Source organism: Oncorhynchus nerka, linkage group LG24, assembly GCF_034236695.1.
Source record: "Oncorhynchus nerka isolate Pitt River linkage group LG24, Oner_Uvic_2.0, whole genome shotgun sequence".
Taxonomy (NCBI): domain Eukaryota; kingdom Metazoa; phylum Chordata; class Actinopteri; order Salmoniformes; family Salmonidae; genus Oncorhynchus; species Oncorhynchus nerka.
Genome location: NC_088419.1, coordinates 70,938,202 through 71,082,380, shown reverse-complemented (window position 1 = coordinate 71,082,380; position 144,179 = coordinate 70,938,202). Strand labels below are relative to the sequence as shown.

The window sequence follows — 144,179 nt, the reverse complement described above, 5'->3', positions numbered from 1 at the left end:
GTACTTTTCTGAGAAATGTCCTCTGGTCTGATGAAACAAAAATAGAACTGTTTGGCCATAATGACCATAGTTATGTTTGGAGGAAAAAGGGGGAGTCTTGCAAGCCAAAGAACACCATCCCAACTGTGAAGCACAGGCGTGGTAGTATCATGTTGTGGGGGTGCTTTGCTGCAGGAAGGACTCTTGCACTTCACAAAATAGATGACATAATGAGGATGGAAAATTATGGATATATTGAAGCAACATCTTAAGACATCAGTCAGGAAGTTAAATCTTGGTCGCAAATGGGTCTTCCAAATGGACAATGACCCCAAGCATACTTCCAAAGTTGTGGTAAAATGGCTTAAGGACAACAAAGTCATGGTATTGGAGTGGCCATCACAAAGCCCTGACCTCAATCCTATAAATTATTTTGGGCAGAACTGAAAAAGCGTATGCGAGCAAGGAGGCCTACAAACCTGACTCAGTTACACCAGCTCTGTCAGGAGGAATGGGTCAAATTTCATCTCGCGAAACATTTGACCCAAGTTAAACAATTTAAAGGCATTGCTACCAAATACTAATTAAGTGTATGTAAACTTCTGACCCACTGGGAATGTGATAAAGAAATAAACACTGAAATAAGTCACTATACTATTCTGACATTTCAAATTTTTTAAATAAAGTGGTGATCCTAACTGACCGAAGACAGGGAATTTGTACTAGGATTAGTTTGAGTTTATTTCATTTGTACAGGGACAGTGCACATGAATCAACGTTTCAGTAAAAGTGCTGGGTTTAGCCAGCCAGCTAATTGTCAACCGCAGTCCCTGGGCAGGTTATTAAAAACAATTACAATATAGACAATCATTGAGCAGTGAGCACATGCAGAGCAACATACGACAAGCAAGACATAGAACAAAAAGCAGCAAGACAAAATTCATAAAAGCAACGAAGTGTTTCCACACCTCACAAGCTACAGACAACATGGAAAGCGGCAATACACAGCTAGGGATTATGTTCACAAACCTGATTGACCTTTAGCTATGTCTTCATGCATTTTGTGAAAATGTGATAGGTGGTGCAGTTGTGTGTCTGATGGCAGTGTATTCCAGACATGGGAAGCTCTCACAGAGAAAGCAGATTTACTAAAGGTGCTTTTCCTTAAGGGAACTATACAGTCACCTCTCATGGCTGACCTTGTGGATCTGCTGCCATATGTTTGGGTTTTGTAACGGGTGTCGTAGTCTGAGGAGGAATCGGACCAAAGCGTTCATGACTTTTTCTTTAACTGAACACAAACAAAAAGAACAAAGTGCAAAACGAAACTAAAACAGTCCTGTCAGGTGCAGAAAACACTAAACAGAAAACAAATACCCACAAAACACATGTGGGAAAAAGCTACCTAAGTTTGGTTCCCAATCAGAGACAATGATAGTCAGCTGTCCCTGATTGAGAACCATACCCGGCCAAAACAAAGAAATACAAAACATAGAAAAAGGAACATAGAATGCCCACCCAAATCACACCCTGACCAAACAGGTTTTCTGTTTAACAAAAATACTGAGTGGAGGGGGAGCCAGGCCATTTAGGATCTTGAATACAAGACATGCGTTGGTGTATAGCACAACAATTTCCCAACTCAGGAGCTCATGCTTTCTGAGGATGTAACAGTGATGATGGCTATTGGGCTTCCTATCAAGCACTTTGAGAGCCTGTTTGTAGACAGACTGAATAGGTTTTAATGTTGTACAGCAAGCTTGGGCCCAACTAGTCAAGCAGTATGTTAAGTGGGGGAGTATCATAGATTTAAAGTACAGTTTTGCTACTGTAACAGTATAACTTTAGACTGTCCCCTTGCCCATACCCGGGCGCGAACCAGGGACCCTCTGCACACATCAACAACTGTCACCCTCGAAGCATCGTTACCCATCGCTCCACAAAAGCCACGGCCCTTGCAGAGCAAGGGGAACCACTACTTCAAGGTCTCAGAGCAAGTGACGTCACCGATTGAAACACTATTTAGCGCGAACCACCGCTAACTAAGCTAGCCGTTTCACATCCGTTACATTACCTCTGTCGTCAAACAATTTCGTAGAAATCGGAAATTAGCTAGGTTGAATTTGGTTATTTGAATTACCTTTTTCACATGCTTTTTAAAAGAGAGGTTGGAATCAAGTATGATGCCAAGGTACTTAAAATCAGATACCACCTGGAGCTTCTCCCCTGACACATAGACATCTGGCTCAGTAGCATCTGTTGCCCTCTTTGTGAATAACATCCAAACAGTTTTTTTTACATTAAGATGCAAACACAAGTCACCGAGCCACTTTTTAACCTGGACCATTACAGTAGTAAGTTTGTTGTTTGCTCTTTGCATGCACATATATCACTGTATCATCTGCATACATTTGAACTTCAGACCCAGTACAGACAGAAGGCAGATCATTAATGTACAGGCTGAACAGGAGGGGCCCCAGTATTGACCCATGGGGAATGCCCACATCATAGCTAAGAGTGGGCAACAGCTCATTGCTCACTCTGACACACAGAGTTCTGCCTTCAAGGTATGATTTCATCCATCTCAAGGCATCGGGGAAAAGTTGAATTTTATGATAAGAATCTCATGGTTAACAGAATCAAAAGCCTTCCTTAGGTCTAGAAACACAGCCCCAACAACGCTCCCTTTGTCCATCTTGGACTTCACATTTTCCAGAAGAAAGTAGTTGGCCTTTTCTGTGGAGTGTTTCGCTCTGAAGCCAAACTGCATGGAGTGTAATGTGAAGGGGCTGTTGTTGAGGTGGTCAAAAGTATACTAATGGGCCTGTAGTTACTCACGTCAGCAGTTTCACCCGATTTAAAGACTTCCATATCCTTGGAAACACCCCCAGACCAATAGATGTGTTGGTGACCTTAGTAATGGGGCCAATGAGTGCCTCTTTGTAGTTTTTAAGAAAAGTAGAGTCCAGCCCAAACACATATTTGGCTTTAGAGTTCTTTAGTGAGCTAATCACCTTGTTCACCTTTGACTCAGAAACCTCCCTTATGATGAAGACAGGTTGAGCGTCATTCACTTGCACTGAGCCCAAGAAACCAGTGGAGGGGTTCTGTGTCAGTACCCTGACAGAGTCAATAAAGTAGGAATTGAAGGCTATTGCTATTTCGACTGCATCCTGTGTTAGATTGTTATTCACCATGATTTCTAGTCTTTTTGCAGTGTTACTATGGTCTTTCTCTGTTAACTTTTTTAGATTCTCCCAGATCAATTTAGAATTTCCCTTTGCTTCACCAATTATGATAATAAAAAGGTTTGCCTTGGCCTGTCTGATTTCTTTCATCACCTTATTTCTCAACATGGTAAACCTACGTCTGTCATGCTCTAATTTGGATCTTAGGGCTATTTTTAGAGCATAATCTCATTCTTTAATCAATTTCCAGATTTCTCAATTTAGCCAAGGAAGAGTGCTCTTTTGGCCAGATTTGGATTTGCTTTTCTTTAGGAAACTATTTATTGTAGTCTGGATTGTGGATAGAAAAACCTGACTATCAGCTTCCACATCTGTATAGGACAAGAGATCATTCCAGTTAATTCCCTTAATTGCGTTTTCAAAATAGTTTATTTCACTCTTAGGTATTCTTAGTTGATCCAGCTTTCTAACAGTAGAGAGGTTAACCCTGCTCTTAGACAGCTTTCTGGTTATAAGTGTCAGATTATGATCAGATAGCCCAGTAACCATATTGAATGATTTAGTCACTCTCTCTGGTTTATTACTGAACACCAAATCAATCTGTGTTTTAGAGCAACAAGTCACCCTGGTTGGTCCTTTAACTAGCTGTGTAAGGTCAAAGGTATTAGTGACCCGTTTGAGGATTTTCCTCCAAGACTTGTCTTCATAATTAATATTAAAATCTCCCACTAAGATGACCTCTTTCCCAAAACCACATTCCCTAAGCATGTTATTAAACTGATCAAAAATCACACTTTTGTTGGAAGGTGGCCTATGCAGTCCAAAAAGGGTAAAATACATTTGGGGAGAAAGTGTAACTTTCATGCCAATACATTCTAGTTCATTATCACATGACCACTCAATTTGTTTACATCGGATATGTTCTTTAATGTAAATCATCACACCCCCTCCTCTTCCTTCAATCCTGTCTCTCCTGAAAACATTGTAGCCAGGCACAATCAAAGCAGCATATGGAGAGTGTTTATGGAGCCATGTCTCTGAGAAGCAGAGGAAGTCAAGGTTGAAGACTGTGAGTAGATGTTGAATTTGATCACTTTTTGAAATGACACTACGAATGTTCAAGTGCTCCTTTGTAGTCCCTTGGGTTTAGCTCGTGGGTCCCAGATGACTCGAGAGTGACTGACACATTGAAAAAAGTTACATTTTCTGTGTTTTCTGACGGCTGGGTTATGGCTGTTTTGTTTAGTTTTGATTAGGGGCAGTTCGGTAGCGCAATTAACAATCCCTCCCGCCTGCACTGGATGCGGGGAACTAATTAAAACAGCTTGCGTACCAGAAGCAGAGTCAAGGATCACATATAGCGACTTGGGTATGTTTGAAGAGTCTAAATCTATCCTGGAGCCGGGTGAGTCGAGAGAAACCCTGGTGCCATAGCACTCACCCAAATCCACAGCGGGCTACGATCAGTGGTTGAGGCCATCCACTGCTTTCCACTCCGGTGAGCATCGCTGGCTCAGTGATGTTAGGCCCGGATTGAGTTGCACATCCCCGGAGAGCAGGAGGGTAGTGAACAGGTAGTTTAACAGTTTCCGATAAATGTTGGACTTCTGTTTGTTACGCCTAAGCGGTTCAGTGGAATGGGGAGCGAGGTAGACTTGGCCATTATTCAGAACATTATGGTATGCTGTGTACTGTCCGCTCCCGTGGAACGGTGAACCAATGTGTTTGGTGTTGATATTCTCCGGCAGTAGATTGATTGTGTCATCCCAGCAAGGACGCACTGAGATTATCAGTAGAGCAGCTACACAACTGACAATCATGGCAAAGTACTGGAGATAAAACACTCTTTGCATGATTTACTTAGCTGGGGTCGGCGTACACCTGATGTTTTAGATAAAATAACAGCATTCATAGAGTCTTCCGTCCGCCATTATTCACCCACAGCAATTCAGCGTCTCAGAAAGAGGAAAAAATGAACATGCGCCGAATAAATGTCAGGAATTGTGAAAAATTGAGTTTAAATGTATTTGGCTAAGGTGTATGTAAACTTCCAACTTCAACTTGATGTAAAAATGCTATTCATTGACTACAGCTCAGCATTCAACACCTTAGTACCCTCAAATCTCATCACTAAGATACCCTGGGACTAAACACCTCCGTTTGCAACTGGATCCTGGACTTACAGCTGCCCTCAGGTGTTAAGGGTAGGTAACAACACATCTGCCACCCTGGTCCTCAACACGCGGGCCCCTCAGGGGTGCTTGCTCATTTCCCTCCTGTACTCCCTGTTCACCCATGGCTGCATGGCCGAACACGCCCCTATTCTCATCGACGGGGCTGTAGTGGAGCAGGTTGAGAGCTTCCTTTGTGTCCACATCACCAACAAACTATCATGGTCCAAACACATCAAGACCGTCGTGAAGAGGGCACGACAAAGCCTTTTCCCCCTCAGGAGACTGAAAAGATTTGGCATGGGTCCTTAGATCCTCAAAAGTTTCTACAGCTGCACCATTGAGAGCATCCTGACTGATTGCATCAACACGTGGTGTGGCAACTGCTCTGCCTCCAGCCACAAGGCACTACAGAGGGTAGTGTGTACGGCCCAGTACATCACTGGGGCCAAGCTTCCTGCCATACAGGACTTCAGATATCAGGCGGTATCAGAGGAAGGCCCAAAATAATTCCAAGACTCTAGCCTCTCTAGTCATAGACTGTTCTTCCTGCTACTACGCATGGCAAGTGGCACTGGAGTGCCAAGTATAGGTCCAAAAGGCTTCTTAACAGCTTCCAAGCCATAAGACTCTTGAACAGCTAATCAAATGGCGACCAGGACATTTTGCATTGACCCCCCAGTGTGCAAAGCTGTCATTAAGGCAAAATGTGTCTATGTGAAGAATCTCAAAAATAATATATATTTAGATTTGTTTAACGCTATTTTGGTTACTACATGATTCCTTATGGGTTATGTCATAGTTTTGATGTCTTCACTATTATTTTACAATGTCGAAAATAGTAAAAATATAGAAAAACTCTTGAATGAGTAGGTGTTATAAAACCTTTGACCGGTAGTGTATTTATATATTCTTAATTCCATTCCTTTACTAGATTTGTGTGTATTGTGTATATGTTGTGTAATTGTTATATATTACTTGTTAGATATTACTGCACTGTCGGAGCTAGAATCACAAGCATTTCGTTACACGCGCAATGACATTTGCTAAACACGTGTTCTGTGTGACCAATAAAATTTGATTTGATGCTGACATTGTGATGTTTTTGAAGATTGGACATCCAACAGCTACTTCTGCTGATTACATGAACGCTCATGAAAGTGCATTTGGAATCTGCATCTGAAAGTGCTTCTGATCTTATGGCAAGGTTCAAAAATACGTTCCAGAATGAGGGAAAGAAACTTTCTGCATATTTGCTTAGACTGAACAAACTGCTGCACAGTGTGTTTTGTAAAGTTGGAATTGAACTGTCTGAGATGAATAGCAAATGCATTGAACAGGTTGTGAGAGGTGCACTGTCACATGACATGGTTGAGCTTGGCATACGGATGACCTAAAAGCTGCGTGATCCACCAACCTTCTCTGAGCTGCTTCACGAGGTAAGGGAGAAGAAAGATATGATTCAAGACAGGACTGTCTCCACATGTGTTGTGATTTCACCAGATGACACTCCAGTTGTTGCTGCACCGACAGAAGTCATGGAGCTGCTGAAGGAAGAACTGAATGGTTTGAAAACTGATATGACTCGTCTTAGTTCTGTTGCTGTCACCACAGGTAAGCCTGACACAATCTCACAGAAGACAGATTCCGCATTCAAAGTCAGAAGGAAGAATGTTGATCCATCTCAAGGTCCCACTAAGGATGAAAGCCGACCTGGTACCTTATGCTATACATGTGGAGAGGATGGACACTTGAAACGAGACTGCGAGGGCAAAGAAAATCGGAGGAAAGTCAACAAGTGTCTCATTAGCTAGAAACTTTCAATGTGAAACTACAGCCGGACCCAGTAAAGGAGCAGTCTTCTGTCCCCGTGAAGCCTTAGCTCAGAGCAATACCCCTATGATGGCTATTTGTTGTTGAAGTTGGAGGTTTCAGGATCAGTAGTGGGGGTAACAGAGACCATAGAAGCACTTGTGTTGATTTGTCCAGGCCCGGCCGTGATAGGTAAAGTCTCTATACTGTTTGGTACAAACACTTCTGTGGTGAGAAGGCTGATGATGGCCTGCAAAGTGAAAGAAAGTGGTTTCTTGAGTACACTATGAGTTCATTCTGTTATGAAATAGGCTGAAAGAGATCCCAACTGATACTGATGACCAGAAAATAAGAAACAGTGTGGTTTTCACAGACAAAACCTGTAACATTGCCCCCTGGTGGACTAGCAAGAGTCACCGGGATTCCAAAGTTTCCTGGATCACCTTCCTGGATCACTCAGACCATTTTGGTAGATAGGCCTGAAGAATGTCAGTGTCCAGAAAATTCCCAGTTTTCAGAAGAACTTCTTGTGAGACCTGAAATTCAGATGTCTACGGTTGTGTCATCTAGAAGAATAACAGTTATAGTCAGGAATGTATCTTCAAGGGAGATAACCTTAAAACGTGGCATGGCCATGGCCATGGCTTACCTGTTTCCTGTAGATGTAGCTCCTGTTCCTGCTGCCCAGAAGGGAATTAAGTGCAATTTACCTGAGAAGCTGACTCCTTCATTCAACTTCAGTGACTCACCTTTACCTGAAGAATGGAAGAGGAGGTTAACTGACAAGATGATGGAACGAAAATAAGTTCTCAACTCATGAGTTTGACGTTGGTTGTTACAAGAGTACTCGCCATACAATTAGAGTCACTGATGACACAGTGCTTAGGGAAAGGTATCAATGGCTGTCCCCAGCAGATGTGGAAGATATAAGGAAACATCTGAAGAACCTGAAAGATGCTGAAATCATTTCTCCGTCGAGAAGCCCCTATGCGTTGTCAATTGTAGTGATGAGGAAGAAGAATGGAAACATACGGATGTCTGTGGATTACAGAACGCTCAACAGATGTACCGTTTATGACCACTACACCGTTCCACGAATTGAAGATGCCCTGCCCAGTTTGAATGGAAACAAATGGTTCAGCGTGTTGGATCTCAGAAGTGGATTTTGACAAAGAGAAGACTGCTTTCATATGTCCTGCTGGATTCTATCAGTTTTAGAGGATGCCACAGGGTGTGTCAGGAGCACCAGCAACTTTCAATGTGTTAAAGAACAGACCGTTGGAGACATGAACCTACTTGAAGTTCTAGTGTACTTATATGACCTGATAGTGTTCGGAAAGACAATGGAAGAACACGAAAAGAGAGGCTTCTCAAGATGTTGGATCGCTTGAAATAAAAAGGACTGAAGTTGTCTTTGGACATGTGTCAATTTTGCTGAACGTCAGTTGTCTATGTGAGACACATAGTATCCCAGGATGGAGTGGCTACAGACCCATCAAAGATTGAAGCAGTAACCACATGGCCGAGACCAGACACTGTGTCTACTCTACATCCTTTTCTCGGATTCTGTGGGTATTATATTATTTTATTTGTGAAAGACTACTCAAAAGTAAGTTACCCTTTTTATCAACTCCTGCATGGTTACCTTCCCTCAGCCAAGAAAGGAAGAAAGCCCAAGGAAAAAACAGATGAGGTGTACTTCAAGCCCTCTGAACCCCTGAAATGAGAGGAAAGCCTTACTAAAGCTCCGGTGCTGGCTTTTGCCAACCCTCAACAGTCATATGTTGATGGAAGCAGTGAAGGGTTAGGTGGAGTATTGTGCCAAGAAGACAATGATCAACATTTGCATCCAGTTGCATTTGTCAGTCAAAGTTTATCCCCTTCTGAGTGCAATTACCCTGCTCATAAATGAGGATATCTAGCATTAAAGTGGGTCGTCGTTGACAAACTGCACAATTACCTGTACAAAACAAGGTTTGAAGGGGAGAAACGACTACAATCTGTTGACACGTGACTAGTTTCATGAAACTAGATGTATGTTACGCATCACTACTTCACAGGAGAGCCATTTGAACATAACCTTTTTTTTTATCAAAATGCGTTTGTTTTTGCAGAAATGCCTTCTGGAACATATGAACTTTCATGTGCCTTAATAACAAACTGGTATGCCATCTGTAAATATGAATAAAATTGTTAAATTACGAGCCTAGTTGGTTAAACCACAGATAAAGACAGCAAAATTCCCACTAGCCATGATTGGCTGAGATAATGAGTGGGCTGGACAAGCCGAGAGATGAGTTCAGATTGGTCTGCCATGTAACAAGCTTCTGTCTATTTGAGCTGGTCAGTATGTGTAGGTAATCCTGTCTAACGCTGCTTTAAAAATTTATATATAGTAGTAGTAGAACTGCATAAGTGTTATTCTCCACATTCTGGAGGACCGAGTTTTGAAATCAAGGGGATGGAGAAAACACCTGTCTCCGGATTACATCTTCAAACTAAGGGCAACCATGGAATCCGTGACAGAGAGGGAGAAGCTTCCACTTCCATCCCATGTATACGGGTAAAATAATCTAGCTTGCGACGTTTTCAGCTATTTCACATTTCTAATTTTGTCAGAAAGTTGTTTTCATTTCAAGTTAAAGTGTAATGTTATCTAGCTAGCTAAGGTTAGCTGGCTGGCTCCTCAATTAAACGTTTTGAGATTATGCCATGGGATTTAGAGGAAATTTGTGGTTTAGTACGTTGCCCTGCGTGACTGCTTTATTGCTCCAGACCACTGAAAGGGGGAGTTAGAGCACTGATTATGGGTCCCAAGGCGCTAATGTATCTCTAACTGACGATGAATGGGCGATATTAACCAAATAGAAACTGATAATTGTGCACGACTTCAAAATTGAATTCCAATGAACTGAATGATGAGGATGAAGAAGGTGATTGAATTTAGAACAATAGTGTAAGAATTGCTATTCCTCTGTCCTGCACGCACACACCCAAAAAGAGACACTTATTTTTTTGTTTATTTTTGGCCAGAAGAAGTTGTAACTGGATTGTAGCGTATTACTTACTAAAGCTGTTGTTACACTAAGGTTTTTATTCTAAGAGAAACGGAAATGACCGGGATGCCATGTATTAGAGTCTCTAAAAGGAAAAATATTACCACCGTCTCTTTCGCATCTCATTTTGTTTTCATAATGCATCCTTATTTACAAAGTGATTATTCTTATTTTTATTAGATATTCTCACAGAGCAGATTTGCTCTAACACAAAATGCCCCCTTAGATACTGTATGAATTTGGAGGGCAGAAATGATTAAATATTAAAGCATTAGACCTCTCACTAAAGGCGTCCGTCATGCAAAAGTTATACTTAAATCCGAACTGGATTTAACGAAAAATTACATAAAAACGCACATTTGTAAATCACAAACTCTAAAAGTAATTTGAATGGTAGATACAAATTATTTGTGACATTGTGGTTACAATAAAGAATGTAAACAATATGCTGTGTTTTTATTTACAGTAGTGATGGACAGCTGGTGGCATTTTGAAAACAGGGTTTCAAACACTTGTTTTTCACAAGTGTACTGTAGTACTTTAGTACTGTAGTACTGCAGCAGGTGTAGCCCATCATGCTAACAATGTTTCCTATAACAAGGTTGGCCCAAACAGTTCTTCATCAACATCTTTATGCTTTTATTAATAAAATAACTAGAAAAAAGACAACCAAAATGCAGATGTTAATTTAAACTACATTTTAGTTCCAGCTCCACGACCACGGGTAAAACCTTGCTGAGATGATCAATGTATTTGTTGCATTGTGTCACACCCTGACCATAGTTTGCTTTGTATGTTTCTATGTTTTGTTTGGTCAGGGTGTGATCTGAGTGGGCATTTTATGTTGGATGTCTTGTTTGTCTGTTTCTGTGTTTGGGCCTGATATGGTTCTCAATCAGAGGCAGGTGTTAGTCATTGTCTCTGATTGGGAGCCATATTTAGGTAGTCTGTTTTGTGTTGGGTTTTGTGGGTGGTTCTTTCCTGTCTTTGTGTTTGTTGCACCAGATAGGGCTGTTTCGGTTTTTCCACGTTTATTGTTTTGTATTATGTTCATGTTGAGTTTTTCTATTAAAAAAACATGAACTATAACCACGCTGCATTTTGGTCCGCCTCTCCTTCCCAGGAAGAATCCCGTTACACATTGTTGCATTGTCAACTTCTCAAGCCAAAACGTCTTGATGGCCTTCACCAGTTCATCTTTGCTTGTAGGCTTGGCAGAGTTACGGATTAATGCTTTCAGTTGATGCCAAACAAGTTAGATCGGGTTTAAATCAGGAGTTCTACATGTAGAGATGGAAAAAATATTTTCAGATATACAGTGGGCCTACTGTTGTAGGTCTTTTATTTATTTATATACATTTTACTACATAAAGGTCTACTTACTCTGCTGGCATCTTGACCCAGTTTATGCCCTCATTTGCAATGCAAACCCGGGCAGCACTATGTTTTGGGTCATTGTCTGCATTTGGAGAAAAAACAACATTTAGCCTAACAACCAACATTAGGTACAATATGAGAAATATACATGTAAATAGGCCTAAACATAACAAAATATCGCTATAATCCTACCTTGAAACAAACTATGTGGTCCCAGAAACACCTCTCTGACAGGGTCCAGCATATCTCTTGATAATAGTTCAACTTACCATCAAAAATCAAATATGGGCCTGGTCCCTGGTGAGAAATTGTCCCTCCCCCCCACACACACATGGAGTTTGGGACTTGGCTTCCTTGATCTTCTTCCTTTTTTTCTGTAGCAATTTTGAGCAAAATCCTCAAGGGCCAAGGTTGATTTGTCTGTGAAGAGGGTGTCATTGAATGTCTCGCCAGCTTTGATCCGTGCCTGGGCCTGCAGGATGTGAAGTTCTTTGTTTGTCAGACGAATCATTGGGTCGAAACTACAGAACAGTACAAAACAAGAGAACACACATGGTTAATGTGCAGTATCGAAGAGCCCTCACTGCTGCTCGATCGTCCTATTTTTCTAACTTAATTGAGGAAAATAAGAACAATCCAAAATGTATTTTTGATACTGTCGCAAAGTTAACTAAGAAGTAGCATTCCCCAAGAGAGGATGGATTTCACTTCAGCAGTGATAAATTCATGAACTTCTTTGACGAAAAGATTACGATCATTAGAAGGCAAATTACGGACTGCTCTTTAAATCTGCGTATTCCTCCAAAGCTCATTTGTCCTGAGTGTGCACAACACTGCCAGGACCTAAGGGAGACACTCAAGTTTTTTAATACTCTATTGCTTGACACATTGATGAAAATAATCATGGCCTCTAAACCTTCAAGCTGCAAACTGGACACTAATCCAACTAAAGCCTCTCTTGAAAAAGCCAAACCTTGACCCAGAAAATATAAAAACTATCGGCCTATATCGAATCTTCCATTCCTCTGAAAAAGTTTAGAAAAAGCTATTGTGCAGCAACTCACTGCCTTCCTGAAGACAAACAATGTATACAAGATGCTTCAGTCTGGTTTTAGACCACATCATAGCATGGTTTTAGACCGCACTTGTGAAGGTGGTAAATTACCTTTTAATGGCGTCAGATCGAGGCTCTGCATCTGTCCTCGTGCTCCTAGACCTTAGTGGTGCTTTTGATACCATCGATCACCACATTCTTTTGGAGAGATTGGAAACCCAAATTGGTCTACACGGACAAGTTCTGGCCTGGTTTAGATCTTATCTGTAGTAAAGATATCAGTTTGTCTCTGTTGATGGTTTGTCCTCTGACAAATCAACTGTACATTTTGGTGTTCCTCAAGGCTCCGTTTTAGGACCACTATTGTTTTCACTATATATTTTACCTCTTGGTGATGTCGTTCGGAAACATAATGTTAACTTTCACTGCTATGAGGATGACACACAGCTGTACATTTCGATGAAACAACATGGTGAAGCCCCAAAATTGCCCTCCCTGGAAGCCTGTGTTTCAGACATAAGGAAGTGGATGGCAGCAAATGTTGTACTTTTAAAGTCGGACAAAACAGAGATGCTAGTTCTAGGTCCCAAGAAACAAAGAGATCTTCTGTTAAATCTGATAATTAATCTTGATGGTTGTACAGTCGTCTCAAATAAAACTGTGTTACTCTGGACCCTGATCTCTCTTTTGATGAACATAACAGTGGAGATTATAACAGAACATGGCCGAGATGTTCAAATGTTCATAGATGACCAGCAGTTTCAAATAATAATAATCACAGTGGATGTCGAGGGCGCAACAGGTCATCACCTCAGGAGTAAATGTCAGTTGGCTTTTTATAGCCGATCATTGGGAGTATCTCTACCTCTCCTGCTGTTTCTAAAGAGTTGAAAACAGCAGGTCTTGGACAGGTAGCACGACCGGTGTTAGAGCCGATTTGGACATATTTGTATAAAAGACTGAACATACGGAGCTCCATGTACATTTGTGTAAATATATTAAATATTAATGTATATGATGAAATATTAGGTACGTACCTTTATGATTTATATTTACCTGATTGAGATATATTCATTTGTTAGTGTAATTGTTTTTTTGGCCCCCCCTCTTGCCCATTCATTGTATTGTGGTAAGTCTGTTAGGATAAAGGCAGGAAGTCGGGCCTTCGGGGGAGGGAGTCCTTGCTAGATGCGGGAGCGGTATCGTTTTTTGACCATACAGACATACAGAAAGGTCATAATATGTATTTTCCATATTAAGTATTCTATGCTTTAAGTTGATTGGAGAATCATTTATTTGTTATATATAAGAATAATTTAAAAAATTGTTGCACCATATCCCTGGATGTCATTGAATGTTTGGCCGTTTGGAAACCTTGAGTGTGGACTGTATGCGTACCAAACAACCCCGCTTCAGGCTTGGGCAGTGGCTATGGTAAAGATGAAAGGAAGCCACTACAACCGGTGAACAGGTCAGGGTTCCAAAGCCGCAGGCAGAACAGTTGAAAGTGGAGCAGCAGCATGGCCAGGTGGACTGGGGACAGCAAGGAATCATCAGGCCAGGTAGTCCTGAAGCATGGTCCTAGGGCCATTATCATAAGTCCACGCAAGTTTCTTCAACTGTCTTCTGACTGTGATTAGAGCGATGTTGATGTTGTGCCGTGATGCCAGAAGATTACAGATGGCCTTTGCCAATCACTTATCATCTTCATCCATCAGTGAGTCAATCGCTTGAATAGTCACGCTGGAAATGGAATACAATGTAAAAATGGGCAGCATACAGTAAAGACCAGCAGTTTATTTATTTAAACATTACAGTGGTTTGCAAAAGTTTTCACCCCCATGGCTTTTGTCCTATTTTATTGCCTTACAACCTGGAATTAAAATGGATTTTTGGGGAGTTTGTATCATTTGATTTACACAACATGCAACACTTTGAAGATGCAAAATATGTTTTATTGTGAAACAAAGAAGAAATAAGACAAAAAATACAGAAAACTTGAGTGTGCATAACTATTCACCCCCCCCAAAGTCAAAACTTGGTAGAGCCACCTTTTGCAGCAATTACAGCTGCAAGTCTCTTGGAGTATGTCTCTATAAGCTTGGCACATCTAGCCACTGGGATTTTTTCCCATTCTTCAAGGCATAACTGCTCCAGCTCCTTCAAGTTGGATGGGTTCTGCTGGTGTACAGCTATTTTTAAGTCATACCACAGATTTTCAATTGGATTGAGGTCTGGGCTTTGACAAGGCCATTCCAAGACATTTAAATGTTTCCCCTTAAACCACTCAAGTGTTGCTTTAACAGTATGCTTAGGGTCATTGTCCTGCTGGAACGGGAACTTCCACCCCAGTCTCAAATCTATGGAAGACTGAAACAGGTTTCCCTCAAGAATTTCCCTGTATTGAGTGCCATCCATCATTCCTTCAATTCTGACCAGTTTCCCAGTCCCTGCCGATGAAAAACATCCCCACAACATGATGCTGCCACCACCATGCTTCACTGTGGGGATGGTGTTCTCAGGGTGATGGGAGGTGTTAGGTTTGCGCCAGACATAGCATTTTCCTTGATGGCTTCATTTTAGTTTCATCTGACCAGAGTACCTTCTTCCGTATGTTTGGGGAGTCTCCCACATGCCTTTTGACGAACACCAAAAGTGTTTGCTTATTTCTTTCTTTAAGCAATGGCTTTTTTTCTGGCCACTCTTCGGTAAAGCCCAGCCCTGTGGAGTGTATGGCTTAACGTGGTCCTATAGACAGATACTCCAATCTCCACTGTGGAGCTTTGCATCTCCTTCAGGGTTATCTTTGGTCTCTTTGTTGTCTCTCTGGTTAATTCCCTCCTTTCCTGGTACGTGAGTTTTGGTGTGGCGGCCCTCTCTTGGTAGGTTTTCTGTGGTTCCATATTCTTTAAATTTTTTAATAATGGATTTAATGGTGTTCCGTGGGATGTTCAATGTTTCTGGTATTTTTTTATAGCCTAACACTGAACTGTACTTCTCCACAACATTGTCTATGACCTGTTTGGAGAGCTCCTTGGTTTTCATTGTGCCGCTTGCTTGGTGGTGTCCCTTGCTTAGTGGTGTTGCAGACTCTGGGGCCTTTCAAAACAAGTGTTACTGAGATCATGTGACACAGATTGCACACAGGTGGACTTTATTTAACAAATTATTTGACTTCTGAAGGTAATTGGTTGTACCAGATCTTATTTAGGGGCTTCATAGGAAAGTGGGTGATTACATATGCACGCACCACTTTTACATTTATTTTTATTTTTGAGAATCTTTTGAAAGATTTTCATTTCACTTCACCAATTTGGACTATTTTGTGTATGTCCATTACATGAAATAAAAATAAAAATCCATTTAAATTACAGGTTGTAATGCAACAAAATATGAAAAATGCCAAGGGGGGTGAATACTTTTGCAAGTCACTTTATTTTTAGCATTATTAGGCCTACTTTACAGCATTGTAGCCTACTGTACTTGTTCATTTTCCAGGGCTTTTGCTTTTGGTGTAACACAGGCATCTGATAATAGTTTTTGTGAATAGCACTGTCCGTGACCAAAATCCCCAAGTCTACCAGTATTTTTTAAATGTCTTCAGTAGCTTTTCCATTCCTCCTGAAAGCCCTAATCGGCTCACTTAAATTAATAGATATCCTAGTCATAGTGCTACAATATGTTGTTACAGCATAATCAAAGTGATGATAATCGGCGATCTACTGTATACTTGTGGCCTATTGTAACCTGAAAGTCACACCTTTCCAGTACTGCTCACCCAACCCAAACTCCACCCTTACACAGTTACCATTCAAAAACCTGCTGTTTATCTAAAAAGAAATGCGACCAAAGAGAACAGGCGAAATGGACATTGTTTTCATCAAGTCAGTTTCTTTCTATGGTGCTACCTGTTCCAGGGTTAGGATTGTAACCATCAGCTTCTTTCTATGGTGCTACCTGTTCCTGGGTTAGGACTGTAACCACCAGCTTCTTTATATGGTGCTACCTGTTCCAGGGTTAGGACTGTAACCACCAACTTCTTTCTATGGTGCTACCTGTTCCAGGGTTAGGATTTTAACCACCAGCTTATTTCTATGGTGCTACCTGTTCCAGGGTTAGGATTGTAACCACCAGCTTCTTTCTATGGTGCTACCTGTTCCAGGGTTAGGACTGTAACCACCAGCTTCTTTATATGGTGCTACCTGTTCCAGGGTTAGGACTGTAACTACCAGCTTCTTTCTATGGTGCTACCTGTTCCAGGGTTAGGATTGTAACCACCAGCTTCTTTCTATGGTGCTACCTGTTCCAGGGTTAGGATTGTAACCACCAGCTTCTTTCTATGGTGCTACCTGTTCCAGGGTTAGGACTGTAACCACCAGCTTCTTTTTATGGTGCTACCTGTTCCAGGGTTAGGACTGTAACCACCAGCTTCTTTCTATGGTGCTACCTGTTCCAGGGTTAGGACTGTAACCACCAGCTTCTTTCTATGGTGCTATCTGGTCCAGGGTTAGGACTGTAACCACCAGCTTCTTTCTATGGTGCTACCTGTTCCAGGGTTAGGACTGTAACCACCAGCTTATTTTTATGGTGCTACCTGGTCCAGGGTTAGGACTGTAACCAATCGACTTGAGAAATGAGCCGGAGCTGAGAGGATCACCAAAACTAAAGGTATTTTGGTTTCAGTGCATTTTCTTTAAAAAAATGTATATAACCTGTCATTGTGTACTCTGTAATAAAATCGATAATTGTGTACTAAAAACGCGAATGTGGTTTTGCAGAGCGTACAACCATGCTGACAACCATCCGTGGAGATAAGTGGATAAAGGCCTGGACAATGGCCCGCAAAAATGCATGGCTGTCAAGAAAGCGGTTAGTTTTGCTAGATTCTTAACATGTGTACGCAGCATTTGTGTGTTAGCGTCCCTTTTAACTCTTAATTGAGCTACCGTTTCTATCATAGACCACTGTAATCGATGGGGGCTCAGGGCGGTACCATTCTGCTCATCTGATGAAAGTGCACATGGATCAGATTCAAACTCTGATAACTGAGATTGAATCATTGAAGGCAGACCAGCAGAAATAGAAACATTATCTGAGGGCAGAAATACGGAGGACAGCTGATGCATTGTTCCAGAGCCAGGCGGTATTGGTGGAGAGTCACTCGTTGTTGGCGAAGAGTCACTTGTCATTGGCGGAGAGTCAGGCAGCATTGGCGGAGAGTCAGGCAGCATTGGCAGAGAATGAGATGGAGTCACAATTCATGCCAGACACACCTGTAAGATCTGGAACTCCACCTCCGACAGGCAGAGTCAACATACGTGGCGGGTTCGTCAGGTTTTCGGTTTTCACCCTGACATTTCCATTCCTCTTCTGACAACAGAACTTGATGAACTGCTCACCAGGCACAGCAAGGGTCGTCCAGACCGTCATGCTGTTCTGCTGTTCCAAGGATGTGTAACCGAAGAGGGATACCACGAGTGGACACAGAATACCAACTGGGATGGATCCTGAGGCAAATGTGGCTTACCAGTAAACCTCCCGGTGTTTATCATTAATATTGTGTCTCAGAAGTTCCTGTCCATGACTGATGCAACCGGAAAAAGCATTAAAGACCGAGTTAATGAGTACTTGAGGTCACAGAGAAAGTCTAGACATGGCCACTCTCCCTTATGTAAGGAATTAGGCACTTTACTATGTTTACTACTGTATGTACTGTAGACTGTTTACTTGTTTACTTGTTTACTTGCAAAGTAGCCTAATAAACATATGCAGTTCTATCTTCAATATGCTTTAAATGCTTTATTATCAAAATGTTTAAAGTGCGTGTGGGCAATCTCATGCAACCGCAAAATGTTGGATAAAGCATATAGTGTACAGTACTGTTTTTCTTCATCAACATCATTATGCTTTTGTTAATAAAATAATGATCAAAATACTCTTTCAAAATGCAGATGTTTATTTCGTTATGGATCCATAACGAATTACTATGGGAATTAACATCACTGAATGACAGAAATGTTGGAACAAAGTAGGCTAATGAAGGTAAACAAATTGTTGCTTATAATTGTATTAAAGCCCCTTAGATATTAATTTAGAACCCTTTAAATGTAATCAGATCTAATACTGTTGAAGGAAATGTTATGGATCTGCCAGCGTTTTCATTTAGAGATTCCGGTAAAGAAATGTGTTTGTAGAGGGCTAACTTTCTTCACCAGTTCTCTTACAATTGTATGATTAACCTGCCAGTTGGTGTCACGCCCTGACCTTAGATATCTCTGTTTTCTCTATATTTTGGTCAGGTCAGGGTGTGACTAGGGTGGGTACGCTAGTTTTGTATTGTCTAGGGTTTTTTGTATGTCTAGTTTTGTATTGTCTAGGGTTTTTTGTATGTCTAGTTTTGTATTGTCTAGGGTTTTTTGTATGTCTAGTTTTGTATTGTCTAGGGTTTTTTGTATGTCTAGTTTTGTATTGTCTAGGGTTTTTTGTATGTCTAGTTTTGTTTTTAGGTCTAGGTGATTTGTATGTCTATGGTGGCCTGATATGGTTCCTAATCAGAGGCAGCTGTTTATCGTTGTCCCTTTGGTGTTCGTGGGATCTTGTCTATGTGTAGTTGCCTGTCAGCACTTGTTTGTATAGCTTCACGGTTCGTTTTGTTATTTTGTTAGTTTGTTCAGTGTTCATTCTTTAAATAAATAAGAATGTACGCATACCACGCTGCGCCTTGGTCTCCTTCATACGACGAACATGACAGTTGGTGTAACTGTCATGTTAATTCTCTTGAGAGGAGTTTTGCTCTTTATCACAATATTAAAACTTTCAAATGCAGTCATGAATTAAATCGCTTTAGCCGACATGTGATTCATCTGATGAAGGATTGACTCGATCGATAAGCCCAGGACGTTATTAAAATGGGCAATAAGATACACTACAAGAAAGGGAACAAACATAACTGTAGAAAACGGTTGCAGGTCAGAGGGCCATCTAAAAAGTGCAGAACCAAGGGCCATCAAGCGAAACAGACCAATGAAGCAAGGGTAAACTATGAGAGTATCTATGACTCTCTGAGGACTGGGTAGGGTAGGGGGCCTACGCCCTCTGCTTCTCCCTTTCCTCTGCGTAGGGTTCTGGGCCAGGAGGGTCAGGAGGGTGGGTTCAGCTCTCGCCCGAGCTCGGATCCCCGCATCTCCATGTTACCTGGGTTGTGCCCGACCGGCTCCATCACCCCTTTCCCCATTAGGCACGGCCACATGGCGCACCCCCTTTCCCCGTTAGGCACGGCCACATGGCACACCCCCTTTCCCCGTTAGGCACGGCCACATGGCACACCCCCTTTCCCCGTTAGGCACGGCCACATGGCACACCCCCTTTCCCCGTTAGGCACGGCCACATGGCACACCCCCTTTCCCCGTTAGGCACGGCCACATGGCACACCCCCTTTCCCTGTTAGGCACGGCCGCATGGTGCACCCCCAATATCAAGGTGCACATGAGCCTATTTGTATAATGAAAATGAATTTGGAGGGCAGAAATGATTAAATATTAAAGCATTAGACCTCTCACTAAAGGCGTCAGTCATACAAAAGTTATACTTAAATCCGAACTGGTTGGAGATTGCAAGAGTTCATGGCAAAAAAGGCTAGATCATTTTTCAAGCTATTCAGAAATTCATAGATAACCAGCAGGGTCCCAAATATAAACAGTGGTTATAGAGTGTGCAAGCGCTCAGCACCTCATAGCCGAGTATTCAGAGGTCAAGACAGCAAGTGCTTGTGCAAGTGCGAGAGAGAGATTTGAAGCAATAGCTTACCCACGGGTGGTCAACTATTTCAGCACCGTTTTGCGCTGCTCTGAGACAAGCATGGGGACTGGTCTTGATAAATCAATGAGATTTTTATTTTCACTGAGTCTCCATTTGGGTATTGGTTAGACTACAATTAGGGTGTGGGAATGTTAGGATTATTTTGCTCTTAGTACTGTAGCCTACTACCAACAGGTCACGTTGTATAACACCATATTTTCCTAACGGAAACCCTGAGGGCTTCGTTTTTCATTTTTTTCTAGAATGGAAATACCATAATATTAATTAAGCTACATTTCTTAAAATCAATCCCATATAGTATGTTCTTACAAAAAAATGTTTTAATAGACAAAGCAAAGCTCTCCAGTAGGTGTACCAAAACATTCGAAGGTTACAAGTTTATCAACTTTCAAAGCAGAATTACTTTCCCATTATTCCTCAAATTCCTTGTATGACATACCATTTTGTAGGTCTGTGTCTCTGCTTTCATCCAATGTAAAAAAAACACTATTTCAAATTTTGCTACATAGGACCGAATCAAGGCGGTCGGTCGCATATACCGAGTGTCCTTTTCACCATACTTACTGTTTTCATTTATCTGAGCCTGTGGTGAGAGGGTTAAACTAGCTTTTACAGTTTTGACTCTACAGGTGCCAGTGGAAGGTAAATAAGAAGTATATCGGATTTATAAAGTTTTCCTTGCTTTCAAGAAGCAAACCTAATTCAAGTAAAGACATTTATTTACTGGAAGTTAAACAATTGAGGGGACATTGACCCCGTCCACTATCCCCCCTAAAACAGAGCCTCTACTGTGCTTCATATCACATATGCTTGTCCGCAGGGTCCAAATAAAATAACAACTATGTCCCATCTTCTCTCCCATGACCCTTACAGTTCCCACAGCGTGTGTGTTTGTATGTGTTTTGGTTAGAGAGAGGGAAAATTAAGAAGAAAAAAAGACTGAGAAACTGAGTGAGAGACATAACAAGATCCATCAATATTTTAGTGATGAATATCAGTGATAATGAATTGCCAGTTCATTCTTCTAGTCTAGTGTATGCAGGATTCCATGGCACCCTGACATGAGGGATAGAACTCTTGTCACATTCTCTGTTGACCCCATATTGACCCTTAGCAACAATGTCATAGGTACAATAACACCAAAGCTGTAGACACATACTGTATGTATTGCATTGTGATGTTGATGCTATGGGTAACATAATAGCAGGACTCTGCAAGCTGCAGAGGAGATGACTGCCGTTTTACAGTCCCCTAACCAATTGTGCTATTGTGTGTTTTTTCCCGTTATTTGTAACCTATTTTGTACACAATGTTTCTGTCACCGTCTCTTATGACAGAACAGAGCTTGTAGATATCAGGACAGCGATTACTCACCTTCGTACTGGAATAAGATTTTTTCTTTAATGAGTCGGATGCGAAGGAGTTACTCCAGACACACGACAAGGCCCTCTACCCGTCATTTACAGGAGAAAGAGACATAGATATCGGGGATGTAGGTCTGGGTGCCTTGTAAGGATCCGACGGCGAGTGGGTAATTTGCCTTTACCATCGGTCCTATTAGCCAACGTACAATCAATCATTGGATAATAAAATAGATGAGCTACGAGCACGTATATCCTACCAACGGGACATTAAAAACGGTATATCCTATGTTTCACTGAGCCATGGCTGAACGACAACATGAATAACATACAGCTGGCTGGTTTTATGATTTTTTGGCAGGATAGTACAGCAGCCTCTGGTAAGAGGTCTATCTGTGGTCTATCTATATTTGTAAACAACAGCTGGTGCATGAAATCTAATGAAGTTTCAAGGTTTTGCTTGCATGAGGTAGAGTATCTCATGATAAGCTGTTTACCACTGTCACTCCCTGACCTTAGAGATCCTTTTATGTCTCTATTTTGGTTTGGTCAGGGCGTGAGTTGGGGTGGGCATTCTATGTTGTGGGTTCTATGTTTTCTTTTCTGTGTGTTTGGCCGGGTGTGGTTCTCAATCAGAGGCAGCTGTCTATCGTTGTCTCTTATTGAGAACCACACTTAGGTAGCCTTTTCCCACCTGTGAGGTGTAGGTAGTTAATTTCTGTTTAGTGTGTTTCGCACCTGATGGAGCTGTTTGGTTGTTCTTTTGTTGCTCGTTGTATAGTGTTCAGCTTTACCATTAAAATGACGAACACGTACCACGCTGCACCTTGGTCCTCACCTTCTTCCACCAGCGGCCGTAACAACCACACTATTTACCTAGAGAGATTCCATCTATATATTATTTTTAGCTGTCTATTTACCACCACAAACCGATGCTGGCACTAATACGGCACTCAATGAGATGTAAACAGCCATACAGGACGTTGGACTAGTAAGTGAAAGGTTGTAAGATCGAATCCCAGAGGTGACAAGGTAAAAATCTGTCGTTCTGCCCCAGATCAAGGCAGTTATTTGACTGTTCCTAAGCCATCAGTGAAAGTAAGAATTTGTTCTTAACTGACTTGCCTAGTAAAATAAAAAAGCAAACAGGAAAACGCTCATCCAGAGGTGGCCGAGGACTGTAATGCAAAGCAACTTAAAACCTTTTTACCTACCTGCATGTTAAATGTGCAGCCTGAGGAAAAGAACTCTAGCCCACCTTTACTCCACACACAGAGACGTGTACAAAGCCCCCTCGCACTCCATTTGGCAAATCTGACCATAATTCTATCCTCCTGATTCCTGCTTACAAGCAAAAGCTAGAGCAGGAAGCACCAGTAACTCGATCAATAAGAAAGTGGTCAGATGAAGCAGATGCTAACCTACAGGACTGTTTTACGAGCACAGACTGGAATATGTTCCGGGATTCTTCCGATGGCATTGAGGAGTACACCACATCCGTCACTGGCTTCATCAATAAGTGCATCGATGACGTCCCACCACAGTGACTGTATGTACATACCACAACCAGAAGTCATGGATTACAGGCAACATCCTCACTGAGCTAAAGGGTAGAGCTGCCACTTTCAAGGAGTGGGACTCTAACACGGAACCTTTAAAAAAATCCCCCTCCGACGAACCATCAAACAGGAAAAGCTTCAATACAGGACTAAGATTGAATTGTACTACACTGGCTCCGACGCTCGTCTGATGTGGCAGGGCTTGCAAACTATTACATCCTACAAAGGGAAGCACAGCCAAGAGCTGCCCAGTGACACGATCCTACCAGATGAGCTAAATTACTTCTATAATCGTTCCATGGCAAGTAACACTGAAACATGCATGAGAGCATCAGCTGTTCCAGATGACTGTGTGATCACGCTCTCCGTAGCCGATGTGAGTAAGACCTTTAAACAGGTCAACATTCACAAGACCGCGGGGCCAGACGAATTACCAGGCTGTGTACGCTGAGCATGCGCTGACCAACTGGAAAGTGTCTTCACAGACATTTTCATCCTGTCCCTGATTGATTCTATATTACCAACATGTTTCAAGCAGGCCACCATAGTCCCTGTGCCCAAGAACACTAAGGTAATCTGCCTAAATGACTAACGACCCGTAGCACACACGTCTGTAGCCATGATGAACTCTGAAAGGCTGGTCATGGCTCACATCAACACCATTATCCCAGAATCACTAAACCCACTCCAATTTGTAAACCGCCCCAAGAGATCCACAGATGATGCAATCTTGCACTCCACACTGCCCTTTCCCACCTGGACAAAAGGAACACCTATGTGAGAATGCTATTCATTGACTACAGCTCAGCGTTCAACACCATAGTGCCCTAAAAACTCATCACTAAGCAAAGGACCCTAAGACTAAACACCTCCCTCTGCAACTGGATCATGGACTTCCTGACAGGCCGCACTCAGGTGGTAAGGGTTGGTACCAACACATCCACCACGTTGGTCCTCAGCACGGGGCCCCTCAGGGGGACGTGCTCAGTCCCCTCTTGTACTCCCTGTTCACTCATGACTGCATGGCCAAGCACGACTCCAACGCAATCATTTAGTTTGCCGATGACACAACAGTGGTAGGCCTGATCACCAACAACGATGTGACAGCCTACAGGGAGGAGGTCAGAGACCTGACAGTGTGGTGTCACTTTAACTCTACCTACAGTACATGTACACTACCATTCAAAAGTTTGGGGCCCTTAGAAATGTCCTTGTTTTTGAAAGAAAAGCACCATTAACATAGCATCAAAGTGATCCGAAATACAGTGTAGACATTGTTAATGTTGTAAATGACTATTGTAGCTGGAAACAGCTGATTTTTTATTTAAAATCTACATAGGCGTACAAGAAGCCCATTATCAACAACCATCACTCCTCTGTTCCAATGGCACGTTGTGTTAGCTAATCCAAGTTGATCACTTTAAAAGGCTAATTAATCATTAGAAAACCCTTTTGCAATTATGTTAGCACAGCTGAAAACTGTTTTCCTGATTAAAGAAGCAATAAAACTGGCCTTCTTTAGGCTAGTTGAGTATCTAGAGCAGCAGCATTTGTGGGTTTGATTACAGCCTCAAAATGACCAGAAAAAATACCTTTCTTCTGAAACTCATCAGTCTATTCTTGTTCTGAGAAATCAAGGCTATTCCATGCGAGAAATTGCCAAGAAACTGAAGATCTCATACAGCACTGTGTACTACTCCCTTCACAGAACAGTGCAAATTGTCTCTAACCAGAATAGAAAGAGGAGTGGGAGGCCCCGGTGCACAACTAAGCAATAGGACAAGTACATTAGAGTGTCTAGTTTGAGAAACAGACTCCTCACAAGTCCTCAACTGGCAGCTTCATTAAATAGTATCCGCAAAACACCAGTCTCAACGTCAACAGTGAAGAGGCAACTCCGGGATGCTGGCCTTCTAGGCAGAGTTCCTCTGTCCAGTGTCTGTGTTCTTTTGCCCATCTTCATCCTTTCTTTTTATTGGCTATTCTGAAAAGTGGCTTTTCTTTGCAACTCTACCTAGAAGGCCATCCTCCGGAGTTGGGAGGTGGGCGTTGTTATAGGTTGTGAATGTGATTTAATGGACATCCCCCAAGGAGCCTCCTTTCCCATTCGTCCCGTATCAGTGGCTGTGAGTCTGACACAGCCACAATGCCTCTTTGTTCCTTTCGCCTGTCCAAACATTTTTAGAGGACTTTGTGTTCCGCACACCCTCCCACAACTCAACAGACAAAAAAAGAGGAGAAATAGAGAAGGAGAAGGAGAGGAGGTTGGTGTTACAGAACTTCTCATCTGCGGTAACAGACAGACACCTATAGTAGGACCTACTACTCAAACACTGGGAGCAAGCTTCTTCCAAAAATGCTGTAAACGTGTGTCACTCTCTTGGTTGGAGACAGAGTATACATCTCAACTGAAAAACCCATTGTGCAGATAGGCATGTGTCAATGCAATACGGAAAAGGACTGTTGCTTCTTCATTGATAAAGTTTTATCATAAAATGATTGGTCCACCCCCCCCCGTCAAATACGGATAGGTGGATAGGGATCACTCTAACTGTAATTTTAATAGACCAATGATAACATGATATTCTCTTACTTCATTTAAGTAAGTAATTTAAATAGGTACTGCCTTGTAATCAATATCGGCGAAGGAGTGTTTGCGGAGGGGTGGTTTATATAGCTCGATATCTGCTCTACTGGTGCCAACGTGTCAGCAAATATAATTAAAAGTTTACACAATTCATCTATGGCAAAGTAACTGACTTTTTTTATTTGACCCCTTTTTCTCCCTAATTTCGTGGTATCCGATTGTTGTAGTAGCTACTATCTTGTCTCATCGCTACAACTCCCGTACGGGCTCGGGAGAGACAAAGGTTGAAAGTCATGCGTCCTCCGATACACAACCCAACCAAGCCGCACTGCTTCTTAACACAGCACGCATCCAACCCGGAAGCCAGCAGCACCAATGTGTCGGAGGAAACACAGTGCACTGCACCCGGCAGGAGTCGCTGGTGCACGATGAGACAAGGACATCCCTACCGACCAATCCATCCCTTGTCCGGACGACGCTAGGCCAATTAGACCTCCCGGTCGCGGCCGGTTACGACAGAGCCTGGGCGTGTACTCAGGGACTCTGATGGCACAGCTGGCGCTGCAGTACAGCGCCCTTAACCACTGCGCCACCCGGGAGGCCGTAACTGACAGTTGAAGTCGGAAGTTTACATACACCTTAGCCAAATACATTTAAACTTAGTTTTCACAATACCTGACAAAATTCCCTGTCTTAGGTCAGTTAGGATCACCACTTTATTTTAAGAATGTGGCATGTCAGAATAATAGTAGAGAGAATTATTTATTTATTTCTTTCATCACATTCCCAGTGGGTCAGAAGTTTACATACACTCAATTAGTATTTGGTAGCATTGCCTTTAAATTGTTTAACTTGGGTTAAACGTTTCGGGTAGCATTCCACAAGTTTCCCACAATAAATTGGGTGAAATTTGTCCCATTCCTCCTGACAGAGCTGGTGTAACTGAGTCAGGTTTGTAGGCCTCCTTGCTCGCACATGCTTTTTCAGTTCTGCCCCACAAATTTTCTATAGGATTGAGACCAGAGCTTTGTGATGGTCACTCCAAAACCATGACTTTGTTGTCCTTAAGCCATTTTGCCACAACTTTGGAAGTATGCCTGGGGTCATTGTCCATTTGGAAGACCCATTTGCGATCAAGCTTTAACTGATGTCTTGAGATGTTGCTTCAATATATCCACATAATTTTCCACCCTCATGATGCCATCTATTTTGTGAAGTGCACCAGTCCCTCCTGCAGCAAAGCACCCCCACAACATGATGCTGCCACCCCCGTGCTTCACGGTTGGGATGGTGTTCTTCGGCTTGCAAGACTCCCCCTTTTTCCTTCAAACATACAGTGGGGCAAAAAAATATTTAGTCAGCCACCAATTGTGCAAGTTCTCCCACGTAAAAAGATGAGAGAGGCCTGTAATTTTCATCATAGGTACACTTCAACTATGACAGACAAAATTAGAAAAAAAATCCAGAAAATCACATTGTAGGATTTTTAATACATTTATTTGAAAATGATGGTGGAAAATAAGTATTTGGTCAATAACAAAAGATTATCTCAATACTTTGTTATACACCCTTTGTTGGCAATGACAGAGGTCAAACGTTTTCTGTAAGTCTTCACAAGGTTTTCACACAGTGTTGCTGGTATTTTGGCCCATTCCTCCATGCAGATCTCCTCTAGAGCAGTGATGTTTTGGGGCTGTTGCTGGGCAACACGAACTTTCAACTCCCTCCAAAGAATTTCTATGGGGTTGAGATCTGGAGACTGGCTAGGCCACTCCAGGACCTTGAAATGCTTCTTACGAAGCCACTCCTTCGTTGCCCAGGCGGTGTGTTTGGGATCATTGTCATGCTGACAGACCCAGCCACGTTTCATCTTCAATGCCCTTGCTGATGGAAGGAGGTTTTCACTCAAAATCTCACGATACATGGCCCCATTCATTCTTTCCTTTACACAGATCAGTCGTCCTGGTCCCTTTGCAGAAAAACAGCCCCAAAGCATGATGTTTCCACCCCCACAGTAGGTATGGTGTTCTTTGGATGCAACTCAGCATTCTTTGTCCTCCAAACACGACAAGTTGAGTGGAGGTCTACAATTTTTCTTCTGAGGTCTTGGATGATTTCTTTTGATTTTCCTATGATGTCAAGCAAAAAAGGCTCTGAGTTTAAAGGTAGACCTTGAAATACATCCACAGGTAAACCTCCAATTGACTCAAATTATGTCAATTAGCCTATCAGAAGCTTCTAAAGCCATGACATAATTTTCTGGAATTTTCTAAGCTGTTTAAAAGGCACAGTCAACTTAGTGTATGTAAACTTCTAACCCAATGGAATTGTAATACAATGAATTATAAGTGAAATAATCTGTCTGTAAACAGTTGTTGGAAAAATGACTTGTGTCGTGCACAAAGTAGATGTCCTAACCGACTTGCCTGTATCCAAGTTTCTTGACATAGGTGTTTCAGAGAGCTGTCAATCAAGGCAAGCTTAATAATATAAGCTCCCCACCATTCAGCCTGTCTTTTCAAACTTCCTAGTACTTTTTCCCCTCAAAATTGAGTTTCTATTCCCAAACAATGTTATGGGTGATATTTTAGTCACTCAAAAGTTTATTTTACATGGGAATCAAAATGACTGTTCTGGACCTTTTATGGGTTAATACAGTATGTCAGGTAAATGCAGAGGGGAAGGGAGGAATGTTTTACCAGTGTCATTGGCTGGAGGTCTATCTGGTTGGTTGGTCAGGATCCCTCCTCTCGAATTCAGATGACATAAAAAGAGAACTGTACAAAAGGAGGGGACCATGTGTATCAGGTGGAGAGGTAGTAGATGGATTCATCCAACCCAAGGTGATGGAGGTTCAGAGAATCACCACTGACAGACAGAGAGAAAGTGGATATCGCTGTGACAAAAAAAGAGGACTGAACCATGGGCACCACTATCCCACTATGAACCATTCAGAGGGTAGAGCAGAGCCCAGTCTCATTAGTTCTATGTTCCATTTCCAGCCACAAGCTAACTATGGTAACAGCATCCCTTGAGACTCTATATCGTCTACTGCATCTTTAAGTAATACATGTATCACTAGCCACTTTAAACTATGCCACTTTTGTTTACATACCCTACATTACTCATCTCATATGTATATACTGTACTCGATACCATATACTGCATCTTGCCTATGCCGTTCTGTACCATCACTCATTCATATATATTTATGTACATATTCTTTATCCCTTTACACTTGTGTGTATAAGGTAGTACTTTTGGAATTGTTAGGTTAGATTACTCGTTGGTTATTACTGCATTGTGGGAACTAGAAGCACAAGCATTTCGCTACACTCGCATTAACATCTGCTAACCATGTGTATGTGACAAATCAATTGGATTTGATTTGACCTTATAACTGCAAAATGAGGGACTATTACGATTTCTGTTTACAAGGTGCCACTGCAACAGGGAGGATTGTGTGCTGGCATTTCCTCTGGTTTTATGGACCCCACATGACCCCGTCCACATCTTTACACAACAGAATGAAGTGTTTGTGATCTGTCGTAAACCTGTCAACATGGGCCTGATGAGCAGTAATTAACACGTCTGACTGCCATGAGAGAGGGGAAGTAAGTAGGAGTGAGGTCTGCCTCTATAGAACTGTACTCTGGACCATGGTGAACTTCTGATGGATTATATCATACAGGGGTCATAGCTTGAGTTTCCCAGGCAGGTCCTTTTTAGCTGGGATGAAAAGGTGTTTATGGCGATGTGATTGAAAAAGGTTGACATTGAAAGGGGAAGAAGTTTAATGTTGTTGGTGCTTTCACACTGCTCAGCACTAACTGGAAGTTGGTGGTGATATCATGAGAAGGATGAGCTGGTTAAAAGTTTAAATCCTAGTCATTGTTGTAAGTAAGAATATGTAAGCAAAAATAAACCAAGAAAGCATGAACTCTGCCCTGAAGGAACCCTCACAGGCACCCTCCCTCTGGCCATACCTTTGTTGATACACAAAGGTATGTTTTTGTTGCCTAAATCCTAGTCATTGTGGAGATGGTCAGAAGCTTCAGGTTGCATGGTGTGCACAGAGGACCTGACATTGACAAATCACACAGACACCATGGTGAAGAAGGTGCAACAGGTGCTTCTTCAACATCAGGCAACTGGAAACATTTGTCATGGGCCCTCAGATCCTCAAAAAGTTCTACAGCTGAACCATCGAGAGCATCGTGACTGGATACATCACTGCCTGGTACGGCAACTGCACTGCCCTCAACCACAAGGCTCTACTGAGGGTGGTGCGTGCGGCCCAATACATCACTGAGGGGAGCTCCCAGGTGGTGTTTGAGGAAGGCCTGGAAAATCGTGAAGGACTCCAGTCACTCGATCCACGGACTGTTCACTCGGTTACCATCTGGCATGCGGCATTGGACCATCAGGTCTCGGACCAACTGGCTCCGAGACAGCTTCTACCACCAGGCCATCAGTGCTGAACCGCTAACCCTAGCTGTCTCTCTCCACAGACCTGCACCTTAGTGACTATTTGGACATTAGAGATTATCTGGACCTTAGAGATTATTTGCTCTGACTCTACTCATCCAACCCTTACACACAAGCACACACACAACCACCCATAAACAAACACACACAAGCACACAGTCTGCCATGCTATTCTATTATATACTATTTATTCAACTGCGCGACCAAGACACTACTCACTTTATATTTGTAAATACAGTTATACTTGACATAGCACATTAATTATCTATACTGTATATCCCACACTCTTAGAAAAAAAGGTGCTATCTAGAACTTAAAGGGTTCTTCGGGCTGTCCCCACAGAAGAACCCTTTGAAGAAACCTTTTTGGTTCAAGGTAGAACCCTTTAGGTACTAGGTCGAACCCGTTTGAGATCCATGTAGAACCCCTTTCCACAGAGGGTTCTACATGGAACCCAAAAGAGTTCTACCTGGAACGAAAAAGGGTTCTACCTCAAACCAGAAAGGGTTCTACTATGTGGACAGCCGAAAAAACCCTTTTGGAACCCATTTTTACAAGAGTGTACTGTGTACATATCAGACTATTACTAGGCATACTGCCTCTTCTATTTTTTATTTGACTCTATTATCAATATTGATTATTGAACTGCAATGTTGAGGGAGCTAGCACACAAGCATTTCACTGTACATTTTATACCTGCTGTAAACTGTGTATATGACAAATATGATTAGATTTGATGTAAATGAGAATGTGTAAGCAAAAATAAATCTGACCTGGAGGGTTATTTTTACTTCAGCAATCTCTTGGGTCATACCTTTGTTGACACCAGACCTGGGTTCAAATGCTATTTCAAATATCTCAATTACTTTCGCATACCTTTTGATGTAAGAATTCCAATATGTTTTATTTGGAAATACACTTGTATTGTCATGTACTTGAAAATACTCCAATACACTGACTCAAATACACACCCATGCATTTAATCCAGGTATTTCAAAATAGTATTTGAAATAAGTATTTGAAAATACTTTAAAATAGTAAGCTATTTATAGGAAATTATTTTAAAATACTTTCAAGTACTTCCAATAGAAGTAGTCTATTCGGGCCACATTTTCTGAAAATACTCAAATACACAGAAAATAAGTATTTCAATAATAAATAATCAAATACACATGTATTTGAACCCAGGTCTGGTTGACACATTGTAGTTTAAACTTGGATCAAATTACAGTACGAAAATAAATACACACTAAATCATGTGGCTTGACTGAAATAAATCGGAAACAGCGATAAACCAAGGGATTTGTTCTCAGAATCAAATGATGAACACACAATCTGTGGACATGGTGAATCTTTCATGGCAACAGTTTCACTGTAACTGATACCAACATCAGCCTAACATCTGAAACAGAAGGGGAATCTATTAGTCTCTGCTCAGTAGGATCCTCTGCTTTATCACGGTATCAAATCATTATTCACACAGATACACTTCTATAAAGGTCTACAGTATACAACTCAACGTCCTACATTTATACAGACTATAAATTACTGAACCATCTAACATTACTGTATAATAACAGTCAGATCATGTCACAGAATACAATTAAAACTACATAAGCTTTAGGTAACTCCCTTGGGATATATCATTGTGGTTTATTGGTTGTGCAGAGAAGGTGTTTGGCAAGATCAGTACAGTATAGTGACTTGGTGCTTGGAGAACAGCAAGCGGAGCAGGGCCGAACTACAGCATTTGGACTATTGTGTTTGCCTATGGTAATCAACATGTGGAGCACAAAGAGATCAAGACCTGCTTGGTTGGTTTCAGGGATCCATGCTGAAAAGCTGCCTACTCACGGATCCAATAGTCAGCCAAACCGGATGAACGCCAGAAAAACACCAACACACACCCTCTCTCTCTCTCCCTCTATCAATGCCTCTCTCTCACTGCAATTATCTCTAACTCTTTATCTTTCTCTTCCTCTCTCACTACACTTCTCTTCCAAATTAAAACTCTCTCAAACTTTGACTTTGGAGAAAGAATAGATATTATCTTACCCTAGAACCATATGTTAGCCTGTTGACAGCCGCAGAGTCTGTGTTAGTGTTCACTTATTGCCTCAGTGATGAAAATGGATTTCCCTCAAACTGATGCATTTCATCCATTTATTCACAATGGGTTTTCACTCATATGTCTGTGATTGTGACTAACCTCACTTGACAGAAAAGTATATTTTCACATTATTTCACCAGCCTTTCAAATGTCAATACAATATGTGATTGTACTTTAGAGCAGCATTAAAATGGAAGATAGAGTGAAAGTATGCATGAAGTTTAAATAGCAAGTGTCATTTCCCTGCATTGTATATGCCCCTGCACAATAACATGTCTCATTTCACAGTTATACCTCTCTGTATAGTGATACCACAGTTCTCACAGTAAAACAAACACAGACAGCAGGTTTGTAGTAGTAAAACTGTCATTGTGCTCTGTAAAGAGAATGGACACAATCCATTACAGTTTACAATGGCTCATATTCCATCCTTCATTTAATTGTACATTGTGTATATTTAAGCTCTGGTCTATTGGTTAAAAGTTTAAAAGCAGCACCAACGATTTCCTCCTTAATGTATGAGAATAATTAATCTTTGAATAATTCCCATTCATCACATACAATGACTTGCCTAGTTTTGGTATTTGCTAGCAAACAAGTCTAGACTAGATTTAGTAACATTTTCTTTTGTTAAGCATGACAGGAGGGAAGAACAGGTTGATGTGTTTGTCTGAATGTTTTCTGTACTATGACTACACAGTCACAGTGTTTGATACACACACACACTACTGTTCTGCTCCACAGTGTCAGAGAGAAGAGAAAGTGTCAGGCCTGAAAGGACTACCAGGACCAATGGATTTTACTGTCAGGTAATGTTAGCCATGTTGTTTCTCTGAGGGTTGAGAAGAAGGCAGTGGACCTGGAAGGAACTGAAAAGAGAGATAGTTTGACATCTGTATCCTCGGGGGATGAGAAGAAAGGATGTGGATGAGAGGAGCACCTGGCCCAAGCATAGCTTATTCTCAGCCTGTGGCTGGCCCAGAGCTAGATCACTAAAGCTGCTGCATGGCTGGCACTGCTGCCCAGATCAAGGTGCCAGATCAGGGCAAAGGATTAAACCAAGTTTGGTTTGTGTGAACAATCCCTTTTCCCTTTTAACAAAACCCTGTGATAGAAGGACACAGAATGCATGGGTTTTGGGTTTCAATAGCTGTCCATACACGTCAATACATTTCCTAGAAATAAAAATAGATTCCCTAGAAATAAATATTTAGAATATGTTTGAGCAGGCATCTAAGTTTGCATGGTATAGAAAGCTTCTTTCAGCGCATCTGAGTTGCAAGAGGAGCAAGCATCCACCCTCAACCTTCAACCCTCAGGCTTTCCTCACCCTCGCTAATCACATGAGCAAAGGAGTGGCATCTACGGGCTACAGCTCAACTCAGAGAGAGCACATGACTATGGCGTGCGAGCACATGCACACACCCTGGAAAAAAATCTGTCACGCTCCCAGCAAACATGGGGGAATCCGAGTCAAGGTTTTTCTAGTATGCAACGATGAGATATACTACTGTTCCTTAACAAACAGCAACATGCGCAGCAGTGACACAGATGAAAGGAACAGTCCAGACTCCGCCGAGAAGCTCCCAGGATGCCGAGACACCTTCTGGGGTGAGCAGTTTGCCAGTTATGCCCTCAGGGGTCCCATCCCCCCAGTTAAACTAGAGAATGGTTTCAGTGCAAATCTTTTAAAAATAGAGCTCTGCATGGCCAAGCATGTGTGTCAGTGACTGATGAGTGACCATCTGCCTGTGTTTGTCCTTTTATGTCAGTAAGAAACTCACTGACTGTTATCTGAGCAGTTTAGCATCAGCGGTGAACTAGACTGGAAGACTTGGGGGAAAGAGGGAAACATGGAGGCAATTCCACGCCAAAAAGACCGGAAATATTTTTGGTATCTCAGATTGTTTTGGCAATTCTCAGTTACAAACTTCATTGGGAGGAATGGTGTTTGACATGCTTTTTCCATTTGTTTTATTTTTACATCATGATGAAAGTGGCAATTTTAGATCCTTTTTAGACCTATACAAGACACTATGATACTTGAACCATATATGATACAGATAACATATTGGTGTCATTATACTCTGTATAGTGTGCTCTAAAATATGGAGTATGTCTAGATTCAGAAATGTAAAAAAAAATCACATTAATGTATTCAACATAAAAAATATGAATATCTCATAAGCATATTTTTTCTTTAGCTTATTTTTAGACATATTGTTTGAATCAATATACTCATCAAACATGTTAAATTTGGGCTCTGTAGTACTTTTGAAGATATGACCCAATTTATACATAGAAATGTACATTATAGGATGGTTATTAACCAATCATAGCCCTTCTTTAGGATTGCGCATTCAGCAAATCACCAGCAAAGGGAGTTACCTAATGAATCCATTTTCCCATTCACTGTGTTGGTGGTGCTCATCAAATGTATTATAACTTAAAAATTAGCAGAGAGCCTACTCTGGAAATTGGATGTACTTGTAGAGTACATTGTTTCAAACAATATGTCCTTGTTCGAACAACATATCTTTGTTCCAACAGTTTAATGTTCTAAACAATATGTATTTTAGGGCTATCCTGGCATGGAATCGCCCATGGATAGCAGTATGTCATCTGCATAGAGGCTTAGTTTGACCGTCTCTTTATCAATCTTAATCCCTTGTATCCTTTTATCAACTCTAAGTAAGCAGGCTAAGGGTTCTAAAGACAGAATGAAGCGCAAAGGTGAGAGAACGCACCCTTGGCGTGTTCCTCTGTGGAGGATGAAGGCATCTGACATCAGACCATTAGCGCAGATTTTGGCTGTTGGTGACTTGTATAAAAGTTATATATTCTTAATAAAGTTTGCCCCTAAACCAAACTCTTTTTATTTAACTAGGCAAGTCAGTTAAGAACAAATTCTTATTTACAATGACGGCCTACCCTGGCCAAACCCGGACAAGGCTGGGCCAATTGTTCACCGCCCTATGGGCGTGGATTCGAATCAGGGACTGTAGTGACACCTCTTGCACTGAGTTGCAGTTCCTTAGACCACTGCGACACTCGGGAGCCCAAACTCTGAGAGTGTTCGAAACAAATATGCCCATTCTATGCTGTTGAATGCCTTCTCCACATCCAAGGAAACTGCCCCTGGCGTAAAAAAAGACTGTGCATGAGTTTCCTCATGTTGTCTGCTACTTGTCTAGTTTTTACAAAGTCAGTTTGGTGTTTGTGGATTGGTTTGTGTAACATTTTATCATCTATTATCTTCCAGCTAATATCTTCCCAAATATTTGATTATTCACGTTTAAAAGTTGAATTGGTCCTGGTTTTGGTCTTGGAAAAGTACCTCTCTCTTTCGCCACAAGGTATACCTTGAGTAGTTGATCTGGAAGTATCTCAATAAGAATTTGATTAAAGTCTTTATAAAACATAGAAGACTTCATCACATGGGAATTTATTACTTGTAAGTGATTGAATTGCTTCGGTAATCCCCTCAATGCATATATCTCCCTATAATGTGTCTGTCATCTAATGTCAGTTTGGACAAAATAATCCACATTTATAGGTGGTGGACTGTATTCAGCTTGAGTTGCACTTTCTTTTGCCCTCAGAACAGCCTCAATTTGTCGGGGCAAGGACTTCAAGGTGTTGAAAGCGCTCCACAGGGTGCTGGCCCAAGATGATTCCAATGGTTCCCACAGTTGTGTCAAGTTGGCTGGATGTCCTTTGGGTGGTGGACCATTCTTGATACACACGGGAAACTGTTGAGCATGAAAAACCCAGCAGTGTTGGAATTCTTGATACACTCAAACCGTTGTCATGTCCGTTCACCCTCTGAATGGCACACATACATAATCCATGTCTCAATTGTCACAAGGCTTAAATATCATTCTTAAATATCAACAAGTGGCATCAATAAGGGATCATAGCTTTCCCCTGGATTTACCTAGCCAGTCTATGTCATGGAAAGAGCAGGTGTTCCTAATGTTTTATATACTGTGTAGGTGTGCATAGTAGTCGTTAAATCTACTATTGATCCCACTTGGATCTGTGAATATATTCTTATTAGTAGATGAAATAGCAGCGAAGAGATGTGAGGTTGCCTGTTTTTTTTATATCTATGAGCTAGTATTTTAACAGCTTTGTCTCCTAAATAATAGTTCCAGGAGTATACATTTTTTTAAACGATTTTTGTTCAGTAAATCCCCCAGTTCCATTTAAGATTTAATGAGATTAGGATTGGCTTGATGTTGTCTTTCAATAACAGTCAAAAGCTCTGTTAATTATTCCATTATTTTTAACCTTAGTTTTTTCTGTTGAGTGGCATGACTGATGATCCAGCCCCTGACAGGTTTTTTAAGAACAAATTCTTATTTTCAATGACGGCCTAGGAACAGTGGGTTAACTGCCTGTTCAGGGGCAGAACAACAGATTTGTACCTTGTCAACTCGGGGGTTTGAACTTGCAACCATCCGGTTACTAGTCCAACGCTCTAACCACTAGGCTACCCTGCCACCCCAGGTTGCTTTATAGGCCTCCTAGACAGTAGGACATGAGTTAATAGTTGCTGCATTTGTTTTGAAAAATGATTCAGTCTTATCATTGAGTTCAATGAATTTACAGTGGGGCAAAAAAGTATTTAGTCAGCCACCAATTGCGCAAATTCTCCCACTTAAAAAGATGAGAGGCCTGTAATTTTCATCATAGGTACACTTCAACTATGACAGACAAAATGAGAAAAAAAATCCAGAAAATCACATTGTAGGATTTTTAATGAATTTATTTGCAAATTATGGTGGAAAATAAGCGACCTCATCTTTTTTTGCACAATTGGTGGCTGACTAAATAATTTTTTGCCCCACTGTAGATTTAATCTCAATCAATTTAGCTTCAATCTAGTACTTCTGGGAAGGTTGTTAGAGTAGGTAAAAGAGAGCGATGAGAGCATGATCAGAGAGTAAGACGTATCTTAGCCTCGGAGGTGTTACTTAAAATATCTTGAGGACCAAAAGGAATCAATTCGAGAGTAGCTCTGATGGGGGTTGGAATAAAATATATAATCCCTCTCCCCAGAGTGTCAGTCTCCACACATCAGATAGATCCCACTGACCCTTTGCACATATCTGTTAAAACTTTTGATATTCATATCTGTGGGAGAGGATCCATTTGACATGTAACAGGGGTTGGGGACAGCATTAAAGTCTTCTCCTAATAATATAGGAAGACCCGAAAATGTGTCACTGCACAGATCTGGGGAATGGTACCAACAAATGTATGCAGCATTGAAGGTCCCCAAGAACACAGTGGACTCCACCATTCTTAACATGCAAGAAACCAATGCTTTTACGGTTACAGAAGTCAACAAATGCACCTGGGGAGTGGGAGTGGAGCTAGGCACTGCAGGACATGGATTAACCTCCACATCACCAGAGGAACAGAGGAGAAGTAGGATAAGGGTACGGCTAAAGGCTATACGAACTGGCCGTCTAGCACATTTCTGAACAGAGAGTAAAAGGAGCAGGTTTCTGGGCACAATAGCATAGATTCAAGGCATAGTGTACAGACAAAGGTAAGGTAGGATGTGAGTACATTGGAGGTAAACCTAGGCATTGAGTAATGAAGAGAGAGATATGGTCTCTAGAGATGTTTAAACCAGGTGATGTCATCGCATATGTAGGAGGTGGAACAACATGGTTGGTTAAGGCATACTGAGCAGGGCTAGAGGCCAGAGGCCCTAGCAGTTAGCTAGAGGCCCTAGCAGTTAGCAGAACGGGCAGGCAAGCTAGCAGTTAGCAGACCGGGTTAGCAAGCAAGCAGTTAGCAGGGGCTAGCAAGTTAGCCTTTGGGGGACGTCGCGATGGGGGTAAGTCTGTTTTTGCCTCTTCGTGCGGTGACGTCGATAGACCAGTCGTGGAGTTAGTAGGGTTCCAAGTAGCTCTAGGTAGCTAGCAGGCCTAGCAGGTTAGAATAATGGGCCTTCAGCGGGCGTCGAGCCTGAGGGGCCTGTTGTAATCCTCGGGCAGCTTATGTCGGTATTCCAGTCGTAGAGGATCGGCGGGGTTCCGTGCCCCATACCGGCAGTAGAAGGGTTCCGGATATTGGAGCCCAGCTAGTTAGCTAGCTAGCTTCAGTTGAGGTATTCCAGATCCGAAGTAAATATAAATACTTTTGAGGAAAAAACAGATCCATGCTACATTGGGTGAGGCGGGATGCAGAGGAGAGTATTTAGAAGTTGAGGTTTAGCAAAATATTTTTAAAAGATATGCGAAGAAAAAGTTGTAAAACGATATATACAACGGACACGACAGGACAAAGACGTCTGACTGCTACGCCATTATGGATTGGAAGGGGGGTGAGTGTAATCAGTGTGAAATGGTTAGCTAGTTAGCGGGGTGCTCGCTCACTTTTTTTTCCCAAGATGGCATAGCAGTTCAGACGTCTTTTGTCCTCGTCTTGTCGTGTCCCGTATATATATATATATTTAGAACTTTTTTCACATACCTTTTTATATATTTGTTTTAATTTTCCATAAACTCATCTTCAAAACACTCTCCTGCAACCCGCCTCACCAATTTATATTTATAAAAAATATATATTATTTAACTCAAATCTGTAATCCTCCAAGAAGCTAGCCAGAAACTAGCCAGAAGCTAGCCAGGAGCTAGCCAGAAGCTAGCCAGAAAGCTAGCCAGAAGCTAATCAGAAGCTAATCAGAAGCTAGTTAGCTTCTTTACTGGCTAATTGTTAGTATTCAGCTAACCACGGTTTGTGGTCTTCAGCTATCCTTTAGCTCGAAAATCTATCGCCAGTTTTGTACGGCGCAGCGCGGCTCGGAACAGAACATACCGGACCAATTTTTCTCTCCATGTGCCTGGATTTCTACCGCTAACTCTGGACATTCATACCTGGATCTCACAGCTAGCTAGCTGCTATCCGTGTGACTATCGGCTTTCTTCGATTCCGGAGCAAACATAAATTATTCCGGAGCTAGCCAGCTGAAGAGTTCCATCAATCACTCCTGGGCTACAATCACCTATCCGGACCCGTTTTACTGCCTACGCGGAGCCCCACCGGGCCTTCAAAACTGGACTGCCGACGTTATCTACCCGAAGGAGTTATCCGGCTGGCTCCTCCGTCGCGACGTTACCTGAACAAACCATCTGCGGCCCGCTAACCGTTAGCTGTCTTAACGGCTGCTATCTGAATAGACAATCGGACAAATTTTTTATTTATTTTTTATTATTATTATTTTTTTTTTTCTTCTTGGGCCTCTATAACTATATCTATTTTTTTTGTTTTTTTGTTGTGTGATTTGGATTAATCCCCTCTAACCAAACGGAACCCCACTAATCTACTAACGGAACGCAAGAGGTGGCTAATAACAGACCTCCATCCTATGCTAGCTTGCTACCGATGGCCTGGCTAGCTGTCTAAATCGCCGTGACCCCCAACCAACCTCTCTACTCACTGGACCCTTTTGATCACTCAACTAAGCATGCCTCTCCTTAATGACAATATGCCTTGTCAATTGCTGTTCTGGTTAGTGTTTATTGGCTTATTTAACTGTAGAGCCTCTAGTCCTGCTCACTATACCTTATCCAACCTATTAGTTCCACCACCCACACATGCAATGACATCTCCTGGTTTCAATGATGTTTCTAGAGACAATATCTCTCTCTTCATCACTCAATACCTAGGTTTACCTCCACTGTATTCACATCCTACCATACCTTTGTCTGTACATTATACCTTGATGCTATTTTATCGTCCCCAGAAACCTCCTTTTACTCTCTGTTCCAGACGTTCTAGACGACCAATTCTTATTGCTTTTAGCCGTACCCTTATTCTACTCCTCCTCTGTTCCTCTGGCGATGTAGAGGTGAATCCAGGCCCTGCAGTGCCTAGCTCCACTCCTATTCCTCAGGTGCTCTCTTTTGACGACTTCTGTAACCGTAATAGCCATTCATGCATGTTAACATTAGAAGCCTCCTCCCTAAGTTTGTTCTATTCACTGCTTTAGCACACTCTGCCAACCCGGATGTTCTAGCTGTGTCTGAATCCTGGCTTAGGAAGACCACCAAAAATTCTGACATTTTAATCCCAAACTACAACATAGAACTGCCAAAGGGGGCGGTGTTGCAATCTACTGCAAAGATAGCCTGCAGAGTTCTGTCCTACTATCCAGGTCTGTACCCAAACAATTTGAACTTCTACTTTCAAAAATACACCTCTCTAAAAACAAGACTCTCACCGTTGCCGCCTACTATAGACCACCCTCTGCCCCCAGCTGTGCTCTGGACACCATATGTGAACTAATTGCTCCCCATCTATCTTCAGAGCTCGTGCTGCTAGGCGACCTAAACTGGAACATGCTTAACACCCCAGCCATCCTACAATCTGAACTTGATGCCCTCAATCTCACACAAATTATCAATGAACCTACCAGGTACCTCCCCAAAGCCTTAAACACGGGCACCCTCATAGACATCATCCTAACCAATTTGCCCTCTAAATACACCTCTGCTGTCTTCAATCAAGATCTCAGCGATCACTGCCTCATTGCCTGCATCCGTAATGGGTCAGCGGTCAAACGACCTCCACTCATCACTGTAACAGTAACAACACATCCGCTATGCTGATCCTCAACACAGGGGCCCCTCAGGAGTGCATGCTCAGTCCCCTCCTGTTGTCATGGTTCACTCATGAATGCACGGCCATGCACGACTCCAACACCATCATTATGACTCAGTGACTCAACAGTGGTAGTCCTGATCATCGTCAAGGACAAGACCGCCTATAGCGAGGTCGGAGACCTGGCCGTGTGGTGCCAGGACAACAACCTCTCCCTAAATGTGATCAAGAGAAAGGAGATGATTGTGGTCCCAGAGAAATCTGGTGGTCCCAGCGCGCACGACCCACGTGGAGTTCCAGGTCTCCGGTAGCCTCTGGAACTGCCGATCTGCGGCCAACAAGGCAGAGTTCATCTCAGCCTATGCCTCCCTCCAGTCCCTCGACTTCTTGGCACTGACGGAAACATGGATCACCACAGATAACACTGCTACTCCTACTGCTCTCTCTTCGTCCGCCCACGTGTTCTCGCACACCCCGAGAGCTTCTGGTCAGCGGGGTGGTGGCACCGGGATCCTCATCTCTCCCAAGTGGTCATTCTCTCTTTCTCCCCTTACCCATCTGTCTATCGCCTCCTTTGAATTCCATGCTGTCACAGTTACCAGCCCTTTCAAGCTTAACATCCTTATCATTTATCGCCCTCCAGGTTCCCTCGGAGAGTTCATCAATGAGCTTGATGCCTTGATAAGCTCCTTTCCTGAGGACGGCTCACCTCTCACAGTTCTGGGCGACTTTAACCTCCCCACGTCTACCTTTGACTTATTCCTCTCTGCCTCCTTCTTTCCACTCCTCTCCTCTTTTGACCTCTCCCTCTCACCTTCCCCCCTACTCACAAGGCAGGCAATACGCTCGACCTCATCTTTACTAGATGCTGTTCTTCCACTAACCTCATTGCAACTCCCCTCCAAGTCTCCGACCACTACCTTGTATCCTTTTCCCTCTCGCTCTCATCCAACACTTCCCACACTGCCCCTACTCGGATGGTATCGCGCCGTCCCAACCTTCGCTCTCTCTCCCCCGCTACTCTCTCCTCTTCCATCCTATCATCTCTTCCCTCTGCTCAAACCTTCTCCAACCTATCTCCTGATTCTGCCTCCTCAACCCTCCTCTCCTCCCTTTCTGCATCCTTTGACTCTCTATGTCCCCTATCCTCCAGGCCGGCTCGGTCATCCCCTCCCGCTCCGTGGCTCGATGACTCATTGCGAGCTCACAGAACAGGGCTCCGGGCAGCCGAGCGGAAATGGAGGAAAACTCGCCTCCCTGCGGACCTGGCATCCTTTCACTCCCTCCTCTCTACATTTTCCTCTTCTGTCGCTGCTGCTAAAGCCACTTTCTACCACTCTAAATTCCAAGCATCTGCCTCTAACCCTAGGAAGCTCTTTGCCACCTTCTCCTCCCTCCTGAATCCCCCTCCCCCCCCCTCCTCCCTCTCTGCAGATGACTTCGTCAACCATTTTGAAAAGAAGGTCGACGACATCCGATCCTCGTTTGCTAAGTCAAACGACACTGCTGGTTCTGCTCACACTGCCCTACCCTGTGCTCTGACCTCTTTCTCCCCTCTCTCTCCAGATGAAATCTCGCGTCTTGTGACGGCCGGCCGCCCAACAATCTGCCCGCTTGACCCTATCCCCTCCTCTCTTCTCCAGACCATTTCTGGAGACCTTCTCCCTTACCTCACCTCGCTCATCAACTCATCCCTGACCGCTGGCTACGTCCCTTCCGTCTTCAAGAGAGCGAGAGTTGCACCCCTTCTGAAAAAACCTACACTCGATCCCTCCGATGTCAACAACTACAGACCAGTATCCCTTCTTTCTTTTCTCTCCAAAACCCTTGAACGTGCCGTCCTTGGCCAGCTCTCCCGCTATCTCTCTCAGAATGACCTTCTTGATCCAAATCAGTCAGGTTTCAAGACTAGTCATTCAACTGAGACTGCTCTTCTCTGTATCACGGAGGCGCTCCGCACTGCTAAAGCTAACTCTCTCTCCTCTGCTCTCATCCTTCTAGACCTATCGGCTGCCTTCGATACTGTGAACCATCAGATCCTCCTCTCCACCCTCTCCGAGTTGGGCATCTCCCGGCGCGGCCCACGCTTGGATTGCGTCCTACCTGACAGGTCGCTCCTACCAGGTGGCGTGGCGAGAATCCGTCTCCTCACCACGTGCTCTCACCACTGGTGTCCCCCAGGGCTCTGTTCTAGGCCCTCTCCTATTCTCGCTATACACCAAGTCACTTGGCTCTGTCATAACCTCACATGGTCTCTCCTATCATTGCTATGCAGACGACACACAATTAATCTTCTCCTTTCCCCCTTCTGATGACCAGGTGGCGAATCGCATCTCTGCATGTCTGGCAGACATATCAGTGTGGATGACGGATCACCACCTCAAGCTGAACCTCGGCAAGACGGAGCTGCTCTTCCTCCCGGGAAGGACTGCCCGTTCCATGATCTCGCCATCACGGTTGACAACTCCACTGTGTCCTCCTCCCAGAGCGCTAAGAACCTTGGCGTGATCCTGGACAACACCCTGTCGTTCTCAACTAACATCAAGGCGGTGGCCCGTTCCTGTAGGTTCATGCTCTACAACATCCGCAGAGTACGACCCTGCCTCACACAGGAAGCGGCGCAGGTCCTAATCCAGGCACTTGTCATCTCCCGTCTGGATTACTGCAACTCGCTGTTGGCTGGGCTCCCTGCCTGTGCCATTAAACCCCTACAACTCATCCAGAACGCCGCAGCCCGTCTGGTGTTCAACCTTCCCAAGTTCTCTCACGTCACCCCGCTCCTCCGCTCTCTCCACTGGCTTCCAGTTGAAGCTCGCATCCGCTACAAGACCATGGTGCTTGCCTACGGAGCTGTGAGGGGAACGGCACCTCAGTACCTCCAGGCTCTGATCAGGCCCTACACCCAAACAAGGGCACTGCGTTCATCCACCTCTGGCCTGCTCGCCTCCCTACCACTGAGGAAGTACAGTTCCCGCTCAGCCCAGTCAAAACTGTTCGCTGCTCTGGCCCCCCAATGGTGGAACAAACTCCCTCACGACGCCAGGACAGCGGAGTCAATCACCACCTTCCGGAGACACCTGAAACCCCACCTCTTTAAGGAATACCTAGGATAGGATAAAGTAATCCTTCTCACCCCCCTTAAAAGATTTAGATGCACTATTGTAAAGTGGCTGCTCCACTGGATGTCATAAGGTGAATGCACCAATTTGTAAGTCGCTCTGGATAAGAGCGTCTGCTAAATGACTTAAATGTAAATGTAAATGTACAGGAAAAAGAGGACTGAGCACACCCCCATTCTCATCAACGGGGCTGTAGTGGAGCAGGTTGAAAGCTTCAAGATCCCTGGTGTCCACATCACCAACAAACTTGGTCCAAGCACACCAAGAGAGTCATGTAGAGGGCACAACTAAATGTATTTCCTCCTCAGGAGACTGTATATATTATAATATAATATTGGACATGGGTCCTCAGATCCTCAAAAGGTTCTACAGCTGCAACATCAAGAGCATCCTGACTGGTTGTATCACTGTCTGGTATGGCAACTGCACTACAGAGGGTAATGCGTACGACCCAGTACATCACTGGGGCAAAGCTTCCTGCCCTCCAGGACCTCTATACCAGGCGTGTCAGAGGAAGGCCCTAAAAATTGTCAAAGACTCCAGCCACCCTAGTCATAGACTGTTCTCTCTGCTACCGCATGGCAAGCGGTACCGGAGCGCCTAGGTCCACGATGCTTCTACCCCCAAGCCATAAGACTCCTGAACATCTAATCAAATGGCTACCCAGACTATTTGCATTGTCCCCCCCTTTACACTGCTGCTACTCTCTGTTGTTATCATCTATGCATAGTCACTTTAAAAACTCTACCTACATGTACATATTACCTCAATTACCTCGACTAACCGGTGCCCCACACATTGACTCTGTACCGGTATCCCCCTGTATACAGTCTCCCCTGTATATAGTCTCGCTATTGTTATTTTACTGCTGCTCTTTAATTACTTGTTACCTTTATTTCTTATCCTTATTCTCTTTTTTAACTGCATTGTTGGTTAGGGGATTTTAAGTAAGAATTTCACTGTAATTTCACTGTCGCATTCGGCACGTGACGAATAAAAATGTATTTGATTTTATTTGACATTAGGCCTAGCTCACTCATTAATGTCTTAATTAAAAGTATGGATTGCCTCATATCTGTTTGTTTTCCCCTTATGCCATAGTTTGTACATCTCATTTGTCAGTAGAAACCACATTTGTTTAAGCAAGCCTGATCCACCTCTACGCAGACGACACCATTCTATATACTTTCGGCCCGTCATTGGACACTGTGCTATCTAACCTCCAAACGAGCTTCAATGCCATACAGCACTCCTTCCGTGGCCTCCAACTGCTCTTAAACGCGAGTAAAACCAAATGCATGCTTTTCAACCGATCGCTGCCTGCACCCGCATGCCCGACTAGCATCACCACCCTGGATGGTTCCGACCTTGAATATGTGGACATTTATAAGTACCTAGGTGTCTGGCTAGACTGCAAACTCTCCTTCCAGACTCACATCAAACATCTCCAATCGAAAATCAAATCAAGAGTCGGCTTTCTATTCCGCAACAAAGCCTCCTTCACTCACGCCGCCAAGCTTACCCTAGTAAAACTGACTATCCTACCGATCCTCGATTTCGGCGATGTCATCTACAAAATGGCTTCCAACACTCTACTCAGCAAACTTGATGCAGTCTATCATAGTGCCATCCGTTTTGTCACCAAAGCACCTTATACCACCCACCACTGCGACTTGTATGCTCTAGTCGGCTGGCCCTCGCTACATATTCGTCGCCAGACCCACTGGCTCCAGGTCATCTACAAGTCCATGCTAGGTAAAGCTCCGCCTTATCTCAGTTCACTGGTCACGATGGCAACACCCATCCGTAGCACACGCTCCAGCAGGTGTATCTCACTGATCATCCCTAAAGCCAACACCTCATTTGGCCGCCTTTCGTTCCAGTACTCTGCTGCCTGTGACTGGAACGAACTGCAAAAATCGCTGAAGTTGGAGACTTTTATCTCCCTCACCAACTTCAAACATCAGCTATCCGAGCAGCTAACCGATCGCTGCAGCTGTACATAGTCTATTGGTAAATAGCCCACCCATTTTCACCTACCTCATTCCCATACTGTTTTTATACTGTTTTTTATTTTTTATTTATTTATTTACTTTTCTGCTCTTTTGCACACCAATATCTCTACCTGTACATGACCATCTGATCATTTATCACCCCAGTGTTAATCTGCAAAATTGTATTATTCGCCTACCTCATTCCTTTTGCACACATTGTATATAGACTGCCCATTTTTTTCTACTGTGTTATTGACTTGTTAATTGTTTACTCCATGTGTAACTCTGTGTTTTCTGTTCACACTGCTATGCTTTATCTTGGCCAGGTCGCAGTTGCAAATGAGAACTTGTTCTCAACTAGCCTACCTGGTTAAATAAAGGTGAAATAAAAAAATTAATAAAATAAAAAGCAAGCCATATCAGCTTTATTTTGTTTTTCAGGCAGTAAATGAGGCTGAATGAACTGTTTCACTGCCAGACAAGGCTACGCTGATAGCCAGGTGTATCAGTGGTAAGGATTCACTCCATGGTGCTGAAAAGAACAGCTTTATGTTGGCCCTAACAGTTTGTGGGCACGGTTTGTCACCATTATAGTGCAATTAATAATATGGTGGAATGTGTTGTGTTGGGTATAAAAAAAAAGTTAAAAATCTGTTTGTCCCCACCAAGATTTACATGCTAAAATCACCACTGGGCCTAAATGTTTTGATAAGGTTTGTATCACATCTAAAGTGGCCAAATAACTTAAAATGAAGCACATTAATCCACTTTACAATGGGTGTAGAGCCTAACTGACATACATAAGCAGCGTGTGAGTTGGGGAAGATGATTACACCATAAAAATGCACCTTTATAATAAAAGCATTACATGCATATTCGCATTTTTGGTCACTTTTGAGAATGATGTTTTCCTGCTAATGGAACATTCACCTAATAGTTTATCCACATTTGAAGCTAAACGTTCTCATCTGTTGCATCAGGCTCATTGCTTAAAACAGGTTTTTTGATGCTAGTGGTTGTATTAATTTGGGATCTTCACATCCCACAATTGTCCTAGACTATGTTTGGAATATTTATTTCTTACACAGAATAGAAAGCTGTTTTACTATAGGGGATAGTAGATTGACATAGGCTAGTGCTTTTGCTGTTTGTTAGGCCTACTGATCTTGTTGGCTGATGAAAAGTAAATGTGGACAGTTCTTCCAATATCTTCAATATGCGCCTCGGAATTGGATAATTCAGTTGAGTCCCGATGTGTCTGTCTTCACTTTGAGAAAGACCACGTGACAGAGCCATGTGAGTCAGAGGTGCTTCAGCACACAGTGAAGAAAGAGTGAATTATAATTATTATATTCAGCCCAAGGGCTTACATTGGTTTTATTAGACTTTTTAAAATGTAGATGTTCCAAAGGTCTGCATCAGTGGCTTTGGAACATAGGCTATGTATGGAAGCCAGGAGATGCTAAATGTGTTATTTGCTTGACAATCACCAGCTGACCAAATGTCATGACCACCACAGCCCTATGTACAACGGCCCTTATTTTAAAGTCACACAAAAACATATAGGATGGCAGATTCAGACCTAATGTATGTAGCGATCGAAAGAGAAGCGTAATTAAATTCAAGGTGAGTCGTCAGGTAATCAGCCGTTGGCAAGTTCAGACAGAGCCAGGGATGGAGGAGTAGAGATGGTAGTGGCCTGATCCTGCCCATCCTCCTCACTGAGAGGATAGTCAGAGTGGGAATCAGAGAGGGGGGCCTGGGGCCTGGTGTGTTACTGAATTTTAGGGTGTGTTATTGATAACAGTTACTGGGAATGTACTGTCTGTACCTCTGTGATAGGGTGGAATCGCCTAATCCTGTTATGTGTGGGCATGACTGTGTATGTCAGCAATTATTCCTGGATAAACACACCCTGTAGAAATGAGTTGGTTCTTAAGAGGTAAGTTTTGCATTGCCTTGCCTTACCTCAAGCAGAGCACTTTGCACTGTGTTTATTAATAAACCCTGAGTTTGACGGTAGATTTCAGTTATCGTGGTTATTTCGTTCACACTTTTACTTTGTCACTATTATAATTTGCATGAGTTATGTTACGGGTCTCATTACCATCCCCCCCTAGACTGTCGGGCCAAAAGGGATTCGTAACACATGGTGAAGCCCCAAACTTGCCCTCGCTAGAAGCCTGTGTTTCAGACATAAGGAAGTGGCTGGCGGCAAATGTTCTACTTTTAAACTCGGACAAAACAGAGATGCTTGTTCTAGATCCCAAGAAACAAAGAGATCTTCTGTTGAATCTGATAATTAATCTTGATGGTTGTACAGTCGTCTCAAATAAAACTGTGAAGGACCTCGGCGTTACTCTGGACCCTGATCTCTTTTGACGAACATATCAAGACTGTTTCAAAGACAGCTTTTTTCCATCTACGCAACATTGCTACAATCAGAAACTTTCTGTCCAAAAATGATGCAGAAAAATGTATCCATGCTTTTGTTACTTCTAGGTTTGACTACTGCAATGCTCTACTTTCCGGCTACCTGGATAAAGCACTAAATAAACTTCAGGTAGTGCTAAATACGGCTGCTAGAATCCTGACTAGAACCAAAATATTTGATCATATTGCTCCAGTGCTAGGCTCCCTACACTGGCTTCCTGTTGAGGCAAGGGCTGATTTCAAGGTTTTACTGCTAACCTACAAAGCATTACATGAGCTTGCTCCTACCTATCTTTCCGATTTGGTCCTGCCGTACATACTTACACGTATGCTACGGTCACAAGACGCAGGCCTCCTAATTGTCCCTAGAATTTCTAAGCAAACAGCCGGAGGCAGGGCTTTCTCCTATAGAGCTCCATTTTTATGGAATGGTCTGCCTACCCATGTGAGAGACGCAGAATCGGTCTCAACCTTAAGTCTTTACTGAAGACTCATCTCTTCAGTAGGTCATATGATTGAGTGTAGTCTGGCCCAGGAGTGTGAAGGGGAATGAAAAGGCACTGTAGCAACGAACCGCCCTTGCTGTCTCTGCCTGGCCGGTTCCCCTCTTTCGACTGGGATTCTCTGCCTCTAACCCTATTACAGGGGCTGAGTCACTGGCTTACTGGTGCTCTTCCATGCCGTCCCTAGGAGGGGTGCATCACTTGAGTGGGTTGAGTCACTGACGTGGTCTTCCTGTCTGGGTTGGTGCCCCCCTGGGGTTGTGCCGTGGCGGAGATCTTTGTGGGCTATACTCGGCCTTGTCTCAGGATGGTAAGTTGGTGGTTGAAGATATCCCTCTAGTGGTGTGGAGGCTGTGCTTTGGCAAAGTGGGTAGGGTTATATCCTCCCGGGGGTATCATCGGATGGGGCCACAGTGTCTCCTGACCACTCCTGTCTCAGTATTTATGTCTCCAGTATTTATGCTGCAGTAGTTTGTGTCGGGGGGCTATAGTCCGTCTGTTAGTCTGTTATATCTGGAGTATTTCTCCTGTCTTATCCGGTGCCCTGTGTGAATTTAAGTATGCTCTCTCTAATTTTCTTTCTTTCTTTTTTCTTTCTCTCTCTTGGAGGACCTGAGCCCTAGGACCATGCCTCAGGACTACCTGGCATGATGACTCCTTGCTGTCCCCAGTCCACCTGGCTGTGCTGCTGCTCCAGTTTCAACTGTTCTGCCTGCGGCTATGGAACCCTGACCTGTTCACCGGACGTGCTACCTTTCCCAGACCTGCTGTTTTCAACTCTCTAGAGACAGCAGGAGCGGTAGCTATACTCTGAATGATCGGGGAGTATGAAAAGACAACTGACATTTACTCCTGAGGTGCTGACTTGTTGCACCCTCGACATCTACTGTGATTATTATTATTATTTGACCATGCTGGTCATTTATGAACATTTGAACATCTTGGCCATGTTCTGTTATAATCACCACACGGCACAGCCAGAAGAGGACTGGCCACCCCTCAGCCTGGTTCCTCTCTAGGTTTCTTCCTAGGTTATGGCCTTTCTAGGGAGTTTTTCCTAGCCACCGTGCTTCTACACCTGCATTGCTTGCTGTTTGGGGTTTTGGGCTGGGTTTCTGTACAGCACTTTGATATATCAGCTGATGTAAGAAGGGCTATATAAATACATTTGATTTGATTTGAATATGCATATCCTTGCTTCAGGGCCTGAGCTACAGGCAGTTAGATTTGGGTATGTCATTATAGGTGAAACTTGAAAAAAAGGGGCTATCCCTATCCCTTTAAAAAGGGGGCTATCCCTTTAAAGACAGGAAGTAAACCAAAGTGGTGGAGCAAAACGAAAACAGAGAAGATCAGGTAAAGTATTGTTTGTCAAGAAATCAAATAGGGAGAGTCAACTAAAGGTGTTAACCCTCCACATCTCTCCAGTCAACTGGAGCACTGGGCCAGCACAGATGACTAACGAGATGACAAACCAACAAAGGTGTAGCATACTGACTAACGAGGTGACACCAATCGATTTGCCCCACATGCTAATGTCCAACCTCGAAATATAAATGGAAAAGCCTGTAACACTGATTGTCTAGTCACTTTTACCTCTACCTACATGCACATATTAACTTAAATACCCTTGCATATTGACTCCGGAACCGGTACTTCTTATATATTGCCACATTATATATATATATATGCATTGTTGTGAAAGGACTCACAAGTAAGAATGTCATGGTCAAGTCTACACATGTTGTATTCGGTGCATGTGACAAATACAATTTTGAGAAAATCAAGATATCATTTTTAGGCCATATCGCCGAGCCCTAGAGGTGAGTTTTGCGTTGCTTGGCCTTACCTCGAGCAGAGCACTTTGCAGACTCCATGAGAAAAACACAGACACCTCACTCTCCGGAAGGCTCAGACAACATCTCTCTGGACCCATTCCCGGAAACTTAGCATTCGGTCTTTTTCACATTGACCCAGATATACACTGATAAATGGATGCCTCACAAACTGATAGCTGTGCTTGTGAACAATGGACTATTAGTGAATCTCACAACCAGGGCCAGCACCAGAACTAATCAGGTGGATGGGCCTCCGACGGGATTTTCTACAAGGAATATGCCTCCCGAAAAAAGCTTCTCCCAAGTGGGTGTGACACCTACTCCCGTTGCCTGCTGCACTGCTGCTTGGATTCCACCTTGCGACCTGTTCATCGTCTGCCCTGGCCTTTCTCCCCGTCTGGTATAGGTACCCCCGCCACACTCCCCCTCTCTCCCGAGCTTCCGCTCGCCGCCAGTACACATGCACTGTTGAGGCGAGTGACTGAACTTACAATGGCTAGCCCCAGGTTGTTATATTTTTCACTTGTGCTTTATGCAATTTGCTTCATGACTCCTAAGTGCTTTGTTGACTATGAACTTGCTTGTTTACCCAATCGTGGGACAGTCTGTTTGTTAACAAAATCGGGACTCTGGTTACATGGACTCTTGGCCTCCCATCCTATTCTAACCATCTCTTTACTGGTTTGTATTCATGTTACCTGAAAAAATTGCTGTACAATATGATCTTGTTGCCATCTAATGCACATTCAAATGTTGTAAATCAACTCTGCAGAGCTCTCCCTGTCCTCTGCTGTGCCCTGATTGTATTACTGCTGATTATATCTGGAAATGTGTGTGTACACTCTGGCCCATCTACTGTTGCTAGCCCTAATTCTGATTTGTGCTCTGATATCTGCATCACTGATTTCTACTCTTGTAAAAGCCTGGGTTTTCTGCACGTTAACATCAGAAGCTTATTACCTAAAATTGATCAATTGAAAGTGTGGGTTCACAGCTACAATCCATATGTGTTGGTCATTACTGAGGCATGGAGAGTGTTTTGAACACTGATGTTAACCTTTCTGGTGTCATGACATTGGCCTAGGGGTAGGTTTATGACAGTCATAAATACCTCTTCCCCCCCTTTTTCCTCTCTCTACCCTACTGATGTGACATTTGAAAATCCCTTGGTTAATATAGAGATTCTGGGAACATCAGAAGTTGGGGGGAAATGAACCATATTTTGGTAATCCGACCAGTTGAACATATGGGGTACTTAATGAATATGATGTCAGTTCGGTTGTCATCTGAGACATTCTCATCAATGATAGGATGACAAACTCTACAGTGGAAAGTCTGCACATTGTAGTTATCGGATTCACATGGAATTGTTGTTCAATTGAAATGTTTGAATATAAAATTATTGGTGAAAAGATTAAATGTAATTTTAGCTTCCAAATGAGAGATTTGGGTTTTCATAATGTTAGAGCTCTGCTCAAACAGTGACCCGCCCCTGTGAAGAGACATGGGCTGTAAACTATGAAAACACACTATATAAAGCCTTGAAGAAAAATTTAACCTCCTGTTCTGAGGATGTGAGGACGACGGTCCATACATTAAAAGGACTAACATGTCAACTGTTCCGGGTACGTTAGGATGACGATCCGATGTCAGAATGGTTCAGATAATAACTACAGAACAAAGCCAACCTCAGTGTGAGCTTTGTTTGCGAATGGTATGAACTTTGAACTCTTATTCACTACAGAAGTGATAGCTCCTAGCCGTTGAGTTCGCAACAGCAGCTAGGAAAGGACAGGCCGAGTATCCCGTCTACCACACAACAACGACACTACAACATCCCGTTCACCACCAGAGACACATATTTATTGCATTTTCCTTTTCCAAGTGGGCGGTAATTTAGAATGCATAAGATACTGTATTTACAATAGAGACATCACTTCTCCCTTTGTTCTTCAGTCTTCCCGCTCTTTCACTCAAGCCCAACCCCCTTTTTTCTTTGGATAACCAGCTGTCATATCTGTTCTGTCCGCTAGGGACGATTTCCTTTATAACATAATTTGTCATCAAGGTATGATTCATTCTGTGTATATATAATTATGTGTGATTAGTTAGGTATCTAGTAAATAAATAATTAAACCCATTTTTGTATTGCTGATTCAACTTGTTAGCCATCGTTCGTGAAGATAACCAAGAATTTCAACTTTCAGATGAGACTGAAATAAGATGACGATTAATATTGATTGCTATTGATGTAAAACATTACTAGGTCTTTAAGAGTTTAGTCGGAAGATAACAGCTCTATAAATATTATTTCGTGGTGCCCCAACTTTCTAGTTAATTACATTTACATGATTAGCTCAATCAGGTGATATTAATTACAGAGAAAGTATTTTATAGAATAGCATGTCATATCACTTAATCCGGCATAGCCAAAGACATGACACTGATTATAACCTTTTTCGGCAAGCCAGATCTTCCAACGGTGGTGGAGTGGCAATCTTTACCAAGGAACACCTTCAGCGCTCGGTTGTCTCCACCAAGTCTGTCCCCAAACAATTTGATTTGCTGGTTTTACGCATAACATTTTCAAATAACTCTTTGTTGACTGTTGTTGGGTGTTATCGGCCACCATCAGCACCAGCCTGTGCCCTAAATGCCCTAAGCTCTCTCCTGGCCCCTTACACTAAGTCTGAATTTGTCCTGCTAGGTAACCCGAAACTGGGACATGATTAAACCACCTGACCAAATCCTAAAGCAATGGGACTCCCCTCCCTATCTTTACAAATAATCCTGATAGGTATCAGTCTGTTTTCTGTAATGACCTTAGTGATCACTGTTTTACAGCCTGTGTTCGTAATGGCTACTCAGTGAAACGACCTTTCCTGACTTGTCATAGACGCTTGCTAAAAAACTTGAATGAGCAAGCCTTCCTTCATGATCTGACCTCTGTAAATTGGTATAGAATAAGTTTGATCCCCTTCTGTCGAAGACTCTTGGATCTTCTTTTTGATATTTTCAGTGGTATCGTTAACAAATACCCGCCCATAAATTAAACGAATATTAACAACAGGTTCAGCCCCTGGTTCGATCATGATCTGGCAGAGGTACTCCACCTCAATAATTCCATCTGGCAAATTGCTCAGCAGACGCATACTCAGACTGACTGGCTCTCATTCAGGCAAATTAAAAATAAGTGCACTGACAAGGAGCACAAGACTGAGTACTTTAGTCAAGATTCCTATTTGACTCTGCCATGCCTCCTTGCCCGTCCAATATTTCCTCATCTTCCATCCTAATGTGACTATCCCTGATGCTCCCCCCTCTTTTTCCCATGGCCTGCCACAAAGTTTCTCCCTGCAGGTGGTCACTGAGTCCGAGGTGCTAAAGGAGCTCCTTAAACTTGACCCCAAAAAAACATCTGGTTCAGATGGTTTAGACCCTTTCTTCTTTAAGGTTGCCAAGCTTATCTCTGACCTTTTTAACCTGTCTCTCCTCTCTGTGGAGGTTTTCATTGCTTGGAAGGCAGCCATGGTGAGTCCTTTATTTCAAGGGAGAGATCAAGCTGATCCTAACTGTTGTAGGACAATTGCTATTTTGCCCTGTTTATCAAAAGTGTTGGAAAAACGTGTCAATAATCAACTGGTTTCCGCTCAGGTTATGGATGTCACCTCAACCTTAAAGCTCCTAAATGATGTCATCATTGCCGTTGATTCAAAGCAATGTTGTGCTGCTATCTTTATTGACTTGGCCAAAGCTTTTGATACGGTACACCATTCCATTCTTGTAGGCCGGCTGAGGAGTATTGGTGTCTCTAAGGGGTCTTTGGCCTGGTTTGCTAACTACCTCTCTCAAAGAGCGCAGTGTATAAAGTCAGAACATCTGCTGTCTCAGCCACTGCCTGTCACCAAGGGAGTACCCCAAGGCTTGATCCTAGGCCCCAAGCTCTTCTCAATTTACATCAATAACATAGCTCAAGCAGTAGGAATCTCTCTCATCTATTTATATGCAGATGATACAGCCTTATACACAGCTGGCCCCTCCCTGAAACGCTCTACAACAAAGCTTTCTTAGTGTCCAACAAGCTTTCTCTGCCCTTAACCTTGTTCTGAACACCTCCAAAACAAAGGTTGTGGTTTGGTAAGAAGAATGCCCCTCTCCCCACCGGTGTGATTACTACCTCTGAGGGTTTAGAGCTTGAGGTAGTCACCTCATACAAGTACTTGGGAGTATGGCTAGACGGTACACTGTCCTTCTCATTACATATCAAAGCTGCAGGCTAAGGTTAAATCTAGACATGGTTTCCTCTATCGTGATCGCTCCTCTGTCATCACAGCTGCCAAACTAACCCTGATTCAGATGACCATCCTACCCATGCTAAATTACGGAGACGTAATCTATAGATCGGCAGGTAAGGGTGCTCTCGAGTGGCTAGATATTCTTTACCATTCGGCCATCAGATTTGCCACTGATGCTCCTTATAGGACACATCACTGCACTCTATACTCCTCTGTAAACTGCACTTAGGTAGCTTGTTCCCACCTGTGTTTGTGGGTAGTTGTTTTCTGTTTTTGTGTGTCTGCACCAGACAGAACTGTTTTGGTTGTTCTATTTGTCTTTTGTATTCAGTGTTCAGTTCCAAATAAAAAGATGAACATGTACCACGCTGCACCTTGGTCCTCACCTTCTTCCACCAACGACCGTTACACTTGCCTAGTTAAAGGTTCAATTAAAAAATATATTTTCAGGACAGAGAAACCAGACATGCTCATTGCTCGCATTGAGCACACCAAACAAAAGACAATTAAAACATGTACAAAACTTGTAAATTATAGTTATGACTTGTTTCTAACAAGTGTAGCAGGTTGTTAACTCTGCAAACAATGTTTTCACTACACGAATGTAATTAATACATGCATTAAAATAAATTAATGTAACTAAAAAAGGGGAATAATGGTACATTTACTAGGCCTACTGGTGACATACTATGAAATGGGGAACCGATCAAAATAAACAAAGGGCAAGCAATTCACACAATGAAATAACAAATGCGTAAGAATGCTGAGCGCATTCTGGAGTTATACTCAAGACACATTATCTTTCTACATATTTTTTAAGCTTTTCAGTGACAGCCACAACTCAATAATCAGCTAGGCCTATTGTCACGCATGCTGCCAAAATTGTGGGCTTCCCAATGAACTAGGCATAGGCCTACACACTTGTTATTTTAAACAATCCACAAATATTTTCCTCTGCGGCTAAGTCATGTTCTGTGGTGAAGTATTTCGATTTATTTTTATTTAGACAGGGGTAATTCTATAATTTTGGCAAAACATCAATTTACTTTAGGGGAGGCCAGCATCAGAACAGTGCACTGTGCACAAGCCAAGATTGTTTTTACAATTCTCATGTGCACTGTAACCAGAGATCTGTATATAATGACGAGATGTTCATATATCCGCCCTAACAATGGGAGTTGTTGTCCCAAATGCGGGAAGGCAAGCGACAAGTTTAGGTCTGCATATTTTGGTGAGAATGATCCCTCTCAATTCGCCTCTTCCTCTCTTCTGAAACTATTCAATTCAATTCAAGGGCTTTAATGACATGGGAAACATATGTTAACATTGCCAAAGCAAATAAAGTAGATAATAAACAAAAGTGAAATAAACAATGAAAATGAACAGTAAACATTACACTCACAGAAGTTCCAAAAGAATAAAGACATTTCAAATGTCATATTATGTCTATATAGAGGGTTTTAATGATGTGATAGTAGTTCAAATACAAAAGAGAAAATAAATAAACATAAATATGGGTTGAATTTACAATGGTGTTAGTTCTTCCCTGGTTGCCCTTTTCTTGTGGCAACAGTTCAAATCGTGCTGCTGTTATGGCACACTGGTATTTCACCCAGTAGATATGGGAGTTCATCAATATTGGGTTTGTTTTCGAATTCTTTGTGGATCTGTGTAATCTGATGGAAATATGCGTCTCTAATATGGTCATACATTTGGCAGGAGGTTAGGAAGTGCAGCTCAGTTTCCACCTAATGTTTGGTCACTATTGGTTAGAGCCTGTAAGTAAGCATTTCACTGTAAGGTCTACACCTGTTGTATTCGGCGCACGTGAGAAATACACTTTGTTTTGATTTGATAAAGCATCAGAGCGAGGAAAACAGCGCCCCTCTGTCTTACTATAGGTAACCCATGTATCTGATGCTGTCTGGACAGAAATAGTATGACATGCCACACTATTTTTGTCCAGACAGATCAGATACATCGTCTGTCTACCCATACGGAGACAGAGGGGCACTGTTTTCCTCGCTCTGATACTTTATCTGAGATTGATGCGTCTTTCTGTCTTTCTATCACGTCTCGGTCAAACAAATGATCAATATTTCAATATTTTATTTGGACGGGCAAGGAGGTACGCTAAGGCGGACCAGACCCCTAACTCCCACAGATAATTCCAGCCATGCTCACAACTATTGCTCCAAAGCTTTAGCACCTGAGACTTCACAACATGTAAACATTATGGAGTACAATTGGGGAAAGTATATTTCAGATGTTCAAAAGTTAACCAAAAATACTTTTTCAACATGTATTTTTTGGGGTAAACAATGTGTATCACACACACATTAAACACACAACAAACATATGTGTGACTTAAAGTCATTTTATGAATTGTAGGTTTAAAAACTAAGCAAATATATCAATTATCCCCGTTTCTCAAGCATAAAACTGGAAGTGCTTTTTGTATCTAAGAATGACTTATGTAATACCGCCCTCTGGTGGATTTACTTATTCACACATTCTAAAAAAAACAATTCATGCCCATTGTTGAAAATATCATTTTGACAGCTAAACAATAATGAAACTTAAAAATGTGCATTTATAATGACAGATACATCATCTGAATGAACTTACCTACTGGATGTTATCCTTGTATGGGGAAACGATCATGCTCCCTAGATGCCTTATCTGAGACTGTATTCAGTGTATTCTGTTCATGAAATTGTGTCATGGCGGTTATATGAAGTAGAGTGACAACACTACATCAATAACCAATGTCAGATACACCACCATTAGGTTCTAATATTTCAGACTTGGTTGTACAAAGTGAATAGGGGTATTGTTTTTTTTTAATGTTTTGCGGCAAGGTTCATGTAGTATGGTTTGGTAGCTCGTAGTATGGTTTGGTTGGTCGTCATGTTGTGTAAGCTGGTCTGTAGTTTCTTTTTTTTTGTAGTACACTGAATTTGTAAACTATAGGGCACTGTTGGGTCATGAGTCACTGGTCATTTGTACAAGGCAGACAGGTAAGGTGGAAGCGAACCACTCTATTTCGTCCCTTTGTTATATCAGCACCGAGGGGGTGACCTTGACAATGTATTGTTAAAATGAGAGGCTGCCTGGATTTCGAATTTAAAGACCCTTGCTGCCTTCGGTCTAAACATAGCAGCGTTTGTCATTATCCTGATGAAGACAGCTTGTCTGTCGAAACGTTGGTTATTAGGTTATTCAATAATTACCTCTGAGCTCCAAGAATGTGCGGCTCTCCTTCTTCTTTTTCAAGTGTTCTACTCAGCTAGCCAGCACCTCGCCTAAACATGTGTGTGTTTCTTTCGCCTCCAGACAGGTGAGGTGACCAGGAAGTAGCATGCACAGGTATGGAGAGCATTATAGAGATAGATAGAGGACTCATCTTTATATATGTGCCATTATAGCATCTGTGACAGCATGGGCAGCGTCATTGAGGATTCAACCCATAGGAATCCCCACCCAGGCGACTACTTTTACTACTTTAAAATGGTGTTGCCCGTGCTAAAACAGACTTTAGGCCACTAGAGACATCTATCATTCTCTATTGGAACGCATACAGTTCTTACTTTTGTAGTCGCTAACCATATACCTCAATGTGGCTAACCTAGTCAAAAGTTTCTGATAGCCATCCTAACACAGTTGGGATTGCAAATGTTCATAAATGCATGTAAACGCTTATTAGCAGCAAAGATTAAAACATAGCAATAATTCCATACAGGCAGCTGTAGGCCTAACTTCTTCAGGCAGAAGTTTGCATCTTGTAGCTCCAACTCCAAAAAGTTCTGGGACACTGTGAAGTCCATGGAGAACAAGAGCACCTCCTCCCAGCTGCCCACTGCACTGAGGCTAGGTAACACGGTCTCCACCGATAAATCCACGATTATCGAAAGCTTCAATAAGCACTTCTCAACGGCTGGCCATGCCTTCCGCCTGGCTACTCCAACCTCGGCCAACAGCTCCGCCCCCCCCGCAGCTCCTCGCCCAAGCCTCTCCAGGTTCTCCTTTACCCAAATCCAGATAGCAGATGTTCTGAAAGAGCTGCAAAACCTAGACCCGTACAAATCAGCTGGGCTTGACAATCTGGACCCTCTATTTCTGAAACTATCTGCCGCCATTGTCGCAACCCCTATTACCAGCCTGTTCAACCTCTCTTTCATATCGTCTGAGATCCCCAAGGATTGGAAGCTGCCGCAGTCATCCCCCTCTTCAAAGGGGGAGACACCCTGGACCCAAACTGCTATAGACCTATATCCATCCTGCCCTGCCTATCTAAGGTCTTCGAAAGCCAAGTCAACAAACAGGTCACTGACCATCTCGAATCCCACCGTACCTTCTCCGCTGTGCAATCTGGTTTCCGAGCCGGTCACGGGTGCACCTCAGCCACGCTCAAGGTACTAAACGATATCATTACCGCCATCGATAAAAGACAGTACTGTGCAGCCGTCTTCATCGACCTCGCCAAGGCTTTCGACTCTGTCAATCACCATATTCTTATCGGCAGACTCAATAGCCTCGGTTTCTCGGATGACTGCCTTGCCTGGTTCACCAATTACTTTGCAGACAGAGTTCAGTGTGTCAAATCGGAGGGCATGCTGTCCGGTCCTCTGGCAGTCTCTATGGGGGTGCCACAGGGTTCAATTCTCGGGCCGACTCTTTTCTCTGTATATATCAATGATGTTGCTCTTGCTGCGGGCGATTCCCTGATCCACCTCTACGCAGACGACACCATTCTATATACTTTCGGCCCGTCATTGGACACTGTGCTATCTAACCTCCAAACGAGCTTCAATGCCATACAGCACTCCTTCCGTGGCCTCCAACTGCTCTTAAACGCGAGTAAAACCAAATGCATGCTTTTCAACCGATCGCTGCCTGCACCCGCATGCCCGACTAGCATCACCACCCTGGATGGTTCCGACCTTGAATATGTGGACATCTATAAGTACCTAGGTGTCTGGCTAGACTGCAAACTCTCCTTCCAGACTCACATCAAACATCTCCAATCGAAAATCAAATCAAGAGTCGGCTTTCTATTCCGCAACAAAGCCTCCTTCACTCATGCCGCCAAGCTTACCCTAGTAAAACTGACTATCCTACCGATCCTCGATTTCGGCGATGTCATCTACAAAATGGCTTCCAACACTCTACTCAGCAAACTGGATGCAGTCTATCATAGTGCCATCCGTTTTGTCACCAAAGCACCTTATACCACCCACCACTGCGACTTGTATGCTCTAGTCGGCTGGCCCTCGCTACATATTCGTCGCCAGACCCACTGGCTCCAGGTCATCTACAAGTCCATGCTAGGTAAAGCTCCGCCTTATCTCAGTTCACTGGTCACGATGGCAACACCCATCCGTAGCACACGCTCCAGCAGGTGTATCTCACTGATCATTCCTAAAGCCAACACCTCATTTGGCTGCCTTTCGTTCCAGTACTCTGCTGCCTGTGACTGGAACGAACTGCAAAAATCGCTGAAGTTGGAGACTTTTATCTCCCTCACCAACTTCAAACATCAGCTATCCGAGCAGCTAACCGATCGCTGCAGCTGTACATAGTCTATTGGTAAATAGCCCACCCATTTTCACCTACCTCATTCCCATACTGTTTTTATACTGTTTTTTATTTTTTATTTTTTTTATTTATTTTTTTAATATTTTTTTTTATTTACTTTTCTGCTCTTTTGCACACCAATATCTCTACCTGTACATGACCATCTGATCATTTATCACCCCAGTGTTAATCTGCAAAATTGTATTATTCGCCTACCTCCTCATGCCTTTTGCACACATTGTATATAGACTGCCCATTTTTTTTCTACTGTGTTATTGACTTGTTAATTGTTTATTCCATGTGTAACTCTGTGTTGTCTGTTCACACTGCTATGCTTTATCTTGGCCAGGTCGCAGTTGCAAATGAGAACTTGTTCTCAACTAGCCTACCTGGTTAAATAAAGGTGAAATAAAAAATTATTATTTTTTTTTTTTAAATTACCGCTGCAGGAAAATGGTTCCATCCAATGTCCATGTTCTAATGATCCAATCTCCTCGAGTGGTAAGATCTTACACTGCATGTAAGAGTATATGGACACCTGCTCATCGAACATCTCATTACGAAATCATGGGCATTATTATGGAGTTGGTCCCCCCTTTGTTTTTCTAACAGCCTCCACTCTTCTGGGAAGGCTTTCCACAAGATGTTGGAACATTTCTGCAGGGACTAGCATTAGTGAGGTTGGGCTCTGATGTTGGGCGAGTAGGCCTGGCTCACAGTCGGTGTTCCAATTTATCCTGAAGGTGTTCGATGGCATTGAGGTCAGGGCTCTGTGCAGGCCAGTCAAGTTCATCCACACCGATCTTGACAAACAATTTCTTTATGGACCTCAATTTGTGCACGGGGGCATTGTCATGCTGAAACAAGAAAGGGCCTTCCCCAAACTGTTGCCATAGAGTTGGAAGTACAAAATTGTCTAGAACGTCATTGTATGCTTTAGCATTAAGATTTCCCTTCAGTGGAACTAAAGGGCCTAGCCCGAACCATGAAAAACAACCCCAGACCATTAATCCTCTTCCACCAAACTTTACAGTTGGTACTATGCATTTGGGAAAGTAGCTTCTCCTGGCATCCGCCAAACCCGCATTCGTCCATCGGACTGCTAGATGGTGAAGCGTGATTCATCACTCCAGAGTCCAATGGCAGAATGCTTTACACCACTCCAGCGGCTTGTGTGCGGCTGCTCGGCCATTAAAACCCATTTAATGAAAATCCCAGTGAACAATTATTTTGCTGAAGAACAGTTCTTGTGCTGACATTGCTTCCAGAGGCAGTTTGGAACACAGTAGTGAGTGTTGCAAGATCATTTTTTATGCTCTATAGCACTCTGCTCTCCTGTTCTGTGAGGTTGTGTGGACTACCACTTAGCAGGCTGAGCCATTGTTTCTCCTAGACTTTCCACTTCACAATAACAGCACTTATAGTTGACCGGGGCAGCTCTAGTAGGGTAGAAATTTACAAACTGACTTATTGGAAAGGTGATATCCTAAGACGGTGGCTCGTTGAAAGTCAATGAGATCTTCAGTAAGGCCATTCTACTGCCATCTACTTTGTGCATGACACAACTGATTTTTACAACAATTGTTTACAGACAGATTATTTCACTTATAATTCACTGTATCACAATTCCAGTGGGTCAGATGTTTACATACACTAAGTTGACTGTGCCTTTAAACAGCTTGGGAAATTCCAGAAAATGATGTCATGGCTTTAGAAGCTTCTGATAGGCTAATTGACATCATTTGAGTCAATTGGAGGTGTACCTGTGGATGTGTTTCAAGGCCAACCTTCAAACTCAGTGCCTCTTTGCTTGACATCATGGGAAAATCAAAAGAAATCAGTCAAGACCTCAGATTAAAAAATGAAGACCTCCACAAGTCTGGTTCATTCATGGGAGCAATTTCCAAACGCCTGAAGGTAAAAGAAATCAGTCAAGACCTCAGAAAAAAAAATGAAGACCTCCACAAGTCTGGTTCATTCATGGGAGCAATTTCCAAACGCCTGAAGGTACCACGTTCATATGTACTAACAATAGTACGCACGTGTAAACACCTTGGGACCACGCAGCCGTCATACCGCTCAGAAAGGAGACGCGTTCTGTCTCCTAGAGATTAATGTACTTTGGTGAGAAAAGTGTAAATCAATCCCAGATCAACAGCAAAGGACCTTGTGAAGATGCTGGAGGAAAGAGGTACAAAAGTATCTATATTCACAATAAAACGAGTCCCATATCGACATGACCTGAAAGGCCGCTCAGCAAGGAAAAAGACACTGCTCCAAAACCGTCATAAAAAAAGCCAGACTACGGTTTGCAACTGCACATTACGACAAATATCAACCTTTTTGGAGAAATGTCCTCTGGTCTGATTAAACAAAAACAGAACTGTTTGGCCATAATGACCATCTTTATCTTTGGAGGAAAAAGGGTGAGGCTTGCAAGCCGAAGAACACCATCCCAACCATGAAGCATGGGGGTGGCAACATCATGTTGTGGGGGTGCTTCGCTGCAGGAGGGAGTGGTGCACTTCACAAAATAGATGGCATCATGAAGTAGAAAAACTATGTGGATATATTGAAGCAACATCTCAAGGCATCAGTCAGGAAGTTAAAGCTTGGTCGCAAACGGGTATTCCAAACTGACAATGACCCCAAGCATACTTCCAAAGTTGTGGCAAAATGGCTCAAGGACAACCAAGTCAAGGTATTGGAGTACCCATCGCAAAGCCCTGACCTCAATCCCATAAAACATTTGTGGGCAGAACTGAAAAAGCGTGTGCGAGCAAGGAGGCCTACACACCTGACTCAGTTACACCTGCTCTGTCATGAGGAATTAGCCAAAATTCACCCAACTTACTGTGGGAAGCTTGTGGAAGGCTAACTGTAATGTTTGACCCAAGTTAAACAATTTAAAGGCAATGATACCAAATACTAATTGAGTGTACGTAAACTTCTGACCCACTGGGAATGTGATGCAAGAAATAAAAGCTGAAATAAAAGATTTTCTTTACTATTTTTCTGACATTTCACATTCTTAAAATGAAGTGGTGATCCTAACTGACCTAAAACAGGGAATTTTAATTGGATTAAATGTCAGGAATTGTGAAAAACTGAGTTTAATTGTATTTGGCTAAGGTGTATGTAAACTTCCGACTTCAACTGTAGCTACCTTAGCAGCTCATTTGAGTTAGCCTGCACTAGCTAGCTAGCTAGTAATACATTGTTTTTTTACATTTTCAAAATGTTTTTACTTAGTTGAATGGGCATTCCCAGGCATGTGGACGATTGTAGACAGGGCAACAATATTTGTTTGTCACCAGAGTGGTTTAAAGCATATATATATATTTTTTTTTAACTAGGCAAGTCAGTTAAGAACAAATTCTTATTTTCAATGACAGTCTAGGAATAGTGGGTTGACTGCCTGTTCAGGGGCAGAACAACAGATTTGTACCTTGTCAGCTCGGGGATTTGAACTTGCAACCTTCCGGTTACTAGTCCAATGCTCTAACCACTAGGCTACCCTACCTATTTGCCTGTGAATAAATTCATGAAATGGAGAACTATTTACCCATTTAATAACCAGACCTACATACACACTTGCTATGCTGAATTCTTGATGCACAACTGCACTTGTTGCTATATACTGCGAGCACACCAACAAGCGAGCCATTTGCTTGTGGTCGTGGGCGTACACGTACTGTGAAGAGTAGGGACGTCCCAAGAATCCCGGATAGCACTAACCCTGGTCAAAGCCTTCGAAAATCAGAAGTGATGTCTTCCAGGGAGACTAACCTTCTGACCCCTTCTCTCACCTACCAAACTATAATACCAATCTCTCTATTCAAATGTTTAGTTTAACCACCGTTTTTACCATGGAATGTATTTATTTTTTACATTTATTTCACCTTTATTTAACCAGGTAAGCTAGTTGAGAACAAGTTCTCATTTGCAACTGCGACCTGGCCAATATAAAGCATAGCAATTCGACACATACAACAACACAGAGTTACACATGGAATAAACAAAACATACAGTCAATAATACAGTAGAACAAAAGAAAACAAAAAGTCTATATACAGTGAGTGCAAATGAGGTAAGTTAAGGAAATAAATAGGCCATGGTGGCGAAGTAATTACAATATAGCAATTAAACACTGGAATGGTAGATCGGCAGAAGGTGAATGTGCAGGTAGAGATACTGGGGTGCAAAAGAGCAAAATAAATAAATACTAGTATGGGGTCGAGGTAGGTAGATAGATGGGCTGTTTACAGATGTGCCATGTACAGGTGCAGTGATCTGTAAACTGCTCTGACAGCTGGTGCTTAAAGCTAGTGAGAGAGATTTTTGCAATTCGTTCCAGTCATGGGCAGCAGAGAACTGAAGGAAAGACGACCAAAGGAGGAATTGGCTTTGATGAACTCCTGTGTGTGTGTGTGTGTGTGTGTGTGTGTGTGTGTGTGTGTGTGTGTGTGTGTGTGTGTGTGTGTGTGTGTGTGTGTGTGTGTGTGTGTGTGTGTGTGTGTGTGTGTGTGTGATAAACAGATACTAAAGGAAAGAAAGGAAAACAGATTTCCAGACAAGAGACACTATTAAATCATTTATTGAAATATAAATCATCTGACTGTACATAATGCATATTGAAACACGAGGATAACTTCTGAGTATTAGGGCTAACTAACTATATTTACTGTACCATGGATTATACTTCAAGGGCCAAAACAAGCCCTTCCTCTCACATCAAATACAAGGACAATAGAAAAAAGTGCAACAGTTTTAAGGTGATGGCAGAGAACGTCTAAGTCCAGCCTGATCTCATAGAGTAGACGTAACATAGTAGATGTAAATCCGGGATACCCAAATTAGTATGATATGTTAAGTTTGGTATGGTTACATATGACAGAAGGTTACGTATGAACGTAGGGCGGTTGGTCGGGGTGGATGGTCGGGCGTTGCAAATAAATAGCATGGTAGCTAACCTTAACCCTTTAACCTAACTCCTAACCCCTTGCCTAGCTAATGTTAGCCACCTCGTTAATGTTAACCACCTAGTTAACATTAGCCACAACAAATTGGAATTCGTAATACGTACAAACTGCATATTCGTAACATATCGTACGAATACGAATTGTAATTCTTAACATGTCATATGAATTGGATAATGGACATCCACAAATTACCACATACCATACGAAACGTAACGTATCATACTAATCAAGTGTTTTGTAATAGCATTTACTATGTTACGTCTACCCCTGAGTCCAGGTTGCACAGTCAACCATAGAGACAGACAGAGAGGCAGTGAGGACCGCTAGTAGAAGATACTACAAGATTAAACATTAAACATACACATAATGATGTATGACATCACGTTATATATCTCAACTAGTGTATTTTACATGGATAGAACACCCTACTGTTGTCTCTACAGGACGGCAACATGGCTGTAGATATAACATTAGCTAAATCACAACAACACATACATAATGCCCTCTCTGATTTGGAAGATGATGTACTTCTTCCAGCTCCTTGGCTTTGAGAAGCACAGGAGCTGTCAAACAACCAAATCAGATGACTATGTGGTTTTTCTCTCTGGTTCTCTTCCATTATCTGCAGCGAATAATGCTCTGTGTTTATTATTAACATAAATGCATTATTATTATTACAATGGCATAATCTCAAAGCTTGAAAAAAAAATGTTCTTGCATGCTGTACTAATACACATAGATGTATTTTCACCCAGGTTCAATGTCACTCATACTAAGCTTGAGTTCATTTTACAATTTGAATAAAACATATTCCCATTTCAAAATGTACATAAATGACAGATTCCAAGATGTAACAGATAGTATTATTATTATTATTTTTGTAATATCCTAATGGTTACAGAAAAGAGTCGAGAGTGTTGAAAGATGGGTTTCACATGTTCAAATGGAGCTGCACATAAGTTGCATATAATACTGGCATGTTACCTCCAGTTCTTCTCTCAAATATAAAAACACTCTACCACTATTTACATTACAATCCAACTGGGGCCTTTCCTAAACATACCTCTGCATGTGAAAGAGAGACATTGGTTTACATATTGGTGTACAAATGTTGTCTTTTGGAGAGTGGTAAAGTTACAAGCCAGGTGAAGATAGCTGTATTCTTCAATTAAAACTATATCATCACCTTCCTCAACCCATTATTCACGCACGCACGCACGCACGCACGCACGCACACACACACACACACACGACATGACTTCAACACTATCAATAAGTTTGCCGATGACACAACAGTGGTAGGCCTGATCACCAATATTAATGAGACAGCCTATAGTGAGGAGGTCAAAGACCTGGCAGTTGTGCCAGGACAACAACCTCTTCCTCAATATGAGCAAGACAAAGGAGATGATTGTGGACTAAAGGAAAACGAGGACCGAGCACTCCCCCATTCTAATCGTCAGGCTGTAGTGGAGCAGGTTGAGCGCTAGTGTGTACGGCCCAGTACATCACTGGGACCAAGCGTCCTGCCATCCAGGACCTCTATACCAGGGGTCAGAGGAAGGCCCTAAAAATTGTCAAAGACTTCCTCGCTCCCAAGTCATAGACTGTCCTCTGCTACCGCACGGCAAGAGGTACCGGAGCGCCAAGTCTAGGTCCAAGACGCTTCTAAACAGCTTCTACCCCGAAGCCATAAGACTCCTGAACATCTACTCAAATGGCTACCCAGACTATTTGCATTGCCACCCCTATTTTACGCTGCCGCTACTCTGTTATTAACTATGCATAGTCACTTTAATAATTCTACCTACATGTAAACTCAGCAAAAAAAGAAACATCCCTTTTTCAGGACCCTGTCTTTCAAAGATAATTCGTAAAATCCAATGTAAACGGTTTAAACACTGTTTCCCATGCTTGTTCAATGAACCATAAACAATTAATGAACATGCACCTGTGGAACGGTCGTTAAGACACTAACAGCTTTCAGACGGTAGGCAATTAAGGTCACAGTTATGAAAACTTAGGACACTAAAGAGGCCTTTCTACTGACTCTGAAAAACACAAAAAAAAGATGCCCAGGGTCCCTTCTCATCTGCGTGAACGTGCCTTAGGCATGCTGCAAGGAGGCATGAGAACTGCAGATGTGGCCAGGGCAATAAATTGCAATGTCCGTACTGTGAGTCGCCTAAGACAGCGGTACAGGGAGACAGGACGGACCGCTGATCATCCTCGCAGTTGTAGACCACGTGTAACAACACCTGCACAGGATCAGTACATCCAAACATCACACCTGCGGGACAGATACATGATGGCAACAACAACTGCCTGAGTTACACCAGGAACGCACAATCCCTCCATCAGTGCTCAGTCTGTCCGCAATAGGCTGATAGAGCCTGGACTGATAGGGGTAGGCAGGTCCTTACCAGACATTACTGGCAACAACGTTGCCTATGGGCACAAACCCACCATCGCTGGACCAGACAGGACTGGCAAAAAGTGCTCTTCACTGACGAGTCTCGGTTTTGTCTCACCAGGGGTGATGGTCGGATTCGCGTTTATCGTCAAAGGAATGAGCGTTACACCAAGGCCTGTACTATGGAGCGGGATCGATTTGGAGGTGGAGGGTCTGTCATGGTCTGGGGCGGTGTGTCACAGCATCATCGGACTGAGCTTGTTGTCATTGCAGGCAATCTCAACGCTGTGAGTTACAGGGAAGAAATCCTCCTCCCTCATGTGGTACGTTTCCTGCAGGCTCATTCTGACATGACCCTCCGGCATGACAATGCCACCAGCCATACTGCTCGCCCTGAGCGTGATTTCCTGCAAGACAGGAATGTCAGTGTTCTGCCATGGCCAGCAAAGAGCCCGGATCTCAATCCAATTGCGCATGTCTGGGACATGTTGGATCGGAGGGTGAGGGCTAGGGCCATTCCCCCTTGAAATGTCTGGGAACTTGTAGGTGCCTTCGTGGAAGAGTGGGGTAACATCTCACAGCAAGAACTGGCAAATCTGGTGCAGTCCATGAGGAGGAGATGCACTGCAGTACTTAATGCAGCAGGTGGCCACACCAGATACTGACTGTTTTGATTTTGACCCTCCCTTTGTTCAGAGACACATTATTCCATTTCTGTTAGTCACATGTCTGTGGAAATAGTTCAGTTTATGTCTCAGTTGTTGAATCTTATGTTCACACAAATATTTTACACATTTGCTGAAAATAAACGTCAGGTTTGCTGAAAATAAACGCAGTTGACAGTGAGAGGACTTTTTTTGCTGAGTTTACATATTACCTCAATTACATCGACTAACCGGTGCCCCCCCCCCCCCGCACATTGACTCTGTACCCCCTATATATGGCCTCGCTATTGTTATTTTACTGCTGCACTTTAATTATATTATTTGTTACTTTTATTTATTTTTTAACTGCATTGTTGGTTTAGGGCTTGTAAGTAAGCATTTCACTGTAAGGTCTGTAAGGTCTACCTGTTGTATTCGGGCACGTGACAAATACAATTTGATATATAAATACACACACTACACTACAAAAGTATGTGAATATCTCATTACAAAATAATGGCATTAATATGGAGTTGGTCCCCCCTTTCCTGCTATAACAGCCTCTACTCTTCTGGGAAGGCTTTCCACTAGACGTTGGAGCATTGCTGCGGGGACTTGCTTCCATCCAGCCACAAGAGTATTAGTGAGGTCGGGCACTGATTTTGGGCGATTAGGCTTGGCTCTCAGTCTGTGTTCCAATTCATCCGAAAGATGTTCGATTGGATTGAGGTCAGGGCTCTGTGCAGGCCACTCAAGTTTTTCCACACCGATCTCAACAAACCATTTCTGTATGGACCTCGCTTTGTGCATGGGGTGTTGTCATGCTGAAACAGGAAAGGGCCTTCCCGAAACCTTTGCCACAAAGTTGGAAGCACAGAATTGTCTAGAATGTCATTGTATGCTGTAGCGTTAAGAGTTCCCTTCACTGGAACTAAGAGCTTAGCCTGAAGCATGAAAAACAGCCCCAGATCTTTATTCCTCATCCAACTTTATAGTTGGCACTACACATTGGGGCAGGTAGCATTCTCCAGGCATCCACCAAACCCAGATTCGCCCGTTGGACTGCCAGATGGTGAAGCATGATTCATCATTCCAGAGAACGCATTTCTATTGCTCCAGAGTCCAATGGCAATTTTGGAACTCAGTAGTGAATGTGGCAACCGAGGACAGACGATTTTACGCGCTATGCGCTTCAGAACTCTGCAGTCCCATTCTGTAAGCTTGTGTAGCTTACCACTTCGCGGCTGAGCCGTTGTTGCTCCTACACGTTTCCACTTCACAATAGCAGCACTTACAGTTACCGGGACAGCTATAACGGTGCCACGTTGAAAGTCACTGAGCTCTTCAGTAAGCCCACTCTACTGCCAATGTTTGTCTATGGAGATTACATGGCTGTGTACTAGATTTGATACCTGTCAGGAACTGGTGTGGCCGAAATAGCCGAATACACTAATTTGAAGGGCTGTCCACATACTTTTGTATATATAGTGTGTACAAAAATATAAATGCAACATGTAAAGTGTTGGTCCCATGTTTCATGAGCGGAAATAAAAAATCCCAGAAATGTTCCATACGCACAAAAAGGTTATTTTTTTCAAATGTTTGTGTACAAATTTGTTTACGTCACTGTTAGTGAGCATTTCTCCTTTGCCAAGATAATCTATCCACCTGAAAGGTGTGGAAAATCAAGAAGCTGATTAAACAGCATGGCCATTACACAGGTGCACCTTGTGCTGGGGCCAATAAAAGGCCACTTTAAAATGAGCAGTTTTGTCACAACACAATGCCACAGATGTCTCAAGTTTTAAGGGAGCGTGCAATTGGCATGCTGACTGCAGGAATGTCCACCAGCGTTGTTGCCAGAGAATTGAATGTTAATTTCTCTACCATAAACTGCCTCCAACGTTTTTTAGAGAATTTGGCAGTACGTTCAACCGGCCTCACAACCGCAGAACATGTGTAGCCACGCCAGCTCAGGACCTCCACATCTGGCTTCTCCACCTGCAGGATAGTCTGAGAGGGGGGGGGGGGAGTATTTATGTCTGTAATAAAGCCCTTTTGTGGGGAAAACGTTCTGATTGATTGGGCCTGGCTCCCCAGTGGGTGGGCCAAGCTGCCAAGTGGGTGGGCCTATGCCCTCCCAGGCCCACCCATGTGAAATCCATAGATTAGAGCCTAATCAACTCATTGAAATTGACAGATTTTCTTATATGAACTGTAATTCAGTGCCGGGTTAGGCCATCATTGTAAATAAGAATTTGTTATTTTAACTGACCAGGCAAGTCAGTTATATATATATATAGCTGACTTGCCTGGTTATTCAACCAGGCAAAAAAAAACATGTTTGTACTGCTATTGACAACATATGCCATATGGGCAAATACAAAAACATGTTTTTTAATCAGTGTATTGCTACTGATTGTGCCAGCATCAGATATACTGTAGTACATATTCTGCAGGTAGGTGGGTTGTGAAGTAAAGCCGTCTGTTGTGTAGCTGGCCTCATACTGATCTGTTTGCTGGCACTGGTGTGATGTGGTTTAAATAGTGGGTCTGTCTGTAGTGGTTCTGCATGGCTGAGATAAACTGCCCGTCATTCTGGGTCTTTGACTTTCACGCCTGATGCATTCTGATCCCTCCATCCATCCTTGCTTATGATGCTGTTTGGAATGCCCATTACAATAAGGTTTTATATGTTTATATAAAAATCTTCCTCCATGTTCTCCTCATTTGCTCTTATTCCCATCCAACACTACCGTTCCATAGAGACTCTGTAACCACATGGTAGTGATGAGTCATTAGTGTAGCATCCATCCATGCTGCTCGTCCCTCCAGCCCCACAAGGGGTGCTGTCAGTCTGGTGAGGAAAACGGCAGGCGTACCATGATCTGGCCACAGACTCGTCCAAGCAGTGAAGTGGTTTTGCTCTGTCCTCCTGAGAGGCATGGAGGTGTATGGGCGGAGGATGAGGAGGGTTCGAGATAGGGGGTTGCGAGGAGGGGTCTTTGGGTGGTCTGAGAGTCTGTGTTCAGGTGTGTTTCTCCCCCCTCTCTCCCTCTCTTTAGCAGGCTTTTGGCTTCTCCAGGCCTTTCACAGGAAACTGTCTTCCACCAGCTCTGAGTCCAAACACATCTCATCCAACAGGCTGATGTCCTCCAGGGTCTCGCCTTCTCTCTTAGCCAGAGTGAAGCTGGAGCCTGTCTCTATGGCACTCTCTTCAGATGTCTGAGAGCTTCACAGGACAGAGAGGAACAGGTCAGTGTTACTAAACAGCTGAGTGAGTGATAGGGTATAGTAAACAGGAGGAGACCATTAAATACATATAAAGGATATCTATCTTGTTTGCCGGATGTTTGCATTTGGTAAACAGAACTAGCACACGTTAGGATGTAAAACGGTGTTATCAACCTATACCACATATCAGAATCTGAGATTGAGGATACACATGTCTGAGATTAAGGTGGTAGCCTACCTGTGGCGGTTCCTCTTGACGTACTCATCATCAGACAGAGGGTCCAGGTCGGGGAGGGGGATAATGTAACCGCTGTCAGAGCTGAGGCGCTGCTCGTCGAAGCCACTCTCCCTGTCCTTCAACTTGTCCTGACTCTTATAGGTGATCCCAATGTAGGTGTCATCACTCTCCACCTGGACCCTGGTCACTGCTGGATGGTCGCTCTTCAGGAACTCATGGCTTGCCCTCTCGAAGCACTGCACAACAGAGAGAAAGCCCAAAGAACATTAAACCTACAGTATCGAGGAGCATTGAATCATGTCTACAGTAACATGCAGAAAACTTAGCTATATGTCTAACCATTTAAAAAAACAAGAGTGATGTGCATGTAAATAAAACATGTTTGGCCTGGAGTCCTCAATAGTTATTTACTGCTCTGATACCTCCCATACAGTACCTCCAAAACAGTAGCATCCCCTTCATAATCACAAAACATAAATCACTTCAACTCATAAATCAATCCTAAAACAGATTTATCAGTTGAACCAGTTAAACCAGCTGTCAGTGGTGTGTGTTCTCACTCACTCAGCCTGGTGGTGATCTCCCGTCCCACCCCACCCCACCCTAGCCCAACCAACCCAACCCCAGGCTGAGGTGCTAAAACAGGAGCTAACTCCTCCACTCTCCTGGACCAGCAAAGCAGAATTGTGGGGGAGGAGGTTTGATGTGCCATGTGTGTAGTGCTGTTTATTAGGCTCATTATAGTTAGCCTAGCCAGTGAAGGGGAGGTGGAGGGGAGACCTGGGGCTGCTGCTGCTGACTGCGTCAGTACTGTGGTTGGGGCTGGTCACTGACCGCCAGCTGGAGCATTAGCACTCTAATCATCGCCAGAGCTGGGCTTTAATACAATGGAAATGCACAGTACTCAGCGCCCACATAAACAGCCTCAACTGGCAGAGCACACAGAAACACACTACACTGGCAGAGCACACAGAAACAGCCTCAACTGGCAGAGCACACAGAAACACACTACACTGGCAGAGCACACAGAAACAGCCTCAACTGGCAGAGCACACAGAAACACACTACACTGGCAGAGCACACAGAAACACACTACACTGGCAGAGCACACAGAAACACACTACACTGGCAGAGCACACAGAAACACACTACACTGGCAGAGCACACAGAAACACACTACACTGGCAGAGCACACAGAAACACACTACACTGGCAGAGCACACAGAAACACACTACACTGGCAGAGCACACAGAAACACACTACACTGGCAGCGTTGGGGGAAGTGGTTGGAGTTTGTGAGCCTGGTTTTAGATGAACTTCACTTTGTTAGTACTGTAGAACTATAAGAAGCCCCAAGGCTAGGGGGAGCGCACTGGCTAGGAAAAGTGTGAGAAAGGTATGGAGAAAGAGTATGGTTGAAGCACTTACTCCCTTTCTGTGTAAAAATAGGATCGGTCAGGTAAGGTAAAAAGGGGGATGAAACTGATTAGAAAGGACAAGAAACATTAAGAGGGAGGAGTAGGTCCAAATGTTGGAGGTCAGGGTCAGGAATTAAAGAGAGAGGCACATTAGAAAGCAGGGGTGAGGAACCCTGGGAGAGATTGTAAGGTCAGAGCTCATACTGAAGAGACGCTCACCCTCTTGTAGCCGGAGGGCAGCAGTGAAGCCACACTCTCACTCAGGCTGAGGAAGGAAGGCCTCTTCTCAGGCTCACTGTTCCAACACTTTATCATCATCTCATACCTGGAGGAAGGAAAACACCCTAGTTAAACAGAGAGAACGGGACAGACAATACAGGAGTGAAATGCCATGGTATAACAGTCATATAATTGTATTGTATATCACAGTTTAGTACTGTGCATTCACAACAGTAGTATCGTTTCATAGTATTTGCATGACATATGGGACAATGTTATCTGATCCAGTGTTTTAAAAATTGTTTTGGCATAAAAAGTGTTTCAACATAATGTACACAACACAATGTAGAATTATATAAAAAATATATGTACATACACATCAGCGGGGGCGTGCTCAGGTTTGGCCATCCTGTAGCCACTCTTGATCTTGTTGTAGAAGCTGGAGTCCACTACCATCCCTGGGTATGGGGTGCCACCTTTAACACAAACACACTGCCATCAGTACACCAGCAAACAGCAGTAACACTGTCAACACTGTATCTACACACGGATCTGGAGTCAGATGTCTCCTTAACATGCTTCTCAAGATGTGTCTTTGTCACAGATTTGGGGTCAGCTTAGCCTCACCTAGAGAGAAAATCTCCCAGAGGAGGATGCCGTAGGACCAGACATCACTGAGGGTGGTGTACATGTTGTCAAAGATACTCTCAGGAGCCATCCACTTCACTGGCAGGAAGGTCTATGGTCAACACACACAGCAGATGGATCAAACACACAGCACTCATATAACGGACACTACAATAGTGGAACATAATGGAGTGCTAACATGAACAAGCAGGATACATGTCTATGCTCAGGGGACACAAACAGCCAGTATGATCATATAGAAATACTAACACTGCCTTTGGAGACATAGTTGTTGTCATGCATGATGTCTCTGGCCAGGCCAAAGTCACAGATCTTCACTATCTTCCCCTGAGAGAGCAGGACGTTCCTAGCAGCCAGGTCACGATGCACACACTGTACAGCAAAACAGACACACAGAGAATTCATTTAATCTCAATTCAAAGAAACTATTTGTATGTTCTCCCTTTCCATTTATTCATTCTTTCCTCCTCGTGTTTTACAGGGTGGCTTTATATCAAAAGGCCAGCCTAAGAGACAGCCTTGACTGACCACTCCTGGCCAGGGGATATTCAGGGATAATAACTAGGAGGCTGTATGAGGAGCTTATAGCTTCTTTGTACCCAGTGTAATTCCAGCCTACTGGGTGTTCTATATAAAGACCTGGCCTGTCTCCTGAGCAGTGAGCTCAGCCTTCACAGGGCCGCTTATCACACAACCCCTGATTTAGCCAACCTCTTGGCTTTCACAGCTGTCATCAAGCACAACAGCAGCCTACAACCTGCCTGCCATCATTACTGTGGTTACCACTGGAACATACAGGCGGCAGGGTTGACGTGGCAACCGACCCACTCCCTGTTGTGTACCAACAGAGAGGTCAGAACAAGCTTGCCAGTGACACTAGCTTCTGCTAAGCCAAAGGAATCATGTGGCCATCACTTCCTTCCTTCGTTGCAAAGTCAGGCCAATAAAAGATGGCTATGGCATCCTAGGCTCACTTCTGTATCTCTTGTTGATATATTCTGGAAATTCCCTAGGTCTCTCCTGAGTTAGGTAAATCAGCTTCTAGTTTTCTTGCACCTTATTTGAGTAAAAATCTAATAAATGTTGTTAAAGTGGATGTTTGTTTTGATTCTTTTTACCTATATTTTGATAGGGAAGACATATTGAGACCTAGCTCTCTTTTACACATGTGCCCTTTATATACACAACATAAATATACACATTATACCCAACCTACATATATACATTAAAATACAAAAACACAGTCATGGGAAGCACAAATAAAACATCACAAATGTTACATTCCTCCACAAATAAGTCCCCAATCAATACTTTAAATTGCCCGATCTGCACCAGAACCTCAAGACGAAATGTACAGCCTGTTTCGGTGCCTCTGGGGCAATTCACAAAGCTGATTGAGGACCTTATTACTGATGAATGCATTTTGTTTTTTATGACTGTGTTTTTCTTTCTGCTTACATTTTGTATTTATATTTTGATGTGTGTAATTTCTGTAATTCAGGGCTCATCTGTAAAAGAGACCTTGGTCTCAGTATAGCTATTGTATTGTATGACATTGACCTGTTATCCCCAGCCCACTGCACTGGCCTAACATCATGTCCCACTGATCTCCAGTCATTCCCAGCCCTTGGTCCCACTCACGTTCTTAGAGGACAGGAACTCCATGCCTCTGGCCACCTGGTAGGTAAAGCTGAGCAGATCTGTGGTGCTGAGGCCCTCATTGCCGTCTTCTGACAGCAGGCTGTCCATCTCATTATCTGGATCAGAAAAACACACATATACAGACATTTAGCTTCAGTCGGTCTATGAGTGAGTGAATAAAGTGTGTGTTTGTATGTTTACGTGCATGTAAATATAGAACTGGCTGCTGTAACCTGGCTTTTCCTAATGGGAGGGAGAAATACAAATGCTACAATTACCCTCTCCATATAATTACAGGCTGGACCCCTCAACCAACCCAACCAGCGCTGACTAAAACCCTGCGCTGAGAGAGAGAGAGAGAGAGAGAGAGAGAGAGAGAGAGAGAGAGAGAGAGAGAGAGAGAGAGCGAGAGAGAGAGAGAGAGAGAGAGAGAGAGACTGTCCGACTATGTACTCACCACCCTTCTGTGATGGTGGGTGGTCATATTCAGACCTCTGGATGTCGGAGTACTTGGAGGCATCACTCATCTCCAGCATGGGCACGTACTGCGTGGTGTCTGCCTGCTTCATTTCCATGTAGTCCCCTTTACCACTTTCAAAGGACAGGATCACATAGCTGCAGGGAAGGAGGGAGGGAGAAGGTTGGTAGAAAGACAACAACCATGGTAGAATCACCATTTTCAAAGAACACCCAATGTATATACTGAGGTTCCCGCTACAAAGGGTGCAGTTGGTGGTGTGGTCATTTTGAGATGTGGTCATTGTAAGTAATCTGTCAACACAGATCAGCAGAGCAGACAGGAACAGGCAGGCCTCTCCCACTGTTTCCCCCAATGCTCGCCTGGATAGAGACCATTAACAGGTACCAAACAACAGTCATGATTAGGCTGAAAGCCGAGCACCACTTCAGACACAGATTTGATTAGTGGAAGACACCAGATGACCTCCTCAGCCATGTGGAAGACTGGGGTAGGGCTACGTTATGTTACTGAGAGCCTGCAGTATAGTGCTGTCAATGAGACAGAATGACTGAGTGGGGAGAGTTGGAGCAGGAACTGAGGAGGGGGACACACAACATAGGGGGTGTGTGTGCGTGCTAGTGCATGTGAGTGTGCGCGCCTGTGCCTGTGTGGGTCCGTGTCTGTGTGTGTCCATGCCTGTGTGCGCCTGTGCCTGTGTGCGTCCGTGTCTGTGTGCGTCCATGCCTGTGTGCGTCCATGCCTGTGTGCGTCCGTGTGTGTTTCTGCAGCTGATTCTATGTCTCTTTACCTCCTGCTGCTCTCGTCTGCAGGGTTTATGCCAAAGATGTCCAGGTCTTTCTTGGTCTTCTCTGAGTGCAAGCTGAGGAAGTTCTCTCTGTTCTTGTGCAGGTAGTTGACCAGGTCTCCATAGAAGCAGTACTCAGTGATGATGTAGGTGGGGCCTGCATGGGAAGAGAGGAGAGAGAAAGAGACACAAGTGTCAGTTTGCTGGCTTAACTTATCAGAGCCTCATAAAGGCTAAAAGCTACGCCAAGAGGGCAAGCCTTTACACTCATAAAAACACCATTAAAATACCACACCCAGAGGGTAATGGCAACTGCCTTTCTTGACTGTCAAAACCATATGTGTGTGTGTGAGCATATCTGCAGCGGCGGAAAAAGCATCTTCCGGCGCCGACTGAGATGGCCGCCTCGCTTCGCGTTCCTAGGAAACTATGCAGTTTTTTGTTTTTTTACGTGTTATTTCTTACATTAGTACCCCAGGTCATCTTAGGTTTCATTACATACAGTCGAGAAGAACTACTGAATATAAGATCAGCGCCAACTCACCATCAGTACGACCAAGAATATGTTTTCATGACGCGGATCCGGTGTTCTGCCTTACAAACAGGACAACGGAATGGATCGCATGCAGCGACCCAAGGAAACGACTCAAAAAGAGGGAAACGAGGCGGTGTTCTGGTCAGACTCGAAAAGGGCACATCGCGCACCACTCCCCAGCATTCTTCTTGCCAATGTCCAGTCTCTTGACAACAAGGTTGACGAAATCCGAGCAAGGGTAGCATTCCAGAGGGACATCAGAGACTGCAACGTTCTCTGCTTCACAGAAACATGGCTTACTGGGAAGACGCTATCCGATGCGGTGCAGCCAACGGGTTTCTCCACGCATCGCGCCGACAGAAACAAACATCTTTCTGGTAAGAAGAGTGGCGGGGCGTATGCCTCATGACTAACGAGACATGGTGTGATGAAGGAAACATACAGGAACTCAAATCCTTCTGTTCACCTGATTTAGAATTCCTCACAATCAAATGTAGACCGCATTATCTTCCAAGAGAATTCTCCTCGATTATAATCACAGCCGTATATATCCCCCCAAGCAGACACATCGATGGCTCTGAACGAACTTTATTTAACTCTTTGCAAACTGGAAACCATTTATCCGGAGGCTGCATTCATTGTAGCTGGGGATTTTAACAAAGCTAATCTGAAAACAAGACTCCCTAAATTTTACCAGCATATCGATTGCGCAACCAGGGGTGGTAAAACCTTGGATCATTGTTACTCTAACTTCCGCGACGCATATAAGGCCCTGCCCCGCCCCTTTCGGAAAAGCTGACCACGACTCCATTTTGCTGATCCCTGCCTACAGGCAGAAACTAAAACAAGAGGCTCCCACGCTGAGGTCTGTCCAACGCTGGTCAGACCAAGCTGACTCCACACTCCAAGACTGCTTCCATCACGTGGACTGGGACATGTTTCGTATTGCGTCAGATGGAAATATTGACGAATACGCTGATTCGGTGTGCGAGTTCATTAGAACGTGCGTCGAAGATGTCGTTCCCATAGCAACGATAAAAACATTCCCAAACCAGAAACCGTGGATTGATGGCAGCATTCGTGTGAAACTGAAAGCGCGAACCACTGCTTTTAATCAGGGCAAGGTGTCTGGTAATATGTCCGAATATAAACAATGCAGCTATTCCCTCCGCAAGGCTATTAAACAAGCTAAGCGTCAGTACAGAGACAAAGTGGAATCTCAATTCAATGGCTCAGACACAAGAGGCATGTGGCAGGGTCTACAGTCAATCACGGACTACAAGAAGAAACCCAGCCCAGTCACGGACCAGGATGTCTTGCTCCCAGGCAGACTAAATAACTTTTTGCCCGCTTTGACGACAATACAGTGCCACTGACACGGCCTGCAACGAAACATGCGGTCTCTCCTTCACTGCAGCCGAGGTGAGTAAGACATTTAAACGTGTTAACCCTCGCAAGGCTGCAGGCCCAGACGGCATCCCCAGCCGCGCCTCAGAGCATGCGCAGACCAGCTGGCCGGTGTGTTTACGGACATATTCAATCAATCCCTATACCAGTCTGCTGTTCCCACATGCTTCAAGAGGGCCACCATTGTTCCTGTTCCCAAGAAAGCTAAGGTAACTGAGCTAAACGACTACCGCCCGTAGCACTCACTTCCGTCATCATGAAGTGCTTTGAGAGACTAGTCAAGGACCATATCACCTCCACCCTACCTGACACCCTAGACCCACTCCAATTTGCTTACCGCCCAAATAGGTCCACAGACGATGCAATCTCAACCACACTGCACACTGCCCTAACCCACCTGGACAAGAGGAATACCTACGTGAGAATGCTGTTCATCGACTACAGCTCGGCATTCAACACCATAGTACCCTCCAAGCTCGCCATCAAGCTCAAGACCCTGGGTCTCGACCCCGCCCTGTGCAACTGGGTACTGGACTTCCTGACGGGCCGCCCCAGGTGGTGAGGGTAGGCAACAACATCTCCTCCCCGCTGATCCTCAACACGGGGCCCCACAAGGGTGCGTTCTGAGCCCTCTCCTGTACTCCCTGTTCACCCACGACTGCGTGGCCATGCACGCCTCCAACTCAATCATCAAGTTTGCGGACGACACAACAGTGGTAGGCTTGATTACCAACAACGACGAGACGGCCTACAGGGAGGAGGTGAGGGCCCTCGGAGTGTGGTGTCAGGAAAATAACCTCACACTCAACGTCAACAAAACTAAGGAGATGATTGTGGACTTCAGGAAACAGCAGAGGGAACACCCCCCTATCCACATCGATGGATCAGTAGTGGAGAGGGTAGCAAGTTTTAAGTTCCTCAGCATACACATCACAGACAAACTGAATTGGTCCACTCACACTGACAGCGTCGTGAAGAAGGCGCAGCAGCGCCTCTTCAACCTCAGGAGGCTGAAGAAATTTGGCTTGTCACCAAAAGCACTCACAAACTTCTACAGATGCACAATCGAGAGCATCCTGGCGGGCTGTATCACCGCCTGGTACGGCAACTGCTCCGCCCTCAACCGTAAGGCTCTCCAGAGGGTAGTGAGGTCTGCACAACGCATCACCGGGGCAAACTACCTGCCCTCCAGGACACCTACACCACCCGATGTTACAGGAAGGCCATAAAGATCATCAAGGACATCAACCACCCGAACCACTGCCTGTTCACCCCGCTATCATCCAGAAGGCGAGGTCAGTACAGGTGCATCAAAGCTGGGACCGAGAGACTGAAAAACAGTTTCTATCTCAAGGCCATCAGACTGTTAAACAGCCACCACTAACATTGAGTGGCTGCTGCCAACACACTGTCATTGACACTGACCCAACTCCAGCCACTTTAATAATGGGAATTGATGGGAAATTATGTAAATATATCACTAGCCACTTTAAACAATGCTACCTTATATAATGTTACTTACCCTACATTATTCATCTCATATGCATATGTATATACTGTACTCTAGATCATCGACTGCATCCTTATGTCACTAGCCACTTTAACTATGCCACTTTGTTTACTTTGTCTACATACTCATCTCATATGTATATACTGTACTCGATACCATCTACTGTATGCTGCTCTGTACCATCACTCATTCATATATCCTTATGTACATATTCCTTATCCCCTTACACTGTGTATAAGACAGTAGTTTTGGAATTGTTAGTTAGATTACTTGTTGGTTATCACTGCATTGTCGGAACTAGAAGCACAAGCATTTCGCTACACTCGCATTAACATCTGCTAACCATGTGTATGTGACAAATAAAATTTGAATTTTTTTTTTGAATTTTTTTGAATTTAAAAAAAAAATTTTACCCAATGGTTACACTTGTAAAAGTGAGTCAAGTAAAAGTGAGTCACCCAGTAAAATAAAAGTATCAAAAAGTAAAAGTATAAATCATTTCAAATCCCTTATATTAAGCAAACCAAATGGCATAATTTAAATAAATAAAAATGACTGATAGCACACTCCAACACTCAGACATAATTTACAAACAAAGCATTTGTGTTTAGTGAGTCTGCCATAGTCAGTAGGGATGACCAGGGATGTAGGCATTGGACCATTTTGCAGTCCAGCTAAGCATTCAAAATGTAAAGAGTACTTAGTAAAAGTAATAGTAGTCAAAAATATAAATAGTAAAGTACCCAAAATAGTAAAGTAAAGCACAGCACCCCAAAAAAGGACTTTAGCAGTACTTTAAAGTATTTTCACTTAGGTACTTTACACCACTGCATCTGTAAGTGTGTGTGTGTGTGCATGTGTGTGTAGTCACCTGACTTGGTGCAGGCCCCCAGCAGGTTGACGATGTTGAGGTGAGGGCCCAGGTGAGTCATGATCTTCAGCTCTGACATCAGGGCCTGTTTCTCACTGGAACGGGCCGTGGCTGCAACACCAAACAGACAAACAATAAATCAACCTTCAATCAATCACACAGCACCTATCGGTCAATCACACACAATCAATTCATCATCAACAAGATCCATCAATGACTGCCATTGTTTCATCAATCACAAAGTAAGCTGTCTGTGTTCAACTCTATAGCTGTTTGTATAGATGTCTGTGGTCAATTCTATAGATGTCTGTGGTCAACTCTATAGATGTCTATGGTCAACTCTATAGCTGTCTGTGGTCAACTCTATAGTTGTCTGTATAGATGTCTGTGGTCAACTCTATAGCTGTCTATGGTCAACTCTATAGATGTCTGTGGTCAACTCTATAGCTGTCTGTATAGCTGTCTGTGGTCAACTCTATAGCTGTCTGTGGTCAACTCTATAGCTGTCTATGGTCAACTCTATAGCTGTCTATGATCAACTCTATAGCTGTCTATGGTCAACTCTATAGCTGTCTGTGGTCAACTCTATAGCTGTCTGTGGTCAACTCTATAGCTCTCTATGGTCAACTCTATAGCTGTCTATGGTCAACTCTATAGCTGCCTGTGGTCACCTATAGATGTATGTGGTCACCTATAGATTTCTGTGGTCACCTATAGATGTCTGTGGTCAACTATAGTTGTCTGTGGTCAACTATATCTGTCTGTGGTCAACTTTATAGCTGTCTGTATAGCTGTCTGTGGTCAACTCTATAGCCATCTGTGGTCAACTATAGCTGTATGTGGTCAACTCCATAGCTGTATTTGGTCAACTATAGCTGTCTGTGGTCAACTTTATAGCTGTATGTGGTCAACTATAGCTGTCTGTGGTCAACTCACGTTTCAGCATCTTCACAGCCACCTTCATGACGGGCTGGGAGCGGCTGAGTCCATATGCAGTTCCCTCCACCACCTTCCCAAATGCCCCAGAGCCCAGAACTCGACCTGCAGACACACCAGACATGGCACACGATCAGTTAACATGGAGGGTAAACAAATACACAAACATAGACAGACAGGCAAACACACACACACACACTCTCAAGCACTGACTCTATGCACACACACTGGACTCTACCCACAGACTCACACTCCAACACACAGATACCTACACACAGTACATATGCCCACACAAACACATAACATGCGCACACATGCATTCTGACGCCACACACACACACTTTCACTCTCACCACATACTCTGCTGCTACTGTCTATCTATCCTGTTGCCTAGTCACCTTACTCCTATCTATATCTTCAGTACACAGTTACCTCAATTACCTCGTAACCCTGCACATTATCTCAGTACTGGTACTCCCTGTATATAGCCATGTTTACTTGTTATTGTTATTCACTGTGTATTTATTCCTTGTGTCACTATTTCTATTTCTATTTTATATTTTGTATCTTTATCTTTTACTCTGTATTGTTGGAAAAGGACCCATAAGTAAGCATTTCACTGTTAGTCTACATCTGTTGTTTACGAACCATGTGACAAATAAAATAAAATGTTACTTGACACACACGTCTGCCTCTGCCCTCTCATCTGTGACTTCCCCAGTTACCCAGTGAGTGAGATTCCCTTTGGTCAGTGAGTCACAACCCATACCCAGGCAGCACGCCCCAACCTCCCCTTTCTGCCAGGCCAGATGGCCTTATCACATCCTCACTTCAAAGACCAGAGGAAGATATCCAGACCAAAGCCTGACTAGAACACGACCACCCAACCATGATGATGTGAACACTGATCGGAACATGACCACAGTAAGACCACAGAGAAAGGAAGCAGTGCAGTCGGCTCTTACCCAGTACGAGCCCATCGCGAGAGAACTCCCATCTGGAGTCATAGGGCAGTTGCATGGGGTCAACGTAGATGTACTCATGGCCATCAGGGCTCACTGACTCTATCACCCTCCAGCGGATCTCATAGCGAGGCTTCTGTAAGATAGAGGACATAGATAAACAGATCCATGCATTGGCTCTAGAGCAGCGTTTCCCAACTCCGGTCCTCTAGTCCCCCAAGAGTACACATTTTGGTTGTATCCCAGGGCAAACATACCTGACTGAACTCATCGAGGGCTTGATGATTAGTTGACAAGTTGAATCAGGTGTGCTTGTCCGGGGCTACAATTAAAATGTGTACTGTTGGTGGTACTGGAGGAGCAGAATTGGGAAACACTGCTCTAAGACAAATTGTAGGTGACTGATTTCATGAGTCATTGAGAGAATGAGTCAGTGAGTGAGTGAGCGAGTTTGTGCGTGTGTGAGGGGCAGTGGTGATCTGTTGTACCTGTTTCCAGATAATGACCAGGACAATGAGTGAGATGATGACAATGACCAGCAGCACCAAAACAGCAGCAGTTACAGGCAGCTCGGAGTGGGGGCCTGTTCAGGAGGAGAACCACCACACACACATGAGATGGAGAGCAAAACATGGAGAATGTCACAGAGAGAAAACAACATGGAGAATGCCACAGAGAGAAAACAACATGGAGAATGCCACAGAGAGAAAACCACATGGAGAATGCCACAGAGAGAAAACCACATGGAGAATGCCACAGAGAGAAAACCACATGGAGAATGCCATAGAGAGAAAACCACATGGAGAATGCCACAGAGAGAAAACAACATGGAGAAGTCAATGTAAGTCAATATGGGAATGCTAGTTTGATGAATTATTTGAAGAACCCAACATGAGGTAAAATATAAAGAACTTCAACGTGGCAATCCAAATACCCTATTTAAATGGCATAGTTCAGCATGGTGACTCACACCCAATAAACCAAGCCAGTGGGGTCTCCAGATTATCAGGACCAAAAGGTCTGCTGAAGGGTTTAGGGAGAGGTGCAGGGTAGGGGGACACAGCTTGAGGGGCCAAATGTACTAAGCTACCTGGGCTTTACTTTTCACAGTAAAAGTATCCCAGGCTAACACACATCTACACAATAAAAGTCTGTGATCAGTTGCCCTACCACAGACAATTTACCAGACAGCTACCTCAACACTGACAGCCCAGCCCAGTCTCTTCAATTACAATCACACATCAAGTGTCACAAAGTCTGTGATCAGCTGCCCTACCACAGACAATTTACCAGACAGCTACCTCAACACTGACAGCCCAGCCGTCTCTTCAATTACAATCACACATCAAGTGTCACAAAGTCTGTGATCAGCTGCCCTACCACAGACAATTTACCAGACAGCTACCTCAACACTGACAGCCCAGCCGTCTCTTCAATTCCAATCACACATCAAGTGTCACAAAGTCTGTGATCAGCTGCCCTACCACAGACAATTTACCAGACAGCTACGTCAACACTGACAGCCCAGCCCAGCCCAGTCTCTTCAATTCCAATCACACGTCAAGTGTCACAAAGGGGCGCAACTACAGGAAGAAACTAGCTATTAAAAGAGGAGACTATGGCAGGAAGAACATATACGGTAGCAGGCAAACTAAGATACGGTGAATCTAGTCACCACACTATACCAACCATGTATGTTGTACAGGGCCTATAGAAAGTCTACATCTCCTTGGATTTCTCCACATTTTATTATGTTACAAAGCGGGATTCAAATGGATTTAATTGTCATTTTTTGTCAAGAGAAAATACTCTGTAATGTCAAAGTGGAAGAAAATGTCTAACTTTTTTTTAAAGATGAATGAAACATAAAACAATAATATACCTTGATTATATAAGTATTCACCCCCCTGAGTTAATACATGTTACAAACACAGTTGGCAGCGATTACAGCTGCGAGTCTTCTTGGGTAAGTCTCATGAGCGCTTTGCACACCTGGATTGTCCATTATTCTTTGCAAAATTCTTCAAGCTCTGTCAAGATGTTGGGGATCATGACTAGACAGCAATTTTCAAGTCTTGCCATAGACTTTCAGGCAGATTTAAGTCAAAACTGATAGATTGGCCACTCAGGAAGATTCACTGTCTTCTTGGTAAGCAACTCCAGTGTAGATTTGGCTTTGTGTTGTAGGTTATTGTTCTGCTGAAAAGTTGATTCCCCTCTGTGTCTGGTGGAAAGCAGACTGAACCAGGTTTCCTCTATGATTTTGCTTGTGCTTAGCTCCATCCGGTCACTTTTTATCCTGAAAAACTCCCCAGTCTTTGTCGATGTCAAGCATACCCATAACATGATGCAGCCAACACCATGCTTGAAAACAATGAGGCAGTTACTCAGTGATGTGTTGGATTTGCCCAAAACATAAAGCTTTGCATTTAGGCCAAAAAGTGTATTTCTTTGCAGTGTTTTTTTGCAGTATTACTTCAGTTCCCTGTTGCATACATATGCATGTTTTGGAATATTTTTATTCTGTATATTTGTATTCTTTTTTTCACTGTCATATAGATCATTATTGTCACCACCATGTTGTTGATCCATCCTCCATCCATTACAGCCATGGAAATCTGTAGCTGTTTTAAAATGACTAATGTCCTCATGGTGACGTCCCTAAGCAGTTTTCTTCCTGTCCTGCAGCTCAGTTCAGAAGGATGACTGCATCTTTGACGTGTCTGGTGGTTTAATACATCATCCACAACATAATTATTAACCAGACCATTCTTAAAGATATATTCAATGTCGGATGTGATATTTTTACCCATCTACCGATCACTGTCCTTCTTTATGAGACTTTCAAAAATCTCCCTGGTCTTTATAGTTGAATCTGTGCTTGAAATTCAATACTTGACAGCTGTTACATGTATGGAAGACAGAGGACAGTGTAGTCATTACAAAATCAAGTCAACCCCTATTTTTTCACACAGAGTGAGTCCATATAATTTATTATGTGATTTGTCAAGCCAGATTTGACTTCTGATCTAATTTAGGCTTGCCTAAACAAAGGAGGGTGATGACTACTTATGCAACTGACTATTTAGTTGTTTAATTTTTATTCATTTGTAAAAAATGTGTAGAATTTTGTTTTCATTTTGACATTATGGAGTATTTTGTGTAGATAACATATATATATATATATGTATTTTTTTTACAATGAATACCATTTCAATCCCAGTTTGTAATGCTCAACAATTTGAAAAAAAGTGAAAGTTGTGTAAACTTTCTATAGGCCCTGTAACTGAGAGAGGAGGTGTGTAAAACTTTCTATAGGCCCTGTAACTGAGAGAGGAGGTGTGTAAACTTTCTATAGGCCCTGTAACTGAGAGAGGAGGTGTGTAAACGTTCTATAGGCCCTGTAACTGAGAGAGGAGGTGTGTAAACTTTCTATAGGCCCTGTAACTGAGAGGAGGTGTGTAAACTTTCTATAGGCCCTGTAACTGAGAGAGGAAGTGTGTAAACATTCTATAGGCCCTGTAACTGAGAGAGAAGGTGTGTAAACGTTCTATAGGCCCTGTAACTGAGAGAGGAGGTGTGTAAACATTCTATAGGCCCTGTAACTGAGAGAGGAGGTGTGTAAACTTTATATATGCCCTGTAACTGAGAGAGGAAGTGTGTAAACTTTATATATGCCCTGTAACTGAGAGAGGTGGTGTGTAAACTTTATATATGCCCTGTAACTGAGAGAGGAGGTGTGTAAACTTTATATATGCCCTGTAACTGAGAGAGGAGGTGTGTAAACTTTATATAGGCCCTGTAACTGAGAGAGGAGGTGTGTAAACTTTATATAGGCCCTGTAACTGAGAGAGGAGGTGTGTAAACTTTATATAGGCCCTGTACCTGAGAGAGGAGGTGTGTAAAATGTATATATGCCCTGTAACTGAGAGAGGAGGTGTGTAAACTTTATATAGGCCCTGTAACTGAGAGAGGAGGTGTGTAAACTTTATATAGGCCATGTAACTGAGAGAGGAGGTGTGTAAACGTTATATAGGCCCTGTAACTGAGAGAGGAGGTGTGTAAACTTTATATAGGCCCTGTAACTGAGAGAGGAGGTGTGTAAACATTCTATAGGCCCTGTAACTGAGAGAGGAAGTGTGTAAACTTTATATAGGCCCTGTAACTGAGAGAGGTGGTGTGTAAACTTTATATATGCCCTGTAACTGAGAGAGGAGGTGTGTAAACTTTATATATGCCCTGTAACTGAGAGAGGAGGTGTGTAAACTTTATATAGGCCCTGTAACTGAGAGAGGAGGTGTGTAAACTTTATATAGGCCCTGTAACTGAGAGAGGAGGTGTGTAAACTTTATATAGGCCCTGTACCTGAGAGAGGAGGTGTGTAAAATGTATATATACCCTGTAACTGAGAGAGGAGGTGTGTAAACTTTATATAGGCCCTGTAACTGAGAGAGGAGGTGTGTAAACTTTATATAGGCCCTGTAACTGAGAGAGGAGGTGTGTAAACGTTATATAGGCCCTGTAACTGAGAGAGGAGGTGTGTAAACTTTATATAGGCCCTGTAACTGAGAGAGGAGGTGTGTAAACATTCTATAGGCCCTGTAACTGAGAGAGGAAGTGTGTAAACTTTATATAGGCCCTGTAACTGAGAGAGGAGGTGTGTAAACTTTCTATAGGCCCTGTAACTGAGAGAGGAGGTGTGTAAACATTCTATAGGCCCTGTAACTGAGAGAGGAAGTGTGTAAACTTTATATAGGCCCTGTAACTGAGAGAGGAGGTGTGTAAACTTTCTATAGGCCCTGTAATTGAGAGAGGAGGTGTGTAAGTGTGACTTTGTGAGTGTATGTCTCACCTTGTGACACCAGCTTCACCTCCCTGCTGACGGCGGCCATCTCGTTCCTGGCCAGGCAGCGGACGGACAGAGTGTTCTCAAGACGCACGAAGATCACCTGGCTCTCCAGCTGGTTGTCCTGATCAAAATGCGCTTCCACAGTGATATCTGTGTCGTTTGTTGGCAGGGGCACCCACTGAGATGAGTCATTGGCGCAGCTGGACAGGGGAGGAAGGAAGAGTAAAGACACGAGACCTGATAGCATGCCATTATCACATTGGGCATAGTAGCATATGAAGTGGCCAGGGAGGTAAACAATGTACAGTAGGTGTATTTTAATTTTAAGGAAGAAAACTGGCTATTGTTGGAGTGAAAGTGAGAGAACAGGGGGAAAGAGGAAGAACGTGGGGTTGTGAGAGGGTAATCTTACTGTTTTATGTTCTTGCAGATGAACCACTCCACCTCAGGAGTGGGCATGCCTCCAGCGATACACACTACAGACTGGCCTGAGGCTGAGCCATGGTGGAGGTCCATCAGGTCCACAATGACTGCAGGTACTGGACACAGACAGAGAAAGAACATGGGGTCAGACCACAATACAGACAGTGACAGAAGAAGCGAGGAAGAGAGGGAAAAAAAGAGAAATAGAGAAAGGGGGTAAAAGAGAGATGGTTAGGAAGTTATGGGAGTTTGGGACCACAGGTGTCAGTGAGATAAAGGTAAATGAAAATTGAGGAGTTGGAGCATTCCTCTGCCTCACCTTTGACCTGCAGGCTGAAGCTGTGGCTGTGGGTCTGGTTCCCGTTCTGCACTCTGATGGTGTAGTTCCCACTGTCCTCCTCCTTGGCCCGGATCAGGGTCAGAACACTCAGGTACCTACAGACACAAAACACCATGTATGGTTACACTCTAATCTCATGTGATCGCTGTTAAGTCTGTCATGAGAGACTAGTTCCAATCTAACATCTCACCACACCACACCTTAATAATAGACATCTGAACATCCTAGGTGAACTGGGGAACCTGTTATTAGCCACAGAGTTTAGTGTGCAGGACAGTGGTTTATCATATCTCTTCAGTCAGTGTTGAGTCATGTTAGAGGAAGTTTCACCTGGTCTCGCTGAGCTGCTGGAGGCTGTTGGTTATCTCAGCCGCCACATAGTTGAGGGGGAGGCCATCTTTGAGCCATGTGACCTGGGCGCTGGGGAATGAGTCGATGTCGGCCCGGAACTCTCTGCTCTCATCCAGGTCTGCTGACTCCTGAGAACTGAACACAGGGCGCAGCGACACAAATGGGCTCTCTGTCAGGACAGAAAATGGAGAGAGAACCTTTAATTAAATATGTACAGGTCACAGCTAGGTAAAACAATCTACCAGTTCAAGCAAGATGATAGACCAAGATTATTGCCTTGTTACTAGGTTAATAAACAGTGACAAAAACGTACCATAGACAGTGATGGCCAGCTCCTTGGTCTGGCTCTCATTGCTGATGATGTCAGTAATGGAGCAGGCGTAGATGCCGCTGTCTTTGGCTGAGGCCTGGGGGACAGTCATGATGTACTGGATCTCCTGGTCCCTCTTATTCTCACGCACCGACTTCAAGCCACGGTTCACCTGACACACACACAGGGGACACACACAAGTTAGACCCATCTATAATCAAACAAACAAATGTATTTTCAAATGAATCAATTAATATGCTCTCCAAGAAGAGAGTAATAACTATGTACAGTATGTGCTGTTGTTTACCAGTTTTCCAGGGTACTTCCAGTGGTCTTCCAGTATCTCAGACCCCCGGGCCACACAGGTGACAGTGATGGTGTCTCCCACCAAGAGAGCAGTCTTCAGGGCCTTCAGCTCCACACGCAGCTCCGACCCCCCTGCCCAGCCGTGGACGATGTACTCCTCACTGAGGTGCTCCTCTCCATTGACGAGGGCCTTGCAGACATAGGTTCCTGCACTGAAGAAGCCCACGGCGCCCCTCTTGCTGTCGTAGACAGTCATGGGCACGGCCTGCTGGGTATCAGTGTTGACCAGGGTCACATTGGCACTGGGGTCTGACACGCGACACTGGATCTCCATCTCATCATGACCATTCAGGACGTGGTTGCCAAAGGGCACCAGAGAGGGGACAAAGGGCACCTCTGGATCTGAGGGGGTGAGAAGAGGGCATGGTAAGTTTCTAATCATTCAAACGTCTTACATAGATTTAACTCCAACACCACAGTGATGTCTTCCCTATACCTGGCACATATATGTAGATGCTGCTGTCCTCTCCCTCCTCAGTGGAGTTCCCTCCGTTGTAGAAGCAGGTGTAGAAACCAGTGTTTGCCGCAGTGGCGTTCTCTACGGTAACTGTGGTGACGAACAGGCCGCTGTTGTCCTCCTCTGTCTGCTCTGATAGGTAGACGGGCGTGTCCCAGGCCAGCTCGGCCTCGCCCCTGCAAGTCAGAGTGAAGGGGGTGTGGAGGGGAACAACCATCTCCTCTCTCTGGGGGATCAGCATCGGAGCTGAGGCTGGCTGGAACAGCACTGGGGCTGAGGCTGGAAGGCACACACACAGGCAGACATATGGTCAGATGTAGGATTTTTCTGAGACAATACACGCACACTGACACATTCACAATTCCTAACACATTTGAACACATAAATGCATGTTCACACACATGTAAAAGTGCATTTTCACTTGGCTTGAAGTTATTCTCACCTTTCACTTTGAGGGTGAAGGAGAACTGGGCAGTGTGAGGGATGCTGAGGACCATGATGGTGTAGTTACCACTGTCCTCCTCTAGTGGCTGCCGAAGAGTCAGAGTGCTCTGATGTCTGAGAGATGGGCAGAGAACCACTTAGCTCAGTCCAGCACACACCACACAAAGGTCCACAGACACACAAAAAAAACAGCTTTGCTATAAACAACTGTTGTGATCTTACTTGTTCCCCTCCAGACGGCTGGTCTTGGTGAGGAAGTAGCTGTTCTCAGTGATGGCGATGCCATCTTTCAGCCAGGTGACTTTAGGAGCAGGGAAGGCTTCAATACTGATAGTGAACTCTGTCTCCTCCATCATACTGACAAACTCCACCACTCCAATCCCACTGTGGTCCAACATCACAAAGGTGTTCTCTTCTACAGAGAGAAGGGGTGGAAAAGAGAGGGGAGCAGAGGGAGAGGTAGTGATGAAGAGTGGGGTAAAGTGAGAGTGAGAGACAAAAGAAAGAGAGAGTGATAGAGAGGGGACACAGAAGGAAGGATGAGAAACAGAAAAATATCAATGAAATTCTGGCACACATCTGTTGAAGCCATCCCATAAAGCATTGGGGCTGTTGAAGCCATCCCATAAGCATCCCTTCCCTCTAGCACGTCAAACTGACACTGATAGGCAGGATGAATTAACTCTATGCTTTTATGTGAATTCAAGGGGACTACTTTTAAAGACTTATTCCAAGAAGTATGATGGACCCCAAGTCGTTTCTGTTTAATACATCTACAGCTAAGTGGTATTGGTAGTAAAGAGTAATGCTGTTGAAGGATAAGCAATGTCTTGAGTGATATTGACTAGTGATAGACATTATGCATATGTTTTCAAAATGAGTTTTTGATTGGCCATAAGGAGGTGAGAGTGTACCAAAGACAGTGACAGCCACCCTGTTGGCTCTGATCTCTCCACTGAAGTTGTTGGTGATGGAGCACTCATACACCCCACTGTCCTGAGAGGTGGCTGCTGGGATACTGAGGGTGTAGACCACTCTATCAGGCAGAGTCTGTTTCATCTGGACTGCATCCACAGCCTAGATAGAGGAACAAAAGGAAGGAAGATGAAATACACTATAGACACACTCACACACACATACACCGTCTATAACCATCTCTCGGGAATAAAAAATCTTGTCTCTATGCTCTTCTCCACCTTTTTACAGGTTTAGAGATTAATTCTGTATGTCAGAGCAGTATGTCTCTCTATCGGTCTGCGAGCTGATGGGGAAAACATGTGCTGGTCCACAGGAGATAAATCAGGACCCCAGGGCCTTTAAATGCCTGTAATTGCATCTGAGACCAAAGCCAGGAATCAGGAGTCCGGTGCTCTTCTTACCCTAACTGTCTCTGGAAAAGGGCTTAGGAATCCCACCGCTAAAACAGACGCTCTGTCACAACGTGCTGCAGGGATTACTGAACAGAGCACACAAAGACAGAGGTGCACACACACACCAAGACTATCACTTCAGACAATCCACTATCTACACTACCATCTACACTGACACACAAACTTAAATGAACTACATTTATATTATATCGGTTATATCTGCAGGCGGACAGGTTTAGGGTCATTAAATATTGTGTGGATGAAGGGCAGGTTTAGGGTCATTAAATATTGTGTGGATGAAGGGCAGGTTTAGGGTCATTAAATATTGTGTGGATGAAGGGCAGGTTTAGGGTCATTAAATATTGTGTGGATGAAGGGCAGGTTTAGGGTCATTAAATATTGTGTGGATGAAGGGCAGGTTTAGGGTCATTAAATATTGTGTGGATGAAGGGCAGGTTTAGGGTCATTAAATATTGTGTGGATGAAGGGCAGGTTTAGGGTCATTAAATATTGTGTGGATGAAGGGCAGGTTTAGGGTCATTAAATATTGTGTGGATGAAGGGCAGGTTTAGGGTCATTAAATATTGTGTGGATGAAGGGCAGGTTTAGGGTCATTAAATATTGTGTGGATGAAGAGCAGGTTTAGGGTCATTAAATGTTGTGTGGATGAAGGGCAGGTTTAGGGTCATTAAATGTTGTGTGGATGAAGGGCAGGTTTAGGGTCATTAAATATTGTGTGGATGAAGGGCAGGTTTAGGGTCATTAAATATTGTGTGGATGAAGAGCAGGTTTAGGGTCATTAAATATTGTGTGGATGAAGGGCAGGTTTAGGGTCATTAAATATTGTGTGGATGAAGGGCAGGTTTAGGGTCATTAAATATTGTGTGGATGAAGGGCAGGTTTAGGGTCATTAAATATTGTGTGGATGAAGGGCAGGTTTAGGGTCATTAAATATTGTGTGGATGAAGGGCAGGTTTAGGGTCATTAAATATTGTGTGGATGAAGAGCAGGTTTAGGGTCATTAAATGTTGTGTGGATGAAGGGCAGGTTTAGGGTCATTAAATGTTGTGTGGATGAAGGGCAGGTTTAGGGTCATTAAATGTTGTGTGGATGAAGGGCAGGTTTAGGGTCATTAAATATTGTGTGGATGAAGGGCAGGTTTAGGGTCATTAAATGTTGTGTGGATGAAGGGCAGGTTTAGGGTCATTAAATATTGTGTGGATGAAGGGCAGGTTTAGGGTCATTAAATATTGTGTGGATGAAGGGCAGGTTTAGGGTCATTAAATAATGTGTGGATGAAGGGCAGGTTTAGGGTCATTAAATAATGTGTGGATGAAGGGCAGGTGGGTTGAATAAAGAGAAAATAATACCTCAAAAAAATCTTTAAATGTATCATTCTTGTGCACTTTATATCTATAGGCAACATTGAGGTTTTTCTTTCATTATTTTAGGCTATCTGACATTAGTGCATAAGTCTAAACTTTAGGACCGAACTGTATTCGTGCCAAATAGCCTACATGCCAATCGCCAAATGCTTTTGGGAATGGGCAGAAAAGGTTCATGTCGATCTAAGGAGGCAAATAGAATAATGTCTGAGGTTTATTCAAGAAGAGAAAAGCTGTGAAATGGAGAGTTGAAAATAAAGAGAAGGGAGGGCCAGAAAAGTAATGTTTGGGAAAGATTTGGGGAAGTGTTTAAAGAGGATGATAGCGGTGCTGGCAATGTTATGTGTAATGATTGTGAGATGCTATACAAATTCCACAGTCACAAAACGGGACTTCAAATAGGCCTATGGCAACGTCAAGGGAACTGTAGCCTACTGTTCAGATGAGTTAAATGGAAACTGAATTCTGAACACTGACTGTAGGTCTATAACCTCTCACATAGACTTAATATTAACCCCTGCAGAATTAAGCATTTCTTGCTGTAAAATGATACAGTAAATGTAAGCAACATTTTTACTTGGGAACAGGAGTGGAGAAATATGATTTATTTATTTCAGCATCTTGAGAGAATGTGAATATGCAGTTAGATACCGTCTGTAGAGGTGCTTTCTTTATCAGCATCATAGTATGACAACCACATCAAATATTCATCCAAGCCGAACTGAAAACTTATCAGAAACATGTTGGGTCATTTTCACAGCTTCTTTTATTTCATTTTGAAATTTTGCACAAAACATCTTTCAATTTATTTATTTTTTATTGCATTTTCTCGTTTTGAGGTATTGCATTTTTAGTTATTGCATTTTCTCTAATTGAGGCTGTTCTGATGGAAAAGGGGGGGTTGGACAAATGTTTTTGCCTGCACTAGACGTTTTTATTCTGATTTTACAGGGGGTGCTGCAGCACCACTACTTCGCACGGCTATGGGGGTGAGGCCTTGCCTGTTTCCTGGGGTGGAGCCACTGCTGCTGGTTGGGCAGTCCTGGAGGTGCCACACAGGTGATGTTGAAGGGTTCCCCCAGTCTCACTGACTCTTCGCTGGCCTTCACCTCCACATGGACGTTCTCCATCTCTGTACAGACCACCAGCGGAGGGAGGAGCAATATGGTCAACAGGGACAATATGGTAATCCACATGCCTCTGCATGGTATCCCCCTCTCTGAGTTCACTGCAGGCTGATGGCATCACATTCTCTCTGTCTGACTACAACTTTGTGAAGTCATCTCTCCAGTACTAATGACATGATGTCATCTCATCTCTCTCTATCACACACACACACACTCTCTCTCCCTCACACACTCTCTCTCTCTCTCACACACACTCTCTCTCGCTCACTCTCTCTCACACACACTCTCTCTCTCACTCTCTCTATCTCTCACTCTCTCTATCTCTCACACACTCTCTCTCTCACACACACTCTCTCTCGCTCACTCTCTCTCTCTCTCTCTCAGTAGTAAACAAGTCCAGGGTGTTAATAGCTGGCCTCAATATCATCCCCCTTTCTGGGCCTAATGCTTATTCAACCATGTCTCTGCTCTAAGGCACGAAAAAAAGATGACCGCTTTTTTTTAACCAATGTGATATTAAAACTAAGCAGCATTTGTCATCAAACAAATCATGCACATCTGGACTCCTTACGTTTGTTGGCCTCCACGGTGTAAGTGTCACTCGTAATTGTCATGCTGTTCACGGTGGTCTCACAGATGTACAATCCAGCGTCCAGGTTGCCAATGAAGCCGATCTTGTTCTTATAAACTGCGTCCACCTCTACTCCACTGGGAGCGCTCTTTAGGACCACCTGGGATTGAGGGTCTGACACCCTGCATGGGATGATGGTTCTATTGGGATAGACTGGGACAAGCATGCGATCTGGCTCCTCGGGCACAAATGGAATCTCAGGATCTGAGGAACAAGGCAAGAACATGGTTGTTTGGTCAAAAATCTATCAATATGGGAATTCATATAATAGAATAGAATCACAGAGCATGGATATGACAAACAATTTCACTATATTTACCTGGGACGAAAACGTATATGAACGCATCATTGGCTACGCCATCCACCTCTTCATCGCCCTCTTTGTCTTGGTATTTGCAGGAGTAATATCCGGTGTGTGTCACAGAAGCGTTGTAGATGAAGAGCGTGGAGGTGTAATATCCAGGCAAAACGAATGTGTCGTCCGGTAGGGGCTCGACCCAAGCAACGTTCCTTTTACCAGTGCAGCTGATGTTGAACACGGAGAGCGGCTCGAGAACAAACTCATCTTCAGTTGATACAATGGTCGGTGTGGCCAGCCCGCGGGTAACTAATGGAAAACACAAGTTCACTGAATGTCCATAGTGTTTTCAATACAAAATATTGGACAGGTTTGTTTATTTAACAGTGATAAAAACACATGTCGAAAGGAAGAGGCAAGTTGGGTGCGCTGGGAGAATATTTTCAGGTTATAAGAACCAAGAAACATTTTGACTTACTTAAATGAGTTTCTTACCTGATAACAACCCAAACAAGAAAACCCCAATGATGAGACATGTCTTCATTTCATCCATGGTCACGGATGGTTAATTCTGCTGGAAGAGTTTAAATACTTGCACGTCAGACATGGTTCCACCAGATGTTGCAAAAACAACACTAGTATCTGTCTAAGCTTAGAGAAAATGTGTTGATTTATGGGAGAAGATACCCCTGTCTCCACTACCTAAGCCTTTTGGAAAACATTGCAATTTAATCAATTAAAATCAATAGAGGGACTTTTACTGCTCCAGCACAGCAGTAAAACTGACTGGCTCTATCCTGTCTCCAACTATAGCCTACTGTGGCACACCAGGTCTTGTAAAGCGCACACTGAGTAATCTTGTTGAGCCGGGGTGATGATTACACTGGTTTGGTCTCAGAAGATGTTTATAAAAACGTTGGACATGGTTGAATCAGCAAAGTGGCGCCAACGTCTATTTTTTTGCCAAGAAGAGCTGGAATTCAATTCAGGCTCTGAAGTCGCTAGGGGGCGACATAGTTCACGTTTCGCCTGCCTCAAGCAGTCATCTGTGGGCTGTAACTTCTTTCTCCAGCAGGAAAGTTACATTATTGTTTGTCATTTCGCCGGAAATGGAATAGCCTATTTCTGTGGCAATGGCCAGATATAGGCCTAGACTACAAACATGCCAACTGTATTGGGCTACTGTGTAAGGCTATAGAGCTATATGAATTCTGCGGTCTAACAGCATCAATTAACACAAATTGTAAGTACTACAAAAGTCGAAACATAATTTCAGGATTGATTCTGATGTTTCAGTTAACAAATATGTTTGCATCTTGACTTATTTACTGCAACATAAAATCTAGACATGGCTACCATAGGATTTTAAACCAAGTAACTCGACCCAACTAACTTTTAGGCTGTTAAAGAACTCGTCCATCCAGGTTTAATCGTGCTTGCTGTCATGGGTCTGTGGTCAACAGACATTCCACTGGTACGAGCGTTATCTCTCTGTCTGGTGCGCGGGACCCTGGATTCCATCAACGCACGAGCTGAGAGAGACGCAACTCCAAACACAGGCGCGCTTAACTCTGAAACGTTTATATACCTACCAGTTTTACTCTAATCTATTCAATAGAAACACTTAGTTTAAACCTAATTTGTGACATATAGGATAATTATTTTTAAATGTATTCTAATTGTTATCTCCCATTGGCTCGATTAAAATACATTATTTTAATCCATAATCAAAATCCCCTTTGTCTCAAAACGTTTGCTGCTACTTTTAACAGTGTAGGGCTAAGTGATTAATTTGAGGTAGTCAGCTCTATCTCACCCGGGACTGGCTAATTATCCCTGGCAAACCAAACCAAGGGTTAGAGAGGGACTATAATTAAGAGACCCCTCTCTCGAAGAGAAGTCTGTATGACAAATATTCGCGTGGGAATCCTGATTTATACACTTTGACACGTTTGCGCATATTTTCTATTCCAGCCGAATGTGCAAATGTAGGGCTTGTGAGTCTTCTCCTTTTCTCGCCCGAACAAAACACTACAGTCTCAGCAAATGTGCAGCCTGCCAAACCCCCCTTCTGCTGCGCTTGACACTTTGGAGCAACAGCTGAGAGATGGTTGATCAGCTCTCTGTCCTCCACAGACACTTAAACTGTTAAATTCAAACCCCCATGTGCAGAATTGATTTCCATGGGAATATAGCAGAGACATGTCTAAATATAGCATTTTGAAATGAAGAGGATGGTAAGGGCATTGGGGCAAGCAATAGCCTACACTCAAAAATGTCCAAGGCAGTGAGTTTCACTGATGGAAAACTTAAAGATTTGTATCTAACTTGACTGTTACAGTCGTGCAGCGCGCAACTCTATTCTATTGCAATCTTAACAAATATGCATACATATTTTCTGCATGTTATATTGGCCATCATTAAATTATAGGCTAATTATGAAGAATTATCTTGGGGGAAAATGTAGGCTATTTGCATGTTGTTGTCTGGTGCACTGAAATTACATCCAACTAGGAATTGGTTCCACTCTATAGGCTACTATACTTTTTTTAGTGGGTTCAAAAAAAAAACTTTCTATCTACTTTTGAATTCCGTTCGGCTACAGTTTGCGTCCAATCTCAGAAAGCAAATGGCAAGGTACAATATTCAATTTAATTCCACACATTCCAAGCGCAATAACGAAAACAACTTGAAATCCAATTTCCAATGTGTTTTCCATTAGATGTCAAGGCAGGCAGCAGCATCCCACAATGGACCCTCAGTCCTAGAGGTGACACCTCCAGCTGTGAGGCCGAAATTGAGCGCTTTTATCCAGCCGAGTCAGCGACATCTCTCCGCTTGGCATCCGGAGGTGAGACCATATGTTTCATGGGAAACTGAATCCCGTTCAAAGCATAATTCATTATGCATAACGCATAGCCTGCAAACTAATGCATCGTCAAAGTTTCAAGAAGTTTACTGGAACGTTTCCTCGTAGCGAAATTAGGCGAATGAAAGCCCCCAAAGTGTGATGGATGGATCAGGTCAGATTAAGAATTTCTTCTTGGTAAAGTTTTCACAATATGGTGCTATCCTAGTAAGAAGCTAGGCTATTTCGTGAATATTCACTAAGGCGGACAAATTGAACTAGTCTAAAAGTGTCCAGTTGGATAACCTTTTTATTTTAGCAGATTTGAAATTCTCTCAATTGATAGCCTTGTTGAGAAAATAACAGTTAGCAAAAACAAAAAATATTTGCTAATTTCTTTTAAATACAAACCTCTTAAATTCCCTTGGATTATGTGTCTTGATTTAAAATCCCAATAGAATGAAATCAGGAGCATAAAAGCGCTCCGGTCGCCTCAGTGAAGGCTCCTCTACTCAATTGTGTTGCAGTGGTAGTAATCCTATGGCCACGATCCTTCACTGTGAGAGCTAGCATATGTGCGCCCCTCCGTCTGCGTCCACTGCCGCGCTCACAATGTGCTTGAGCTACAGCGACCAGTAATTGATTCAATGTTACAGCCCGTCCTTTCCAAAAAAACTAATCATCTGGCTCAAAGTAAATAACTCTCAGGAAATGACCCCCCTCTCCTCCCCTACAGGAGGCTCCAGCTCTGGGATTCCTTTCAAAATAAGAGTCCTGTTTTCTCCGTGAGACTGGAGCTGGACTCTGCTGGGCAATGATGTAGGAAAGAGGGACGAGAAATAAATATGCACAAAAATCCAGTGTCGAGCTTATTCTCGAAGAAAAGCAAACGATATAACTTATCAAACGACATTGGCGGATGTCTTCAAATAGATAAATAAATGTCACCATTCCGCAAATACGCAAAGGTAACATTAAAATGTACAAAAAACATGTTGTTTCATGAGTTATTAAGATATAATGTATTTGCCTTCTTATAAACAGGCTATTGTTCGTATACACATATAATTATATGGTAACAATACTTGAATGGAGTTTTGTTCGAACATTAGTGCTCAGTTCATTAGCACTTTTCAAAACATGAAACTTGCTAACATGAACGTCCAAGCCTCCATTGCCCACAGGGGGCGCTCCAACACCAGGCACTACACACACAACTCAGCTCTCTCTTCCTCTCTCAAGTCAACCACATATTGACTTCATTATATTCCCCAAGAGGGAGGTATTTCCAGTTATTCTTATTTTTTGGGCAATTTCTTATGAAAAAAATTGAGAAATGTTCTTTGTGTTTTTTGTTTGTTGCCCGTTTGGCACACTGTTTCCTCTGTTGTTTGCCGACTCTGTGAAGGTGTTTTGTGACCCCAGCCCCCTCTCCCCCGGCCCTGAGGCTGGCCTAATAGCTGGGATAAAGGGTCATTATGAATTACCTATCTCACTGCACTCAGGGATGTGGAGCCAAGTCAGCCGACCAGGCCGTTTTTCATGGAGTGGAGCCCCGGGGCTGACCACCACCAACCCCTCTCTCAGCGGCACTTCCAGCGGTGCCCGGCCCGTCCCGCAGCGCTCCCCTTCCAGAGAAACACATATCTCCAGCCGCTCAGCGCGATGACTTCCACATGTTCCCTCAGCCGAAGCGCGCAAAAGAACAGTATTCCTTGTTCTCCAAACAAACTGGTAGAGTTCCTTACTGAAGGCTGAAGGCTCTCCTCTTATTTTACCCTCTACAACAACACATTCATAACGCCAGTCCATTAAAATAGTACGCTTATTTACTTAAAGTTAATAGTTTTTTTGGAATTGTGATTTGTAGTAAGCCTCGACATACAGTGGGCTATAAAAAAACTGTTCCAATGCATTGGTGCAAAATCAGTTGCATACCTATTAAGGTTAGTGTGTAGCCAATTTCTTTCAGACATTTTCCAACTCTGTAAAAGGTCATGCAAGCTGGCTTTTGAGGACGTTGTTTGTGATAACTGGCTCATCTAAGGCACTTCCCATGTTTCTCGTGTTAACTAATTTCTATCACATTGCGCGCTTTTAAAACGAGTACAATGGCGTTTTGTGGCTGTGATATGATTACATTTGGACGTTAATTCAGCATTCCACATCTTTAAACAGAGTGGAATGTAATCTATGGCAAAAAAATGCGCAACCAAGAGTGACTGTTGAGTATAAATCAAATCAAAGCAAATTGTATTTGTCACATGCATCGAATACAACAGGTGTAGTAGACCTTACAGTGGAATGCTTACGTACAAGCCCTTAACCAACAATGCAGTTCAAGAAATAGAGTTAAGAAAATATTTACTAAATAAACTAAAGTTTTTTTATTTCATTTAAAAGTGACACAAGAAAATTACATAACAATAACGAGGCTATATACAGGGTCAATTTGCGGGGGTACAGGTTAGTCGAGGTCATTTGTACATGTAAGTAGGGGTAAAGTGACTATGTATAGAAAGTGACTATAGACTATGCATATAGCACACATGCACGCGCCCACAAACAAACACACACACACACACACACATTTCCTAGCATTACTTAATACATCATTAGGCCTATTACAGTCTACAGTAACAATCCAGACATATAATTCATGAATTGTGTAGCCCAGTTACGAACTGTTGATCAGGATGGCCACATTTATTGACTGCCAATAAAAAAAGATGACCTGTGGAAATGACATACTTCTACTTAGAAGCAAACATCCACAAGGAGGCATTCAAATGTTTATGGTTTCAACTGGAGGAATTTTGATATATGAGCCTAAACAGTGTTTTTTCCCAGACCGGTTTATTGTTTGAACCCAGCATCATTCAAAATGAAGTAGTTTCAGTAGCCTATAATAAGCCCATAGAAATGAATTCAAATAGGCTATCTAAGGTTATGCCACTGTTCCTGCTTTTCTACTGTAACATTGTTACACTAGTGCACCCATGTGTTATACTAGGGAAATTGTGTTTCCATAGCTATAAGGCTGACAATGAGGACTTGTGAAGAGAAAAATCAACAAACTCTGCATAATCAACAAAGTTGCTTTGTGAGAAGGTGTTAAAGTTCACAGACAGTCATTGTTATGTAAATGAGTGCTGAAAAGTACCAGTGACCTGGCTTTGGCCCCGTGAGAGCAGATCCAAGCATGGCCCGACAACGCCTAGATCACACCTACAAAGTCATTGAGTAATGGTACACCAGAAGTACGTTCATTTCCAATGGAACTGAATTTACCTTGCAGAATCGCATTGCAGAGACAGTTGTTGTGCGTTCTGTATGCTGCATACATTGAATAAATCAAATCAAACTGATTTGTTACGTTCGCAGAATACTACAGGTGTAGACCTTACAGTGAAATGCTTACTTACAACTGCATTGTTGGGTTGTAAGAAAAATAAGAGTTAAGAAAATGTTTACTAAATAAACAACCATTTTTTTAAGTAACACAATAAACTAACAATAACAAGGCTATATATAAAGTGGGTACCGGTACCGAGTACAGGTTAGTCGAGGTAATTGAAGTAATATGCACATGTTGTAAGGGCTTTCGTCATCAGATGAGGAAGAGTAGTTGGACCAAAGCGCAGCGTGGTAAGTGTTCATGTTTGTTTATTGAACTGAACACTAATACAAAATAACAAGAGAATAAAGAAACCGAAACAGTCCCGTAAGGTGCAAACACTAAACAGAAAATAACTACCCACAAAACCCATGTGGGAAAAAGCTACCTAAGTATGGTTCCCAATCAGAAACAACGATAGACAGCTGTCCCTGATTGAGAACCATACCCGGCCAAAACAAAGAAATACAAAACATAGAAAAAGGACATAGAATGCCCACCCAAATCACACCCTGACCAAACCAAAATAGAGACATAAAAAGCTCTCTACGGTCAGGCCGTGACACATGTAGGTAGGGGTAAAGTGATTATGCATAGATTTAAAAAATAATAATAATAATAAAAACAGCGAGTATGAGCAGCGTTAATAAAGTGGGGATAGGGGGGGGGGGGGGTCAATGCAAATATGGCTTTTATGGCTTGTGGGTAGAAGCTGTTAAGAAGCCTTTTGGACCTAGACCTGGAGCTCTGGTACTGCTTCCTGTGCAGTAGCAGAGAAAACCATCTATGACTAAGGTGGCTGGAGTCTTTGGCAATTTTTAGGGCTTTCCTCTGACTCCACCTGGTATAGAGATTCGGGATGGCAGGAAGCTTTGCCCCAGTGATGTACTGGGCCATACACACTACCCTCTGTAGCGCCTTGCGGTTGGATGCCCGACCAGTTTCCATACCAAGCTGTGATGCAACCAGTCAGGATGCTCTCGATGGTGCAGCCATATAACTGTAGTCCATGATCATCTTCTTTGTCTTGATTACATTGAGGGAGAGGTTGTTGTCCTGACACCACACTGCCAGGTCTCTGACCTCCTCCCTATAGGCTGTCTCATCGTTGTCGGTGATCAGGCCTACCACCGTTGTGTCATCAGCAAACTTAATGATGGTGTTGGAGTCGTGCTTGGCCACGCAGTCGTGGGTGAACAGGGAGAACAGGAGGGGACTAAGCACACATCATTGAGGGGCCCCTGTGTTAAGGATCAGCGTGGCAGATGTGCTGTTGCCTGCCCTTACTACCTGGGGGCGGCCCGTCAGGAAGTCTAGGATCCAGTTGCAGAGGGAGGTGTTTAGTCCCAGGGTCCTTAGCTTAGTGATGAGCTTCGAGGGCACTATGGTGTTGAACACTGAGCTGTAATTAATTAACAGCATTCTCATGTAGGTTTTCCTTTTGTTCAGGTGGGAAAGGGCAGTGTGGAGTGCAATAGAGATTGTGTGATCTGTTTGGGCAAGCTTGACTGGATCTAGGGTTTCTGGGATAATGGTGTTGATGTGAGCCATGACCAGCCATTCAAAGACCTTCCTGGCTACAGACGTGAGGGCTACGGGTCAGTAGTCATTTAAGTAGGTTACTTTGGTATTCTTGGGCACAGGGACTATGGTGGTCTGCTTGAAACATGTTGGTATTACAGACTCGGTCAGGGACAGGTTAAAAATGTCAGGGAATACACTTGCCAGTTGGTCAGCGCATGCTCCGAGTACACATCCTGGTAATCCATCTGTCCATGTTTACCCGCTTAAAGGTCTTACTCACATTGACTATCTAGAGAGTGATCACATATTCGTCCAGAACAGCTGGTGCTCTTATTCATGCTTCAGTGTTGCTTGCCTCGAAGCGTGCATAGAAGTAATTTAGCTCATCTGAAAGGCTTGTCACTGGGCAGCTCGTGTCTGGAGATTCCTTTGTAGTCTGTAATAGTTTGCAAGCCCTGCTACATCTGACGAGTGTCAGAGCCGGTGTAGTAAAATTAAATCTTAGTCCTGTATTAATGCTTTGACTGTTTGATGGTTCGTCGAAAAGCATAGCGGGATTTCTTATAAACGCTCCTTGAAAGCGGCAGCTCTACCCTTAACCTCTTCAACCTATGGGGGCGCTATGTCATTATTGGATAAAAAGACGTGCCAGTTTTAAGTGCAATATTTTGTCACGAAAAGATGCTCGACTATGCATGGAATTGACAGCATTGGAAAGACAAAACTCTGACGTTTCCAAAACTGAAAAGATATTATCTGTGAGTGCCACAGAACTAATGCTACAGGCGAAACCAAGATTAAGTTTCATACTGGAAATGCCCCAGATTCTGAAGGCGCTGTGTTCCAATGTCTCCTTATATGGCTGTCAATGCGCCAGGAATGAGCCTGCGTTTTGTGTCGTAGGTCCATGCGCGTTCCATTTCTTCAGAAGAGAAAGTCAACTGCCACGAAGGATTTTATCGTCGATAGATATGTGAAAAACACCTTGAGGATTGATTCTAAACATCGGTTTGCCATGTTTCTGCCGATATTATGGAGTTAATTTAGAAAAAAGTTTGCGTTTTAATGACTTAATATTTATTTTTATTTTTTTTTTCCTTACCCAAACGTGATGAACAAAACGGAGCGATTAGTCGACACAAATAATATTTTTTGTAAAAACGGAACATTTGCTATCTAACTGAGAGTCTCCTCATTGAAAACATCTGAAGTTCTTCAAAGGTAAATGATTTTATTTGAATCCTTTTCTGTTTTTTGTGAAAATGTTGCATGCTGAAGGAGAGGCATAATCCTATGCTATGCTATCAATACTGTTACACAAATGCTTGTTTAGCTATGGTTCAAAAGCATATTTTGAAAATCTGAGATGACAGTGTTGTTAACAAAAGGCTAAGCTTGAGAGCAAATAGATTAATTTCATTTCATTTGCGATTTTCATGAATAGTTAACGTTGTGTTATGCTAATGAGTTTGCAGATAGATTTACACAATCCTGGATACAGGTTTTTTTTCGTAGCTAAACGTGATGCAGAAAACGGAGCGATTTGTCCTAAACAAATAATCTTTCAGGAAAAACTGAACATTTTCTATCTGAGAGTCTCCTCATTGAAAACATCCGAAGTTCTTCAAAGGTAAATGATTTTATTTGAATGCTTTTCTGGTTTTTGTGAAAATGTTGCCTGCTGAATGCTAACGCTAAATGCTACGCTAAATGCTACGTTAGCTATCAATACTGTTACACAAATGCTTGTTTTGCAATGGTTGAGAAGCATATTTTGAAAATCTGAGATGACAGTGTTGTTAACAAAAGGCTAAGCTTGAGAGCAAATAGATTAATTTCATTTCATTTGCGATTTTCATGAATAGTTAACGTTGCGTTATGGTAATGAGCTTGAGGCTGTAGTCACGATACCGGATCCGGGATGGCTCGACACAAGAAGTTAAGCTCAGTGCTGATGTTGCCTGTAATCCATGGCTTCTGTTTGGGGTTTGTACGTACAGTCACTGTGGGGACGACGTCATCGATGCACTTATTGATGAAGCCGGTGACTGACCAGATGAATCCTGGAACATTTTCCAGTCTGTGCTAGCAAAAAAGTCTGGTAGCTTAGCATCTGCGTCATCTGACAACTTGCGTATTGAGCGAGTCACTGGTACTTCCTGCTTTAGTTTTTGCTTGTTGTAGGGTATCAAATTGTATGTGGAGAATGCTTGACAGAAATGGTAACAGAAATGATAGCGTAAATCCTCGATCACACCTACAGCGTCATTGCACAAAATGGTAGTAGCATCATCTGGATATGTGTGCAACGAAAGTTCAATATTCACCTTCTGCTACCATTTCTGCCAATCCTTCTATGCATACAATTTGATGCATACATTCAATAGCAGCGTTCCATTGAAAATGTCTGTACTTTTGGTGTACCAAAACGCAATGACGCTATCGATGTGATAGAGGCGTAAGACTCGGGTGCCGGCCTGTGTAGATGGAAACAGAAATGTCTGAGCCTTTTGGGTAAAACACCGGAAATGAACCAACCTATAGAAATGCACCATGGTGAGACTTCTAAACAGCAGTTTAGGAGAGCTCTCCAAGTTCCAAAAAGACTGCATTACAGACATGCTGATCACACCGCTCGCGTCGCATGCGCGAGCATTGCAAAATAAATGTACACATACATGTTATTCAATCATTGCACTCACACTGCTCTCGTCTCAGCAAGCGTCTGCATGGCCAGGCGCTAAATAGAAATAGGTTCTATTTGTGACACTCAACGCGCTGCAAGTTTGGCCTCTCCCATCTCCTCATTGGTTTTTAGGAGCATATACCCACGTGGGTGATTGAAAGATGAACTGACGTCCACATTCCAGTCGGTTGTAGTAATGCACTGTGAAGTTGGTTGCCAACCACCATATAAAGTGCAAAGAAGTAAAAAAGAAGCCTGAGGAAGGAGGAGAGATGATGAGAAAGGAATTTGGTTTTCCCGTTTTATCTGTGGATTAATTGTCAGAGTAGAGGACCTTGTGCATTTCAGGTAAATAACAACCCAATGTTTATATCCCAGGACAAATTAGCTAGCAACAGCAAGCTAGCTAGCTAAATTGCCATAAATGTTAAATTAGTTTCGACCTGTCCTCAAATTAATATAATTGGTTCAGAGTTTGTTTTGATATTTCAACCTGCGTGTCCTGATTGTGTCTGGTGTGGGGGTTCAAAATCAACATGCGCGTGATGGAGCACGCATGCACACGGTTTGGTCAGCATGATAGGCAATTATACGAAGAAAAAAACATTGTTTTATACACAAAAGTATGTGGACACCCCTTCAAATGAGTGGATTCAGCTATTTCATCCACCCCTTTGCTGACAGGTGTATAAAATCGAGCACACAACCATGCAATCTCAATAGACAAACATTGGTAGCAGAATGGCCTGTACTGAAGAGCTCAGTGACTTTCAATGTGGTACCCTATAGGATGCCACCGTTCCAACAAGTCAGTTCGTAAAATTTCTGCCCTGCTAGAGCTGCCCCTGTCAACTGTAAGTGCTGTTATTGTGAAGTGGAAACATCTAGGAGCAACAAGTGGTAGGCCACACATTATTAACGCTACAGCATACAATGAAATTCTAGACAATACTTTGCTTCCAACTTTGTGGCACCAGTTTGGGGAAGGCTCTTTATTGTTTCAGCATGACAATGCCCCAGTGCACAAAGCGAAGTCCATACAGAAATGATTTGTTGAGATCTGTGTGGAAGAACTTGACTGCCCTGCACAATGCCCTGACCTCAACCCCCTCGAACACCTTTGGGATGAATTGGAACGCCGACTACGAGCTAGGCCTAATCGCCCAACATCAGTGCCTGACCTCACTAATGCTCTTGTGGCTGAATGGAAGCAAGTCCCCGTAGCAGTGTTCCAACATCTAGTGGAAAGCCTTCCCAGAAGAGTGAAGGCTGTTATAGCACCAAATGGGGGACCAACTCCATATTAATGCCCATGATTTTGTAATGAGATGTTCGATGAGTAGGTGTCCACATACTTTTGGTTTTTACGTAAGGTTTTACAGGGATGGGCAGCTCTGGTCAAGGTGGGGGCCACAAAAAATCTGAACTCATCATGAGGTGCCGCAGTTGCTTGTAAGTCTGTCTACCCACATGTGCATATTGCAATTTTATAACAAATTTCATACAATTCTACCAATTTTTCCATGGGACTGAGAGGAAAATTTGCAGTTTTAAAGCAAATTTCCTGCAACTCTATAAAACAAATTTTTGCCATAGGGTGGAGAGAAATGTTTACAGTTTTTAAAAGGATATCTGAGGGCCTTCAAAAGGAGGGCCGGGGTCCGCATGCAGCCGCAGGCTGCCATTTGCCTATCCCTGCTCTACCCAGTGGTCAATGCATGGTATAGGGCTATCTGTCCCCTCTAGCCTGTCCAGCGTGCTGAAACGTGGTCTCCCAACTTGGCAAAAACTGATTGAATCGAAGTTGTTGTTGCCATGTCATTTCAACAACAGAAATCAATGTTACAACGTTGATTCAACGTGGAAAACTAATTGGATTTGCAAAACATCATCAACATAAGGGAATTTTGTATTTTTTTCATCCAACTTTTAATATAACTCCAATGACGTGAGGACATTGTTTGTATTGATTTCATGTTGAATTGACGTTAGTTGACAACTCAACCAAATGTAAATCAAAACTAGACGTTGAAATTAAGTATATATTTGTTTCGCAGTGCGCAAAAGCTGCAGCCTATGCAAACACAAATGTCCTTATCTTAGTATTCTAACAATATGAAAATATATCGTGTATACATCTTTATTTGGCTTAAAAGTTTCGCCCAGATGACAGAGAACACAACCTGTAGAGATCTGAATAACTGATATTAATTTACAAGGAAACTTGGGCTTGTAGTTACAACCCCCAGTCTATTCTAAAAAATATACTTTAATGGACCTCAATACATCAACAAATTACTTGTTCATATCAGCCAACATTGATGTTTCACAAACAACACAGACTTTGCAAAAAGTACCATGTAGGCTATTTATCCGAGGCCTATAGGTCTAACTTCACCTGGCTCAGTTGTGTTGATGTCTGTTGATGAGTGTTGCTGGGCGGGCGACCTGCATTTGCACGACCAGCGGAAATGACACAGTGACTTAATTGTTTGCTCAAACCTGGGGGGCAAAAGTCATTCTAGTTCTGGGTATTTGCCATCATCCCTTTTTCTTATTTTTACTTTCTCTGAGTTAGGTAACCAACTGAAAGAGAACATGTTGCCATATGCATTGTTCCTCATTTTCAAAAGGTATTTTGTTATCTTTAAGTTTTGTAAACGTTGGCCTGCAATTGTAAAGCGAAATCATATCTTAACCACTCATAAATCATTTGTCCACAAATTACGGGTCGTGACGCCCATAAGATAAACCCTTTGCAGGTGCCTTTTAGACCTATGAGACCAACCATTCTGCTGGCAAAATGCCTCTTGTGTTAGTTATAGCCTATCACACAGGCTATATGTGGAACAAGGAGGAACATTTTAAGCATTGTTAATTAATCTGCATATTAAGTAGGCTAAAGGTAAGACATGTCTTAATCATATTATTGGCTAGTTCTAACGTATTGGTATATTTTCAGTCATTCGACACGGTCATTCATTGATACATAGTCTGCGTGTAGGCCTCCAATTAATGAATGTATGCTCTGTTATCCTAACATGCGTTTAAAACGCAGAGAACAGGTAAATCATTTCCAGTGGGCTGTTAACAATGGCAACTATTGTGTATCTAAAATAAATTAGACAATACATTCTGAAGTAAATGGATACTCTTATCCATTTTAATTAAAATTCCAGATATTTTCAGTCATTTAAAATGGAGCAATTTTTAACAAAATGTTAGCTTATGCACATGACAAATAAATGAATTACTCGCAAATTTAGCAACATTATATATACCCACAAGACAAAGAATTTAATAGCTCTCAAATTCAAATTGTAAAATGTCCCTCTAGCCACATCATAGGCCTAACGTAGGCTATAAAGTTTAAGCACATATAGGCCTATCATTTTATAGACAAGTGCAACAAATAATCTGGATGTCAAACCCAGGGTCATATGCTGCTATCCTAACGTTTTATCAATCCTTATTGGAAGACTCCGGTTCATGGTGGTCAGAGGGGCTTCGTTTTTTCGTTTCTTCTTTTTTCCACTTCATCCGCCGGTTCTGGAACCAGATTTTGATGTGTCTCTCTGTCAGTTTAAGTGTGGTGGCTAGTTCATATCTGCGGGGCCTGGATATATACTTGTTAAAGAGGAACTCCTTCTCCAGCTCCAATAACTGAGCCCGGCTATACGCGGTGCGGCTCCGCTTGTATTCGTCCCCGTTCTGGGAATAACCACCTTAAATTAAAAGATACATGCATATAAAAGGTGTGTCATTGTTCAGTTAATCTATCTAGACTGTGTTTGTATTTTTACGATAATGTTATAACCTTGTTTATTTCAGGTTAGGCCAAGTTTTGAGGCCTTGTGAAACCTTTTCTTCCATCTAATCATTTGACCTGTCAGACAAAATCGCGTCACAGCTATGTATGTTATAAAATTGCACCTATAAAGTATTCTGCTCACCTGGGAGTGATTGGTATGAGTGAACTCTGGAGCTCCTCATCCAGGGGAATGGCACTTGTGCCGGGGACTCTACCTCCACCACTAGGCTGTCTCCTGGATGGTAGTCGTTCGGTACACGACCCTGACCTGTCAGGTATTCCTGTTCCTGGTTCTGTGTCTGAACAGGCCTCGAGTACTGACAGGGAGGTAGATCGTAGGGCAGTAAAGTTCCCTTGCTCCGGTGCTCGACAGAGGCACAAGGGGGCATGGGGATCCGTACCTGCTCGGTGTCACCGCTGTAGCGGCAGGAGGGCGGGTTATAGTCATACTCTTCCGGTGACTGCAGTTGGAAGCGCTCACCGTCATAGTAAATATCCGAGGTATCCATTATTGAGCAGATTTTCCCAGCGATAATTTTTACAGGATGTCCATGTACGTCCCTGCAATATATCATTCAAGTGAGGCCACAACTTGGAGTGCACCTATGAGTGAATACCTATCCCTAGTCACGTGACTGACACAACTCATAACTGGCTATGGGCCAGATTGACCAAAGTTTGCACTGGTGCAAAGTTGAACCTGTTATTTCCAGAGGGGAAGGAATCACAAACAAAAGAGAACATGAAACATACTTTATCCTCATCTTTAACCTGAAACATGAAAACGTTCGATCTTTTAACCTATTTCTTAGGTAACAGGTGCATACTTTGGAGCACTACAGTCGCTTACGGTTACTTAAACCCACCATGTTCCATATTTACTGAATGAAATAATATATATATTTACATAAATATTATTTCGACAAGGACAGATTCTTGGAGGCACACAACGTTTCTATTGTGTCAGGTGGAATTACACAGAAGCATATTCAAATGCTTGAGTTCAATATGACTTGTGGCATGGCATGTACTTCGGCCACCTTTTCGTAATCAAATGGGTGTATAATTGATTTCCTTTGTAAATATGTAAAGCTGTCATTGTGGCTTAGCTGATAAAATAACACTGGCTGCTTTTATGGAACTACTTGAAACATATGTAAGTAGCGCAGTGATTAGTAATGCTGTTACACACACAAACACACACACACGGGCACTCAAACACACACACAAACACACACACACAGACACTCAAACACACACTCAAACACACACACAAACACACACACACAGACACTCAAACACACACTCAAACACACACACACACACACACACACACACACACACATGCACACACGTGCCATTATGATAGTGACACAACTGAATCGAATAATTGGCCTATAACATCTCTATACTGCGGTGGTATAGTTATTCATAAGTCACTTGGGCTAAGCCTACATTACTCTCCATAAAAAAAATGTGTTTAAGATATAATTATTATTTTGCATGGGTGTCCAATATGGGCTTTGTGAAATGTATGTATATTTCAAGGATATATATCGTCATATTCAGTTCGTTGTCCTCTGTTTCGGAGAGCCATATTCATTAATTCAGCGACTAAATGCAGTTGATGATTTAAGAGGCACGCTCTAACCCAACAAAATAATGGATTTTAAAGTGGTTGACATTTTAGAAAAGGCCTATTCTGAAGAGCATGACAAAAGCTCATGGCACATATTGTGTGGTGACCGGGCTCCCACTAGATTAAGTCACCAAAGACGGCATTGATGGGGCACGTGTCCAGAATTCACAGTTTCATCATCATTTGAAACAAGCAACTCACTGGACACTCCTGGACCCCTGCCTTTACCAGGGCGGGATGATTCATCGCCACTCGAAGCACTTGGACTCAGAAGAGAGGGTTGTCACATTTATCGAGGGCCAAAATTGTACTTGCAGATTCATGACCAAAACAGAGGTCTCCGCAGGCAAAGACAAAACTTTTTCTCTCCTTTTCTCATTGACACTTGAGTTTGCTCTTATATCTCCACACGAGACAGCAGCTGCACACTGGTGAAAAGCAGTCGTATTAATTGTCTTTTGTAATGCGTAATTGCCACATTTTCAATAGTAATTATATCGTCTTTGGAGTGCTGGTTTTGGTGGCTATTGTATTTGAACAGGCCTCATACCTCATCCAAAGTAACAATGTCTCAATTTTACATTCCACAATATTTGGGGCTGAGTGACGGTTTAGACTTTAGACCTATAATTGCATTACTTTTCTATTAAGACATTTTATAAATCGACCATGCAAATTAAAAGTATGAAAGTCATGCCACACGAATTGGGGCAACTGCTTCATGCTATTGCTTTTCTTCTGATTTTAGCCAAAAACGCGACTGTCCTACACGCCTACTATGATAGTGTTTTTGAGAGTTTACTTTGTCTCTCCAGCTAGTCTTGCCATGGCCTGAAGGTATAATACACATGAGCTTCAGGCTATTATAGCGGACTGACAGTTCGAGGTCAGGGCCCATCGGTCTGAAAAGGGGGAGACTTTCCCAAAACTGCAGTTAGCTTCATTGTCAATCGGTTTTAATGGGCCGGTGGTCTTTCACTTTCACACCTGCGAGGGGTAAAATCTAATTCGATTAATAGGAACTTCAATATATATTCATTAGGTGGCTTTCGCTCAATAATATATGATCACCAGCGGGATGTGAAAAGAGACCATTTATTCCCGGTCTGAATGGGCCTGCGTGGGACCAAAACTTCACCTGCTTCCCCTCTCAATTAGGAATGTATCCCAAACTCCGAATGAAACGAGTTAAATTAACCGTTAGCTAATTTCCTATCGCCCTTCTTACGCAGTCCTTCTATTTCAGCATGCCCCCTCAATTTACCATAAGTTGAAAGGTTCAACTAGTGCTTAATGAAACAGTGACTAAATCGTTCTCTCGCGCTCAGAGGAACCCTGTAGCTGTCTCTTCAAAGGCCGCAGAGTCTGCAGCCGTCGGGGGTCCACTGCTAAATGCGAGTCCCAAGACAGGACAATCTAACCTGTCAAAGCCTTTGCCCAGTTCTATATATCCTTGTTCTGTGGTTTCGAAGGAATTGCAGCATAATCAGCCAACGTGGGACTGAAACTGCAATTAAACTCATTTTGGACAAGCAAAATCTCTTCAAAAGCGAACATAACATGGATGATCGAGGCTATTACCCCGGTTTAGCCCTGGGCTTAATCCGATAGGGCTTTGTGGGCAGGATACATTATGGGCCTAGTACTTCATATAGCCTCTAAATAAAGTCCAGGTATCAATAATAACGTCATAATAATGAGGGTGTTAATAAAAAAAGAACAATACTACTACTACTAATAATAATATCACCATCATTATAATAACTAATGTAGGCTACTTAAAACAAATGGAAATATAAAAAATGATTAGGCTCTATTTCATTTCAGAACACCATTTTTTTTATTCGAGTCTTTTATTCGAGTCTGAGTTTAAATATGGCCAGTATAGGTTAGGCTACATGTTCGTTTTTCTCCAATGCTATGTGTTATAACTAATTACCCATTTTGGCTATTGTCAGGCTATACGAATATACTAACATGTAAATACTGTTTTTTAAATGCACCAGAGAATGGGAGTGTGTGTGTGTGTGTGTGTGTGTGTGTGTGTGTGTGTGTGTGTGTGTGTGTGTGTGTGTGTGTGTGTGTGTGTGTGTGTGTGTGTGTGTGTGTGTGTGTGTGTGTGTGTGTGTGTGAGAGAGAGAGAGTCAGAGAGTTGTTAAGTATAGACAACATCAACTTAACTCTTTAATTAAGTGCCAGTATAGTTCATTAACAGGTAATGCACTCCTTGATGACATATTTTATCAACCTGTTACCTAATCAGAGAGGGACTCAATATAACATTTAACATGGTTAACCCGAGCAGGGCACTGCCAAAACCAGTCCTAAGAACAGACAGAAAATGTCAAGATTTATAAAACTATCAATCTATTCTTGATCATCTTAAAAAGAGTACAGTACATGCATTTGGCTGTAAATGACGGTGAACGTGGATGTAAATCTAATACTGTTTATGTTAGTGTCTCTGATCACCTGCATATGATGACATTAATGTGTCCCTTGAAATGGTCTCATGAGAAAAGTCGTGCAATTATTATATTAAATTGACTATTTACTCAAAATACAGACTCAACGTTGATTTCTTGACAATTATATCATTCAAACACAAAAGCTCAAACAATAGCCTTTAAGGGCCGAATCAAAGATGCACCTGCCAACCGGTCAAAAAACATCAATTTTTGTCTGAGATACAACTCACCAAAGTTTTATTAAAATAAATACAAATATACATATTATTTACATAATAGTCTACTAAGCACATACAAATTCACGTGGATAAATCAGATGTGAAACAGAGTAGATCAACGGCTGTCATAGCCACATCGGATAAATATGATATTTATCTAATCACATGGAAGAGGGAAGATACCAAGCATTGTATGACAACTACTGAGGATGTACAACTTTGACGTTGGTTGAACCCTGAATGATTTAACATTACATTTATGTTTCTAAATGTTTTAACAAATAAAACATGTATTCACAATTTGTTCATATTGGACAGTTAACATAAAACGAATGACAAATAGGCCTACAAGATTTAACCAGAGGAAACCAAAGATATTCCCAATAGTTCTTCTCAGACTGGAAGTAGCATATCATGGCCATGAGGTCGTCTGGTATTGCTGAATCCGTGTTGAACAAGGGTAGACTATGCCAGTAGTGTAATGGAAGTATGTATAGCGTGAGATGGCATCAGATTGGGGAGATCTCTTTCTCCTCTGACGCTGATGCAGGGGATAAAGATTCCTCGTCCTCAGACCTCGGGTAGTCCGTGTGACCACTTGCGCACTTGCAACCGCTGTGCGCGCTCCTCTGTGTGCCCTTGCCCTCCTTCTTGTGTTTCACCCTCCGGTTCTGGAACCAGATTTTCACCTGCTTCTCCGAGAGGTTCAGATACGTCGCAATTTCGATTCTTCTGAGCCGGGATAGATACATGTTGGAGGAGAACTCTCTCTCCAGTTCCAATAGTTGCGTGCTGGTGAAAGCCGTACGCATCCTTTTGCCATTCTGGATGTGATTGCTCTCAGAGGCAGCTGATGGAGACAGCACAACGATTTAGCCACATCATTGTTCTATTCACAGTTCTAACAGTGCACTACATACTTTATGCAATAAATGGCATTGGTTGTACTGCGTGTAATTGCGCGTAATTGGATAGACTAATACGAAATAACAAACATTATAATGTTTGTTATTTCGTATTTGTTATTTCGTACTAGTCTATTCAATTACGCATAATATATGTGGTGCAATTAAGATATGTTGCTCTAATTTCAAAGGTTGAATTGACAGGTTGTTACATTGCGTTGAATTGCAGATATGCAGATATGCACAACATATTCTTACCTATGGAGAGACAGTGGTACCTCCTGGGGTCAGTGACGCTGTACGTAGGCGTGCAGACAGGTGCGTGTCCCAGCGCCGGAGACTGTTGGTGGTGTGATATCCTCTGACAATATTGGGGCTCCGCTCCAGGGAACTGACTCTTCAGCATCGAAATGCCGCCGCGGGGAGAGTGGAGATGGGACGTGACGCAAACCGGGCAGACGCAGAAAGTGCCAGTCTTCCTGGATGGGCACACCGGCGCGTTGACCGTCATCATGGTGGGCGAATGCATGCTGATGGGGATGAAGAAGTCTTGTCCGGGATGCTCGTTTAGAGGTGCGGGTCGCACGGTGTCCTTAATAATCAAAGAGTCGACATAAAAGGATCTAGACATGGCTGCAGAACGATAAGCGGTCAGTCAGTATTGGTGCTTGCACAAGATGTTGACTGTTTCTCATCTGAAGCCCTCAGGATCTCGGAAGGTCCTTATGTTTGATGGTTAAACAAAAGGGACCCCGGAGAGGGCTGGCCCTAGCGTCACCCACGTGCGCAGCCGGCTCCAAGGGCTTCAGTATACTGCAAGTGGCTCAAACCACGTGATTTCTCAGAGAACTTCCAATCAAAATCTCCACATTCGCTCGTTTTACCCCCAATATAGTGAAAAGTCGTGTTAATAACAAGTCACTCAAAAAAACATAATATGAGTAGTTAACAAAGTTTATCTATAGCATCATCAGCTGCCTGAGACAATAGTGCCCACATCTCAAGCAATATATTGTTTCTGTGCCGTAATGTAATTCGATGAAGAAAATTCCATATTTTATCTAAACAACAATCCGATTTTAAATTAATTTAAATGGTTTCATTGATTAAGGAATAGCAACAGAACAAACAGCCTAAATTCGTCGGGCGATGGAGTCTCCAAGGTATCAAAGTGTTCGATAGGGATTCTGGCCCATGTTGACTCCAATGCTTCCCACAGTTGTGTCAAGTTGGCTGGATGTCCTTTGGGTGGTGGACCATTGTTAATACACATGGAAAACTGTTAAGAGTGAAAAACTCAGCAGCATTGCCGTTCTTGACACAAACCAGTGCGCCAGCCACCTACTACCATACTTCCTTAAAATACACTTAAACCTTTTGTCTTGCCTATTCATCTTCTGAATGTCACACGTACACAATCCATGTCTCAATTATCTCAAGGCTTAAAAATCCTTCTTTAACCGGTCTACTCTCCTTCATCTACACTGATTGAAATGGATTTAACAAGTGACACCAATAAGGGATCATATAGCTTTCACCTGGATTCACCTGGTCAGTCTGTGTCGTGGACAGAGCAGGTGTCCCTAATGTTTTGTACAGTCAGTGTATATGGTCAATTCAGACGTAACATTCATGTGTCCCAAAAATTGTCTGTACACCTGTTCATGATCGATTCAAATGTGAACTTTGACCGATAGGCTACATATATTCATATAACAGTAGGCCTCTATAGCTAAAATTGATCACAAACATCTGCAATAGCCTATTGGAGTTGAAAAGCCCCATGCCCCATACCAACCTCTAAAAGCATATCAATTCATCTCCAGCCTCTGAATATACTGTAGCTCTCAGCAAACTCACATACAAAACACATGCATTATCTACAATGTGAGCAGTTGGGTAGCCTATGGCTGATGATTCCTGTACTGTTTGTTACCAGGCTTGATCGCCCATAACACTGTTGGCCTAAACAATGAGCTCTCTATTAGCAGGGATTCAAACCAGCGTAATGCCTCCAGTTGGTTATTCGTTTTGTTTTAAATCCCAATTAATTAGAAAACTATGCTTAGATAATTACTTTATAATTGACATAATTGTATGGCCCAAGCATTGTATATTGTGATAATGAGAGTCAATCTACTTTTCTGTGTGAGAGTTTATTTGTGGAAATGCGATTTGAATTGTAAATCTCGTGACTACCTGGACTAAATATACTTGCAGTATAATCATACCCTGGATGCGTCCCTTTGGTAAAGATTTCAGGTCCAGCAATTAAAGAATTATGAATGCCTCTGTCTGGGTTGTGACTATTTGATAGCGATTAGAATTAAATTAGAAAGTGTTCATTACGCTGGGTTTGTGCCGGGTAAACAGGCAGCTATTTCAGAAATGCATTAATCCCTTATCTTGTGACAATAATTAGCGAGTTTGATCTCCAGGCGGGTCACCAGTGGGTTTACCTTCTACTTTCATCTGCGGACTAACGCCTCGAACCTCCAGACAGAGCGCATGGAAGCGAGCGGCGTGCGCGGTTTCCGAAGTTTAATTGTGCAAACATTACAAGCGTAAACATCCATTCAGTCTCTTGAGCAAAGGACAAGTATGCATACAAGTGTTCAGTTTAAGGATTGCAATATTGAGGCTAAACTGGACTATAAACCGCACTACATTTTCCAATGAAACTAGGCCCATATATCCAAGATCATACAATTATATTTTTGTGGAGTTTACAACTGTTTGCTCTACGTGTGAATTAGCCGTATAAGGGAGGGGAACATGGTCAATTCGCTGTCTGTTTTTTCCTGCTTAATTTGGGGGAGCGACCAGTGGGTGACCAGTGCTCATACGATTTTAATTGGCATCTTTAAACGAATTAGAATATGACTTAATACAGGTATACATTACAGAAAACAAACACGTCTGTCACGCAGACTGTAATTGCTATAATAAAGTGAACACGGTGTATGACATGAGAAGCGCAATGGGTTGTTATGGTACGGAGAACAGTGAACAGTTTCCAGAGAGAGAGAGAGAGAGAGAGAGAGAGAGAGAGAGAGAGAGAGGGGACAAACCAGGCGGAATGATGTGTGGCGCGCGCCCTCATCACACTATCCTAGCTCCAATATTATTTTTCCATAATTCTGCACGATAAAATTTCATTGTCTATTAAGTAATCCCACAAATGAGATCCTTTATGAGGCTATAATGAGCTCTAATTGCCACGACCAGTCGAGCCACGTGGAAGGGTTTAGCAGGCATTAAGCCGTCGGGTACAGAGCACAGGCTGTTACCTAGCCATTACTTTCATAATTCAAGAAGAAAATTAGTCCATTTAAGGTAAAAATCCTTTGATTCTTTTTATTCTGCTTGGGGTGACAGGACTACAGCTTTGTCCGCTTCAGTTAAAAAGCGGCTGCAGCAAATGGGACCGTTACCAAATTACCCCCTTAAAAACGAAACGTCTGAGTTTGAAAGAATGTCAGAAATCCATAAAGCTCAGAGGGCCCCACTGCAATGAGTTCCCTCTCCCATGTTGTGTGCAAACGATATAATCATTCAGCAGTTACTCCATTCAGCCCTATTCAAGTCATGTTGATGTGGCAATTAATCATGTGCCCATTAATTATAATGAAGATCAAATTAGTAATAAATCACACTTTAGGAATTAATGCACACTGCTTAGTCCTCCACATATTAGCTGTTGATATTTTCCTTGTTAGTGGGAAGATAAACCAGGCCTTTGCTTGTTTGTGATCAACAAACTGTTAGGCTGTTAGTTATTAGGGATACCATAAGAACCATATGCCACGGGATTCTATTCTGACAATAATGTTCTTATCTTATGGTGGGGTGGGGTGGGGGGTGGGGGCACTGCTTTGAGTTTCTCAGAAACAAAAACACACAAACGTGTTAATGTGCTTTGCTGAGGCAGCCCCCTCTCATTCACAGTCCATATTATACCGTGAAGAAGTCCATTAATGTTTTGTTGAACAAGCGTCATTAACTTGTTGTATCAACGCCTTTTTACAAAAGTTGCATTGTTGCACAGGGCCGGCTTGCGGCCCATCTTGGCCAATACAGTGTGTGATTTCCTCCTTTATTAGTAACCAGGCAACAGATCCTGAATACCAAAACTGAATAGAAACACTCGGGTTCTCAATATAGTTTTCAATGGTGATGGAAAAATGAACAATGATCCTGCAGACAACATAATGCCACGCAGTGACTTTTCATTTACAATTATCTCGTTCATGTGAATAGCAGCTGCAGTGGCTACTCTCCATCTCATGGGTTTCAGTGAAAAGAGAGAGTGAGAGAAAGAGCCAGTAGGAGAAGTTGAATAGGATTCTGCAGGAGTCATGGTCCCACTCAGTGTGGAATCTAATTTATATCTCAATTAATAATTTGATCTCTATACAAAAATGAGTTAGAAATAAAAATGTTTTCTTTCAGTGCATCAAACCATCCATCAGTTCATGCTATGAGAGAGAATTTGGGATATTTCTGTGCACAGAACATCAGATAAACGTTAAATGTGGCACTAAACCATGAATAACAATTTTACATCTGCATTGCTTGCTGTTTGGCGTTTTAGGCTGTGTTTCTGTATAGCACTTAGTGACATAGGCTGATGTAAAAAGCGCTTTATAAATACATTTGATTGAATAACAAAATAAGGGTTTTGCTCCTCATTCAGAATTGTTAAACCTGGAACTTAGTAGGCCTACTCTGGCAAACCATTTCTAATAGGCGATATAAGGCTTTATTCACTGTTTTGCCCTACGTTTAAATAGAAAACACCATTCCAGGCAATCCTCCTCAGGACAGTGACACCCACAACACTGGGTGAGCCTTGTGAACCAAGCCACTTATACAGGCCCTCATTGTCGACCGAAGAGATGCGCTTGGCTCCCACTAATTAAAGCAACGTTTCTAGCTCTCACCAAGCTGCTTAGCCGAGACACTCGAGACTGAAGTGTGTCCGTCAGGCAAGAAGTGTCTGGACGTCCACACAAACAAACACAGAAATATGTCTGCGTTTCAATACCATGCTCAATTAAGGAGAGTCTAGAAAACAAGATAAATACCAACCGATGGTTGCCTCCTCTCTTTCCCTTATTAGGGCCCAGTCCCCCTCTCTGCCTCGTCTCTTCCTTCTAAAAGACTAAGCAAATAGTCATTACTGAGCCAAAATGAACTACAGAAAATAAAATAGCCCTTATAGCAATCTCCTCTTGCTTGAGTTGCTAAAGAAAAGACCTGAATATTCATCCTCATTTTGATCAGAAGATATTTCAGACGTTGCCCTGTGATGCTTCTCTGTTCTGTCATCACTGTTGCTGTTAATGGTTATTGTTGTCTGCCTTTGGGAACTTATTATTGGGGACATGCACTCTCTTACTGGTCACTCTGGACATCAAGACCCTGTTTTTTAATGGGTGGTCTTTTACCATAAAAGCTACATTGTTGAAGCCTGCCTCTGTACACCATACACCAATCATTTTATTTTAAATCGTGGTCTCCCCTATTTCCTGCCACCAAAACACACAATCACAGAATATGCACAATTTGTGTAATAGAGACAACCTTTGTCTTTTCATCCATGGGGAGCAAAAATAATAGGGGAACAATTAGTGTATTAATTTATAGCAGTGATGATCAGTTTAATTTTCTCTATTAGTCATGACAATTTCTTGGCCTATACAGTGGGATGGTATTATTGATGCTCGGCATGCTCGGAGTATTCTACAGTGGGTTGTTCACAAGTTCAACATAGATGCATGTCTGAATTTCATCCTTACAGGTTCTCAGCCATTCACCCTCTTGTCAAGCACCTGCCCCACAACAAGAGGATGATTCTGACTTCCTGCTTGGCTTTGAACCAGGAAATGTATCCCAGAGTGAGTGAAGGCTCTCCTATCCATCTAGTTACCCCACTCATCTCTCCCAGAACATAAAAGAGGTGATATTGTAACCGTTTTCTGCTTCTGAAAGGGGAAATCCCTAGGATTGAGCTTGTGTGCTGGAGCGGAAGCAGTCTGGAATGTGTGGCCAGGCCATGTCTTTTGTCACCAGGCCTCGGCTGAATAGGCATGGGGTACAATCTGCTCCTGTGGGCTCAGGAAAAGCCTATAGCCAGCTGATGGAAGCCTTCACTCTTACACCTTTTATAGCATCCTACACCTGTCAATCATTTAGTCCTGTCATATACAAAGGTTTCCTTAATTATCAGTCAGTTGTTATGCTGGGGGATTGTACAAATAAAAAGACAAAGGATTAGCACAAAATTATTGATGATAATATGTCAAATCTTCTAGCTATTTCAATGTGTGGCCCGTGCACTGTCAGCTAAATACAGATTTTCATCGCATATCGCAGTGAATAGAACGCCCATTACTGGGATTTAGAGGATGTTTAAAAGGGCAGGCGAATGCTCTGGTGATTCAGGCTCTTGTGATGTTTAGCAAATTGACACAATAGGCTTTGATGAGGAGGAAGTTTTATTTCTTTCTAAATAAATCATTTATCTTTCTGATTTATTTTTCTTTCAGTGCAGTTTCCCATCCTCAGACGAACTATTGATTGGATAACATGTCAGCCTCATCCAGAGAAGTGTTTGTCGTTATGCTGATGTTCATCATTGCCAGTTAGTGTCCGCTACCATGTCCCTTCAACCACATCCCAGGCCTTCACACAGGCAGGCAACACAACTATATATCTGAGGCAAATGAGAGGAGAGGCCATACATCCCTAGTCTCCTAACGACCCTTCACCCATCTGGATGGGCAAAGTCACACATCTCTTAATTGAGATTGTGTCTGCATTTTTCCACCTATTATCCACTGTGTTATTCTAATGCCACACTTAGCAAGATGTGCTGAGCAGAATAGGAGGAAGAGAGGGGGGTTAGCGGTCAAGATCCAGTCCCACACTGGGCCTATGCCATACTGTAGTCATTTAAACAATTGAGTGCATCAATTTGTTTTTTGGTCTGTATCTTTCTTAAAGCTGTTGCCACTTCACTGCTCGTTTGTATTCATTTCACAGAGCTGCTAGCACAATCAGACATAATTGAAATGCTCTTTGTTTTATAAAACAAAGCTCAGTTCTTCTGTTACATCTAGAAAGTACTTTTTCACCATGTAGAACTTAGAGGGAAATTATTCTCTCTCTATTTGTAAGAGATGACTATCAGCCAAGTTCAGCTCCAATGATTCATTTAAATCTGTTTGCATATTTTAACATTTTAATTTTATGGCCCAATGTGAGGTCTAAAATATACAGTACTCTCTGCTTTTAAGATAAAGTGAGATTTAACAGCTGATAGTTGCCAAAAAACTTGATAGAATCCTTCCTATGTCATAATACTTTGCTTATACGAATTAAGCAAACAGTTATTAGAATCAAATTGCTACAGATGTAGGATCTTAATTTGAGCCAGTTTGCTACAGCAACAAGAAATGTAAATTATTATGTGGATTATAATTAATAGGCTTTTTTTTTTTGTAGGAGTTGATACATTTTTCGTTAGGGCAAATCAAGTCTGACGTTTTAAAGTGGGAATTGCAAACTTTAGAAGCCTTTTTAAACCTTGAATACACTACAAGTTTGCATTTCCTGCCGTGTAGGATCAAATTAAGATCCTACATCTGTATCAACTTTTTATTAGAGGATTGGACTGTATTTTGTTTTCAGACCTAAAAATACATTACATTTATTTTGTCTATCATCAGTTAATGTGAATAATATAGTTAATTTACATGCAGTAAAGCTAATTCCTTAGTTGGTGGATTAAATAAGCTTGTGTGTGTGTGTGTGTGGAGGGGGGGGGGTGCTTAGTGTGTACGTCATCAGGTCTTATCGTTCCTAAAGTCATCTGAGGTTTTATATGTTTACATGAATTTCAGCTAATACATGCTCTTTGTGTGTTCCCATGCTCCCCTTTGAATCTTATTTGAGTTCTGTTAAGTAGTCTTTGACTAAACAGAGTGGTATAGGATAATGTGTGAACACATTGGAAATGTAGTGGATTAGAGTGTTTCAACAGGATATGCTTAATACATCAAGATTATGTCCAATGATAAGAAGCATACTGCGGTCCAGATTATCATTTCAACTAACAAGTCGTAAGGCCCTGATGTCCCCCCCCACCTCCATTCCCTGAGAATAATATTACAGTAGGGGAGGGTATTGTAGAAGCTAGTTGGATTGAGTACATCAAGGTTGATGGCATACAAAGTCATAAAGTGTTTCAAAACCAGCAGAGCCTATTATACAACAGGCGCTTAATTGTGCGGTAGGTAGATTGGTACATCACATGAACTGGCTGGGTTTCTTTTGCACAGCTGCATCACACTTCCAGCTCTGTGTGCTCTGGAGCGTTCCATTTGGGAGGTGTGATTCTCCGGGGGGGAAGAGTTGCTCTCCTTTAGTGGGCTAGCTGGTTCCGACTAGAGCGCCCGTCTCAGCCACTTTCCTGGCTATGAGTGAGGACAGTAGGTCTACACTCATCTGAGGGCAAGGACAGTTATTCTTTAGTGTTTTAACCCATCATCTATCGTAGTAATAGCGTGAATGTAGGGCAGACACGCTGAAATGATCTCACACTCTATGATACAATTTTAGTAGTCTAATACAATAAAGATATGTGGAAATATTGTAGCATACTTTGCCTGAATTGAATTGCTTTTAATTCTTTATTTAATAAGGTTTTCCCCAGTTTACCAGTAACAATCCACTTATATAGTGTTCACCACTAGCTGTATCCAGTCGGTGCCAGTATTGAGTGCTCCTATTGTGGGGTTAGTTTCAGTAGACAGGGGCACAGAGCTGAGGTCAGGGACAGGAGGCTGCATCATCTCCCTGCTCTGTGCCAGGCTGATAAATGGAGAGGGGTTTTTAAGCCGCCTGAGCTTTGTGTTTGCACAGAGTGTCAAAACTCCAAGTGTTTGTGTCCATGAAGGAGGTTTGGGGGGGATGACATTTGTATGCAGACTGCATACAGTGCCTATACCCCTACACCCCTACACCCGCTCTATGTCCTCTCACCTGCCTGTTGCTGTGAATCATAGAGCTGTCAAGTGAAGCGTGTTAATGTGTCTGCACGTGCAAGCGCTTTTCTGCACCTGTCAGTGTGTATGTATATGTGTGTGAGAGATAAATGTATGTATTTTGTTGAGCTGTTGCAATGGATATTTATGTTTCTTTTATTCTTGTCTTTGTGTGTGTGTGTGTGTGTGCGTTTGTGTGTGTTTGCGTGCATGCGTGAGTGAATGCTTGCGAATGTGTGAGAGAGATTGAGGCTGTAAATTTGAGTGAGATGGAGATATGTTGCATGTGTATGTTTCAGGTAGACCTGTATATTCGTACACAGGTAGACTTGTGTGTATTTGTGAAGTGTACAGAGTTAGACCTGTGTGTGAGGTAGCTGGGTGTCAGGCAGATGCCGTCCCGTCGGTCCGGTTGAGAGCTGCGAGGTTCTTCCCTTTGACAGAGTATCCATTCAGAGTGGATGAGCTGGGTCAAAGCCTGCGCGTCAGGCTGCAGCTCGGCCTAGCGCTGGGGCGGTCCGAGAGGTCAGGCCCATTCAGACATCGCTGTCATGCAAATGAACCCACCCACGCTTAAACAACTCTTGGAATTTTTATCTCTGCTCCCTGGCCCTTTTTCCCCTTTTTCCTCTCCCTCCCTCGTTATTTCTCTCTCTCTCTCCCTCTCCAAATCTCTCTCCTATGTATTCACAAAGTCATTGACGAGACATTCAAAGCTTTTTAAATTGGCCAGCTTCATTGTGTTTGAAATAAGAGGGGGGAGGGGGGGATAGGAGTGGGCCTAAATTTACTCCGGCCTGAAAGCAGTTAGATCATGTTCTTTTCATGGTCCGATTATAATCAAATCGATCCCCCCGCCCCTCCTGACACTCCAGGTCTTTTAGAGGAGCGGGCCAAACAAAGACCTTTGGGGCGAGACGAGGGAAGGAGTGACCGAACCGGAATGTTAAACAGACTCTTAAAGTCTTCTCTTTTAAGCCCAACAATACACAGGAGAGGAAATGTTTTCAGAATATGATAAATGTATCTAGGCCTACTGTACATCTAGAATAGATACATCTACAATTATGATATAGGGATCTTTGGCTTAGATCTTATCTGCATAGTAATTAGAAAAACAATAAACCCCAGTGGTGGAGCGCTTTTAAAAGGGTTTTAACTCTTACATTTACAAAGGGAGGGATTTAAGGACTTCTTCAGAGCCAGTGAGGGTATGTTAAAGAGTACTTTATCAAAGACTAGCATCTAGTGAAGAAAGTATTTTGTGTAATGGATGACGCCTTTTGTTCAGTAGGACATTTGGGTATACAAGTGGCTTTGGCTGTCTATACTGGAGTTCCATCGAGGTACACTGTTAAATTAGTGTAGTCTGTGGAGTTTAGATTAAGTGGTATGGGGATGATGGTATGGAGCGCTTAGTATTATTGTGGTGAGTGTGGGTTATCATGCACTTGGGGTGGGTGACACACTGCTAGCCCACTCTAGAGGGGGTATTAACGGGGGGGGGGGGGGTCTGGGAGGAGAGTATAAGAGGGGGTTGAGGGGGCTAAACTTGGTGACAACATCTCTGCACCTGCAGTGTATGGATCCTACCATCGCTTCCCTCAGCCTTTGATCGGACTGTCATCACTCTCTTTTGCAGACACTTTTTTGTTGTAAACGTAGTTATTAGCATTTCTACTTAGATACGATATATACACTGCTCCAAAAAATAAAGGGAACACTTAAACGACACAATGTAACTCCAAGTCAATCACACTTCTGTGAAATCAAACGGTCCACTTAGGAAGCAACACTGATTGACATTCACATGCTGTTGTGCAAATGGCATAGACAACAGGTGGAAATTATAGGCAATTAGTAAGACACCCCCAATAAAGGAGTGGTTCGCAGGTGGTGACCACAGACCACTTCTCAGTTCCTATGCTTCCTGGCTGATGTTTTGGTGACTTTTGAATGCTGGCGGTGCTTTCACTCTAGTGGTAGCACGAGACGAGTCTACAACCCACACAAGTGGCTCAGGTAGTACAGCTCATCCAGGATGGAACATCAGTGCGAGCTGTGGCAAGAAGGTTTGCTGTGTCTGTCAGCGTAGTGTCCAGAGCATGGAGGCGCTACCAGGAGACAGGCCAGTACATCAGGAGACGTGGAGGAGGCCGTAGGAGGGCAACAACCCAGCAGCAGGACCGCTACCTCTGCCTTTGTGCAAGGTGGAGCAGGAGGAGCACTACCAGAGCCCTGCAAAATGACCTCCAGCAGGCCACAAATGTGCATGTGTCTGCTCAAATGGTCAGAAACAGACTCCATGAGGGTAGTATGAGGGCCCGACGTCCACAGGTGGGGGTTGTGCTTACAGCCCAACACCGTGCAGGACATTTGGCATTTGCCAGAGAACACCAAGATTGGCAAATTCGCCACTGGCGCCCTGTGCTCTTCACAGATGAAAGCAGGTTCACACTGAGCACATGTGACAGACGTGACAGAGTCTGGAGACTCCGTGGAGAACGTTCTGCTGCCTGCAACATCCTCCAGCATGACCGGTTTGGCGCTGGGTCAGTCATGGTGTGGGGTGGCATTTCTTTGGGGGGCCGCACAGCCCTCCATGTGCTCGCCAGAGGTAGCCTGACTGCCATTAGGTACCGAGATGAGATCCTCAGACTCCTTGTGAGACCATATGCTGGTGCGGTTGGCCCTGGGTTCCTCCTAATGCAAGACAATGCTAGACCTCATGTGGCTGGAGTGTGTCAGCAGTTCCTGCAAGAGGAAGGCATTGATGCTATGGACTGGCCCGCCCGTTCCCCAGACCTGAATCCAATTGAGCACATCTGGGACATCATGTCTCGCTCCATCCACCAACGCCACGTTGCACCACAGACTGTCCAGGAGTTGGAGGATGATTTAGTCCAGGTCTGGGAGGAGATCCCTCAGGAGACCATCCGCCACCTCATCAGGAGCATGCCCAGGCGTTGTAGGGAGGTCATACAGGCACGTGGAGGCCACACACACACTGAGCCTCATTTTGACTTGTTTTAAGGACATTACATCAAAGTTGGATCAGCCTGTAGTGTGGTTTTCCACTTTAATTTTGAGTGTGACTCCAAATCCAGACCTCCATGGGTTGATAAATTTGATTTCCATTGATAACTTTTGTGTGATTTTGTTTTCAGCACATTCAACTATGTAAAGAAAAAAGTATTTAATAAGAATATTTCATTTATTCAGATCTAGGATGTGTTATTTTAGTGTTCCCTTTATATTTTTGAGCAATGTATTTTCCTGGAATATAAGTAATGGAGTGGCTTCGGATCAGACTTTTTTGGCCCCCTCCTCCCGACAGCTGAAGGTCCTGAATCTTCTGCGCATGTGCAGCTTAATAAAGTTAGATCAATGCTGAATCAATGTCTGCAATATCACATTATGATACTATTTGTCACGATCGTTATAAGGAGTGGACCAAGATGCAGCGTGGTATGTTTCCATCCTCTTTATTAGGAAAAGACACTCAAATAATAAACAATAAAGCCTGAAACGAAACGTGAAGCTCAATGAAGTGCTCGCAGGCAACTATACCTAGACAAGATCCCACAAAGCACAATGGGGAAATGGCTAAATATGATCCCCAATCAGAGACAACGATAAAAAGCTGCCTCTGATTAGGAACCATACCAGGCCAACATAGATAATTAATCACCTAGGTAACCCACCCTGTAGTCACTGTCACTCCCCAACCAACATAGAGAATAAACAGCTCTCTATGGTCAGGGCGTGACAGTATTCTACATAACAGAACTCTATATAATAGCATAGTATAAGATTACTGTAAGACAAATACACCACCTAATTTATTATGAGATTTTATGATGATTCTGCTCATGTGGCCCAAATTCCACAGCTCGCGCCACTAAGCAAAATATGTGCTTTGATTTAAACTAAACACAGGTAGGCTAACAGCATCTGCTCTACAATTCTCTCACTGTACATCATTCAAAACAATACTGTAGGCTACTTTGAAACAACACTGTATATCTAAGAAGATCTAAATGTATATCCCCATGAAACTGCCTGAGATCAAATGGTTGGAATGCAGAAGCTGCTGCATGGACGTTTCACCTGTAAAGCTTGAAGAATTATTATTCACAATTGTGAGAAATGTGAAGGGGGGGTGACCACAAAAATGTGTGCGTAGAGGTAAAGAAACATATGCACAGAACGTGATTCGGATCTTCAGCTCTGGGGAAAAGGGACCCGGGGGGGCGGGATGGGGACGGGACAGGGGGATCACCTACGGATCCGCAGACTCAGCCTATAAATAAATATGATAATTGCCTAATACATTTTTACATTCTGTGAGACTTATTATATAAGTACCAGTACATTCCATTTGGTGTACTTATTGTTTTCACATATTGTATATTCTTTGTAAATACCAGGCAAATACCAGCTTTTTACTTCATAGTAAATCTTAACAGTTAAACTGCTTGAAAATATATTTTTTTTAAATTTAAGGAACTATTTGCAGCCAATCAAATTGGTTGATTAGGACAGCACTGTGTTGGGCTGCTGTTTCTCCAGAACAGCGCCTTTATCCCAGTGAAGTCATATTCATATCCATAACTACAACTATAACCAACTGAGATTTCAGAGACTTCATAACCACTTTAATCCATCTCCTACTCCTAGTTTTTCTCTTTGAGTTTTTCCTTTGAAAATGTTCAGTCAATTATTAGTAGGTTGTTTGTTCGTCTGTGCCTCCTTGAGTCTGGTGACAAGCAGGCTAGAATACTATTTAAGCCTTAGTGAGATCTGGCTTTGACACAGATAAGAGTTAAGACAACTCAGTAATTAACATCTAGTAATTTACTTTATGTGCTCAACTTATTATAGCGGAACCTTGTTTGTTTGTGTACATACAGTATGTGTGAGACCGCTCTTCTCCTTCTCTCTCTATTTACACATAGTCTTATTCCCTTCATCTCCTCTCTCTATCTTTCACTATTCCATGCATCCACAACTCCACCCCCTCTCTATAGCTCCCCCTCCATCTCTCCTCTGTCTCCTTATGTGTCATAAGGTGGTGTCTGTTCTGTGCCCAGAGTGGGTCAGTCAGCTTGGAAGAGGAGAGAGGAGGAGAGGCCTGGCTGTTTGTGTCCTGGTTAGTGGGCTGGGACTCTGGAGGTGGGGGAGCAGAGGGCAGGACCACCCTGCAGCTGCCCCCCTTCTCTTCTCCCGTCTCTCAATCCCACCTCTCTCATCCCCTCATCATCCCCTCTTCTATTCATTCGGCAGCTGCAGTTCTGTGCCCCTCTCTCTCTCTAACTCTTTCTCTCACACACTTTCTCTCTCATTTGTCCCCCAGACACGAAGATGGATGGAGAAGCTCCTGGAAGTGGTAGAACAATGGCCTGTGCCACAAGGTGAGCAGCCGCAGCTGCATAAGGCCCAATGCTGCCTTTTCCCCCGTCCGCTAGCTCTCCGGCCGACCCGGGTGTGTGTTTGTACGGGGGGGTCTGAGCGGGGCAGTATGGCAACAGATGCTTTTGTTCAGCCAAAAGTCTGAAAGGGGCCATGGGTGGGGGGCTTAGCAGTGTCAGTGCGCAGAGTCATTTTTCTCTCCTTTTTCTCTCTCTCTCCCTCTCTTTCTCTCCCTCTCCTTCCACCCAGCTGTGTCTGCCGCGGCGGCTGAGCAAGAGGAAATGTGAGGGCAACAGCATGATGGAATACGTAAGTGGGGCGCGCGGTTTTGGCCTGTTTTGTGGCCGCCTTCATTAAAGGGTCGTTTATCTGGCCTGTGATCCCATTGTCCTGGGCCTTCTTTATCGGCCCCGGTGTGTCAGGGGGGTGTAATTGGCCGATTGGCCACGGTCCGTGCATGCTGAGGTGATTTATAAAGCTGTGAATGGAGCTGACTCCTCTCCAGGCAGCACCCTCTCTCATACAGGAGAGACACTGCCTGTGCTCCAGAATAACGCTGAATAAACGCAGAAGAAACGTGAAAAGGATGAAACGTCCCCAAAGCTCTTTGTGCAAGTGTGAAATCAGAGACTTGAACAAAGAGGGCCCTGGACTCTCTCTTTCTCTCGCTCCCTCCTTCGCCTTGTCATCAATTTTTTCCCCACCTTTATACTTTATTTGACATTGTTGTTTCACCTCTCTCTACCCTCTATCCTGCTCTCTGTTCCTCTCCTCCCTCTCTCCCTCCCCTTTTCACCCTTCTGCACTCTTTTTGCTACTCTTCCCCCCACACTGGCGATTCCTGGGAGTATTGGCAGTCTACGGCTTCTTACAGCTGACTTATGTCCAACAGTTCTTTTGTTATTCTCTCTCTGAGAAGACAGTCACTTTAGTTTGACCTTCTCGGGATAAAAGTCATAGAAATAATGATAATTTACCTTCACTACTTGCTATTCACAGGCAATCAGGCCTTTTATTGCAGACAGTCTGTGTAGTGAGGTCAAATTGTGTATCTGTGTCCAGGTGAGTGGTTTTGTCCCTACTGGTTGAATGTATGAGTGCAAATGTGTGTAAATAAATAGCTCCAAAAGTGCCTCTGAGTGTGAGTGTATGTATATGTGTCATTCAGTCTATGTGCTGAGATGGCTTTATATGCTCCCATGTGGGGCTGGGGCGTCTCTTTAATGACCTCCTAATTAAAGCAGCCCTGCCCCTCCTCTTAATGGCCTGATCATGTCTGGAGGTCAAGGGTCATTTACAGGGCTTCTGGTGGCCAGTGTTCCAGCTCCATGCTAATTACCCTGTTAGATGCACAGCAGAATAGTAGGTCCACCTCTACTCTGTCAGATAGACGAGAGAGCAGAAGCACATAGAAACACAAACACCAATGCATAAACCACAACTCTGAAATACACCAAGATTCAAACGCATATTATAACACCAACACATTCACACACCCACGCGATTATGAGATAGGTCTGTTCTAACCCACAATTAATTTAGTCTACAATATTCCCTCCCCTTCTCCTTCCATCTCCCGCTCCATCACTCTCTCTTCCTCTCTTCAGCCTAAACTAGCCCAACTTGGTGTGTCAGAACCAGTTCTAGGGATGTTCCATTCTGCCATCTCTGATCCCAGGTGCATCTCTCCTCCATTCCCCTACTCTCCCCTCTCTATCTTTCCCAGACAGACTAGGTCCTTAGAGATGCTTCAGACCAGTGCATTGTGCTGTAGGAGACAGACCATGAGCTCATAAAGTAAGGCAGTGTGTTTGGATAAAGGCTAGACAAGAGCCAGAGACAATGAGCACTTCAACTTGAGGAAAGTGTTTGTATAAATACTGGATATGTTCCAGGATCTCACTAATGTAGTTGAAGTATTTACAGGTGTATGTTCCATTTGTGTGTGGTTATTAAGATAATTGGGGATTTTAATGCATGATTTCATGTCCGGGGAACCAACCCATGAAGCTCCCATGGTTTAAGTCTAAGTTCCAGCAGGGCAATTGTATAATGGTATAAATAAACATTTAAATGAATTAACTCTTTGGTCAAGACCAAATTTATACATTCACTATATCACTTCCAATTTCCCAAAAGTTATTGATAAATAATTGACACATTATAAAAATAAAATATTTGTCAATCAAACATTTTCAAGCCTGAATTAATGTACTTGTTTTTAGTTTGATATATTTACGTTGCATGCATAACACATAGCTAAATGTGTTTATTCCAGGGATCAGTTACTTTACATTCCCTATAGAGCTCTGTATACAGTCCAGCACCCCTCTCCTCCCCTCCTGTTCCCTTCTCCGTCTAATGGCTGTTTAAGGGGGGCTGGGATTTAATAGCGTTGATTGTGCTCCTGTGAAAAAGGAACAGTTTCTTCTGTGTTAATTTTCTATTTTGTTGCTGTCTGTGTGCCCAGCTTTTGTGTCCAATTCTTCTTCCCTTCCTAAACGCCACTGCCTCCCCCTCTTATTCCTGTCTTTTCATTTCTCTTCTTGTCAGACCATCTAGATTATGTTGCTAAGGAGATTTTTTGCTTTTTTCACTGTTTCCCATTGATTTGGTGTTAATGCGTTTTGAATGCCCCTTGGTGTGTGCCGAGCGCGGGGGGACGAGGGGGGCACAGGGTCTTGCTGAGTGGAGGAATTTCAATCTGAAGCGGTTAGGGGGGGGGGGGTTAATGCCCAAAGAGAGGCACTCAAGTGAGAAATGAAGTGGTTTGCAGAGCCCAGGAACCCCTTAGACATCCGCCTCCTTCACTGCACCCCTTCTCTCCTCCCTCCCTCCCTCCCTCCCTCCCTCCCTCCCTCCCCTTTCCTCCCCCTTCTATCTTCACCTCCCTGCTTCTTTCCCCCTCCCTCTCTCCTCCCTCCCCAATCTCTCTTCTCTCAGTCGTCTTTACTCCATCCCACCTTTTCTCCTCACTTCTCGTTAGAGTCTGGTCCACTGACAGCTCACAGGTGCACTGTCCATCTCCCCTCTCTCTCACTGAAAACCAGCTCTAGATAAGTCAAAACAAACGCTGATTTGCTGCCCCATCAGATAGATGTGTGTAGTTATGCTATAAGTGGCTCTACTATATACAGTAATACACTACATGACCAAAAGTATGTGGACACCTGCTCGTCAAACTTCTCATTCCAAAATCATGGGCATTAATATGGAGTTGGTCCCCGTTTTGCTTCTATAACAGGCTCCAGTATTCTGGGAAGGCTTTTCACTTGATGTTGGAACATTTCTACGGGGACTTGCCTCCACTTAGCCACAAGAGTATTAGTGAGGTTGGGCAGTGATGTTGGACAACTAGACCTGGCACACTGTTAGCGTTCCAATTCATCCCAAAGGTGTTCAATTGGGTTGAGGTCAGGGCTCTGTGCAGGCCAGGACTACCTGGCCTTTATAGGGAGTTTTTCCTAGCCACCATGCTTCTACACCTGCATTACTTACTGTTTGGGGTTTTAGGCTGGGTTTCTGTACAGCACTTTGAGATATCAGCTGATGTAAGAAGGGTTTTATAAATACATTTGATTTGATTTGTTGCTCCTAGACTTTTCCACTTCTCAATAACAGCACTTACAGTTGACCGGGGCAGCTCTAGCAGAGCAGAAATTTAACAAACTAACTTGTTGGAAAGTTGACATCCTATGACGGTGCCACATTGAGAATCACTGAGCTCTTCACTAAGGCCATTCTACTGCTGATGTTGGTGTATGGAGATTGCATGGCTGTGTGCTCGATTTTATGCACCTGTCAGCAATGGGTGTGGCTAAAATAGCAGAATCCACTAATTTGAAGGGGTGTCCACATACCTTTGTATATATACGGTATAATATACATTTGAAGTGAGTGGAAGGGAAGTTTTGAAGTGAATGAGATCATGTATGGATGTTGGACTAGCCTTTTTATAGGATCTAATGTCTGTGTATACTCTGAACCCTGTGTTAACTGGAACCTGCTGACTCTGAGTTACATACCAATACTTATTACATTTTAGTAGTAATGGTGTGGTGTCAGTATAATTACAGAAAGGGTGTCCTCTCTTCAGTCCTTGAATGCCGCCTCATCTCACACACACACACACACACACACACACACACACACACACACACACACACACACACACACACACACACACACACACACACACACACACACACACACACACACACACACACACACACACACACACACACACACACACACACACACACACACACACACACACACCCAACCCTGCAGCTGTGAGCAGATTGCAAATGACCCCCGCACCCATAATGACCTCTTGGGCCAATTTATCCATGCTTGCTCTTAATCAAGGGTTGCCTAATTCTAGAGAGGTTGTTTAGTTCCTGATCCTTTCAAACAGCTGTGGTTTTCCTGTGAGGCACCTTGGTTTGTCTTGACCCCATATATTTTGAGTACATGTTCCTTGCACCTGAAGCCATGTTTTTAGGTTTTTCTTGTACTTCAGAATGGGGGTGTCTTTGTTTTTCTGCTCTCTAGTTAGTCAGGAGGTCTGTTTCGCTGCCCGACTTTGGGGTTACAGGTGATTGCCTGGGGGTGTTTTCCAAATCTCCTCCAGACCCGGCCTGATTTAACCTCTAACATTTGACCCTGATCTATCAGTACGCCAGTGGTCAACCATTTCCAGATTTCCAAATGCTGTAACTGGCTATTAACTGGAAAATACGAACACCTCACCTCAACATGCAATGGCTTTTGGTTTCTCAAACTCTTTTCTCAAAAGGTTTGATTGAGTTACTAGTTTAAGACACAAGTATATTAAGATACTCAAGACACAAATGTTATTTGGGAGTGTCACCAAACAATGTCATTCAAAGGACAGAAATGGCCAAACAGCTGCAGCTTTTGAAATGTGTGACTTAATTTAATTAAGTCTATGCTCTGCTTTGAACATTGTGAGCTAAAGCTCAAATAATTTTACAAGAAATAGTGTGAAATACTATTTATATTCAACCGTAAATATAAACTAAATTGATATTTTTACATTTACTCAAGTCATCATTTTTTTTTAAACTATACAACATATCTTCCCGTCAGGCTTTAATATTTACTGAGATTAACAATCGGGACATTTTTATTCAAATATTCCAGCGGGCTGATGTTTGCGTTGCTGGGAAACTTTCAGAGTAAACTATTTTTTTCATGCCTTCCGTCTCGTCCTTGCTGAGCGGAGCTTGTGTGTTTGTGTATACAATGCTGAGAGTGGACGATCCATCTGACACATTTAGGATTTAGCCTTTTATTTTGGTAATGAGAGAGTGTTTGGTCGGAGGACAGACGGAAGGAAAAACGTATTAGTGTCGTTCAGAAAACCAACATTGCCACCGTTAATTAAGGTTTACTTTAGTTTACATTAGTTTGTTTATTTGTTTGTTTCTGACTATGGATGATGACAGGTTGAGCTTTGAGATACAGTATGGATGAACACACCCTGGTGCTTTAACTATGGCAACATACAGTACATACCAGTGGATGTAGCCTATACTGCCACCTATACCTTAGATATTGAACAATATGAACTATGGGCTTTTGATACCATTCTGCACCCTCCAGTGTATAGAGTTCTGTTTATGTCATGGACTGTGCCTACTTGCCATTACTAGACAGCAGAGGTATGGTTTCAAGTTGTCTGACGACCCCGTGGGAAGTAATGCCAAACTTTCCCTCAATGTGACACCACATGGTCGACAGACTGTCATGTAAACATATAACGGCATATCACACATATACTTACACCATATACTTACACACATCCTTCACCAGACAAAATACTCACAGGCATACTTGGAGACCGACACACTTGTTGCAGCCACCTGTTTTGCACTTCTGCAACAGTAGCTGTGGAACTAACAGCTGATCTCCAGTCAGGACAGGGAGGCGTGGGGGTGCCATCATTCGTCATATCTTCATACGTTTGATCCTTTAGGCCGGGAGCTTTACTGCTGGAGGAGAGAAAATCAGCAAAACTGAGTTAATGTGTCTTTGTCCTCCGTAGGAGGGGAGAGCCTTTCTTCTTGCCCACGTACAAATCGCACGACTTTGGAAGCATTCTCCAAGGACAGAGGGAGGCAATGGGAGAGAGAAAGATCTCAATCAGACATTGATCTGAACAAAACTAATCCCCCATTGGTGCCAATGTGACCCTAAAAAATCGGCTTAGAGCAGCTCGGTTAAACTGGACACGGTTTTCTATTTAAATGGCCCCTCTCTACCCCCCTGCCTAATTCTGCCACCCACAGACATGAGTAGAACAGAATTAAGACACATACATTCATAACGCTTTTTATTACAGGCGGGTCGGGATAGGATGGGGTTGAGGGGTGAATCTGGGGTATATTGGACGCCCCCACACAGAGTGACAGCGCTGCAGGCAAAGACACACGCTGGTACTGATGTGGCGGAACAAGATCTCTGTTCTGTCTGTTCTGTGTGAACGCTGCCAACACTTTATGTTTCAGGGTATTTTTAAACTGAAACTTAATCAGGTAAATGGTCTTTACTTCAAACAGCTATATTTTTCTGCAACTCCCATTTTCAGAGAGATACAGTAGCTTTAGAAAAGTGCATGCACTGCAGCCACAGTCACAGGAACCTAGCAAAACCACAGTTGAGGGAGGGTTTGTGTGTAAAATGTAACTGTCCCTAAAGAGAAAGCTTATTACCCATGATGAGTAATAAAATACAGATAAATGAATCCTTGGGTAGCACCAAAAAGTAATGTAGCTCAATTCTCCATGTGTTAAAACATGTTCTCCACACAAACCACTATTATTTTTACACCTTGGCTGTCATTAGACAAAGCAAAGAGTTTCACTGCTTTTCTGTGTGTCTGTGGCTAAATCTCTTATATATGGCAAATAGAGGTTTGAGCTAGTCCTCTTGTACATACAAATAGTCAGCATATAAGAGTGGACCATGATCAAGGAGTGATGATTCGATTGTTACTGTGGTGTGGTCTGTTGATAGAGGCTGTAAACACAGAGGATTTTCAGAAGAGGCCTTTTTTAGCGTGGGGAAATACACAAATGCATTTATAGAGCAGCAGACAATAGTAGTCTGGACCACTCTAAACCCACTCCAGAAGTAGAGGAAAAATGCAACCACAATAAAAATGACCATATCCATTGATTTATGTACCTCCAAAGGCACCGCTGATCCTCCCGCACCACTTCCAGGGATCAACGGCTAAACCAACAGCAAAGATTTTGGATTACTGGCAGAGTGCAAGGACACAGAGCAGTTCCCATGACAATGAGACTCCTTTAGTACATCACACACCAGACAGCCACAGAGAGTTACATAGACAGACCACGCAGATAGACCACATAGACAGACCACGCAGATAGACCACATAGACAGACCACGCAGATAGACCACATAGACAGACCACGCAGATAGACCACATAGACAGACCACGCAAATAGACCACATAGACAGACCACGCAGATAGACCACATAGACAGACCACGCAGATAGACCACATAGACAGACCACGCAGATACACCACGCAGATAGACCATGCAGACAGAACCGGGAAGATAGATCACATAGACAGACCAAGCAGACAGACCACGCAGATAGACCACATAGACAGACGACACAGATAGACCACACAGACTGAACACGCAGATAGACCAACTAGGCAACAAAGACATGCTCAATCAGATGAATTCACATACTCTCAAAGACTGAAACACATAGTCACAGATGAAAACTCTTCAAATGGTGGAGCAATTATGCCGATTATGCAAAGGAAACATTGCTCTACCTACATGTATGTGTTTGTGTGTAGGCCTACAAATATGAATGCATGTAGGTTTGTTTATCTATTAGCGTGACGTGTTGGTGTTTATGTGCAAGGCATATGCACGTGTATATTTTTCTTGTACTGTATATGTCTGTCTCTGCCTTGTGCAGTTGTGTAAACACTGTCCCTGTCTGGTGAGGAGTCTGTTTGTTGTTTAGTCTGGACTGGGGCTATCCTGAGAGCACGGCCCCAACCTGGATCCTGTCATCCATCCTGTCCTTTCTGTCTGTCCTGTCTGCTCCTCTGGATGTTGAAGTGAGGCAGAGTAAGAAAACAGCACACACATGCACGGGGACACTGATACTAAACACACTAGAGAACCAACCCTGTCACAGTCACACATTTGTCTTGTCAGAGTCAGAGGGAGAGGCAAGTTACCAAGAGGAGAGGGATTTGCCTCCTAAACTCTTGGAGTGATGCTGTTTCTCCTGGTTGCCTGTAAAGGTCGTGGCTAGGTGAAACCCATTCCTTGTTGGCTGACCTTATCCTGAACTGACCTTTTAACCTGTGACCTCCCCCTCATACTGGATACCGGACTATAATGATGATGTGGGCCTCGATGGGTCCAGCGGATGGAAACTTTTCAAAGCAAGCTTAGCGTTGTGCAGTGATGTCATCATCATGTTAGTTTTAAGTTTCAATGTTTATTCACCACTTGTACAGGATACAAGTGTAAAACATTACAGTGAAATTCTTACCTTGAGAGCTCTTTCCCAACAATGCAGTGATAATAATAATATAGATAATATACATAGTAATAAAATACAGAATAAGAAATAAATAACACACAAAACTACGATGTGAGTTGAAGAAACACGAGAATTAGGCAAGCGGCCAATCCTCCATTTTTTTTTTAGATACCCCTACCCCAGGTAGAACAAAACACAACCAAGTTTTTCAAATCTCGAATGTCTCCCATTTATTAAATGGATGGTTGTGAAAAGTAGTTCACTGCAAAAGTAGTTAAATGTATAGATATTGTGACACCGCCTAAACTCAAAAGGTGCAGAATAATGCCTGGCTGGAGGGGGGGGGGGGGGGGGGTGAGCCACATAAGCTCATGTAACACAATATTGTTCTGATATTGCAAAAATGTGTAATACAAGTAGTTGTCTATCATGCATACACAAACAAAAAGCATCGGGATATCTTAATGCTCTTGGAAATATAGTGCATTCGGAAAGTATTCAGACCCCTTGACTTTTTCCTCATTTTGTTATGTTACAGCCTTTTTCTAAAATGGATTAAATCAAATATGTTCTCCATCAATCTACACACAATACCCCTTGTGACATCACAATACCCCATGTGACATCACAATACCCCATGTGACATCACAATACCCCATGTGACATCACAATACCCCATGTGACATCACAATACCCCATGTGACAATGCGAAAACAGGTTTTTAGAATTTTTGAGCAAAACAAAAAAAAAGACTGAAATACCTTATTTACGTAAGTAATTCAGACCTTTTGCTATGAGACTCGAAATTGAGCTCAGGTGCATCCTGTTTCCATTGGTCATCCTTAAGATGTTTCTACAACTTGATTGGAGTCCACCTGTGGTAAATTCAATTGATTTGACATGATTTGGAAAGGCACACACCTGTCTATATAAAGTTGACAGTGCATGACAGAGCAAAAACCAAGCCATGAGGTAGAAGAAATTGTCCTTAGAGCTCCGAGACAGATTTGTGTCGAGGCACAGATCTGGGGAAGGGTACCAAAAATGTCTGCAGCATTGAAAGTCCCCAAGAACTCAGTGGCCTTCATCCTTCTTAAATGGAAGAAGTTTGTAACCACCAAGAATCTTCCAAGAGCTGGCTGCCTAGCCAAACTGGGCAATTGGGGGAGAAGGGCCTTGGTCAGGGAGGTGAATGGGAGAAAATCCCTAAATACAGGTGTGCCAAGCTTGTAGCGTCTTACCCAAGAAGACTCGAGACTGTAATCACTGCCAAAGGTGCTTCAACAAAGTACTGAGTAAAGGGTCTGAATACTTCTGTAAATGTCAAATTTCAGTTTTGGTTTTTGCTTTGTCATTATGTGGTACTGTGTGTAGATTGATGAGGGGGAAAAAAACAATTTAATCCATTTTAGAATAAGGCCGTAACGTAACAAAATGTGGAAAAAAGTCAACGGGTCGGAATACTTTGCACTGTATAAACCTGTAAACACAGAGATACAATAGGTGGAAATAAAAACAATTAACTGTTGATGAATGTAAGCTTTACCTTTAGATAGCTTGTTAATAGACAACTTTTCAAGTCAAATTTGCTCTCACTCAGTGCTGTATGGTCCTGCCTGACAAAAATACATGCAGTTACACATGTTTTTTGATGTTGTGGCTTTTGTAATCTAATCATCTCTAAGGAAACAAGTGGGCTGAGACATTGAAAACTGCCATTTCTTTTCAGTCAAAGGTTCCTGTTGATTTTATATTTTCAACCTCTTGCAATTGCTTTACCCCTCCCCCCAATCCATTATGGTGTCCAAAATCAAATATGGCTGCCAGAATACCGTTAAATGGTGGTTCAATTACCTATACATGTTTTAAATGAGAGATATCTTTCATATATGTGTACTGTACTTATGACCTCTACTCAATAAAATGTTTGTGTAATTCAACTAGACTCTTAGAAAAAAGGGTTCCAAAATGGTTCTTCGGCTCTCCCCATAGGAGAACCCCTTTTGGTTACAGGTAGAACTCTTTTGGGTTCCATGTGTGGAGGGTTATTTCTAAGAATGTATGTTGGAAATCCAATAGGCCTGCCATAATGACACTCAAACACCATTGTCTAGATATGGAAAAGGCAGCAGACTGCGTTGCATGGCAACACCAAGTATTCCAAGTTACAAACCTCTTTGAGGACCAATGAGGCAACTTGGAGGCTCCAACAAAAGGAAAGAGAATGCCATCAACTTAGTGGGCCTTCACATATCATAGGAATTGTGCCTATCCAATGTCAATGAAATCTTGAATCTTCCAGTCTGTGCTGGAGTTACCGAACATGTTGACTTGGTGACCACATAGATGACAAGCTTATAAGGCAGGTGTTCACCACATTGAACCAACATGCCTCTCCATTGTCAATGCCATTCTGAATAGCCCAGAACTGTCCTTGATAGGTCCACTCCACCATCACTCCCCCCTCTGGCAGTTAATAGAGACACCATGGAACTGGACTGCCACATGCCAGGAGGCCATTCAACAGACAAAGTTACATCTGGAATGTGCTGGCATGCATTGCCCTCATATGTATCTATTTTGCTTCCACCCAAGTCTGGCCAGCCCATGTGACACCTGAACTGGACTCGCATGTGAAGAATCAGCTCTTATGCTGTGGTGGGTCATGTATTAGTCTGGGAAACTGTTCAGTAATCCCAACATCCCTATAAGGACATAATTCCATCTACGGCAAACAAGAGGCCCCTAAAGGTTTGGCATGGGCCCTCTACAACTGCACCATTGACAGCATCTTGACTGGTGCCATCACTGCTTGGTATGGCAACAGCACCACCCTTGATCGCATGGTCCTACAGCGGGTGGTGAAGACAGCCCAGTACATCATCAGGGCTGAGCTCCCTGCCATCCAGGACCTCTATATCAAGCGGTGTGAAAGGAAGGCCTGGAAAATCGTTAAAGTCTCCAACCATCCAAGCCATAGACTGTTCTCTCTGCTTCCGCACGGCAAGCTGTACCGGTGCATCAAGTCCGACAGCAACAGGCTCCGTAACAGCTTCTATACCCAAGCCATAAGGCTGCTAAATAGCTAACAGAATCGCTACACGGACTATCTGAGTTGACCTTTCTATTTTATTTTTTTATTTTATTCAAGATCTACAACCACTACTGGCTACGTTGTCTCCTCACGCTGTCAGGACACACTCATGTCCTGGTCATCTCAAAGACTTAGTTTCAGTGGAGAAATTAGGGGAACTAGAGCTGTACATATACGCTACTAGAATAGCTGACTGTTGTACTACAGATTGCTTTCCTGGAGCTTGGTTACACTAATGTGTGCTTGTGTCGTGAAAAATTTGAACACACATTGAATAGCTAGTTGGCTTCAGCTATTCAAACACAACAGAGGCATGGTAGTGCCACTCTAGTCCTAGGGCTCTATTAAATCTGTAACAGATTCTACGATATGAATGTTAAGGTCATTTCTGATTGAGCTGACGTATGCAGCATTCACCATGAATGCAGTCTCCGCTAAAGTGGGAACTTTGCCTTTCAATTTCAAACATGTTGTAAAGCTGAACTTCTGCGATGTGGATCGAACTGAGCCCCTAGTTATACCAAGAGCCTTATGAAACCCTTTTAAAGACAGAATAGCACTATATAAAATAAACTAGGGCAATGTATATGCAGGAGAAGTTGTTTGAGTGTGATTATGTTGGCCATATTGGATTCAGAATAACATGTATTTACACCAAAACAGTCTTTACAGGCATTAGTGTTGTACACAATTCTTAAAAAATGTCTCTCATCTACAAAATTCATATTTACATGTGATTTGACCTCCATCAAATGGTATTATGGCAGCCCTATTCGATTTTGAACGCCATATTGGATTTGACTAAATTGCAAGAGTATGAGCTAAAGATACAAACATTTTTATTTCGACGTCTGAGCCCACTTGTTATCCTTAGAGCCGATTACAATAACAAAAACATTAAAAATACATGTGTAGCTGTATGTATTTTTTTCAGGCAGACATGGAAAGTTGTCTATTAATCAGCTACCAAAAGGTAAAGCTTACGTTCATCAATAGTTATTGGTTGATATTCATATTATTAGTTGATATTTCTATCTCTGTGTTTACAGGTCTATATTTCCAAGACGATTAAAGATATTCTAATGATGTTTGTTTGTGTACTGTATGTAGGGCAGACAACTGACTACTTGTTTAACAAATTTGAGCAATATCAGAACTTGCAATATTGTGTTACTGTCACGGCTTTCTTCCTGGGAAGGAGAGGCGGACCAAAACGCAGCGTGGTTATAGTTCATGGTTCTTTAATAAGAAAATTCAAACATGAACAAACTACAAAACAATAAACGTGAAAACCGTAACAGTCCTAACTGGTGCATAAAACACAAAGACAGGAAACAATCACCCACAAAATACCCAAAGAATATGGCTGCCTAAATATGGTTCCCAATCAGAGACAACAATAAACACCTGCCTCTGATTGAAAACCAATCTAGGCAACCATAGACTTACCTAGACACCTAAACTGAACACAACCCCATAAATCTACAAAAAACCCTAGGCAAGACAAAACACATAAATCACCCATATCACACCCTGGCCTAACCAAAATAATAAAGAAAACAAAGATAACTAAGGCCAGGGCGTGACAGTGTATCCCCCCCCAAAGGTGCGGACTCCTGGCCGCACACCTAAACCCATAGGGGAGAGTCTGGGTGGGCGTCTGTCCACGGTGGCGGCTCTGGCGCGGGACGTGGACTCCACCATAGTCTTAGTCCGTTTTTGTAGTATCCTAGGAACGGCGACCCTCGCCGCCGACCTAGGATTGGCAACCCTACTAAATGGCCCGACTGGACTGAGGGGCAGCTCCGGACTGAGGTAGCTCAGGACTGAGAGGTAGCTCAGGCTGGTTGACGGCTCTGGCAGCTTCTGCCTGAATGGCGGCTCTGGCGGATCCTGGCTGAATGGCCGCTCTGGCGGATCCTGGCTGAATGGCGGCTCTGGCGGATCCTGGCTGAATGGCGGCTCTGGAGGATCCTGGCTGAATGGCGGCTCTGGAGGATCCTGGCTGACTTGCGACTCTGGCGGCTCTATGCTGACTGGCAACTCTGGCGGCCCCATGCTGACTGGTGACTCTGGCGGCTCTATGCTGACTGGCGACTCTGGCGGCCCCATGCTGACTGGCGACTCTGGCGGCTCCATGCTGACTGGCGACTCTGGCGGCTCCATGCTGACTGGCGACTCTGGCGGCTCCATGCTGACTGGCGACTCTGGCGGCTCCATGCTGACTGGCGACTCTGGCGGCTCCATGCTGACTGGCGACTCTGGCGGCTCCATGCTGACTGGAGACTCTGGCGGCTCCATGCTGACTGGAGACTCTGGCGGCTCATGACAGACGGGAGA

The 144,179-nt window shown here is 43.1% G+C and overlaps 3 protein-coding genes and 1 long non-coding RNA gene across 5 annotated transcripts; 1 reads left to right on the top strand and 3 right to left on the bottom strand.

The window, feature by feature from the left end:
- The first annotated feature begins 33,977 nt into the window (after positions 1 to 33,977).
- LOC135564337 (uncharacterized) lies at positions 33,978 to 55,735 on the top strand. The gene is made up of 2 exons (XR_010460942.1): positions 33,978 to 34,171; positions 49,841 to 55,735. It is a non-coding gene; the product is annotated as an uncharacterized LOC135564337 (long non-coding RNA).
- A 9,787-nt stretch (positions 55,736 to 65,522) lies between these two features.
- LOC115108534 (platelet-derived growth factor receptor alpha-like) lies at positions 65,523 to 99,743 on the bottom strand. 2 transcript variants are annotated; one of them, XM_065009118.1, is made up of 28 exons: positions 99,476 to 99,743; positions 96,712 to 96,790; positions 96,238 to 96,525; positions 95,859 to 96,122; positions 95,162 to 95,292; positions 92,320 to 92,482; positions 91,628 to 91,820; positions 91,404 to 91,519; positions 90,941 to 91,240; positions 90,446 to 90,846; positions 90,142 to 90,310; positions 89,808 to 89,997; positions 89,457 to 89,572; positions 89,127 to 89,253; positions 88,718 to 88,914; positions 84,354 to 84,448; positions 83,869 to 84,001; positions 82,904 to 83,008; positions 81,968 to 82,078; positions 77,648 to 77,801; positions 76,837 to 76,994; positions 76,380 to 76,495; positions 74,988 to 75,110; positions 74,718 to 74,829; positions 74,467 to 74,566; positions 74,091 to 74,196; positions 72,453 to 72,688; positions 65,523 to 72,212 (listed from the first exon to the last, which is right to left on the bottom strand). In XM_065009118.1, the coding sequence occupies exons 2-28, from the start codon at positions 96,767 to 96,769 to the stop codon at positions 72,071 to 72,073; spliced, it is 4,404 nt and encodes a 1,467-aa protein (XP_064865190.1). In that variant the 5' UTR covers positions 96,770 to 96,790; positions 99,476 to 99,743; the 3' UTR covers positions 65,523 to 72,070. The 2 variants fall into 2 exon arrangements, with proteins under 2 accessions (XP_064865190.1, XP_064865191.1); XM_065009119.1 differs by having other exon boundaries at positions 96,712 to 96,787.
- A 10,069-nt stretch (positions 99,744 to 109,812) lies between these two features.
- Positions 109,813 to 111,073, bottom strand: LOC115108533 (pancreas/duodenum homeobox protein 1-like). Its single transcript, XM_029632999.2, has 2 exons — positions 110,625 to 111,073; positions 109,813 to 110,396 (listed from the first exon to the last, which is right to left on the bottom strand). The coding sequence occupies exons 1-2, from the start codon at positions 111,055 to 111,057 to the stop codon at positions 110,134 to 110,136; spliced, it is 696 nt and encodes a 231-aa protein (XP_029488859.2). The 5' UTR covers positions 111,058 to 111,073; the 3' UTR covers positions 109,813 to 110,133.
- Positions 111,074 to 114,323: 3,250 nt separating this feature from the next.
- LOC115108532 (GS homeobox 2-like) lies at positions 114,324 to 116,343 on the bottom strand. Its single transcript, XM_065009121.1, has 2 exons — positions 115,956 to 116,343; positions 114,324 to 115,657 (listed from the first exon to the last, which is right to left on the bottom strand). Exons 1-2 carry the CDS (start codon positions 116,341 to 116,343, stop codon positions 115,317 to 115,319), a joined length of 729 nt encoding a protein of 242 aa, XP_064865193.1. The 3' UTR covers positions 114,324 to 115,316.
- Between the last annotated feature and the right edge of the window lie 27,836 nt (positions 116,344 to 144,179).

Coding starts and splice junctions, on each gene's coding strand:
- LOC115108533 (XM_029632999.2), bottom strand. CDS start 111,057: ATGATATATTGCAGGGACGTACATGGACATCCTGTAAAAATTATCGCT. Junction 110,397..110,624: donor CTCATACCAATCACTCCCAG/GTGAGCAGAATA, acceptor TTTTAATTTAAG/GTGGTTATTCCCAGAACGGG.
- LOC115108534 (XM_065009118.1), bottom strand. CDS start 96,769: ATGGATGAAATGAAGACATGTCTCATCATTGGGGTTTTCTTGTTTGGG. Junction 95,293..95,858: donor CACCGTGGAGGCCAACAAAC/GTAAGGAGTCCA, acceptor TGGTCTGTACAG/AGATGGAGAACGTCCATGTG. Junction 91,821..92,319: donor GGTGGCTGTCACTGTCTTTG/GTACACTCTCAC, acceptor TTCTCTCTGTAG/AAGAGAACACCTTTGTGATG.
- LOC115108532 (XM_065009121.1), bottom strand. CDS start 116,343: ATGTCTAGATCCTTTTATGTCGACTCTTTGATTATTAAGGACACCGTG. Junction 115,658..115,955: donor CATAGGTAAGAATATGTTGT/GCATATCTGCAT, acceptor TGTCTCCATCAG/CTGCCTCTGAGAGCAATCAC.